Raw genomic sequence first — 144179 nt, 5'->3', positions numbered from 1 at the left:
TACCAAACCTTCCATTGTTAATCTCGTAAAGAGGGGCAAGCAATGATAATGATGCAGAGGTGGCGGAGTCGGAATTGGGTGGGGCCAAGTTTTTCCGAACCGGAACGACGAGGGGAGTCAAACTCACAGCTACGCCGTGACGTGCGATGACTTTCGGCATTCTATTAGGTTTAGGATTTATTTCGTTTTTTGCCTTTTTTGGTAATTTTCTTGTTTTTCTAGTTTGATTAGGTTTTTCGTTTTCTTTAGTATAAATAGTTGCTCTAGGGTTTATTTTTCAGCATCTTTCATTATTAATAAAATTTATGAGTTTTCTCTCAATTATCTGGTGGATTCCAGAGTTATCGTATTTTATAGGATTAATTCGTAGAAATTAATTTTTTACCGTGCTTACGTTCTGCGTCAAATTAAATCACGGATTATGAGCTGCCTCGAGGCGATCAAAATAAGGTATTCAATCACACTTTGTGTCACAATGAGCGATTTTCAATAGTAAATACAACGCTGATGCCCCCATCTCTTTCATCCTATGAGCAGTAAAATCAGCTATATCAATCATAATCACCAAACTATTCGCCGCAAATCCACCTAGTAGGTCTAAAATTTCTTGCCTTTAACGTGTCCCTTTGCACCATGACTCCTGTGAAGTTTAGGGTAACTGGTTTCCGCTCCAAATGGCCTATATCCCAATTGAGGGCATCTCTTTTTCTCATTAAGTTCATCCATTTCGAATCCATTTCCATTGCCATGTTGTCATGGGACGCCCATTTTCCATGGATCCGAGGAGGTTATACTTAATTCATCAAGCTAGCCCAATGGAATGGAAGATGGCGTAACTAGGTCCAAGTGTAGAGATCCTTAAAGGATTTTAGAAGATCTTCTAGAATCCTTCTTTGTGTATATGGTTGGAAATCATGGAGTGTTCTAGAAGACAACTCCTAGCCGTTACATCAAGATGGTCACAACCGTTCCTTGAGGAGGTGAGTGGCATAAATAGGGGTAGCTCATTCATTTGTAATCATCCAAGAATCAAAAACATTAGAGCTGAGAGAGGGAGGGAGAGAGATAACGCGCTCCACCACCTACCAATGTTTTAAAATTCAATACAAGCTTCACTAGTTGGACTGAATAACTAACTACAACATAAATAGTTATTCATAGCGTTCCGAAAACGCTATTACAGGCTTTCATAGCGTTTATATAAATGTTGTCTCTGGCCGAGCTATCTTAGGTCGAGGCTTTTTCATAGCGTTTGTTACACGCTATTATATGGTAAACTACAATAGCGTTTAATGCTCGTTGTAGTAAAGGTTTCTATAGCTTTCCTTGAACGCTATTATAGGAATATAATAGCGGTGATATTATGCTATGAAATATACATATACGCAACAACATTTATTATCTGTTATTGTTAGTCTTTACATAGCACTATGAAAATGCTATTATTTCCTTACGATAGCGTTTTGTAAATAATTGGCAAGGCTGTCTATAGCATTTTTAACCTCTGTACTTTACAAATACATTAAGGAGCCTTTTCATGTAGCTATATACTCAAATTCACATTAATGTAGCAGGCCTACTATAACCTATGTAAAAGACTCTTTCAATGAACATTTATTATTAATATAAAATCAAAAGAGTCACACTATTCTGGAATATCAAGATGGTTGAAATAAAAAATTATCATTAGCAACACCTGAACGAAATGTAAGAAACAAAACAAACTAGCTATCTTCTAGCGTTCATATTAGAAAAAAAGAAGAAAAAAAAGAGATGTATGAGACAATGTCTCAACGAAAAATCGGGTGTTGGGTAAAAGGAATAATTCATGACTGCATCAACTCTTTGCGTTCTAATTCATAATTGATATCCATACCATCCTTCACTGTTAAAAAAGAACAAAATTACAAAAAGAGAAAAAATAATTAAATTACTTGAGGTATAAACAAGAACGACTATAATATATTAGAGGATGAATACAACTGATTTTTATGTCACTTTGCTTACCGAGCTCTAAATCGCAATGACTTTGTTTGCTGGCCATGCTACTGTAGTACCGATAGCATCTTCAATAAATTCCATCTCAGATGTAGGTCTCCAAAGAGATGCGGTTGGCACTTTTACAGTATCTACCCAAATTCTCACAACATTAGGACCCAAAGAAACAAAATGAACTAACTCATTTGGATCCCTTGATGACCATCGCCCTTCTGCAACTACTTGACCAGATTCTCTAACATCTAATAACTTGCACTTTTTGTTCAAATTGTTAGTGTTCACACTCTGACAAATCAAATACGAAAATATTAAAAATAGAGGATAAATTTTAAATAATTAATAATTTATAATTGATAATGTATATAAATATAACTTTACCAGAGGAGATGAAATATTATTGTCTTCTTGACTTTCAAGTGACTTATCCAACAGTACTTTATCTGCAGGCCAAGCTATGGTAGAATTAACTTCATCCTCGATGAATGTCAAATTGGATGTAGGACGCCATAGAAAAGCTTTAGGAATTCTTGAAATTTCTATACCAACTATCATAGCATTGGGTCCAAGAGGGATATTGTTGACCAATGCATTTGGATCACTCGAATACCGAAAACCTTCGGCAACTATTTCATTTTTTCCACTCCAGTCGAACAAAATGCACTTGGTCCTGGAATTATTCTATTACCAAAGTATGTATATTACACAACTTATACTTGTTAAACTAATAAATTAATTTTGAATTACATTATTCAAAGATATAATAAATAAAAAATGTCATCTTACTGAAGAAACGGATATGTTGTCATGTCTCTCAGATTGTTGCTCCATTTGTAAAATAACTCGATCAGCAGGCCAAGCAAGTGTTTCACCTTGAGCTTGATTAATGCAAGTCATTGTAGATGTAGGCCGCCATAGAAAAGTATCTGGTTTATTTGGCGTACCGACCAAAACTTTCAACGCATTAGGTCCCAAAGGAATATGATTGACAAACTCTTTTGGATCATCTGATATCAAACGTCCTTCAGCAACAATATCTTCAGTTCCAGTCCAATCTAATAACTTGCAATTATTTATTGACTCGGTGTCAACAACCTGTAATAGTTGTGTGGATAACATGAAAGACATTCTCCAAAGTAATACAAACAAATTAGTCATTACTCTATTTGCACCTTATAATAATTACTGAATAAAAATATAAACAAGGAAAGCAAGATGCTAGAGAAAAGAAAATAAATAAAGATGAAAAAAGAATGAATGCGGCAGTAAAAAAATCTTTAAAAAAATTCACATAATGCATATATAACTGAAAAATATAATCAACCATATTTTAATTAGTTACTGCACAAAGTCAGAAGCTTAATGTAAGTAACTGACAAACAACAGATAGTAGCCCAACATATGGTTTCATTTATCTAGTGATAAGTTAAGAAAAAGATTAAGAACTATGAGCTTAAATATAAGACTGCCAATTTAAACAAACATAATTCAAATCTCACATGTATTAGCCAGCATAGAACATAAACAAACAAAGAACACTCTCATAAGAAATAAACGTGTAACTAAATATCACATACCTATAGCGTAAAATTAATAACAAAAAATAAAATATTGAGAAGTACAATCACATGAACAATAATTAAGGTGGTGTTTGCAAATGTTTTTTGAAAGTGATTATGCGGTTTTTTTTTGCTCATAATCTGTTTTTAGGTGTTTGCAAAATCAACTTTTGCTTTTGCTTCTCTTAAAATAATCTGCCTTAAGCTATTTTTTTAAAAGCACCCATAACCCTGCTTTTTCAATTTTAGTTCATTTTCCGAAATATTTGCAAACACCCCCAACTTTTAGAAATAAGCACTTAAAACTAACTTAAATCACAATCACTAACTTCTGCTTTTAAATAATCATTTGCAAACACCACCTAAATCTAAAAATAGACTTACCTTCGGAGGTATTTTCACCATGTTTGCTAGGGCTGGGCATTTGGGATTGGGATTTGGGATCCCGTCCCGTCTCGAACGGAATTTTACTATTTGGGACTAAAACTTCGGGAATTCGGGATTACGGGATTCGGGATTGGGATTAGGAACAAATACGGGATCGGGATTCGGGAGTTGGTTCAATCCCGATCGGGATATTTTAATCCCGAATTAGGAAAAAAAGAAAAAAAAAATTAATAAAAAAACACAAACACACACACACACATATATATATAATATTTAGATATATATATATATATATATATCGGGAAATCCCATATATATATATATATATATATATATATATATATATATATATATATATATATATATATAATATTCAAGTTGGTTTAATGTATAAAATAATACTAATGCAAAAAAAATGCAATATTTCTTATTTTGTAGGCAAAAATATGGGATTTCCCGATTCCAATCCCGAATTCCCGAAATATTTCGGGATACCGATATACCGGGATTTAAAAATATGGGACGGGATTGGGATTTGAAATTTCGATCCTGAATCCCGAAATCCCAATCCCGAAAATCCCGAATTCCCGAAATCTCGTCCCGAACTCACCCCTAATGTTTGCACTTTCTTGAATCTAATAAAACAATTTTAGTTTTTGTTAATAAATAAGTAAAACAATACAACATTGTAAAATTTACTATAGGTAACAATAACTTGCCTTATCTTTCACAACCGAATTGACTATGTTCTCCAAATATTTTATTATGTCTTCCATCTTTGCCACATAATTGCACTTGGTTTGAAATATTGTCATTTTGCTCATGGTCATCTCTCTTCCCATTCCTCTCAACCGTCCACATTTATCTTGTCCTAAAACTTTGGTAAGGGAGTCTTCTCTCACATTAGTTGTTGATGGGGATGGTGAATCAACTTCAAATTTGTTAATCTTCTCCTATTTGCAATCATGTATAAATTATATCGATTATTAAGAAAATTTAAATTAAAATCACAGTTTTTATTATAAGTATATAATATAAAATGATTGTCTTACTATAGTTTCCGAAACTGTTGTGTTCACTGGTTCACCATTTTTTCTGGTACGTGATCTAATCCAAACTTTAACTCTTGACACAGAAGAAGGGACTGCACTATTCTTTTCTTTAAGAATAAAAGATTGAAATCAATGAAAAGAGTTAAAACATAACAACATATTTAATAAGATATGGGTATTACCATGTCTTCTGCCAGTCGAGCCATTCCTTCTCGACTGCATGCGTATGGGATCTGTTTTTTTCTGATTGCCTTATACTTTTCACTTACAGCCTGAAATTACAAGTTAGTATGATATTTGTAAATGAAATTATAAGACTGTATGTATAATCTTTAATTACCTTAAATGTTGTACTTGTTTTTTCTCGGGTAAATTTCCTCCACTCAGTTCTATTTTGAATGTTATTAGGTTGCAGTCGAAGTCTTTCTTCTTCATTTTTTGCTCTGAGTATTTTACCTACTAACCTCGATTTTGAGGCTCTCCACAGACATCCCATTGATCTAAATACAACTGATTTATGCCATTCTTCATCTAAATCAAATCTTGCCTAAAACAAAATAAAATAAGACAATGCATTAATTTTAAGAATATAAAATGAATCATAGTTGTATGATATGTCAAAAAGCATGAATTGAGTTAAATATAAACTTGCAAACGAGCCTAAATGAGTTATGTATAAGAATAAAACAAAAATTAATATTACCTGAATTGATTTCCATAAAACGATTTTGATATTTTCACCAAGGTTCGTCCACGTTGGAAGGGTTACTGGTACATGCTCTCTTACCAGTGCACCTATGTAACAAGACAAGAAAACCGAACCATCTCCACATGGTTCACCTTTGTCGGTAAAGTCAACATGTACACGACTCACAAGATCTGCAACAATATCTTTCATTTTGGTGGGACCCCTGGTTTTTTTAGTGTGTCAAGTCTGTTATTGAATCCGGTGAACCGAGTGACGTTGATGCATTTTGTTGGTTCCCTTTTTCAATGGAATTTTAGTCATAGATTATTAGAATGATTAGTTAAAGTCGGCATTTTTTTGCTAATGAACTTATACAAGTATTGAACTTCGTCAGGATGATGCTATGATATTGTTGACTTGTTTTGGGGATTGATTATCCTAGTATTCATTGACATTTTGAACCAAATCCAGTTGATATTTTTTTCCAATTGATAATTGAGGATGTTATGTTTGATTTGGTGTATGTTATTTTTTTTAAAGTAGTTTCAATGCATAATTGGTATATATATTTGTAGGGAAAAAAATGTAATTATTATTATATTTATTATTTTCCGGAAAATTTTTAGGACATTTATTTATGTCCATTTAATAAAATACTTTGTGTCGTAAAATTTGTATTAGGACATTTCTAAGTGCCGATAAAAGTTTTTCAATCCATAAAATTTATGTCTCAAAAAGAGTTTAATAGGACAATTGTTAATGCCCTTATAATTATATATTGGGACGTGTGTAAGCATCTTAATAATAGATTTTATGGACACATGTAAGTGTCGTGAAAAGATTTCCAGAAAAAACCGAAATTAATATGGGGTATATATTAGTGCCTTAATAACCCTTTATTGGGACACATTTAATTGCCTTAAAAAGGAATTTATAATGAGACGGATAATAAGTGCCTCGTGACCTATCGCAATGCACAACTACGTGACATATAATTTATTTGCCTCAATAAGACTAAGTGTCCCAAAATACCATATATTAAGGCATTTTTTTTTGTCTGAAAAACAGATTTTTGTTGTAGTGAATGAGTACGGTAATTTTCTTGTTCTTTAGTTTACCGATGACACTAATGGTTTGTGGGTGTTCCGTGCATGCCATAGCATGAAAAGAAATTTCTAGAAGTGCTTCAAAGGGATCGGGTTCAATGGGAGTGAGATCCTCATTGTAGCTTGAGTCTTCAGGATATGGGTTATCATCGATCATAAATAGCTGGAGCCGCTCACATCGATGACCAGGTACAAATAATTGGGTCACAATAGTAGCATAATCCCTTTTCACGCCGCTCTCGTGCCTCTTGGTTGGTGATTCGACAAACGGGAATTTGGGCTGCAGGATTTAGTTTTCCTCGTTGATTGGGTGGAGGGCCTAGGATGCTTGTCGTGGGATTGCTTGTGGCTTTAGGAATTGCTTGTGTCGTTTGCGAGCGGAAACTATGGGGAAATTTTCGATGTAACATGTTCCTTTCCACCACAAGTCTTGCTACACCTATTGCATCGACTAGGGATTTAGGTTGTTAATTTTAACATCAAGGCGAATCTCATCAGAAAGACCTGCAATCAAACAACCGATTAAAAATGTTTCGGGAGACCGTCTACTTGATCGGATTGTTTTACAAAAGCTTCCTGATATGCTGCCACCGTTGTAGTTTGTCTAAGGTGGGTTAGAGCTTCAGAAGGATTTTCATAATCCGTTTGTCCAAAGTGGCGGATAACAGCCTTGGAAAATTCGTCCCACGTCAAGGGCCCTCGAAACTATGTCAACCATCGATGCCACTGCAAGGCAATCCCTTCAAGATGAAACGAATCAAGTTGAACGTGTTGTTCTGAGGAAATGTTTTGGAACTCGAAATACTGCTCAACCTTGTAGATCCACCCCCTTGGATCCTCTCCAATAAATTTTGGAAAGAATAACTTAACGTGGTGAGTGTTTTGCTCAATGATGGTGTTTGTTGGGTTGCGGTGGTTGGATGTTTCCACATATGAGAATAGATTGGTTTCAGTAGATGATTGGGTTTGTTCCAATCGTAGGGCTTTTATTTCATTAAGAATTTGCTCAAATCGAGACTCGTGATTGGCTAGTATCCCGCCAACTTCATTACAAAATTCGAAGTTCGATTTGTTGCGTGTCTCCATGGAGCGTGGCTCTAATACCACTGATATGTGAATTTGGCAGATGAGATAAGAAGTAGAAGAATAGAAGAATCGGGAAGAAGAATAATTGAGTAGGAAGATAATTTTATTCCTATCATGTACTGCATACGTTCCAAGCTATATATAGAATCTAATGCTAAACTAACTATGAGAAATAATGGCAATAAAAAAGGAAACAACTCCAAAAGAATAGGGAACCACTAAGCACGTGAGTTCCATTTATTTAGCAACTAATTAACAACCATGACCAAGTCCACTCGAGTCCACGTTAGCAATTAAAACATATCAAAAAAATTCTATTTTCCGCTGCGTACACGTGCCTGATCCCCAACATTCACAACCCATCGCAACAAAGTTAAACTTAATTTCATCAAATAATGTTGCATCCACTCGCAAAAATACATATGTGAAGCCAAAAAATAAGTTTTCTTAAGAAAACTAATGATTGACCTCCCAAGAATTTTTTTGGTCATAATAACCAAGCACATCAAAAAAATCAACAAAATCCGAGATCATGTTATGTTTGCGGCAAGAGTGGGCATATTGCTCAATTTTGCAAATTTCGGAAACGAGAGGCTGCTCCGCAGGCTAATGTAACCGAAGAGCCATTTGTGGCTATGATTAGTGACATTAACATGATTGAAAGTGTTGATGGGTGGTGGACTGATTCTGGTGCAAATCGCCACGTTTGTTATGAGAAAAATTGGTTCAAGGTGTATACTCCTTTTGAGGAACCTAGAACTATTTTGCTTGGCGATTCACAATCACATACCACCCAAGTGCTTGGAATGGGAGAGGTTGAGTTGAAGTTCACTTCAGGAAAGATGTGCTTCATACTCCTTCTATGAGGAAGAACTTAATGTATAGTTATCTTCTTAATAAAGTTGGCCTTCTATTATCAAGGAATCTGATCAATATGTAATTACGGGAAAGGGCATTTTTGTGGGTAAGGGTTATGCATGTGATGGGATGTTTAAATAAAATGTTGAGATGAATAAAGTATCTTCTTCTGTTTATATGATCTCTTCTACAAATTTTTGGCATGCTCGCTTATGTCACATTAATAGCCGTTATGTGGGTGGGAATCATGAGTAGTTTAGGATTAATCCCAATGATTAAAAATGATTTTGAAAAATGTGAAGCTTCTAGTAAAGCTAAAATTACAAAGAAGCCTTATCTCAGTGTAGTAAGACAAACCGAATTGTTATAATTAATTCACTCTGATGTTTGTGAACTGTGGGGAATTTTAACTCATGGAAGAAATCGTTATTTCGTCACTTTTGTTGATGATTTCTCCAAGTACACATATGTTTATTTGATGAAAAATAAAAGCGACGTCTTTGAGAATTTTAAATAATATCTCCATGAGGTTGAATCAATTCGGAAAGAAAATAAAAAGAATTAGAAGTGATAGAGGCCGAGAATATGATTTCAATGAATTCAAGTCTTTCGTTAAATCATTGGGAATAAGTCATGAAACTACTCCACCACATTCTCTATCATTTAATGGTGTAGCGGAAAGAAAAAATAGAACGTTGGTTGAGTTAACAAATTCCATGCTTATTGAGTCTTGTGCACATTCAAATCTTTGGGGTGAAGCTGTATTATCAGCTTGTTATGTGCTAAATAGAGTGCCTCATAAAAAGACTAAGATAACCCCTTTTGAGCTTTGGAAGGGTTTTTTAGCCTTTGTAAGGCTATCTAATCCTAAAATTTCTAAATTGGGTGCAAAAGTTGCCACTTGTGTTTTTCTTGGTTATGCTTCTAATAGTAGAGCCTACAGATTTTTAGATCTTGATAATAATGTGATTATAGAATTAGGTGCTGCTATTTTTCATGAATAGTAGGTGTCAAAAAAGTGAAAAAAATAATTTATCTCTACCTAGTTCTTCTACTTTAGCTTTGAGAAATAAAGAAAATGATGTTTTTGAATTACGAAGAAGTAAAAGAGGTACATCATAAAAAGATTTTGGTCCTGATTATCATATTTTTAATGTTGAAAATGACCCTCATACTTTACAAGAAGCATTGTCATCACGTGATGCTATTTTCTGGAAAGAGGCTGTAAATTATGAAATGGAATCACTAATTTCTAATAAAACATGGAAATTAGTTGACTTACCATAGGGTTGTAAAACTATTGGGTGTAAATGGGTTCTTGGAAAAAAAACTAAAATCGGACAGTTCTATCGATAAATTTAAGGCTAGATTAGTTGCTAAACGCTTTAAGAAACTAGAAGGTCTAGAGTTTTTCGATACGTATTCTCCGGTAACTTAAATTACATCCATTAGGCTTTTAATCACTATTTCTGCGATTTTTGAGTTGCAAATTCATCAAATGGATGTAAAACAGCGTTTTTAAATGGGGATCTAAGTGAAGAAATTTATATGGAACAACCCGAAGATTTTGAAGATGCAGACCAAGAAAAAAAGTGTGTAAATTGGTTAAATCTTTATATGGATAAAAACAGACACCTAAGCAATGGCATGAGAAGTTTGATACATGTATGATTGAGAATGGCTATAAATCCAATGAGTGTGATAAGTACATATTTCACAAGTCTTGGGAGAATTCACTTGTTATTATTTGCCTATATGGTGATGATTTATTGATCTTGGCTCTAATTTGCATGTTATTAATGAAATTGAAAACATGTTGAGTAGTCATTTTGATATGAAAGATTTGGGTGAGGCTAAGTTTATTTTGGGTATAAGAATTACCAAAACATGTGATGATGTTTTACTTGATCAGTCGCACTATATTGAGAAAATTTTGAGAAAATACAATTTTATTAATTGTAAACATTTAGCAACTCCATTTGATTCAAGTGTACATTTATTTCCTGTGAAAAGTAATGAAGAAGTAATAAATTAAAAGGACTATTCTAGTTTAATTGGAAGTTTAAGGTATGCGACTGATTGTACGAGACGCAACATTGCATATGCCGTGGGTGTACTAAGCAGGTTTACAAGCAAACCAGGTATTGATCATTGGCATGCCATAACGAGAGTTATGAAATATTTACTTGGTACGAAATCTTGTGGCTTTTTTTATAAAAAATATCCTGCAGTACTTGAAGAGTTTTCTGATGCAGATTGGAACACCTTATCAGGTGATTCATATTCTACTACTGATTATATTTTTGCTTTGGGTGGTGGTGCAATTTGTTGGAAATCAAAAAAGCAAACTAGTATTGCTAACTCTACCATGGAAGCTGAACTTATTGCTTTAGCTTCAGCTAGCGAAGAAGCGAATTGGTAAAGAGATTTATTATTTCAAATTCCATATTTTGAGAAATCAATTCCATCAAAATTAATTCATTGTGATAGCACCGCTGCAATCGGTAGAGTACAAAATCGTTATTACAATGGTAAATCCATACCTATAAGCAGAAAATATAGTATTGTGAGATCATATTTAACAAATGGTGTTATCATCGTTGATTATAATAAATCTGATGATAATATTGCAGATCCATTAACTAAGGCCTTAGCAAGAGAAAAGGTCTGGAGCACATCGAGGGGATGGGATTGAAGCCCTTACAATCGTAAGCCATGTATGAGGAAATCCAACCTGTGAAATAGAGATCCTACGACCAGGTTCAATGGGAAAAACGAATCATGTGATGGCTTTATGAAATGCACTTTTGATCATCTTTCCATGATTCCTCCCTATGATGTGATATTAGTGCATTCTTCCTGTAATGAATTGTGAAGTTTAATGAGTCATCTAGTCCTATAAATAGGTACTAAAGCCTTTCTGTGAGACACAAACTTTTCTCCATACACACATATACACATACAAAGAGAATTTTGCTATTTGAAGGAAGGTGTTCTTGTGGTGAAGCTTTGGACTCAACAATTTGTCCAGAGTCCGTTTGAGTCATACGATGTTGTAGGGTTGTTGTATCCTAGAGCGGACAAGTCGAGTGATTACTCCTGAACCGGTGAAAATGACTTGCTGCGGTGAGCTTGAATCTCCTTAAAGAGAGCGAGATATCCGCGCCTCAGCCTGAGTTTTATTTCTTGTTTTTCCAACTATAATTGTATTATCACCAGCACATTAGGCTGGGAGGGTTTATTAATTGGTGCATTTAGCTCTTCATCATCACCCTCATCAAATTGATCATTACACACATCATCATCATCATCACCTAAATACCTCACTAGCTTACCTAATGAACCATTTTCACCATCACATATTCACTTTCCCTTAATACTTCATTACTTTCATAAGCTATATAGTTTTATGTTATTCTATTCTCATCAAGAAAATTCACTAAACCCATTGCATCCATGTCATGCTTTATTAGAGTCACGGAATTGGAATTATTTACCACACCACTCCTACTATAAAAAAAAAAAAACAAATTGTACAATTCAATCCTAATTCTTTGGCCATTTCAATCATCTCTATCACATAAATCCTATCATCGGTGCAATAATCAAAATAATTTATGTTTCCACCGACATAATATCTGCAACCAGTTCACAAAATTCTTTGAATGGTGCATTCTAATACTGAAATAATCACTATTAAAATCTGCAATAAGTCGAATTGCACAAAATAAGAACAAAAACTCAGAAAACAGTTCTATAAAGCAAGTTGCAGATTTGATAAGTTATTAATGTGCTTATACAAATTAAATATCCTAGTTGACAAACATAAAATAGATGAATATGATAAGTTGTGGTCCACAATTTGAACAACAAACAAACAAACATATGGTCCAAACCCCCAACATGAACAAATAAATATCCCTGCCCTTGTTTACATTCTTAGAGCATCGCCCATCCTTAACACAATTTTTCACCAAATCCTACTTTTTGTGGTGAAAAAATGGTGTTATCTCTCATCCGTAGCACATCATTCTATAATTTCTATATTTCTAGTGACAAAATAGTGTATTTAGTCTCCCACCAATTCTATCAAATTTTACACCAACTAATAAAATATTAATATTTCACCATTTTACCATTTTTAGAGAATAGGATTTGGTTTGATCTCCCATGGCATTTCACCAAATATATTACAAATTTATAAGTTTAATGTTGATTGTAAATTTAGTCTATTTTATAACCAAAATATTGATTATGAATTTGATCTTAAATAATGATTTTATTAAATATATAATTTAAAAATTATGATAAATATCAAAAAATTATTGAAACATGAATAAAAATCGACTTAGATTATTATACATATAATAAAACCACAAATAAACAATAATTTCATTAATTATTACATAAAACCCTTACATTGATAAATTAATCATAAAAACATTACCACATTTTTCTTCGCCAAAAAAATTACTTAACAGATAACAGGGGCCTCGTTAAAACCTTATTTGAAACTAATTCACAAATTAACACTAATATATTTACTATAAGCATATTTATAAGTTGGTAATCACATGAAATTAGTTAATATAATAATTTTATATGCTAATTATAAAATGGTGTTAATTACACCAAATCTTATTTTCACTTCTATATTTGATAGGAAAAAAAAAGGATTTGGTGGAAAGAAAATGGTAAAATAGTGAGTGGGTGGGAGATGAAAATTTCTTCACCAAAAAAATTGGTGAAAATATAGGATTTTGGAATATAGTGATATAAAGTTTGACCAGGGTCGGAGACTAAACTAAATCACTATATTTTAGGTATAATGGTAACTTAGAGATTTAGATTAGGTTAGGAGACTAAAAACACATAAATTAGATTAGATGATAAACATGGAATTTGGTGAAGGTTTATGGTGCTCTTATCCGTTTCTTGTTCTTCTCCGAAGTCCGAACTCAGAAGAGCACATCTCACGCCACCATAACCGTTCGAATGGCGAACAGACAGTTGACCGGCTCAGTGATTTACCCGACTCAGTACTGACTCACATTCTCTTTTTCCTCCCGACCAAATCCTCGGTAAGAACCAGCATTCTAGGTCAAAGATGCAGGTATGTCTGGGCTTACGTCCCCAATTTAGTATTCATCAACAATTTTCAAGATGAAGAAGCTTCATCTTATATATGCTCAATACGAAGCTAATGAATCCCTTCAGCACCTTCTTTCTGGATGTCCGTTGCTCGAGGAGTTGGAAATCTATTTATACGTCGACTATTATCATTGTCGACTATCTTCGCCCACAATTAAAAGGCTCATCGTCAATCTTCATTTTCATGGTGAGGAACCTGACAATAAAGACTACTACCACAGGCTCGAGATAAATACACCTGCCCTTGTTTATCTCTAGTTTGTCGATTACTCGGGTCAACATATCAAATGTGGGGCTCTAACCTCCTTAATCGAAGCAGATATCGATATTTGCGGCGCCAAGGGGGAACGAAAGGATTTTCTCAAACTCGAATTGATTGTTGCTTCTCGTTCTCTCTCCAAGATCCTTGAAAACGCTCATCATCTTGAAATTCTTATTCTTTCCGAGGTTTGTTGATGCAGTGTTCTTTTTTTCTTTCCTTCTTTTTCCCTTTACGTAATTGACAGCCCTTTTCTTTTGTTGTTTGTTATGATTAGGTTTTTGAACAAATAGAACTCATAGAAGGATGGACGGAACCCGAACAGGTGCCAACATGCCTATTATCATATCTTAGAACTATAAAGCTTTTCCACTTTGTAGGTAAAGAGCACATCTTTCCGATTATGCGATATCTTTTGAGGAATGCTCGAGTCTTGGAGAGGATGGAAATAGTATATCCCTCTTCTGGCGATCCTGTGGAACATAGTTATATGCTCGACACAATCTCACTGTTTGAACGAGGATCCAAGGCATGTGAAGTTGCTTATGTTTCTAAATGGTAAGGGGCTGCAGAATCGTAAGTTGTTAAAAGTGTATTGATGTTTATATTGAACAAATATTGTTACCATATTAATGCTGATGACTCTCGGCTTGAGGAATTGGTAATCGAGGAATCTCAATTTTGTTTCTTCCAATATACCTTCACCCGAAATTAAAAAAAAAAATGTGATTTACTATCTGTGAGACACGCTACGCTGACTTATTTAAAGTTCATTTTCTTGCAATGTAGAGAAAGAATGCTGCTCTGGGAACAAAAATAGATTGTTAAAAAAAGAAAAAAATTGGAAGAAATCGGGTTTTGGGATTGAAGGTGCAGTTGTTGGGGGTACAAATGCAAGGGCATGCATGTGCAGAGAAGGCTTCATTTTGATATGATTGTGGCTTATCTTCTTGTGAAAGTGACAATCAGCTTGATTTTTGTTGTATACAATCTATTGACTGGTTTTTGAATCATGTGAAAATGTATGTATGCGTTTTGCTAGGTTTTGTTTCTATTCTAACTAGTGTAAATGTAATATTGAACGCTAATTTTGCCTCTCATAACCTCGCTTCTTGGGCTTGCACTTCTAATTTTTGTGGGGTGATTTCTATTAATCTTCTCCCTCTTGCTTGTTTTTTTGTGATGGAGGAAGCCTCATTGTAGACTCTTGTCCGTTTATTTTCGTTTAATATATTCTATTTTTTGAGATAAAAAAAAAAAAGATAGACAATGAAAAGGTAGATACTACTTTCAACAAGATTCTTCATGCAGGCTGAAATCATTGGTAATTCATACTGAATCACTTCATTTTATATGCTAATGCTTCACCTAATGTCGATATTATCCAATCAGAAACAAAAGATTTGGGTGTCACGGGAAATTTAACTGTTTGAACTTTTCCTTTGTTGAGTTTGTTTAGGCGTGGCAAAATAATTCTAAGTTATTACATCTATCTTTTGTTTTTGTTATTATTTATCGATACCGATACCGATATCGATTAATACTAATGTTGAAAGATTGTTTTGCAGCATGTATAGTCCAGGATGTTGACAGTGTTCTCAAATTTATAAAGATTTGCTTGATATCTTGTTCTTGTATATTATTAAACACGCAATGTTCCTTCACGACTATTTTGAATATATTGGGCAATTAGAGAATATATTCTTGGATGGATTTTAAAGACACTTTTTTATTTATTTATAATGTCCATACTATGTTAAAATAATGGATGTTTGTTTTTGTTGAAATTGTATGGTGTTATTTATAGATTTATAGATATTTTTCATACAGCAATATAGTTGTTTTCGTACAGCAATATAGTTGTTTTCGTGCAGCAATATAGTTGTTTTTATTAATTTTTAGTTGAATATAATAGTTGATTTAACAAATAGTTGATTTTGATAAATGAGAGTTCTTGGAGATATATAGTTGTTTTAATCATATTGTTTTAATAACAGTTGTTTTAATAATAGTTGTTTTATTGAAATATAGTTGTTTTAACTGAAGACACAAAAATATAGTAAAAAAATATTTTTAAAAAATATAATAAAAAGTTAAAAAAATATGCTTTTTAAATATTTTTTTAAAATAAAAAATAAATAAAAAAAACGAAAATTAAAATTAAAATACAAAAAAATACAAAACTAAAAGTGTATCAAAGTAGTGTAGGTAGTGAATAGAGGAAGGGTAAATTTGAGAATAAAAAAGGATGGGTCTCTCACTAATAAAGGAAAAGGAGCTGGATCCATCCTCAATAAAATAAAACTAGAGGGGTTCTCACTAATAGTCACTAAAATAAATTAGAGCAAGATTCAAGACAAATGTTGAAAAAGAAAATGACAATTGGGTCATTATTAATGAAGACTTATAAATTAATCGTAAATTGTGATGTATGATATTAAAGAATAAGTTTTTCAACAAAGTATATTAACCAATTATTAGAGCAACTCCATCCCATATATATTAAAACGAATTATCAAATATTTATTTAATATTTTATATTTTAGTTTGATACCTAAATATATTTATTTGCTTCAACCATAGTTATCAAATAGTTGTTAATTAAAAATAAATAATGTGATTATATATTTTAATTAACACATGTCATTTTCTAATTGGTTATTTAAGCGGTTAAGTTGTGTAACTTCCAATTGATATTATTTCTTCTGGATGTATTTTTACATCCCAAAAATCAAAATATCAAAATAGAAACTCATTTGATAACTTCATTGGAGTGAAAATTTTCTAACTTGAATGATCAAAATGGTAGTTAAGGGTTTAGATACCCCATTTAATAACTCCATTGGAGTTGCTCTTAGAATGTTTATTTATTTATTGAACGGGGTATGTACAAATTTCAATATATATACCACAGATTATTGATTTAACACGTTTTCCCTTTAAATAAGAAAAAAAAAAGGTAATACTTCCACTTCCAAATTATCTTAATTCACCACAAAAGTTATATAAAATATCATAAATATCTAATCCACCACTCTCCATTTTATTTATTTAATCGTCATCTATTTTAAGTTGGTTTTTTTTTTTGGGCAATGAAACATAAAAGGGTAAAACAAGATTCTAATAAAAATTCAATTTAAATCAGCTTTTGGGCAAATTATGCTGAATGAAAAGTAACCCATTTTTTAAATTTTAATCCACGGAAAACAATAATATCAAAAATATTTGTTTTCTTTTTTCCGACACAAGCACTCTTAATTTATTTCTTAAGAAACATGAGATTATACGGTAAAGATTCTTGTGGAAAATAGTAGAGTTCTTTTTGTGAATATTCTAATGGGGCTCTTTGAGAAAACCCCTTCACTATTTTTTTTAATGGAGGGATGCCCAAAATATTTTAGTCCATTTGAGAAAAGCCCACACCCATTTTCAGCCATTATGTTTTCCAGCTTTGCCCGCGCCCGCCACATCATAACAGGGTCACGCGCTCAGCAAATTTTTTTTTTTCCCGTTTTTTTCCGTCTTTTCTGTATCAGTTTCCTTAAGCGACTATGAAGCATAGTCATTAGCCTTAATCGACTATGCTTCATAGTTGATTAAGGAATTTTTTTTTTTTTTAATTTTTTTTGTTTTTAAAATTGTTTTTTATATCAAGTATATTAATCGACTATCATGTGAAGTATAGTCGATTAAGAATCTGCTACTAAAAATAACAAAACACAACTGCGAAAAAAATACAAATCAACTATTGATGCTGCTCCAAAATGTTGGGTCAGCCCAATGGTCTTGAAGCCCACAAGTCTCCTAAGTCCGGGAATCTTCAAGCCCAATATCGGGAACGCCGAGAGTCCTTGCCACGCGTCCGAGGTAGTCGAAGGGATCGCTCCACTCGTTAACCTACAAAACACTTGAAAACACTAGGTGACACGCCGGTGGTGGCCTGGCGATTGTCCTCCGACGCTCAAGTCAGAAAACTATCACAATATAAACAATTAATATTAATTAATTGCCTAAATAGTGCTTACCTTATTATGTGGTTGATAATATTATAAAACCAATGTGGGACAAAAAACATTAGAGTTCTTCCCAAAAGCTTCTTATGAAGTTCATAATTAAGGGCCTTTGTATTGGGCTTTTCCTTTGAATGAGCCTCTTGGGCTTTTTGGGTTAAAGCCCAATTAGGCACATCATTAAGCCCCCCACTCCCAAGTTGAGCCAGAGCCCGTGGGTCTGCCTGGGAGTAATTAGGAATAGTCGCTCGAAGACGAAATAATTTTCATGTTTTCCTTGAATTTCAAGGTAGCCGAAAATTTTGAAGTCAGCTACAAGGATCTTGATACAAACCTCGCCAACAAAGTGACGAGATCCGATATCAATACTTCGGATATCAAAATCCCGAACCGTCCTAAAGAAGGAATCAAAGGGGTGTATGCGAAGACGCCACAATCGATTGCGAAAGTTCGATTGATAAGTCGGGGTGAACAAACGGAATCCACCAATATGTTCGAACAGCTCTTAAAGAACCAAAGAGAATAACCTCAATTAAATCATCAAAAATCGTCCCCTCAAATAAGCCAAATTGGCAGCCTATTTATAAGGTCTAAAAAGACTCCTTTTACACAAGGAAAAGGACTCCTACCTAAACTATAATAAGGAAACATGTAAATAAGCAAATCCTAATCATAAAAGACTCTAAAATAATCAAAACGTAATAAATACTAAATTAAAAACGTGCATAAATAAATAAGATAACTTGATCTTTAAGTCGACGTCTCGATCACCCTTCTTAACTCGCGACATTGGGCTGTGCACGTGCATGCAATTAAAGCTCAATTTCGACACTGTTCCACTTCGAATATCTCTTCGCTCAAAACATAAAAGTTGTAGATCTTTTAGTTAGCTTTCTGAATCATTTTGAATCAGCTCAATTGGACTTCGAATGCGAGAGTTATAACTCGAACGGTAAACTCTGCTAGAATAGGCGAGAATCTCGGATGCATGGAATTCGACTTGTCCAACGACTTCTTCTCTTTCTTTTCTTCCAATTCCAAACCAAGGACTCCTCAAAGACCTGATCCAAGCTTTCATTCTTCAATTCCAAACCGAATAAACTCCTTAAACTTGTACGCTTTCGCTTCTTCCAATTCTTCAACTTGGAGCTTGCTAGGATCGTATCAGATCTTGCAGAGGTGGGCGCTGCAGTTAGGCGATAGATATTTTTTGAAGGTATGCCCATTTGTTGTACAGCGGCGATCAGTCGCCAAATTTTTTAGAGGAAGTTGTGATATCCCATGACTTTGTTGCCTAGTGAGAATCGCGCATTTCCTAAAGAATGAGTTATGTTTCAACTTTTCCGACGAGACGGTATCCCTTGTCTATATTGCCTAGTGGGGGGTCCGTCTCTCGTAATGAATGAGCTTTACTTAATCTTTTTAGCGGGGCGAAATCCCTTGGCTTTATTGCCTAGTGGGAAGCATTTCGTAAAGAATGAGTTATGCTTCATTTTTTTCCAGTGAGACGGTATCCCGTGGCTATATCGCCTAGTGGGAAGCTAGGCTCTCGTAAAGAGTAAGCTTTTACTTTATCTTTTTAGCTAAGACGGTATCCCTTGGCTTTAACGCCTAGTGACAAGTCCGTATTTTTGTAAATAATGAGTTATGCTTCATCTTTTTCGGTGAGACAGTATCCCTTGGCTATATCGCCTAGTGGGAGGCTCGACTCTCGTAAAGAATAAGCTTTTATTTTATCTTTTTAGGTAAGACGGTATCCCTTGGCTTTAATGCCTAGTGGGAAGTCCGTATTTTTGTAAAGAATGAGTTATGCTTCATCTTTTTTTGTGAGATGGTATCCCTTGGCTATATCGCCTAGTGGGAGGCTCGGCTCTCATAAAGAATAAGCTTTTACTTTATCTTTTTAGGTAAGACGGTATCCCTTGGCTTTAACGCCTAGTGGGAAGACCGTATTTTTGCACTTGGTGGTTGATCAGACCCTTAAGTTTTTTATGTAGGAAGTCTACCCGTTTACCTAAGTTTTTGTGGCGGGTAAGACTCCCCTGAGCTTTAGTTGCTCTATATTTTGGAACTTTGGAGAGCGAGAAACCAAGGTTCGGGTTGGCCAGACCCTTTGTGATCCTTGATATCTTCTCCGTTAGCTAGTTTTTTAGTCTATTGATTTTTTGTTAAATCGATTGTAGATGCCTTGAACGAAAACGTGTGGAGAAGACAAATGGTTGATGTAGAAATCACGGCTGGGGTATCCCACCGACTAAAATAGTTTATTAAGAATCATGCGACTGGCGGTATACCTTGAAAATATTGTGCGGGGCTGTATGCCACCGACTTATTGCTGAAAAGAAATTACATGGGGCCCGCGTGGGGCAATAGTAAATACTAAGTAAAGTATTTTTTCAAGATTGTGATTGTTCTAGGAATTCTCTCAAGTGCCCGTTTTGGACAAGTCTTCCGAGCGCTCACATAACCTGAAAACACTCCTCAGTAGTGTGACCTCGATCTCTGTGGTATTCACAGTAATCATCCGAATTTTATCATTCTGGATTCTCCTTCATCCATCTCGGTAGTTATAGAATTCATTTCTGTTCTGTGATGATCATCATGTCAACAAGTTTATCCTTGAGAGGTGAGAACTTCTCTTCTTTTATATTATAGTTGTGACTTCCCTCATCGTGCTTTTCGCTTAAGGGGTACCCTCATCTCTGCAGTCTCCTCAATCCGAACGTACTTCTCAGTGCGATTCAAGAGCTTCTCTAGGGTCGTAGGGGGTCGGCCTGCGATGTACTCTTGAAAACGAACATACTTCAAATTGTGTTGCAGTGTGTTGGTTAACATTTAGTGATTTAGGAGGGGGACTTCATGTACTGCTTTGACAAATCGTTGCAGTTAATTCATGAGCGACTCTCCGTCCCGCTGTATGACCTTGAAGATATACGACCAGTTTTGGCCTATTTCTTGCTTATAGAGTATTGGTGACGGAAAACCGTCGCTAGTTGGTACAGATTGTCTATGGACCATCCGGGCAAGCCGTTGAACCAAATTTGTGCTTGATCAGCTAGCGTGGTCCGAAAAATCTTGCAGTGAGCTGCGTATTAAGACCGTAGAGGTCAATCTTGGCGTAAAAATTACTTAAGCGATCTTGGGGATCCCCGATTTCGTCGAATTGGGGGAGATTGGGATCCTGAATCAGAGAGGCAACACTTCTTCCATAGTAGCAGGAATAAATGGGTAATTCGGGTGGACAATGCCCCAAAGTGAGCGGCCATCGACCTCTAGACTTCTCGCCGAGGACTCCTTTAATTGCAGTCATCGGAGCCTGGTCGATGCCTTCTCGCTTATTGGTGTCAGGAAGCTCTACTTCCGAGTTAGTTTCGAGGGGAGTTTTCGCGGTGGTGCGCATGTTCGTGGTGTCCTCCAACTCAAGACCTTTGATGATAGTCATACGACCGGGAATAACCGGTTCTCATCCGACGGCTTTGCGTCGCTCTCTCCCTTGAAGGGGCTCAGGCTCTTTGCCTTAGTGGACGCTGTGATTGGCGACGAGTTTCCCTTCGAAGCGCGCAGTCTGAGGATGTGTTATGCCGAGGCGAGTGGCGGTGAGCATTTCTTCGCGGCGCGCGGTTTGTGGATGTGCTACGCTGAGGCGAGTGGTAGTGAGCGTATCTTCGAGGCGCGCGGTCTGAGGATGTGCTACGCTGAGGCGAGTGGCAGTGAGTGTTTCTTCGAGGCGCGAGGTCTGAGAATGTGCTATGCTGAGGCGAGTGGTGGTGATCGTATCTTCGAGGCACGCAGTCTGAGGATGCGCTACGCTGAGGCGAGTGGTGGTTAATGTATCTTCGAGGAGCTCGTTCGGAGGAATAACTTTGGCCGTCGAGCGATACTCTTTCTTCTGAGTCATGGAGCTCCACAATTGGCGGAGTGGTATGAACGTGCACGGAATCCGTAGGATCGCTTCCGATATGAATAGTTTCTTCAAAGTCAGTTGTGCTTTGAGCTATAGCGTCCGTCGATGCCCAAGATGCTACTTTGGCCGCCGTCTTCTCCATTAAGGCTTGTAATTCCTCTGCAGTCATCTAGATGACCGGCACTGAAGATCCCGCAAGGTTGGCCGCTCCCGTCGTTCCTTCGAGGCGGCTCTATGACTCCAGCGTTACCTTGAAGCGGTTGGTTGAGATCGCCTTGACCACCTTCGTTGGCCGCTCCCGTAGTTCTTTTCGTTCGAGGCGACTCTGGGACTCTGCCGCTACTTCGAGGCGGTTGGTTGAGATTGCCCTGACCACCTTCGTTGGCCGCTTCCGTAGTTCTTTTCCTTCTCCGCAGCTTTGAGACTCCACCGCTACCTTGAAGCGGTTGATTGGGATCACCTTGACCCTCTTCGCTGGCCGCTCCCGTAGTTCTTTTGCTTCGAGGCGGCTCTAAGACTTTGCCGCTATCTCGAGGCGGCTCTGAGACTCTGTCGCTTCCTCGAGGCGATTGATTGGGATCGCCTTGACCCTCTTCTTTGCCCGCTCTCGTAGTTCTTTTCCTTCAAGGCGGCTCTAAGACTATGCCGCTACCTCGAGGCTCTGAGACTCCGTTGCTTCCTCGAGGCGGTTGGTTGGGATCGCCTTGACCCTCTTCTTTGGCCACTCCCGTAGTTCTTTTGCTTCGAGGCGGCTCTAAGACTCTGCCGCTACCTCGAGGCTCTGAGACTCCGTCGCTTCCTCAAGGCGGTTGGTTGGGATCGCCTTGACCCTCTTCGTTGGCCGCTCTCGTAGTTCTTTTGCGTCGAGGCGGCTCTAAAACTCTGCCGCTCCTCGAGGCGGCTCTGAGACTCCGTCGCTTCCTCGAGGCGGTTGGTTGGGATCGCCTTGACCCTTTTCGTTGGCCGCTCTCGTAGTTCTTTTGCTTCGAGGCGGCTCTAAGACTCTACCGCTCCTCGAGGCGGCTCTGAGACTCCGTCGCTTCCTCGAGCCGGCTCTAAGACTCTGCCGCTATCTCGAGGCGGCTCTGAGATTCCGTCGTTTCCTCAAGGAAGCTGGTTGGGATCGCCTTGACCACCTCCGTTCATGACACGCGATCTAGTTTGCATTCCCACAGACGGCGCCAAAATGATGCTGCTCCAAAATGTTGGGTCAGCCCAATGGTCTTGAAGCCCACAAGTCTCCTAAGTCTGGGAATCTTCAAGCCCAATATCGGGAATGCCGAGAGTCCTTGCCACGCGTCCGAGGTAGTCGAAGGGATCGCTCCACTCGTTAACCTACAAAACACTTGAAAACACTAGGTGACACGCCGGTGGTGGCCTGGCGATTGTCCTCCGACGCTCAAGTCAGAAAACTATCACAATATAAACAATTAATATTAATTAATTGCCTAAATAGTGCTTACCTTATTATGTGGTTGATAATATTAGAAAACCAATGTGGGACAAAAAACATTAGAGTTTTTCCCAAAAGCTTCTTATGAAGTTCATAATTAAGGGCCTTTGTATTGGGCTTTTCCTTTGAATGAGCCTCTTGGGCTTTTTGGGTTAAAGCCCAATTAGGCACATCAACTATATATTACAAAAAAAAAAAAATACAAATATTATAAATGAGTTATACAATTGGAATCAATAAACAAAAAGTTCAAAAAAAATAAAAAAATTGGAGTCGATCAACCTTAATCGACTGCCAGAGCATAGTCGATTAGCTTAATGGACTATGAACATGTACATAGTCGATTAAGGATTAACATGCGCGGACTTCCTCTACAGCCGTCCTTCGCCCAATCTTCCCAAAAAATCCTAGTTCTGCTCCCCTCGTCATCACACCATCACCATCCCCACCTCCGCACACGAGCATTCTTTCTGTAGAGTCAATTTACAACATTTATTTATTGAAACACGCAGTACATATAAGATTATTGGAGCCCTAGTGGAATTAATAATACATGAGAGTAAAAGATTAAATTCCATATATCATTTGTTTCCTTCACCCAACCAAACAAATTGTTAATTTCAGATTAAAACATCAACATCAAGACAAGAGTTAAAAACACAGTGGGTAGAGTTTTCAACTTACTTTTTCATCAACTAAAATTTTGGATCCGAAACAATTAATTACCTAGAATTTGGTTTTGAAAAAATTACAATAATAAATGAATCCACATACATAGTGGGTAAGAGTTTCAACTTACTTCCCTTAATGGACCACACATCAGCCCCGTTCCGAAATCACAACCACAATTGTCAGCGAAAAGAGGAATTCTCATCATGGATCTACGATGGTGAATAGGTTTTTGGACGCGAATGGATACGATGAAGAGTCTAATTTCCTTCTCCGACGACAATCAGAGCTGGACTCTCACGATGACAACGGGTTGTTGTTGCTCCGGGCAGCCGTACGTCGGTGGTCCGGGCTCGCTTGAGCGCCGCCAGGGCATAGGCTATGAATATCGGAGGCTCGGTGACTCGGCGGTGTTGTTTTGGAGTTCGGTCGCCGCTGCCATGGGAGAAGTTTGTGTCTTCGCAAGTGTTAGATTGGGAGAGAAATAAGAGACGGAATAATGAGATTAGGTTTGTGAAAGGGCATAATGGGAAATTTAATTTAAGAGGAGAGTTGGGTCAAAGACAAAGGGGTTTTCTCAAATTATTTTTGGGAGGGGGGTTTTTCTTAACTACATTTCCTACATTGGGGGGTTCTTGCTAATTATCCATATTCTATTTAGTTTGGTGGTGGACAATTTATGAATTTGTAAAAGAGAAAAAATGGATAAAATAGGAAATATATTAATTTGAAAGTAAAATAAGATATTTTTAGGGTGGAAATAGCGAGTCTCAAAAAATTAGCAATAAACCCCTCAACTTAAGTTAGTTGCTCCCGTGAACATATATATATATATATATATATATATATATATATATATATATATATATATATATATATATATATATATATATATATATATCCTTTCCCCCATAAGTTGTTGCTCCCGTGGACCTCTATATTCCGCGACTCCGGCCAAAATACCACAGCGAGACAAAACAACTTATTGTTGAGCTCCCGTTTCAAGAACGTAAACCAGCTATGAAACGAAGGGAACTCAGACCCGAGAGGAAGACCAAAAGAGGCAGATTACAAATACCTGCCATGGCCCGACAGTTCAGCATTACATGCACAACAGTTTCAATTTGGGAAATACAACACCGGCAAAAGGGATTGAGAGCAACACGTCTCTGGAAAAGAGCTGCATGCATTAGTTGGGAGCATATCATATGTCGCCCTCCAAATAAAATTCTTAACTTCCGGTTGGATTTGCAAGAATCAAACCGATTCCAAAAGTCCTTAGAAATCCCAAAGCTCAATGCTCCTTCTAGGCCCGCTCGAGCACAGGCTTGGACTCGCTTGAAAGAATGATTTGATAGCAAGATTTCACTGTAAATTTCCCGGATTCGGAGTAGTTCCAAATAAATCTATCCCTAGCTCGGAAACTTACCGTTAGTCCGTTAGTTAAGGCAGTAATGGGCACACACTTGATTCTGTTAGTTTTAACAAAAAAATGACGAACATGACTAAAAGTGTTGCATTTTTGAAACATGGGGACCAAATATATTTTTGATTAACAAGAGGGGTTAAATATGAAATCAGTTCAAATTTGAGCGGTCAAAGCTTTAATTTTTTTGCTTAAACATTTAGAAAATACATTTTATATAAAGATAAAATATTATATAACGTAGAAATTCCAATTTATAATTTCGCCACTCTCTCTTAAGATATAAGTCCCTGGTGACAAACCGTATTAGAACTAAATAACAAGTCTAATTAAAATTTGTTTCACATCATTTATTAAATTTATTCCAAAAATGGCCCTCTACTCACAAATTCAAAATTATATACTATGATGAACTATGGTATTATTTAACATTTTTAAGTTTGCATCTACCATTTTTTTTTTTTTCCGTGAAACACATTTTTTTTTCTATATTTTTTCATTATACAAAAATCTATTTTTCCCCTTTTCTACATAAAATTATAAATTATGGTTTCTTTTTTCTTTTTTTTTTCTTTTTTTTTTCGTATTTTTCTCATTATATAAAATATATTTTTTTCCCCTTCTTTTCTAGATAAATTGAAAATTATGATTTTTTTTATTTTTTTCCGTAGACATCTACAGAAACCCGTAGAAACCGTAGTAATCCGTAGTATCCCATAGACATCTAGAAACCCTAACTCCTTTCAACCCTAGCCGTCAAACACCATAGACACGCATAGACTATCATAGACATCTGTAGACATTTAAATCGAATTTTTTAAAAATTTTCCCAACAAACCCTAAATCCGATCCTCCGCCACCACCACCGCCACTACTCTCCCTCTCCATCCCCCCATACACAGACCCACCTTCACGATTCATCCATGTTGGTAGCAAGCCAACAACGAGCCTGCCATCACGCAAAGCCTCCCGATGCAACCCCTACACCGAGCGTCGCCATAATTGTCGTCGCCTACCATAACCGCCGCCATCATAGCCTTCATCATTTTCATTGTAATTGAAAAGAAAAAAAAAAGGAGGAAGGGAGGGGGGACGTGTGTGAAAGAGAGATCAGGAGAGAGAGAGAGAGAGAGAACGAACCAGAACGTACGGCGATGTCGAGCGGCGTGAGAAAGACACGGGGGAAGAGAAAGAAAGAAATAAGAGAAAAAAAAGAGACACGTGACTTTTATTAGATATTGTAAGGGTATTTTTGGGTTAAATAAAAATCAAAGGATGTACATTAATTTTTATTTTAAAATAGGGATATTGTTAAAATATTTTATTTGAGTTTGTCACTCATATCTAATTAAATTTGGTTTGAGGGATGTTAGACATACTAAAAAAAATAAAAAAATAAAAAAAAAATAAAAGCATCTTTTGCTTCGTCAAAACCCCTTCGCCGTCTAAATAGCACTGTCGATTACCAGCATCTTGTTCTTCTTTGAGATAATAAATAAATTTTCCCCCTCTTTTCCAATTTGTTATGGAGATAGTAAAACAACAGTACAGCAAGAAGCAAAACGATCGACTCAGCGATTTACCGGACTCAATCCTCTCTCACATTCTCTCTTTTCTCCCGGCAACAAGTAACTCCGTCGCCACCAGTATTCTATCCCGAAGATGGCGGTATCTCTGGTCTTACGTCCCCAATTTATTTTTTTACTACGAGAATTCAGATACCATAAATAGGGTTTTACTTCTCCGCAAATTGCACAACATCAATACTTTCTCTCTCTTCGATTGCACCAAGCGCAACTATCATCAAATCGAGACATGGATTACCTTTGCCGTTGAGCGCAATGTGCAAAACATCGAAATTTACCTAACTGTTCATCTCGATTCGCCTCGATGCCTCTTCACCTGCAAAACCCTAATTGATTTGACGCTCCACCGCTGCGGTGTCGTCCCCGATAGGGGCAGTGTCGTCTTTTTGCCTCACCTCAAAAGGCTTCGTTTAATACATGTTAAATATGAGGGTGACGAGTCCCTTTCGCACCTTATTTCGGGATGCCCGGTGCTTGAGGACTTGGTACTGCAATTGTGCATCGATTATTGTTCCTGTAAAATATCCTCACCCACAATCAAAATGCTCGATGTCAGTTATCATTTCGATAAAGAATCCGAAAATCAAGACTACAACAAGGTGGAGATAAACACCCCCGCCCTTGTTTATCTCGAGTTGCTTGACTACGCAAATCAGTATATCAAATGTGGGGCGCTAACCTCCTTAATTGAAGCGGATATCGAAATCGACTGTTGTAGTATCAACCCAGATGACAGTTTTCTTTATTCTCGGTCGCTAGTGGGATTTTTTGATGGGCTCTGGAATGTTAGGTTCCTAAAATTAGATTTATCACAATGTACAAAGGTATGGGTTCGACGATCCCTTTTCAGCTCATTGTGTATACGTGTAGTGATGATGGGTAGTAATCTTATGTTTTCTTTGTGCTTGTCTCTCCAGATTATTGACTCGGTATTCACTGCATGGACTACAACAACTTTTCGCAACTTAACCAAACTTGAATTAATTTCGGATTGTTGTTTTCTCTCGAAGTTCCTTGATAATGCTGATAATCTTGAAATCCTTATTCTCCAGAAGGTTTGTTGATGCAATAAAAAAACTTTTTACGGTTTCTTTTTCTATGCTTCTTTATTGTGTTACGTAAGTGAGCTCATTTTTTTTTAGTTTGTTGTTGTTATGATCAGGTTGATGAAGAAGTGAAAGGGTGGGTGGAACCCCAACGAGTGCCGGCATGCCTATTATCACATCTTAGAACTATAAAGCTTGTCGGCATCGAAGCTATAAAGCACGATTTTGAAATGATAAGATATCTTTTGAGGAATGGTCAATTCTTGGAGAGGATGGAAATAGTGTATCCATGTTGCTATAATCCCGTGGAAAAGATGTTCACGATGTATAAGCTCAAGGAAATCTTATTGTTTGAACGAGGATCCAAGGCATGTGTAGTTACATTTGCTTCTACGTAGTAAGGTGGCTGCATATTAATCATAAGTTTTAAAGTCTTTATGTCTAATTTTGACAAAAAAATGCTGCTTATGAATTTATGAAATATTGTCTTCTAATTTCCGGAGGAAAAGAGAAATATGGAAAGAAGTGTTTTAGTGATTGCAATGATGACTGTGAAATGGAGACTTGGATTTCCACTGCTGTTGAAAGCGACATCCAAAATCTTGATCTTTTGTCGTGTAGATAAAAAAGGCTCACGGTCCATTTTCAGTTCAATAACTGATTTTGCTCCTGAGTTCAATAATTTATTATCGAGTTCAATGATTTACTATTTTTGAGACACACTTACTTGTATGTGTTGATGTTCGTCCCATGTAGTCGAGGAGAAGGGAAATTGCTTGATTTCTCAAGCTAGCATGCAGTTTTCTTAACAATGGAAAACGCAAGAAATCTGTTGTTGGATGGGCTAATCTTGTCGATGAAAATCGCAACCAGCTTGATTTTGCTGCAGCAATCTATTGATTGGTTTTTGAATGATTGAAAATGTACAGTTTTTACTAAGTTTGTTCCTGTTGTATATGTGCTTTAAGGTTAAACAATGGAAAGGTTATATTATGGTGATGCTATTCTTAACTGTTGGTTTTTCAAAATTATGCCTCGTTGGTGTAATAACTAACAACATCAATTCATTCATGTTGAAATAATTAATGATTGAAAGCGAAACACACTGTTGATATTATCTGATCAGAAACGGAAGATTTTGTATTTTTTAAGGTGATAATAATAATAATAGAAAGAAAATTAATTTAAAAAAAGAAAGAAAGAAGAAAAATGGAAATAGGGGGATGGGAGTAGGGAAGGAGAAAGGATCACGGGTTTTTCAAGAAAAGGGTGAAATATGTGTTGAATTTCTCCTCAGGAAAGTTTTAAGGGGTTTTTGAGGGGTAAGTTTTAAGTTGGTACAAGTTTTAAGGGGTTTTTATAAATATTATTATTATTATTATTATTATTATTATTATTATTATTATTATTATTATTATTATTATTATTTATTATTATTATTATTATTATTATTATTATTATTATTATTATTATTATTATTATTATTATTATTATTATTATTATTATTATTATTATTATTATTATTATTATTATTATTATTATTATTATTATTATTATTATTATTATTATTATTATTATTATTATTATTATTATTATTATTATTATTATTATTATTATTATTATTATTATTATTATTATTATTATTATTATTATTATTATTATTATTATTATTATTATTATTATTATTATTATTATTATTATTATTATTATTATTATTATTATTATTATTATTATTATTATTATTATTATTATTATTATTATTATTATTATTATTATTATTATTATTATTATTATTATTATTATTATTATTATTATTATTATTATTATTATTATTATTATTATTATTATTATTATTATTATTATTATTATTATTATTATTATTATTATTATTATTATTATTATTATTATTATTATTATTATTATTATTATTATTATTATTATTATTATTATTATTATTATTATTATTTGTTTTTTTTATAGCTCCTTGTTTAGTTGAAAAGAAAAAGACCCATTCAAAGGAAGACTTAATTACGCGATGCTTGAAAACTGAAAAGTCCATGAAAAAGGAAAGTCTTCGAACCACACTAATTAATTCATACGGCAATACACAAAACACAACTTTGAATTGACAAATTCACAAAGTCTTTTGATAACATATATGTATATGTAATATGTGGGTATAAATAGAAGCTCTCATTCTCATTCTAATATCAACCTACACATACACGTACAATATTTCATATTATTAATATTTTACAATGAACACTCCAAATTCCTTTCTTTCTATTCTCATGATCGTATCGATTATCCTTTCGTGTAATTCTTGCCACGCTCAATCGTCCCACAGTCCGCCTCAAAATGATTTTCTACAATGCCTATCCCTTCATTTGCAAAACAATCAGGGCCGGCCGTGAGGCCACGCGGCACAAGCAATGGCTTTGGGCCCCACTCTCAAAGGGGGCCCCAAAAAAAAAAAGTTAATATATATATATATATATATATATATATATATATATATATATATATATATATATATATATATATATATATATATATATATATATATATATATCTTTATCTTTTATCAATGTAAAATTGGTTTTTTATAAATCATGAATGAATCACTTGAGCTATCCATACACAAGTCTTTTTATTTAGTTTGATTAGGTCCTTACATCTATTTTCAATTAAGGCTCAGATTAATTACACAATTATTTTGTCAAATTAAAAATGTTTTTCATCCTGGCTTTTTGTTCATCTATTGTGGTTAGGGGTGCAAGTTGGAACGGAATTTCCAAATTCCGCTGATTCCGATCCGAAAAGTTCCGATTTTGGAATAACTTTTTTTATTCCGACTTCCGAAATTCCGATTTCCGAATTTTTCCGATCTTTTTGAATTGGAATTGGAATTGTATAAAATAAATTTGGAATTTCCGATTTCCGATCCGACTTAATTCCGAAAAATTCCGATTTTTTCCCGAAAAATACACCTATAAATAGTGTATATTATATAATACTTATTTTCCGAAAAATACACCTATAAGTTTTGTTTTAGGATTTTGATATAATGAATTGTTGTTTGAAGTTTTCTTGGATATTATGATGTGTTTGTTTTTATTTATTTTTTTGAACTGAAATTTAGTAGTTATTAGTTTTACTTTTATCGACGTGGATGCTCTTATTTTTGAAAAATTATGAACATTTTAGAAAATTTCGGCTAAGTTTTGAAATTTTAAAGCTTATGTGATTTCCGATTTTTTTCCGAAATTCCGAAAATTCCGTGCCTTTTGGAATTGGAATGAATTTTTAGATTCCGAAAATTTTGGAATTGGAATTGGAAATGATTTTGTAGTTCCGATTTTTTTTGGAAATTTTCCGAAAAGGCTAATTCCGATCCGATCCATCCGACTTTCACCCCTAATTGTGGTCACTGGGGATGGAAAACAAAAACCACTACCGCATCAAATTTAAATTTTCAAAAGCTCGCTTAGGGCCCCGGAAATGTCAGGACCGGCCCTGAAAACAATACTGGAATTTCTAGTGTTGTTTATACCCCTAACGACGCTTCGTATTTATCGATTTTACTATCTTCCGTAAGAAGCCTTCGATTCAGATCAGCTTCAACACCCAGACCTCAAGTAATCGTTACCCCGTTCGAAGAATCTCAAATTCAAACAACTATCCTTTGCGCCAGAGAGAATGGCATGCAGATCAGAATTCGAAGTGGCGGCCACGACTACGAGGGTCTTTCGTATACATCTCAAGTTCCATTTGTAGTCCTCGATTTGTTTAATTTCAGCGAAGTTTCAATCGACGTTGACCAAAAAACTGCATGGGTTGGGGCAGGTGCAATCATCGGGCAGCTCTATTATCGAATCAGCCAGACAAGTAAGACGCTCGCTTTTCCGGCAGGCGCGTGCCCCACCGTCGGAGTTGGCGGTCTCTTTAGTGGTGGAGGGTACGGCCCGATGCTGAGGAAATTCGGCCTTGCCGCTGATAATATTATCGATGCTCGTATTATCGACGTTAATGGAAGGATTCTTGACAGAAAATCGATGGGAGAGGATCTTTTTTGGGCCATTAGAGGTGGCGGTGGCTCTAGCTTCGGTGTTATAACTGCATGGAAATTGAAGTTGGTTACGGTTCCGGAGACCCTAACCATATTCTCCGTTGGAAGAACACTGGAGCAGAATGCAACTCAGCTAGTTCATAAATGGCAATATATTGCTCCGAATCTTGACGAAGATATATTGCTTTCGATTTCTATTGGACCGGTGAACTCGAGTGGAGTTGCTGGCGGCAAAACTATTCAAGCCAACTTCAATTCGGTGTATCTCGGTGGGGTCGACAAACTGCTGCCGTTGTTGGAACAGAGCTTTCCGGAATTGGGAGTCAGGAGAGAAGATTGCACTGAGGTGAGCTGGATCCAATCGGCACTTTTCTTCGGGGGATATTCGATACAAGTTTCCCCGGAAGTCGTAACGAGCAGAAACCCTGAAATAAGTAGCACGCTTCCGATAACAAGGTATTACTTCAAAGCGAAACTAGACTATGTGCAGGAACCAATCTCGATAAAAGGGTTCGAAGGAATGTGGAAATTGTTGCTCGAGAGAGAAGCAAATATGGGGGAGTTGTTAGTAGTCCCGTACGGTGGAAAAATGAAGGAAATATCGGAAACCGCGCTGCCATTCCCACACAGAGCGGGAAATCTATACAAAATTCAACAATTGGCTTATTGGGAAGAGAGTGGAGCAGTTGCATCGGAAAGATCGACAAGTTGGTCGAGGAAACTACATGATTACATGACTCCTTACGTTTCAAAATCTCCAAGAGCTTCGTATATGAATTATCGAGACCTCGATTTGGGAGTAAATAATTATAACGGAGGAGATGGCAAAACAACAACAAGTTATGCGCAGGCTAGCGTTTGGGGGCTCAAGTATTTCAAGAACAACTTCAAAAGGTTGGTGCAGATAAAAACTAAGGTGGATCCAACTAACTTCTTCAGAAACGAGCAGAGTATTCCGTCCCTATATTCCAAGTCGTCGTCCAAGAATAACTAACTTTAAGACGACCGGGGTAACAATTAAGATAACTGTTCGAAATATTATTCTTTCATTTTCTTCTTATGTTCATAATTAATTAGTTGCTATATGTAACTTGTGTGTTTAGAATCGGGAAAATTACAATTTATGTCCCTAAACTTTACCACTAAAACGATTTATGTCCTCAAACATTTCAATCCACGAAATATGTCCTCAAACTTGCCACTTTTGATCACTTTATGTTCTGCCGTTAACGTCGGCAGCTAACTTCGACGGAAATAGCACGCGTGGCTCACGTGACGTCTCTGTGGCCGTTAAATGTCGAGTTGTACAACACCCAGTGCCTACTTGGCTGACAAAATGTGATGTGGAGCGACACGTCATTCTTCTCCCCTATTTTTATTCTAAAATCCCTAATTCTCCAAAACCCCATTTTGGAGAATTCTTATCAATTCCACCAATTATAATTCTTATCAATTCTCTAAAATACCTCCATAATATAATTCTTATCAATTCCACCAATTATGCTCTAACTTCCTTAATATTACACATTGACCCCGGATTTAAACAAATATATCACATTAACCCCTCAAATTTTTTTTTTCAGAAAATATTTTTTTTTTCTGAAATGTTTTTTTTTTCCGGCCAGATTCCGGCGTTGACCGCCGGAGACCGGCGTTGACTTTTTTTTTTTTTAATAATTTTTTTTTCTTAATTTTTTTTAATTAATATTACTGTCTTGGCTGCTAAATTACTGTCTCCGGCAGTTATTTAACTGCCAGAGACAGTAATTTAGCTGTTAATTGATTTTTTTTTTCTTCAAAAATATTTTAATTAATATTACTGTATTCGTTGCTAAATTACTGTCTCCAGCAGTTATTTAACTGTTGGAGACAGTGATTTAACTATTAATTGACTTTTTTATTCTTAAAAAAAATATTTTTAATTAATATTACTGTATTCGCTTGCTAAATTACTGTCTCCAACAGTTATTTAACTGTCGGAGACAGTAATTTAACTGTTAATTGGTTTTTTTTCATTTTTTTTCTTAAATTTTTTTTTAATTAATAGTACTGCCTTAGATGCTAAATTACTGTCTTCAACAGTAATTTAACTGTCTTAGACAATAATATTAATAATATTACTGTTCGGAAAAATAATATTCATAATATTACTGTTCGGAAAAAATAATATTCATAATATTAATGTCCCAAACAGTAATATTACTGTCCCAAACAGTAATATTACTGTCTGAGACAGTAATTTAGTAGCTAAAACAGTAATATTAATTAAAATATTTTTTTCTTCTAAGAAAAAAAAAAATCAAAAAAAAAAAAAAAAAAAAAGTCAACGCCGGAGACCGGCGGTCAACGGTGGTTGATTGACCGGAAAAAATTTCAGGAAAAAAAAAAGTTTTCAAAAAAAAAAAAAAAAAAAAAAAAAAAAGAAAGTCAACGCCGGAATCTGGACATTTCAGAAAAAAAAATTATTTTCTGAAAAAAAAAAGTTTTGGGGGTTAATGTGATATATTTGTTTAAATCCGGGGTCAATGTGTAATATTAAGGAAGTTAGATCATTTTGGGTGGAATTGATAAGAATTATATTATTGATGGTATTTTAGACTAAAGACATGGGGATGGGCTTAATTGAGAGACTGTTTTTTTTGTGGACCAAAATGCATTTAAGTCCCACGTGATGGGCCTTTTTGCCATTTGCCCATAAATATATGGCATATCAGGGTAAATTTGGTATATTAAATATTAGTTTGCTAAATATTTATTCAATTAATTAATATGGGGGTTTTCAATAATAAAGCAAAAGGAGGTGAATCTATCCTTATTATACCTAATAAGGCGGGGGATTTTCACTAATTATCCCATTTAAAATAGGGTAAATGCAGCGGATATATGCAAGTCCAATTTTTTTTCAAACACCAATAAAAGGGTTCCTTATTTCAAGACCACTAGTTAATATAATTTCCTTATATTAAGATCAAATAGGCCGAATATATCCTCATCCACAAATACTACCGTAATACAAACACAAAACTTACATTCCTATTTTTAATTTGTTCAAGACCAACCAAGAAAAAAAAATGGGATAATTAGTGAAAACATCATTAGGTATAATAGGGATGGATGGATCTACCTCCTTTTTCTTTATTAGTGAAACCCCCCGGGTTAATTAATTGGGAAATGATGAATACATGACGACTTTTAGTAAATGTAGGATATTTTTCTTTAATTTTGATTTTTATCCCTTTTTTAGAATGTATTTTAGTAGTTATAGACATTTTAATATAAAAATTAATTTTCATCCAATATTTATCATTAAATGTCTACAGAATTATATTTATTTTCTTCAATTTTCTATCTCAAACACATCTGAAGAAATTTTTTAAATTCGTTTAAATTTGTTCACTCTACAAAATATTTTTTCTGATGGAAAATATTCCATATAATCGACTACTTTAAACGTGTCGAGGTGATCCTGGTCCAAATTAGTAACAAAATTAATATATATTATAAAATCGGGCACATAAAACAAAATAATGGATATTTGACACAGAAAACAGGAAAATAATTTCGCACCAAAATGATTTTTTTACCTAACTTTCAGCCGTATCATTCTCCAAAACCAATAAATTCATGTTTTTGGTGATTAATGATGATTAATTGTGTGATATTCTTCCAAAGTATTGTCGATGGATACTTATAGAAAAAGAGTTTGAAAGAATAAGACAAGATGTATTAAGTTTTGAATTTAAATAAAAAAAAAATGTCTACGTTTACTAAAACTCTTCATGTGATATTCTGCCAAAATAATGTCGTTAAAAACTTCCAAAAGAAAGGAATTTGACAAAATAAGATGGGATATATATTAGTTTTGATTTTATAAAATAAAATATCCTACATTTACTAAAACGTGTCCTGCATTTATCACCACCCTAATTAATTAAATAAATATTTAGCAAACTAATATTTAATATACCAAATTTACCCTCACATGTCATATATTTATCTGATTTGTTGTACACAAATCCTATTTTCTTTTCTCTCTCTCCATTTCTATCCACCAGTCGTCTTCTTCATTTCTTCCGCCAGAGTTTTCAAATTGTTCGTACTCCGCCGCGCGCTCTCAAGTCTCAACCTCATCCATCACCGCCTCTCTTCGCTTATTTCACTATATGAAAGCATAGGTGGCGCCAATAAGATGATGGACATAGGCCTTCTCCGATATCCCATTTTTCATTTTCGGGGGATAAGCGGATCCGCTGATGTTTTTTTTTCGTTGTTCAATTTTTGGAAGCATTCCTACAATTTTCGTCGGAAAACTGCATCCATCAATGAAATCGTTTCTATGTGTTTTATGATTTCTTAAATTGTGCAGTTGAAATAAGGGGATTTCACTAGGAGTTCATGAGTACAAGTACTACATTCACATATAAGATATATATTTCTTATTCCAACACTCAAATCCGTGGAAATATGCTATCATATGATGTCCTTGTCTATATAATTTATGTTGTAATCTTATTTTTGTGTACCTAACAATTTGTCTTGTGGCTATCTGATGATACACTAACTTTTATTAATGTGTGCAGTTATCCGTATACTATATACGTATTAAACGATTTTGTTGAAGAGTTGGGACAAATGTGAATTGGAGAAGATGGTGGTGTTCGCTCAAATTTATAGTAGTCTTGGTGGAATTGGGGGATTTCCTTTGTAGTTAATTTCGACAATTTATAGTTGATTTCGATTCATTTACGTAGTTGTTTACAATAATTTTGTAGTTGTTTTCGATTTTTGTAGTTGAGTTAGAAAAATTTTATAGTTTATTTCGACAATTTTGTAGTTGTTTTTGATAATTTTATAATTGATTACATTTTTTATAGTTGTTTTTGTTAATTTGTAGTTGTTTTCGGTTTTGGTATATCTACTATTGGAAAAAAAACACAATTTTTTGTAGTTGTTTTACAGATTTCTTATAGTTGATTTTGGTAAAAGAAACGAACAATAAAAATAATTGATTTCAGTAATTTCTTAGTTGATTATGAAGAAAAAAGAAAACGTACAAAAGACCGGAAAATAAAAAAAAATATTAAATATTGTAGTTGATTTCGAAAATATTATTGTTGATTTCAGAAATATTGTAGTTGATTATGAAGTTTTAGTAGTTAATTCTGAAAAATAAAACTGAAAATTAAAAAAAAAACCGAAAAAAAGAATTATTTTTTAAATAATTTTCTAAGTTATTTTTATTTTTAGAAATAAATATATAGAAAAAACCCAAATTAGGGTACAATAACAAAATATGAATTCCCCATAACAATAGATCTGATAAATATATAGCATATGAGGGTAAATTTGGTATATTAAATATTCATTTGTTAAATATTTATTCAACTAAGGTCGATCCAACTAACTTCTTCAGAAACGAGCAGAGTATTCCGTCCATGCATTCCAAGTCGTCGTCGAAGAATAATTAACTAAAGTAAAACACGGGGGTAACAATTAAGATAATTGTTCGAAATATTATTCTTTCATTTTCTTCTTATGTTGATAATTGATTAGTTGTTGTATGTATAACTTGTGTATTTAGAATCAGTCCTTTATTTTTATTTTTTTATTCTTTGTCAATTATGTATTTTGAAAATTTATGTTGTATTTTATAACGCTTCAAATATTGCTGGTGAAAGTCACTTATATCGATTCTAATTTGAATGATTTGTTACAAATTCCATTCTTTCAATTGCATGATATTTGATTTATAATATATATCTTAGCCGCGGCCGCCACTATATATATAATATACTCCAGGCCTCTGAAGGGAAACTACAATCAATCAGTCAATTTATCAAACACATAGTAAGACGAAGCACATGCCTCTAATTAGGTCACAATAATAAGCCGAATGATCCATTAATAAAATTTGAACTAGTATTCATACGTGCGATACATTGGGGCACTTTTTCTCAAATGGAAATACATAAGTGTAAAACAAACTTAATAATTTATCAATTGTTAGGCTCATTAAATATACACGAAAAAATGGACTTAACGGTTTTCAATAATTGTAATCACTAAAATGGAATAAATACAAAACGTCATCGACCAACAATATTAAAAAAAACATTAAAATTATCATGTTCTTCATAGTTACAATATAAAAACAATATTAAATACTAGTACATCGACAAACATTCCCTTAAAGATAATAAGATATGTATTGCGTACCTTAACAACATGGCTGAAGACAACATCGCACGGATGAAAGACATATACGGAAGATAAATCTGCCAATGAGTAAGTTGTAAAAAAATAATAACCAAGACACATGACACTAAGAACTGATAAATATGAAAATAATTTCACCTTCAAATTCGATAAAATACTTCCTTGTACATGTTGAGTGTAGATTTTACATTTAATACGTTTACTTTACGTGGATCTTTTGTTTATATTTGATTATAGCTTTGTGCTATAATTGATTGATTTTATGTTTTATAGGTGAAAAACGAGAATTAAGTGTCTATGAAGTAAAAATGATCAAAAAGAAATGAAAAAGTTGCAAATAAGGAAGTAAATCAATTTTGAAGAAGGAATCTCACAACAATTTTGGCAGTGACCACCATTTAGACCATATCTCACTGATACGAACTCCAAATCACCTGATTCAAGCGGCATTAGAAAGCTAATTTAAAGGGCTAAAATTCTTATTTCACGCAACATTCCAAAATTCGGACTCCAACATGGTAAAAATTGTAGAACAAATCTTGATGGGGGAAAGTGGCGGAAATTTTCCTCCACTACTTCCTTATCTAGAAAAGTCTATAAAAGTAACAAGTTTCTACACCATAAGCACGAAATTTTACACCAAAAAACGCGAAAAACAAAGATCCAAGACTCAAGCATAGTTTATCTTATTTCTTTTATTAATTCTATTTTGTTTATCATAAGAATTACGAGTAGCCAAGCTTTTAGTTTGTAGGATTTTATTCGAATCCTATGGGGGATTTGTGAACCCGATTTCATGATTTTATGCAAGTATTAATTTTAGATTATTTCTTCTACTTGATTTATTAAGGGCATGAACTTGATAAATTTATGTGCTTTATTGTTAATGTTGAATGCATGAATCGGAAAATCGGTTCAATAATTAGAACTGTGGTAGAAGAACCTTTGTGGTGTTAGCATAGGAATATAGTTAACCTCTTAGGTAGTCATTATTGAGGTTTGTGCTTAATGCTTTGTTCGTAATTGAATTGCGTATGAATACAAAAATGTTGGTCTTGAATAATAGAATCATAATACATGCGGAAGCGGGGTATGATTAATTTAGCATCTCAGGTTAGTAATTCGAATTATTTGCTTGTATAGTTGAGGGAATTGAGGGATCAATAATCACATAGGGGAAGATAAAATCCTAGGCTCGTTTACTTTGATAATCTTCGTGTTTATTTATTTTTCTTACTAATTAATTTGCATTTAATATTTTAGTTTAATTAGTTAATCTACTCGAAATTAGACTGTGTAGGGTGGGGTTGAACATAATTGTGAAAATTTAGCGCTTAGGATTAGACAGTTGAATATTCCTCATGTGATCAATTTCCGGATTTAATTGTCCATTATATTACTTGTACGATACGTGCACTTGCGTGTAGGTATTTCCACCAACAGTACACGACATTTATAGTAACATTGATGAGTTCGCCAGAATCAGACGTGATGAATATCTTAATGCCACCTTTGCTCTTAACTTTGGACAGTGCAACATATAGTTGACCATGGTTGAAGACCGGCCTAGGATGATACAAACCAACATGTGAAAGAATTTGGCCTTGAATTTTGTTGATCGTCATTGCAAAAGAAACAAAATTTTATCAGAAATAATTTTGCAATTCAGAACGTGAATGCCGGTTCTAATAATTTGAAGTCTGGTCTCGTAGCACAATCCTCTAGCTTGATAGATGTTTCTTCTTAGCATAACTGGTGGTGCACCGACATTGAACTTCAATGCATGAGAAAGAACTATGGAGCATCTTATTGTGTTGAGGAATTCAGTCGAATAAATTTATGCATTATCCTTCGTTGTTTGCCCGTCCTTACACATACTATCTGAGCTCAGGTACAACTTCTCATGTCCTGGAAGAAGAGACATTATATGATCGTTCACAGACTCGACGCATTCATTAGTTGGTGCAAGAATTGTCCTCCCTTAAAAATAATCTGGATCATACATGTTACTTAACAAATCCAGATAAACGAAGATCAGTAGGTCTCTGAATGGATCTTCTGAATCACTAATCAACATGTCCTCGAGAATCTCTAGCGAAGCTTCACCATCATTTTGTTCCTCAACATCCCCATTACCAACCTTCAATATCCAGTCTCCAAATTCTCTTACCTCATCCACGTTAGAGGGAGAAGAACATGACTGCAATATCATGTTCTTACTCAACTTCATGACACGACAGAAATTCCACAGCGGATAGGAGTTTACCGTACCATGTACTCTGTCCTGCCTTGATGCTTTGAGTACAACTCGTAAAATCTCCTCCAAGAACAACCATCTTATCACCAAACGGTTTGTCTACCTGTAATATCGACTTTATTGTCTTGTCAAGCGCTTCAAAACAATATCTATGCATCATAGGAGCTTCATCCCAAATAATAAGCTTAGCCCTAATCAGCAACTCCGCATGTTGACTTTGTTGTGTTATGCTGCAGGTGGAAGTCTTGTGTACATTTATGGGTAGTCCAAATCAAGAATGAGATGTTCTTCCACCGAGGAGAAATAGCAATACTATACCACTCGACGCAACATTAATTACAATCTCTCCATTGGAACAGACTACATCCGAAAGAGTTTTCCAAAGAAACGTCTTTCCCATTTCACCATGCCCATATAGAAAGAACATTCCACCACAATATTGGATACAACATTCATGGTTACATCATAAACCTTTGTTTGCTCATTTGTAATTGAGGCAAGACACCGTTGAAGTTCTCTACCCATTTCAAATCGGTCGTAACCCAGTTCATCTAAGACCAATATGTTTACTGTGTCCTCAACCGTGAATACAATTGGAACTCGCATGGGCGCGTAATTACGTAAACTTATACCATGCTTTGCAATATTTCCTCAATTTCAGTGATAGTATAGTTTCAAACTTTCTTCCGATATAGACAAATCTGCAAAAAAATTGGATACATAATGTACATTTAGTTCAAAATGGTCGATAGACAATCTTGAAACTAAAGGTATAAATGAATTGAGTCGAGGCGAACTCATCATTATTTTAATTTTTATCGAGTTTTAAATTTATATATGAGTCTGGTTTGATAAGCAAATGAATAGAGATCGAATCAGCTTTAATCAAGCTGAATCGGATTTGAGTTGGAAATAAAATAGTTCGTTTCTTAACATATTTAACTATTATTTTTCTAATCCGGCTTGAGCTCGTCCCAATTTTCGTAAATTTGTTAAAAGAAAATTTGTGTTCAAGTTTGGTTCATTATTTTAGAGAATTGAGCTCAATTTAGTTTTTAATTGTTGATTTTAAATCAAGAGCAAGTATTTTAGTTTGATTTTCAGTCTTATTTACAAGACATGGGAAAATTTGAATATTAACCTCTTACTAGAATTAAAAAGCCCATTTACGTTGTTTTTATTTATGTTTTATTTGACATGTTTATCAACAAAATCAGAGTGGCGCAGCGGAAGCGTGGTGGGCCCATAACCCACAGGTCCCAGGATCGAAACCTGGCTCTGATAATTGTCGGTGGCAAGCTTCTTAAATCTATCCACTCTATTTTTGTCTTATTTTAATGGGGTAATATGCTAGGAGCCCCTCAATGAAAACTTAATTTGAACACGAGCCACATCCCTAATTTTTTTATTTATTCCTATATTGCCCTTATACCCTAAATTATCTAACTTATTCATTCATGGTTCTTCAATTTCAGATTTATTTCTCTTTATTTTTACTTTCTCTCCCACGTTCTCTGACTCTCCATCTCTCTCTCCCTCACGTCTTCTCATTGTATCTCTTTCTCTTTTTTTTTCTCTTTCTCTCTCAACCATCTATCTCTTTCTTGTTTTCTCCGGTAGCAACGAAGGCCGGCAATGGCAGGTGGAGTCGTGGTGGAGAGGGCCGCGACTGTGGTTGTGCGGTGCGGAGGGTTGTGGTTATGTTTGCTTGGTTTGGGTTCATAATAGTTGATCTAGGGTTTCCCATCTTCTCTTACTCGTTTTCTCTAGTAGCAACGAAGGCCGGCGATGGCGGGTGGACTCGTGGTGGAGATGGCGGCGGTAGGTGGCGGTGACAGTGGTTGTACGGTGCGGGGGGCTGTGGTTATGTCGTTGAAACCATATGTTCAACTAATTGAATCAGATTTTTTTATTTTTTAAAGAAATTTTTCTTGGTTTGGGTTCAAAATAGCAGATCTAGGGTTTGCCAAAGGTAGTAGGTGAGTATAGATGCGGCGGCTGCGATTACGGTTTGGCGGCGGCCGCACGGGATGCTAGGGTTGGCGACGGCTGGGAGTTATTGGCGGTAGGGTTCAGAATAGTACACCATAGTATATCGTAGTACATCATAGAACACCATAGTATACCATAGTATACCATTGTATTTTTTAAATCTGATGTATTATTTAACAAAAATGAAAATAGTTTTTTTTTTCATAATTTTCAATAAAAAGTTAAAAATAAGAAAAACATATAAGCTGTTTATAATAATTAAATTTTTTTGAGTGAAAAACGAAAAAAAACAAAGATGATAAACTGTGCGAAAATAAAATAAAATATGTTAAATGAAAAAAATGAAGATATTAAATACGTAATAAAAAATGATAAATACAGTTCGAATTTTACTTAATGCAAATTTCAAATTTATGAGTAGAGGGGCACTTTTGGAATGAATTTTATAAAGGACGTGAAGCAAAATTTTAGCTAGCCTTTTCATTTAGTTCTAAGACCCCTATTTTAATTGTACAAAAAACAATAAAAAATATTGGCACTTTACAAATAAGCCCATCAATGGGTACTTATTCATAGAGAGGTTCAGGCAATAAACTCTGTTACAAAAAAGTCCACACATGGTCCAAAGGTTTTTAAAAGACTAAAATAGCCCCTCGTACTTTAATATGCTCCAATTTCATCCTTTATTTTATTACAACCTCAATTTGACGCCAAATTTCACAAATTATTCAATGTTGACCCAAAACACATATTTATGGACAATTTCGTCCGTCACTGCCATTGACTGTTTTTGTTTCTTCTTCTTGATTTTTCTGCCACCGGTTTCCGACGTTGACCGGCGGTAAGCGCCGGTCACCGGCGTTGACTTTTTCGATTTTTTTCTTCTTTAACATCTTTTTGCCCCCCCTGTTTAAACAACAATATTGCTGTGATTGACAGTAATATTAACTATATTACTGTTAAACACAGTAAAATTAACTATACTACAGTTTAACACAGTAATATTGTAATATCAATCTCTAGCACAGTAATATTAACACAACAAAACTCATTATTATTGTTTAATAGAGTAATATTAATATATTGAACATTCAACAAAGTTAAGCATAATAAAAAGTCAAAAGAATTAATATTACTGTGAGTGACAGTAATATTACTATAACAACAATAATATTACCGTCAACCCCTGTAATATTATTGTGTTTACAATAATAGTACAATAATAGACAGTAGTATTATTACGTTACTCCGTAAATAACTCAAACACAAAAAAACCCAATAAAATAATAATATTGATGTGGTTGACAGTAATATTATTGTGTTTACAGTTATTTTACTGTCAACGACAGTAATGTAATATCGTTGACTTGTCGACAAATCAAACAAAAAAAAAAATAAGAAAATAAAATAATAATATTTTCAACGGCAGTACAATTACGTTAATGTACTGTTAGTGACAGTATAATACCGTTAATGATAGCACAATTATGGTCAACGTTTAACGGCGGGCGTAAAAAAAAAAGCCAACGCCGGAATCCGGCGGCGAAATAAATAAATAAATCGAAAAGTCAACGCCAAAGACTGGCGGCAAAAAAATAATTTTTGAAATAAAAATGTTTTTGAAACGAAAAAAGTCAAAATTGGATTTTTGTGGTCAAAATTGATTAAATTGAGGTTAGAATTTAGAATTCGGTGTAAAGGGTTGGGGGTAATTTTGTCATATATATGAATTTTTCCTTTATTTATAATAATTATTAAATGGATGGGCTTATTGGTGAAAGATATATAACCCCCAAACCTTTAATAATAAATATGGTTGGTTAAGGACTTATGCACAAAAACCCCTTAAAAATAGTAAATTTAAATTATAGTTACATCTTAAACATACATGAAACAAACTAAATGTTACTTTGTTCATGAAACAACATCATATCATAGAGTAAGTTACTAGTATTCACGCTCATTGAAATTTTAGGAAAAATGGCGTTAACGGTTTTTCAATAATTGCAATCACTAAAATGGAATAAATACAAAACGTGATCCATCGACAATCTATATTATATACAAAAACAATATGAAAAAAAACCAAGACATGTTACATGAAGAACTGATAAATATGAAAATATTTTCTACCTTCAAACTCGATGAAATACCTCCTTATACACGACATTTCTAGTAACATTACTTGATGAATATCTTAATACCACTTATGCTCTTAACTCTGCACAATGAAACATATAGTCGACCATGGCTAAAGACAGGCCTAGGAAGATACAAACCAACATGCGAAAGAGTTTGGCCTTGGCTTTTATTGATCGTCTTTGCAAAAGAAACAATCAACGGGAATTGTATTCTCTGAAATTTAATTGGCAGTCCGGAATTAGATGGTATTAAAGTCATCCGAGGAGCGAACACCATGCCACCAATATTTTTACCGGAATTTTTTTTCAATTCAGAACGGATTGCCGGTTCTAATAATTTGAAGTCTGGTCCTGTTGCACAATCCTCTAGCTTGATCAGTGTTTCTTATTAGCATAATTGGTGTATCGACCTTGAACTTTTATGCATGAGAAGGAACTCCGGAGCATCTTATTGTGTTGAAGAATTCAGTCGAATAAATTTATGCATTATCCTCTGTTGTTTGCTCGTCCTTACACATACTATATGAGCTCAGGTACAACTTCTCCTGTCCTGGAAGGAGAGACATTAAGTGATCGTTCACAGACTCGATGCATTCATTAGTTGGTGCAAGAATTGCCCTCTCTTGAAAATAATCTAGATCATACATGTTACTCAACAAATCCAGATAAACGAAGATCAGTAGGTCTCTGAATGGATCTTCATAATCACCAATCAGCATTCCCTCGGGAATCTCTAGCGAAGCTTCACCATCATTTTGTTCCCCAACATCCCCATTACCAACCTTCAGTATCCAGTCTCCAAATTCTCTTACCTCATCCACGTTAGAGGGAGCATAATATGAACTCATGTTCTTATTCAACTTCATGACACGGAAGAAATTCCACAGATGAGAGGAGTTGATCGTAGCATGTGTTATGTCCTGCGTTGATGCTTTTAGTACAACTGGTAAAATATGCCTAAAATTGTCTCCAAGAACAACCACCTTGCGACCAAACGGTTTGTCTACCTGTAATATTGACTTCATTGTCTTGCCAAACCCTTCAAAACAGTATCTATGCATCATAGGGGCCTAATCCCATATAATGAGCTTTGCCCTAATAAGCAACTCCTCTTGTCAACTTTGTTGCGATGTGCTGCAGGTGGAAGTCTCGTGTACATTTATGGGTTGTCCAAATCAAGAATGAGTTGTTCTTCCACTGGGGAGCAATAGTTATGTTATACTACTCAATGCAACATTAATTACAATCTCTCTCTTGGAACGCACTGCGGTCGTAAGAGTTTTCTAGAGAAACGAATTTCTCGTTCCACCATTGCCATATAGAAAGAACATTCCACCACGGTCCTTGGATACAACATCCATGACTATATCATAAAATTTTCTTTACTCGTCTCTAATGGAAACAAGACACCGTTGAAGTTCTCGACCCATTTTGAATCCGGTCGTTATCTAGTTCATCTAAGACCAATAGGTTTACTATGTCCTCCACCGCAAATTCGATTCGAACCGGCATGGGCGCGTAATTACGTAGAATCATACGATTGTTTAACAATATTTTATCTATTTCGGTAAGAGGATAGTTCATGAAGCTTTCATCCGTTATCGATAAATCTACAAAAAAATTGGATACAATATGTGCATTTAGTTCAAAACTTAAAGAAACAATATTAAAAGAATTGAGTTATATTTAAAATCTAATTTATTAACGTGCTAAACATATTGCAATACCTGAATTATTATGAAGCCGTTCTTGTTTGTAAGCAATACCCTCCCCAAATCCAACAAACAACTTTGCCATAGATGTTCGGGCCGGCCTAAGCTATTGGAAAATAGCAATAATATTGACATCCCATGGTGTATATTTGGAATATTTAGATTTTGGTAAAGATTCAATTAGTAAAGAAAAGTAAATATACGATTGTGAAGAAAAAAAATATATGATTGCACTTATATGCATATGAAATCGTGTGACTTTCATATAAAAAAATGTTTCATATAAATAATTAAAACATATTTAAGATCTATGTATGTAAATACATAGATCTTATATGAATAATATCTACATGCCTTGACATTTGTACATGTAAATAAATGTAATAAAATTTTATACGTAACAGAAACGTACAATGAAAAAATACGGAAAAATATGTAAACACGAACAACATAAATAGATGGGATTATCGTGTAATAGCATAAATATTATGAATACAATCAAAAGTTTATTAGCCAGGTAAATAGCATAATAAAAGATTAAGAGATGACCACAAAACGTGATCTACATATGTTACTTAATATTAATTACATTACAATTTATAATCTAGATGCAAAAAGTCTTTAATTCCTATACTCGAATATTATAAAAAAAAAAAAAAAAAAAAACAGTTACGTACACAATATGCAAGTAATTATTAAACAACATACTCTGTCGCACGGATTATAATCACATGTAACACATACATGTATGTAAAGTATTGTAAAAAATAATGTGCATGAAAACCTTGTGGCAGAGTAGTTGTAAGAATACTACACGATTCACAAAAAAGAGAACGATGTCAGAATGATGAAGTATTAGGAGAATAATATTCTGCAAGTGAGACCAACACTGATATGTGGTGTAGAATAATATGTAAACCGTGACGAATATTCTATAATTGTTGAATTATGGCTGAAGTTGGGATTTTTCATTGAGAAAATTGCACTCAGACCCCTGCATTCTCTTAAAATATTCTAAAAACCCCTAAAATTTTATTCAACTATAATTTAACCTCAATATCATCATTTAATCAATTTTGACAAACGACCCCGATTTTTACCACCATTAACGCCGACCGTTGACCGCCCTTGATTTTGTTTAAACCTTTTTTTTTTGGCATTCACATTTCTTAATATTGTTTTTTACGTCGTTCACCGATATTGGATTGTTGGTTAACAATGTTGATTTTTTGAACTTTTTCCCGCGACTTTTTTTTTTCCGATCAACACAATATTATTTATGTATAACACAATAATAAATACTATATTAGTACCTAGTATCGTAATATTAAAATTACAAACTTCTAACAAAGTTTTTATCTAAAATTTTGGGGCCAAAATACAATTTAAAAAATTCAAACCTTGCTTGAAGGTGATTGGGCCTCGGTGATAGTGGTCTTCGATATTGGGCTCGTGGCCCAGTAGGTAAGTAATTTGTAGGCCCATTGGGTTGGCCCAATTATGCATATCAGACCCCGATTTTTACCACTATTACCGCCGAATGTTGACCGCCGTTGATTTTTTTAAACTTTTTTTTTTCGGCGTTGACATTTTTTTAATACTGTTTTTTACGTCGTTCACCGATATTGGATTGTCGGTTAACAATGTTGATTTTTTGAACTTTTTCCCGTGACTTTTTTTTTTTCGATCAACACAATATTATTTCTGTATAACACAATAATAAATACTATATTAATACCTAGTATTGTAATATTAAAATTACAAACTTCTAACAAAGTTTTTATCTAAAATTTTGGGGCCAAAATACAATTTAAAAAATTCTAAAAATCCGTAATTTTTTCCTCTCAAATTTTTCTTCGTGGAACCTCCAGTGCATCCCAAATTTCTTCCCAAAAAAATATGAAGAAGATGAATTAGGCATGTGCTGCGTAATTCGGAAATGAGATAATCACTCTAGTACAACGGTTTTTTTGGGCTAACACCGGCTGTAAATTTTTATCTTTTTTTTTTTGGCTTAAATTTTTTCCGTCATTGAGTTGCGTTGACTTTTTTCTTTTTTTTTTCTTTTTTTTTGACTTTTTTTGTGATATTATTTTTCTCACTGGTTACCAGCTTTGACTTTTTTTTTTAAATTATATTTTTCCTACTAATCAACAATTTAAATAAAAATAAATTAAAAATGAAGAAAAAAAAGTCAACGTTGTTAACCTGACATTCAACATCGATCAACAGCGACAAAAACAATCAATCGAAAAAAGAGTCAACCGAGTTAAAAAGAAAGTCTACGTCAGATTAACCGATTGTGAAAAATCGAGGTCATTGGTTAAAATTGGTTAATTGCAATATACGGGTTTTTACAATATTTTGAAAGAATACATGGGTCTTATTGCAATTTTCTCAAAGAAAAAACCCCAAATTCAATTATAATTCAACCGTTGACCGTTACTTCTTAACGGTCAAACAAATGGAGGGACTCAATGTGTTAAAATGTGACAATATTAGTGTGCATTTTGTTGACGGCGGTAAATGGTGGACCAAAAGTGAAAAACTTGCATACTTGGGGGTCAAAGCTGTAATTATCCCTACAAAATTCACAATCTTTACTTAGAAATTTTTGTTACTGTTGTGTGACCTACAAAGTTAACAATATTTACTTTGAATTTTGTTACTATTGTACAATGAAATACCGTCTTGGTGTCCTGTGCTTTAAACAAACTAATTTGATACTTGGTAGTTGGTATTAAGATTAAACAATGACTGGTATATTATATTATCGCCGTGCTTTTATTGTTAACTGTTGGTTTTTTCAAAATTATGTCTTGTTGTTGTAACATCTAACAACACCATTTCATTCATGCTGAAATGATTATTAATTGAAAACGAAACACAATGTTGAGATTACCGGATCAGAAACGGGAGATTGTGTATTATCTATGGTGATGGTTACGGGTGGAAGTTGAAATGAAATTTCATAATTCCGTTGATTCCAATTCAAATTTGAGTTTGGCACAACAATTTTCATTTTGAATTCTGAAATTTTGATTTTGATTTTTTTTTCAATTTTTTCGGATCGTAGTTGGAATATGTATGAGATTTTGATTTTCAATCCAATTTTAATTTTTTAAAATTTCAAAACACAAATTAAAAAAATTGCGTCTGATAGTCGATTAATACACCTGACAAAACAAAAGAAATAAGTTAAAAAAAACGAAAAAAATTAATTTAAAAAAAAAATTAATAATAAAAAAAAAAACTATAATTAATTTTCTTTTAAAAAAAGAAGAAAAACGAAAATGGGGATGGGAAGAAGTTGAGCAATTTTGGGGATTATAGAGAAGAAGAAAGGAGCACTAGTTTTTCTCAAATAATGAAATATGGGTTGAAAAACCTATTAATGAAAGATTTAAGGGGTTTTTATGTCTCCTATTAAGTTTTTTTTGTCTCCTTGTTTAGTTGAAAAAAAATAGACCAATTCAAAAGAAGATCTAAAAACGCGATGCTAGAAAACTGAAATGTCAACAGCGTTTTATTCCACCAGAAAGGAAAGTCTTCATTCCTCAAACCCCACTCATTAATTCATACGGCAAAACACAACTTTGAATTGACAAATTCACCAATTCTTTACGTAACACATATACGTGGGTATAAATAGAAGCTCTCATTCTTCTCATTCTCATTCTCATATCAATCAACACACATACAAATATTATAATATTCAACAATGAAAACTCCAAATTCCTTTCTTTCGATTCTTATGATCGTATCGATTATCCTTTCGTGTCATTCTTGCCACGCTCAATCGTCCCACAGTCCGCCTCAAAATGATTTTCTACAATGCCTATCCCTTCATTTGCAAAACAATACTGGAATTTCTAGTGTTGTTTATACCCCTAACGACCCTTCGTATTTATCGATTTTACTATCTTCCGTAAGAAGCCTTCGATTCAGATCAGCTTCAACACCCAGACCTCAAGTAATCGTTACCCCGTTCGAAGAATCTCAAATTCAAACAACTATCCTTTGCGCCAGAGAGAATGGCATGCAGATCAGAATTCGAAGTGGCGGCCACGACTACGAGGGTCTTTCGTATACATCTCAAGTTCCATTTGTAGTCCTCGATTTGTTTAATTTCAGCGAAGTTTCAATCGACGTTGACCAAAAAACTGCATGGGTTGGGGCAGGTGCAATCATCGGGCAGCTCTATTATCGAATCAGCCAGACAAGTAAGACGCTCGCTTTTCCGGCAGGCGCGTGCCCCACCGTCGGAGTTGGCGGTCTCTTTAGCGGTGGAGGGTACGGCCCGATGCTGAGGAAATTCGGCCTTGCCGCTGATAATATTATCGATGCTCGTATTATCGACGTTAATGGAAGGATTCTTGACAGAAAATCGATGGGAGAGGATCTTTTTTGGGCCATTAGAGGTGGCGGTGGCTCTAGCTTCGGTGTTATAACTGCATGGAAATTGAAGTTGGTTACGGTTCCGGAAACCCTAACCATATTCTCCGTTGGAAGAACACTGGAGCAGAATGCAACTCAGCTAGTTCATAAATGGCAATATATTGCTCCGAATCTTGACGAAGATATATTGCTTTCGATTTCTATTGGACCGGTGAATTCGAGTGGGGCTGCTGGTGGCGGCAAAACTATTCAAGCCAACTTCAATTCGGTGTATCTCGGTGGGGTCGACAAGCTGCTGCCGTTGTTGGAACAGAGCTTTCCGGAATTGGGAGTCAGAAGAGAAGATTGCACTGAGGTGAGTTGGATCCAATCGGCGCTTTTCTTCGGCGGGTATTCGATACAAGTTTCGCCGGAAGTCGTAACGAGCAGAAACCCCGAAATTAGGAGCACGCTTCCGATAACAAGGTATTACTTCAAAGCGAAAGTAGACTATGTGCAGGAACCAATCTCGATCAAAGGGTTTGAAGGAATGTGGAAACTGTTGCTCGAGAGAGAAGCAAATATGGGGGAGTTGTTAGTAGTCCCGTACGGTGGAAAAATGAAGGAAATATCGGAAACCGCACTGCCATTCCCACACAGAGCAGGAAATCTATACAAAATTCAACAATTGGCTTATTGGGAAGAGAGTGGAGCAGTTGCATCGGAAAGATCGATAAGTTGGTCGAGGAAACTACATGATTACATGACTCCTTACGTTTCAAAATCACCAATTTAATGCATTTTAATTACATATTAATATGATTAATTACATATATAATTACTTGAAGTAACTCATATAAGACTAAAATTAAAAGTATGCAAAAGAGTGCAATTTGATTGGTTGGTTGACTAGGTTGCACAAGACCATTCTCAAATTGTTTACACTTGATTATAATGAGTAAACAGCAGCCCCATATCTCATCTCAAGCTGTAAAACCGTGGAGGAACCACAAGAATACAACAAATACAAGTCTTCGAGTCATGAACCTCCATTTGGCCTTGTTGGGAATTGGTAGATAAGTGAAGGCTTTGTGTTTTGGTCTTCATTTTCACTTGTCTTCTTCCAAAAAACGACCAGGCCAATCACTTAAGCTTCTCTTCTTATTTCTTCACTTCCATATTCACATAAGAGAACATCAAACCATAAGAACTCATAGAAGTATAGCTAGAACAAGTTCTTCACATTTTCTAGCTAAAAATCCTACCTTTTGAAGTCTGAATTCATCTCTTATCAAGGCTTCTAGCACACCCTATCTAAGACTGACCTTTTCACTTCATACACCATATTGAACTTGAGGTAAGTTGAAGATTTCATTTGCTCATCATAAGAACCATATTATGTGTTGTGTTTTAATGTGACTTTTGCTATGTGTTCTGCATGATGTTTAAATGATTGATGAGTCATAGTGATATGAAAGAATATGTTTAAAAAATGGGAGTATGATACTTGATTTGATGGTCGGGTAGGCAAGGGACGTGGGAGGAACCGGCGGACCCAACACATGGTGGAAAATACCTGAGGTCGAAAGACCAGTATGGAAAACCCAAAATTAAAGAAATGAAATACGGCTAATATCTAAGGTTGAAAGGCCGGTATGGAAATCCCGTATTATCTATTGGCCAAATATGATGAAGAGGTTCCGAAAACCACAACCTATTGCTATCAGTCAAGTACCACACTTCAAGGGTTCCCGAAAAAGAGAACGATTTCAAAGGAAAGGATCATGAATATAGTTATATGTGATATTGTACACATTGAATGAATAGTGTGTTATGTGATATATTTCTATTATATCAGTTGCAACTTGCTGAGTCACTAGCTCATTAGGTTCTTATGATGCAGGTAATGATGTACATGGTTAGAAGATGACCTAGCCAAGAGCGGCCAGACAGAGATTTGTTCATATGCCATGCTTCGAGCCATTTTTGTAGCCGAGCTAAAAACTCTAATTTCATTTTGTTAGCCGCTCTGTTATGGTTTTTGAAAAATGTAATTTTCTAAACGATGAATATGTATATATATGTATAGATTCGAGAAGGTACAAAGATTGATTTCTTTTCAAAGCATATAATGTTATTTTTATGTTAAAACCATAATGTTTAAGTATACATAAAAAGGTTAGCATCCCTAACTTAATGGTGGTGATCCGATTAGATTCTGCTGTTAGGTTGTGGGGTGTTACATTTTGTGGTATCAAAACGGAGGTTTAAAATCTTTTCTGAAGACAGAAGAAGGCATATGGACATACTTTGGCTGGGAAGCTTGGTTAGCTCAAGGAAATCTTTTTGTTTGAATGAGGATCCACGGCGTGTGTAGTTGCTTTTGTTTCTACGTAGTAAGGTGGTTGCATATTAATCACAAGTTGTAAAGTCTTTATGTCTAATTTGGACAAAGATTGTTGTTGAGAAATTGCTTTATGCATCTATAAACTTTTTCATCTATTTCATGTTTGTGACCTACAAAATTTAGGATAATAACAGTTTTGGTCTCCCAAGTTTGCACGTTTTTTTTTTTAGTTCCTCATTTACCGCCTTTAACAAAATACACGCTAATGTTGTCACATTTTAACACACTGAATCCGTTCGTCTGTTTGACAATCAAGAAGTAACGCTCAACTATTGAATTATGGCTGAATGTGGAATTTTTCATTGAGAAAATTGCACTCAGACCTTTACATTCTTTTAAAAAATTCTAAAAACCCCTAAAATTTTATTCAACCCTAATTTAATCTCAATTCCATCATTTAATCAATTTTGACAAACGACCCCGATCTTTACCACCATTACCGCCGACCGTTGACCGGCATTGATTTTTTTTTTTTTTAAACTTTTTCTTTTCGATGTTGAATTTTTTTAATACTGTTTTTAACGTCGTTCACCGATATTGGATTGTCGGTTAACAATGTTGATTTTTTGAACCTTTTCCCGCGACTTTTTTTTTCCGATCAACACAATATTATTACTGTATAACACAATAATAATACTATATTAATACCATGTATCGTAATATTAAAATTACAAACTTTTAACAAAGGTTTTATCTAAAATTTTGGGGCCAAAATACAATTTAAAAAATTCTAAAAATCCATAATTGCTTCCTCTCAATTTTCCTTCGTGGAACCGTCGGTGCATCCTAAATTTCTCCCCAAAAAAAATGCAGAGATGAATTAGGCATGTGCGGCGTAATTCGGAAATGAGATAACTATTGGAGATATTAATATTAAATGATACATTTCACTAAAAGCTTAAACTTTTGGTTGAGATGGTTATTCAAAATGGTATCAGAGCCAGACCAAATGAAAGGTCCTGAGTTCGAATCCCACAGGCACCCATTTAAAAATATTTCAAGTGTAAGGCTTCAAATGTAATTCGCCTGCACTTGAGGGGGCATATTGGAGATGTTAATATTAAACTAGTATTTCACCCGTGCGTTGCACGGAGGTGAATTTCAAAATGAGAAAAATAAACTTATGTAAACGACTATCTCTTTATAACAATACCAATTCAAGTAAAACAAAATGAAAGGAAATAAAAAACATATTTTATCTCTTAATTTAGAGTTGTAACATATGAAATTAAGTTAAATTTTACAAATAAGAAAACATGAAGCGCGCAAAAAACGATATCAAGATTATGTGAAATCATTTAAAACATATGGTATAACTCTATTTCTTGGATTGCAATCTACTACACCATGTGAGTCTTATGCAAAATAACTAAGGTAACAACAAATACGGTAGCAGAGAAGTAACTCAATAGATATTCAAATAATCTGCAAGTTTATCAACAATGGCGTTCAATTAGTAATGCACATTACTCAAACAACAATAAAACTTATAAATATTGCAAAAGAGATATGATGTATACGCCACTACCAGATACCAATGTTGATACCAATACCGATACCAATACTAATACCAATATTGTTACCAATAGTGATAATAATTCGATTAATATTGGTACTCATATTAATCCTAATACTAATACTAATAGTAATACTAATACTAATAGTAATACTAATACTAATAGTAATACTAATACTAATGTTAATACTAATAGTGATACTAATACTAATATTGGTACTAATACTAATACTAATACTAATATTAATACTAATACTAATATTAATACTAATACTAATACTAACACTAATACTAATACCAATATTGATACTGATACTGATACTGATATTGATACTAATACAAATATTAATACTAATATTGATACTAATAAAAATACTGATACTAATACTAATTCACATACTCGTACCAATACTAATACTAATACTAATAATAAAATAATACTAATACTAATATTGATATTGATAATAATACTAATACTAAGAGTAAGACTAATATTGATACTAATACTAATAATAATATTGATACTTCATTGACAATTATAGTGATATTGATATTAATACTAATACTAATACTAATGTTAATAATAATAGTGATACTAATAATAATATTGGTACTAATACTAATATTAATACTAATACTAATACTAATACTAATACTAATACTAATATTAATACTAATACTAATACTAATACTCATACTAATACTAATACTAATACTAATACTAATACTAATACTTATACTAATACTGATACTGATACTGATACTGATACTAATACTAATACTAATACTAATACTAATACTAATACTAATACTATTATCGATACTAATACTGATATTAATAAAAATATTAATACTAATACTGATACTAATAATAAAACTGATACTAATACTAATACTCATACTCGTACCAATACTAATACTAATACTAATATTCATATTGATACTAATAATAATAATAATATTGATACTTACATTAATAATTATAGTTCTATTGATACTAATACTAATATTAATACTAATACTAATACTAATACTAATACTAATACTAATATTAATATTAATACTAATACTAATACTAATACTTATACTAATACTAATACTAATAATAATATTAATACTAATATTAATACTAATACTGATATTAATACTAATATTGGTACTAATATTAATACTGATACTAATACTAATACTAATACCGATACTACTACTAATATTAATACTAATACTGATACTAATAATAATAATACCTATACCAATACTAATACTAATTCTCATACTCATACTCATACTCATACTCATACTCATACCAATAGTAATACTAATACTAATAATAATACTAATATTAATACTAATATTCATATTGATACTAATACTAATACTAAGAATAATACTAATATAGATATTAATACTGATAATTACATTGATAATGATAGTTATATTGATACTAATACTAATACTAAGAATAAGACTACTACTGATACTAATACTAATAATAATACTGATACTTATAGTGATACTAATAGTGATATTGATAATAATATTATTACTAATAGTAATACTAATATTAATACTAAGACTAATACTAATACCAATAACAATAATAATTAGGATACTGATACTATTAATACTTATACTCATACTGACTCGTAGTAATATTATATTAATACTAATATTAATATTGATACTGATATTGACACTAATATTGATTCTCATATCAATATTAATATTAATACTAATACTAATACTAATACTAATATTGATATTGATATTGATATTAATACCGATACTCATACTGATACTCATAGTAATACTAATACTAATATTGATACTCATACTGATACTCATACTAATACTGATACTCATACTAATATTGATACTCATACTAATACTGATACTCATACTAATATTGATACTCATACTGATACTCACAATCATACTGATACTCATACTAATACTGATACTAATATTGATATTGATATTGATACTAATACTGATACTGATGGTGATACTAATATCGATATTGATATTGATATTTAATTGATACTGATACTCATACTGATACTGATATTGATACAAATGTTGATACTGATACTGATACTAATATTGATACTGATACGGATACGAATACTGAAACTGAAACTGATACTGATAATGATACTGATATTGATATTGATATTGATACCGATACCGATACCGATACCGATACCGATACGGATGCCGATACCGATACGGATGCCGATACTAATGCCGATACCGATAATGATATCGATACTGATATTGATATTGATACTGATACTAATACTGATATTTAGACTAATATTAATATTAATAAACTAATATTAACACTAATATTAATACTAATACTGTTACTAATACTATTATTAATTATAATATTAATACTAATACTAATACTAATATTAATACCATTTCTAATACTAACATGTTAATATTGTTAATGTTAATGTTAATGTACATATTCTAATGCTAATACTAATTTTAATGTTAATGTTAATCAGGATATGTCGCTAATGCTAATTATAATTGTAATACTAATATTATCCAAATCCTTATCCTATTCCTAATCCTATTCATAACACTAATCATGATTCTAATCCTAATTATAATTCTAATCCTAAACCTATTTCTAACATTAATTATAATCCTAATAATTTTACTACTAATAATACTAATGTTATGCTAATGTTGATTCTAATTATAGTTCTAGCCATAATCCTAATCCTAATGCTAATCATAACCATAATACTAATACATGTCACTAATTGTAGTACGAATCAATAATCACAATCTTAATTTTAATTCTAATACTAATATTAATCATAATCATAATCCTAATATTAATTATAATACTATATTAATCCGAATCTAAATCCTAGTATTAATACTAAAACTAATTCAAAGAATATTAATTATAATCATAATTCTAATGCTAATACTAATAACAATCCTAATTATGATTTTGCATCAATGTTTTTGCAATTATCTATTATTTTGTATCAAAAAAATTCTATTCAATCTTGCAACTTTTATATCAAATTCCTTATGCGTGTGTACCTAAAACATCAAGAAACACATATTAAATATATTAGAAATTAATATTTAGTTATATTATCAAACTGACATTAAAATTATTTAAAGTAATATAAGGGTATAAGCAAACGTTAAGACGTGAAAATAACGATAATCGTTATTAATATGAATTAAAATTAAAAAAATTCGTAACGCCACCAATCATGCAATTATAATAAGGGACGATTTTAACTCGAATTTGAGTAAATTCAAATTAAATTAATTATAAAATGAAATCAAAAATAAATTTATTTAGGGTTTCCAAGAAAGTTGATATATTTAGAGCATTTTATAAATGGTAGGATATAAATATATTTAATTACCTCTAATTTTGGAAAATGATGACATGTTTTTTGATGATTTATTTCCACCAATCAATTCGCCACTTGGGATGAAATTGATGACATGTCATCAATTGAAATTGCCAAATGTCAATCAATTAGCTATGCAATTCAACTTTTATATATTATATAGATGATACATTTCACTAAAAGCTTAAGCTTTTGGTTGAGATGCTCATTAAAAAATAACCACTCTAGGACAACGGTTTTTTGGGCTAACACCGGCCATTAACTTTTATCTTTTTTTTTGTCTTAAAATTTTTCCGTCATTGAGCTGCGTTGACATTTTCCTTTTTTTTTTTCTTTTTTTTGAATTTTTTTATGATATTATTTTTCTCACTAGTTATGAGCTTTGAATTTTTATTTAAAAATTATATTTTTCTCACTAACCAACAATTTAAATAAAAATAAATAAAAAAAAATAAAAAAAAAAGTCAACGTTGTTAACCTGACATTCAACATCGATCAACAACGGCAAAATAATCAATCGCAAAGAGAGTCAACTGAGTTAAAAAGAAAGTCAACGTCAGATTAACCGATTGTGAAAAATCGATGTCATTGGTTAAAATTGGTTAATTGGGGAAATTGGGGTTAAATTATGGTTGGATAAAATTTATGGGTTTTTACAATATTTTGAAAGAATACAGGGGTCTTATTGCAATTTTCTCAAAGAAAAACCCCAAATTAAATTATAATTCAACCGTTGACCGTTACTTCTTAACGGTCAAACAAACAGAAGGACTCAATGTGTTACATGTGACAACATTAGTGTGTATTTTGTTGACGGCGGTAAACGGTGGACCTAAAAGTGAAAAACGTGCATACTTAGAGGACGAAAACTGTAATTATCCCTACAAAATTTACAATCTTTCCGTAGCAATTTTTGTTACTGTTGTGTGACCTACAAAGTTAACAATTTTTACTTTGAATTTTGTTACTACTTTACAATGAAATACCATTTAAAAAAAAAAAACGAAAAAAAAAATTAATAATAATAAAAAAAAAACAAAAATTAATTTTCTTTTAAAAAAAGAAGAAAAGCCAAAATGGGGATTGGAGTAGTTGAGCAATTTTGGGGATTATAGAGAAGAAGAAGGAGCATTGGTTAAAATTGGTTAATTGCAATATATGGGTTTTTACAATATTTTGAAAGAATACAAGGGGTCTTATTGCAATTTTCTCAAAGAGAAAACCCCAAATTCAATTATAATTCAACCATAGACCGTTACTCCTAAACGGTCAAACAGGTGGAATGACTCAATGTGTTAAAATGTGACAACATTTATGTTCATTTTGTTGACGGCGGTAAATGGTGGACCAAAAGTGAAAAACGTGCATATATGGGGATCAAAGCTGTAATTATCCCTACAAAATTCACAATCTTTACTTAGAAATTTTTGTTACTGTTCTGCGACTGACAAAGTTAACAATGTTTACTTTGAATTAGACGAACTAATTTAATACTTGGTATTAAAAATAAATAATGGTTGGTATATTATATTATCGCCCTGCTTTTAGTGTTAAATGTTGGTTTTTTCAAAATTATGCATTGTTGTTGTAACATCTAACAGCACCATTTCATTCATGTTGAAATGATTATTAATTGAAAACGAAACACAATGTTGAGATTACCTGATCAGAAACGGGAGATTGTGTATTCTATGTGCTGATGGTATGGGTGGAAGTTGGAATGACATTTCATAATTCTGCTGATTCCAATTCAAATATGAGTTTGGAACAACAATTTTCATTTTGAATTCTGAATTTTTTTAGGGTCGTAGTTGTAATATTTATGAGATTTTGATTTTCAATCCAATTTTAATTTTTTAAAATTTCAAAAAATAAATTAAAAAAATTGCGTCTGATAGTCGATTAATACACATGACAAAACAAAAGAAATAAGTTAAAAAAACGGAAAAAAAAAATTAATTTAAAATAAATAATAAAAAAAAAACAAAAACTAATTTTCTTTTAAAAAAAGAAGAAAAACAAAAATGGGGATGGGAGTAATTGAACAATTTTGGGGATTATAGAGAAGAAGAAAGGAGCACGAGTTTTTCTCAAATTTAACTTTTTTTTTATGTCTCCTTTTTAGTTGAAAAAAAATAGACCAATTCAAAAGAAGATCTAACGTCGTTCACCGATATTGGATTGTCGGTTAACAATACTGGAATTTCTAGTGTTGTTTATACCCCTAACGACGCCTCGTATTTATCGATTTTACTATCTTCCGTAAGAAGCCTTCGATTCAGATCAGCTTCAACCCAGACCTCAAGTAATCGTTACCCCGTTCGAAGAATCTCAAATTCAAACAACTATCCTTTGCGCCAGAGAGAATGGCATGCAGATCAGAATTCGAAGTGGCGGCCACGACTACGAGGGTCTTTCGTATACATCTCAAGTTCCATTTGTAGTCCTCGATTTGTTCAATTTCAGTGAAGTTGCAATCGACGTTGACCAAAAAACTGCATGGGTTGGGGCAGGTGCAATCATCGGTCAGCTCTATTATCGAATCAGCCAGACAAGTAAGACGCTCGCTTTTCCGGCAGGCGCATGCCCCACCGTCGGAGTTGGCGGTCTCTTTAGCGGTGGAGGGTACGGCCCCATGCTGAGGAAATTCGGCCTTGCTGCTGATAATATTATCGATGCTCGTATTATCGACGTTAATGGAAGGATTCTTGACAGAAAATCGATGGGAGATGATCTTTTTTGGGCCATTAGAGGTGGCGGTGGCTCTAGCTTCGGTGTTATAACTGCATGGAAATTGAAGTTGGTTACGGTTCCGGAAACCCTAACCATATTCTCTGTTGGACGAACACTGGAGCAGAATGCAACTCAGCTAGTTCATAAATGGCAATATATTGCTCCGAATCTTGACGAAGATATATTGCTTTCGATTTCTATTGGACCGGTGAATTCGAGTGGGGCTGCTGGTGGCGGCAAAACTATTCAAGCCAACTTCAATTCGGTGTATCTCGGTGGGGTCGACAAGCTGCTGCCGTTGTTGGAACAGAGCTTTCCGGAATTGGGAGTCAGAAGAGAAGATTGCACTGAGGTGAGTTGGATCCGATCGGCGCTTTTCTTCGGCTCTTCCTGGCATAATTTCCGCAAATTATAGATTCTGGAGGAGCAAAATTCAAACTAGCAATTTCCCCGTAAGATGCACGGATAGCATATAAAATGAAGTTATATCCACCTTAATATAAGTAAATGAGTTAGGGGATTTTCCTTATTATCCATACATATCGGTCAAATGTTAGCTAATATAAAATGTGTAACGGGTATAACTGATTTTAGATACTATACAAGTTTGTGTGTAATCATATTTAATCTCAAGGAATGCATCTGTAATTATACCTTGCTCATGAGGACAAATCCATGCAATCTGGAAAATAAAGCCCAAATTCCCCATTGAGTTTGACAGGCAGGTATGCCAAGTAGCAAAAGTTTTTCGTAAGTCAAGTCATGTAATCAATTTTGACAAACGACCCTGACTTTTACCATCATTACCGCTGACCGTCGACCGCTGTTAATTTTTTTTGAACTTTTTTTTTGGCATTGATTTTTTTTTAATATTGTATTTTACGTCGTTCATCGATATTGGATTGTCGGTTAACAATGTTAGAACTATAAAGCTTGACAGCATCAATGCTATAAAGCACGATTTTGAAATGATAAGATATCTTTTGAGGAGTGGTCAAGTCTCGGAGAGGATGGAAATAGTGTATCCAAATTGCTATAATCCTGTGGAAAAGATGTTTACGATGTATAAGCTCAAGCAAATCTTATTGTTTGAACGAGGATCCAGGGCATGTGTAGTTGCTTTTGTTTCTTTATGTCTAATTTGGACAAAGATTGTTTCTTATTAATTGCTTTATGCATCTATAAACTTTTTCATCTATTCATGTTTTGTTCCCAACAAAATTCAGGATAATAATAGTTTTGGTCCTTCAAGTTTGCACGTTTTTCATTTTCGGTCCCTTATTTACCCCGTTCAACAAAATACACACTAATGTTGTCACATTTTAACACACTGAGTCGATCCGTCCGTTTGTTTGACCATCAAGAAGTAATGCTCAATTGTTGAATTATGGCTGAATTTGGGTTTTTTCATTGAGAAAATTTCACTCAGACCCCTGCATTCTTTTAAAATATTCTAAAAAACCCCTAAAATTTTATTCAAACTTAATTTAACCTCAATTTCATCATTTAATCAATTTTGACAAACGACACCGATTTTTACCACTATTACCGTCGACCGTTGACCGTCGTTGATTTTTTTAAACTTTTTTTTTCGGCGTTGACATTTTTTAATACTTTTTTACGTCGTTCACCGATATTGGATCGTCGGTTAACAATGTTGATTTTTTGAACTTTTTCCCGCGACTTTTTTTCCGATCAGCACAATATTATTACTGTATAACACAATAATAAATACTATATTAATACCTAGTATCGTAATAGTAAAATTACAAATTTCTAACAAAGTTTTTATCTAAAATTTGGGGCCAAAATACAATTTAACAAATTCTAAAAATCCGTAATTTCTTCCTCTCAAATATTTCTTCGTGGAACCGCCAGTGCATCCCAAATTTCTTCCCAAAAAAATATGAAGAAGATGAATTAGGCATGTGCGGCGTAATTCGGAAATGAGATAACCACTCTAGTACAACGGGTTTTGGGCTAACACCAGCCGTTAATTTTTATCTTTTTCTTTTTGGCTTAAAATTTTCCGTCACTGAGTTGCGTTGACTTTTTCTTTTTTTTTTTTCTTTTTTTTTTTGACTTTTTTTATGATATTATTTTTCACACTGGTTACCAGCTTTGACACTTTTTTTTTTTTAAATTATACTTTTCCTACTAATCAACAACTTAAAAAAAATAAATTAAAAATGAAGAAAAAAAGTCAACGTTGTTAACCTGACATTCAACATGGATCAACAGCGGCAAAAAAAAATCAATCGAAAAAAGAGTCAATTGAGTTAAAAAGAAAGTTAACGTCAGATTAACCGATTGTGAAAAATCGAGGTCATTGGTTAAAATTGTTAATTGCAACGGGTTTTTACAATATTTTGAAAGAATACAGGGGTCTTATTGTAATTTTCTCAAAGAAAAAACCCCAAATTCAATTATAATTCAACCGTTGACCGTTACTTCTTAACGGTCAAACAGAAGGAGGGACTTAATGTGTTAAAATGTGACAACATTAGTGTTCATTTTGTTGACGGCGGTACATGGTGGACCAAAAGTGAAAAACTTGCATACTTGGGGATCAAAGCTGTAATTATCCCTACAAAATTCACAATCTTTACTTAGAATTTTTTGTTACTGTTGTGTGACATACAAAGTTAACAATATTTACTTTGAATTTTGTTACTATTGTACAATGAAATACCGTCTTGGTGTCTTGTGCTTTAAACGAACGAATTTGATACTTAGTATTAAGATTAAACAATGGCTGGTATATTATATTAGTGCAAAATACACTTTACCCCCTTTTACTATTTCCTATGTAACACTTACCCATCGTATTATGAAAAATACACTTACCCCCTTATTTTAACGGTCAACATATTTGACTCTTAACGGTGTTAGAAGCAAAATAAATTTAATAATATTTTTAATAATCCTTACTAAAGGACACATTTTCTTTATTTAAAAAAATATCACACGTACTATAAATATATTAAATAAATATTTAAGATAGCAATTCATTTTTAAATTTTGAATTAAATATAATTTACTTGATAAATTTATATTAAAAATAATATAAATTTTTCATATATTATTTTATAAAACCAAGTAGCAAGTATAATTTTTCATATTTTGGATTAAATTATTTAACTCATTAAACATTGTGTACATTGAATTTTTAATATTTATTTGTAACATTAAATTCCGTATAGGGAATCCTAAATGTAAAAGGCTTAAGTGAATTTTGATGTTACAAATAAATAAAATAAATCATTAGCATATATCGTTAAAAAATATTACTGTAGAATTATAATTTTTAATATAAATATTTAATGATTAAATATTTTAATCCTATATTTAAAAATGTATACATGTTAAATATTTATTTAATATATTTATCCACAATGAAAATATATTTTTTTAATAAAAATAAGGTGTCATTTCTTATGAATTATTAAAAAGTAATAATAGTTTTCTTATTTAATCATAATTTAAAAATATTATCATCTTAAATATTTGTTTAATTTATCCATACTACATGTAATATTTTTTAAATAAAAAAATGTGTCATTTAGAACTATATTAAATTTATTTTTCTACTAACACCGTTAAAAGTCAAATAGTTTGACCATTAAAATAAGGGGTAAGTGTATTTTACATAGTACGAGGGGGTAAGTGTTACGTGAAGCATAGTACAAGGGGTAAAGTGTATTTTGCGCATTATATTATCGCCCTGTTTTTTATTGTAAACTGTTTGTTTTTTTGTTGTAACATCTAACAACACCATTTCATTCATGTTGAAATGATTATTAACTGAAAACGAAACACAATGTTGAGATTACCTGATCAGAAACGAGAGATTGTGTATTCTCTTTGGTGATGGTTATGGGTGGAAGTTGGAATGAAATTTCATAATTCTGCCGATTCCAATTCAAATATGAGTTTGGAACAAAAATTTTCATTTTGAATTCTGAATTTTTTTCGGATCGTAGTTGGAATATTTATGTGAGATTTGATTTTCAATCCAATTTTAATTTTTTTAAAATTTCAAAAAAAAAATTAAAAAAATTGCGTCTGATAGTCGATTAATACACATGACAAAACAAAAGAAATACGTTAAAAAAACGGAAAAAAAATAAATTTAAAAAACATAATAATAAAAAAAAAACAAAAACACTAATTTTCTTTTAAAAAAAGAAGAAAAACGAAAATGGGGATGGGAGTAATGGAGCAATTTTGGGGATTATAGAGAAGAAGAAAGGAGCACGAGTTTTTCTCAAATAATGAAATATGGGATGGAAAACCTATTAATGAAAGATTTAAGGGGTTTTTATGTCTCATATTTAACTTTTTTTTATGTCTCCATTTAGTTGAAAAAAAATAGACCAATTCAAAAGAAGATCTAAAAACGCGATGCTTGAAAACTGAAAAGTCAACAGCGTCTTCATACCTCAAACCTCACTAATTAATTCATACGGCAAAACACAACTTTGAATTGACAAATTCAAACAACTATCCTCTGCGCCAGAGAGAATGGCATGCAGATTAGAATTCGAAGTGGCGGCCACGACTACGAGGGTCTTTCGTATACATCTCAAGTTCCGTTTGTAGTCCTCGATTTGTTCAATTTCAGTGAAGTTGCAATTGACGTTGACCAAAAAACTGCATGGGTTGGGGCAGGTACAATCATCGGGCAGCTCTACTATCGAATCAGCCAGACAAGTAAGACGCTCGGTTTTCCGGCAGGTGCATGCCCCACCGTCGGAGTTGGCGGTCTCTTTAGTGGTGGAGGGTACGGCCCGATGCTGAGGAAATTCGGCCTTGCCGCTGATAATATTATCGATGCTCGTATTATCGACGTTAATGGAAGAATTCTTGACAGAAAATCGATGGGAGAGAATCTTTTTTGGGCCATTAGAGGTGGCGGTGGCTCTAGCTTTGGTGTTATAACTGCATGGAAATTGAAGTTGGTTACGGTTCCGGAAACCCTAACCATATTCTCTGTTGGAAGAACCCTGGAGCAGAATGCAACCAGCTAGTTCATAAATGGCAATATATTGCTCCGAATCTTGATGAAGATATATTGCTTTCGATTTCTATTGGACCGGTGGATTCGAGTGAGCTGCTGGTGGCAAAACTATTCAAGCCAACTTCAATTCGGTGTATCTCGGTGGGGTCGACAAACTGCTGCCGTTTTGGAACAGAGCTTTCCGGAATTGGGAGTCAGGAGAGAAGATTGCACTGAGGTGAGCTGGATGCAATCGCACTTTTCTTCGGCGGGTATTCAATACAAGTTTCGCCGGAAGTCGTAACGAGCAGAAACCCCGAAAAAGCAGCATGCTTCCGATAACAAGGTATTACTTCAAAGCGAAACTAGACTATGTGCAGGAACCAATCTCGATCAAAGGTTCGAAGGAATGTGGAAACTGTTGCTAGAGAGAGAAGCAAATATGGGGGAGTTTGTTAGTAGTCCCGTACGGTGGAAAAATGAAGGAAATATCGGAAAGTGCGCTGCCATTCCCACACAGAGCTGGAAATCTTTACAAGATTCAACAATTGGCTTATTGGGAAGAGAGTGGAGCAGTTGCATCGGAAAGATCGATAAGTTGGTCGAGGAAACTACATGATTACATGACTCCTTACGTTTCAATGTCTCCAAGAGCTTCGTATATGAATTATCGAGACCTCGATTTGGGAGTAAATAATTATAACGGAGGAGATGGCAAAACATCAACAACAAGTTATGCGCAGGCTAGCGTTTGGGGGCTCAAGTATTTCAAGAACAACTTCAAAAGGTTGGTGCAGATTAAAACTAAGGTCGATCCAACTAACTTCTTCAGAAATAACTTCTTCAGAAACGAGCAGAGTATTCCATCCCTATATGCCAAGTCGTCGTCGAATAATAACTAACTTTAAGACGACCGGGGTAACAATTAAGATAATTGTTCGAAATATTCTTTCATTTTCTTCTTATGTTCATAATTAATTAGTTGCTATATGTAACTTGTGTGTTTATAATCCTTTATTTTTATTTCATTATTCTTTGTCAATTCTGTATTTTGAAAATTTATGTTGTAATTTATAACACTTGAAAAACCATACTGGTTCTGACAGCACACCGAAAATTCCTATTTTATTATTTACCATGATAATATTGATATGTTAGATGCAATTTTTGGAAACAAAATTGAAATTTTTGAATTTAATATTGACATATCTTTGTTTTAATTATGTGAAGCTATATAGATATAGGGAAAAAGAGAGGAAACACTATACTTGTTTCAATAAAGACCGTCTAGTACATGATACATTTTATTGAGCTTCTATTGTTTGATTTACGATGAACTTACGTGATATATTGCAGTGAGAAACTCTGTTTCTCAGTTAAGAGAGGATCAATGTGCTAAACGGTCATATATTCGTCCTAATTGCATTTATGCATTTTAATTACCTATTAATATGATTAATTACATATATAATTACTTGAAGTAACTCATATAAGACTAAAATCAAAAGTATACAAAATGGTGCAATTTGATTGGTTGGTTGACTAGGTTGCACAAGACCATTCTCAAATTGTTTACACTTGATTATAATGAGTAAACATCAGCCCCCTATCTCATCTCAAGCTGTAAAAACGTGGAGTAACCACAAGAATACAACAAATACAAGTCTTCCAGTCATGAACCTCCATTTGGCCTTGTTATGAATGGGTAGATAAGTGAAGACTTTGTGTTTTGGTCTTCATTTTCACTTGTCTTCTTCCAAAAAACGACCAGACCAATTACTTAAGCTTCTCTTCTTATTTCTTCACTTCCATATTCACATAAGAGAACATCAAACCATAAGAACTCATAGAAGTATAGCTAGAACAAGTTCTTCACCTTTTCTAGCTGAAAAGCCTACGTTTTGAAGTCTGAATTCATCTCTAATCAAGTCTTCTAGCACACCCTATCTAAGACTGACCTTTTCACTTCATACACCATATTGAACTTGAGGTAAGTTGAAGATTTTATTTGCTCATCATAAGAACCATATTATGTGTGTTTTAATGTGACTTTTGCTACGTGTTCTGCATGATGTTTAAATGATTGATGATTCATAGTGATATGAAAGAATATGTTTAAAAAATGGGAGTATGATACTTGATTGATGGTCGGGTAGGCAAGGGACGTGGGAGGAACCGGCGGACCCAACACATGGTGGAAAATACCTGAGGTCGAAAGACCAGTATGGAAAACCCACAATTAAAGAAATGAAACACGGCTAATACCTAAGGTCGAGAGGCTGGTATGGAAACCCCGTATTATCTATTGGCCAAATATGATGAACAGGTTCCGAAAACCACAGCCTATTGCTATCAGTCAAGTAATACCTCACTTCAAGAGTACCCGAAAAAGAGAACAGTTTCAAAGGAAAGGATCATGAATGAAGTTATATGGATATTGTACATATTGAATGAATAGTGTGTTATGTGATATATTTCTATTATATCAGTTTCAACTTGCTGAGCCATTAGCTCATTAGGTTCTTATGATGCAGGTAATGATGTACATGTTTAGAAGTTGACCTAGCCAAGAGCGGCCAGACAGAGATTTGTTCATATGCCATGCTTCGAGCCATTTTTGTAGCCGAGCTAAAAACTCTGATTTCATTTTGTTAGCCGCTCTGTTATGGTTTTTGAAAAATGTAATTTTGTAGACGATGAATATGTATATATATATATATATATATATATATATATATATATATATATATATATATATATATATATATATATATATATATATATATATATATATATACATATATATATATACATTCGAGAAGGTACAAAGATTGCTTTATTTTCAAAGCATATGTAACACCCCGCATTTTCGGTAAAATAATATTATTTTATTTTACCACCTTTATGTGAAATATGTGAATATATGAATTATGTGAATTATGTGAAATATGTGATTATGTAAATTATTGTGTGAAATATGTGATTATGTGAATTATGTGCTTAGGAAATATTTCGAGATATTATTTCGAAATAAACTATTTTCATGAATTAGAATTTTATTCTTGCATGTGATATTAATTAAGCATTTCATCATATTTATGCATACACAAAATTTTAGAAAAATGAATTTTTATCATGCATTTTAGGATTTTTAATTATTGTCGAAAATTAGAAAATCCTCCCCACATTTTCTTGAATTTTCGGACATCACACACACACACACACATGATTTTAAAATTTGCATTTAATTAGTAGAAAAACATGCATTAGTGTGGTTGTACTTTGAGCATAGGAAGAAATACTCAAGCCTAGTTCCCTACTCTATAGACTAGGCATGCTTTTCACTCCTTTAAGTAAGACCAAAGGTCTTCTTCTTCTCCCTTCCTTCTTCATTTCGGCAGCCACACCCCCACCACCATAGCCACCATTTTCTCAAGCTTGAACCACCCAAGAACCACCACCACTTCAATTTTCAAAAATTGCAAAATCACCCCCAACCCACCTAAAGATTAAATTGCCAAGAAGCCCCTCCTCAATACTTAACCATTAAGGTTGCAAGCCTCCCCATTCTATAAATAGAACCCATTACCAAGTGTTTTCTTATTCCCCACTACAATCCTAAGTTTGATAAGAAATCCCTCTTCTCTTCTTTCATCTTCCATTTTCGAAATTAGTAGTGAAGAAGCTCAAAATCTCTTCCTCGAGAGATTCTTCAATTTGAATGTAAGAGCTTCATCTTCTCTCTTATTCGAAAATTTCCTCTCTTCCTTCTTCATATTGTTTTGTAATCTAACTCTTAATCTCTTCTTGTATTAGAGAGAAAAGATCTAACAAATCCTTCCCCTAAAGAGTATAGGTGAGAATTCTTGAATTCTTGCTCAAACCTACAACACCACTAGTATTTTCGGTTTTTATGTGTTTTTATGGATTTCTATGTGTTTTTATTGTTTATTATGTGATTATATGTTTTAGATGATGATTGCATGTTAGTATTTTGAAAAGATGACTTTGTTCTTGAAGTTCTATGATTTTTCGAAAATTGGGGAAAAATGTTTTAAATGGCTTATTTGGCTTAATTAGTGCCTTGCATGTGTTGATCTAGTATTTGATTGTTGATTTTTGAAAAGAAAATGAATTTTTGGCCTAGCCATGAAACTTTCGAATTTTTGGGGAAAAATGTTTTAAATGGCTTATTTAGCTTAATTAGTGCCTTGCATGTGTTGATCTAGTGTTTGATTGTTGATTTTTGAAAAGAAAATGAATTTTTGACTTAACTAAGGAACTTTCGAATTTTTAAGGGAAAATGCTTGAAATTGCTTATGTGGTTCATTTTGTGTTTTGTATGTGTTGATCTTGTGTTGATTGTTGTTTTAAGGTCTTGCATGTCAAGATTGGTGATTGATTGTTGATCTAAGGTCTTGCATGTTAAGATCTAGTGATTGATGGTTGATCTAAAGTCTTGCATGTTAAGATCTAGTGTTTTCTATGAAAAATGGTTTAAGAACTAAGAATTTGTGCTAATTTGATTTAAAATACTCTTGCATGTGAAGATCTAGTGTATTTGCTTGAATAAATGTAAAGATGGAAGTCTTGAATTTTATTCTTGTAAAAATACTAGATCTAGTGAACTTTGATGTTAGATTGTTTTTTTTTTTCATGTTAAGATTTCGGTTATTTCTATATTTTTATGGCTAAATGATTTTGTGAAATTTTATGTGTATTTTCTATGTGCTCCTATGTGCTCTTGCTTGCTTATGTGAATCATTGGGTGTGAGGATGAGAGAAGGGTAAGTAGAAGGGTGCAAGAGTGGGTGCATTAAGTGTCATGAATTTTAAAAAAATAAAAAATAAAACAATGTTGGAAAGACTTTCGAGGTTACGGTAAATTTCTCGGGTACGGCGAGCCTGGTACCGTAGGGCCTAGGGGTGGTTTGATCCCACGTAGTTAGACATGGTTCGAAATATATGGGGTTATTTACCGGTAACTTAGATTGGCTCTTCCGAGGGATTCCCGACAATTTTTCATGTCATGCATGTTGCATTATGGTGTTGATGATATAGGGGGAAAATCTCACTCTATGGTCTTGGGATCGTAGGGTTATAAAGGTGGGAAATTCCTTCTATAATCTTCAATACGTGTCATGGCATAGGGTTATAAATGTGGGATATTCTCACTCTATGGTCTTGGGATCATAGGGTTATAAAGGTGGGAATTATCTCACTCTATGCGTGTGGCAATTATGTGAATGAAGAACGCCGACGAAAAAGGGAAGTATATGGTTTTTTTACTTCATGTTGTATGTTCATGTATAAGATATATGTATGTATATATATGTATAGATATATGTTTGCTCTATGTGCTATGTGTATTCGATAATACTTCAAGATTCTCATTGAGTCCTCAAAGACTCATATAGGTGTTGTATGTTTGTAGGTATACCCGATTTAGGGCCCGAGGAGTGAAGTTGGGAATCGAGCTCGAGAATCGGAAGGAGATCGTATGGAAGGGTTGTGGATAGTGTTGGCTCTTAATCTGGTTATGTGGTTTTATTTGTATAATATGCTAGTAAAAACTTTTGATACGGTTTTAGGTATTTTCTACCGTTCGCTTCCTCCGATCGGTGGGGATTATTAAAAGACGATATGTGTAATAGTAATTAGGATTACCCTATTTTGGATAATTAATCGGTAATCCGTAGTCTTTTGTAAGCGAAAGCAAATTTTCACTATTTAAATGCATGCATGCTTTCGGCTAGTGATTTCTTCATGTTTTGTCTCCATGTTCTAAAATTATTTTCATATAGGTTCTCTGCTTATAAAATCATGAAATTTTAGGAGTCTCTGCATCTCTCTGTCCTCATCAGTTTGATAGGTCTTGTACATGATTTGGGTAAGTATTCATTTAGTTATCATTTATTTCTCACTACTGCATTGAAACAGGGTCATTCGGGTGTTTTCTGGTCTAACTGGAGTTTTACTCACTCAAATGCCTTGTTTCTACTTGGAAAATGTTTTAAACTTATTTTTATGCCTTGGGGTAAAATTTGGTAGTCTTTGGGTCAGTGAGGAATTTATTATGAATTTTCAAAACCCCCTCCCCTGTTCTGGATTTTAAACCGAGTGACTGTGCCATTTTATTTATTTCTCCTAAATGGCCTTGCATCTTTCAAAACTGTTTTAACTGAGTGATCTAGACCCATGTTAGATGGTATGGTATTAGTTTGGGGTCATTTTCATGAGTATTTTAAGAGGAATTAATTTTTAAAGCTTCTGCATTGAATCTGTCCGCATTTGCATTAAGTCCATCATGCCTAGTTGTTTCCTAGTCTTGCATGTAGCACGCATTGGTGTTAATTGATCGATTAGGGTTTAGCAAGCTGTGCCCTCTCTCCCTCTGATTTAAAATGAAAATTTTCACGTAATTTTATATCCACAAAAATCATGTTTTCAAAAGTCTTCCGCTGAGATTACATATAATAAGGGTAATCGAGAGAGGGGTGTCACAGCAGACGTGGTATCAGAGCAACGATCCCGGAAACCTCCATACGACCTAAAGATCTTCACGATTCTCAAAGCACGACTCCAACTGAGCACTCGGGCAGGTATATGTTTTATGTGAATTTTTATGGCTAATGTGAATTGTTTGTATATGTTTAAGTATTAGAATGTCGGGAGCAAGAACTCGAGCTCAAAATGCCGCTAACGATCCTCACAATCAATGTCGTACCATCCAAGACCTCACCGCCCTCGTCCGAGAACAAAATGAACAAATCAACCGTCTTATTAACCTTCAAAACCGAAACCCTCCTCCACTTCCTCCTCCTCCTCCCCAACCTAGAAATACAGCCCCACAAGCCACCTACGAGCGATTCTTGAAAATGCATCCTACCGAATTCCACGGCGGCCCAAGTCCAACTGTTGCCGAAGAATGGATCAAATCCCTCGAAGTTATTTTCGAGTACATGGTGATGAACGACAGCGACCGGATCCATTGCGCACTATTCTTGTTGAAAAACGAAGCCCGAAATTGGTGGGAAGGCGCAAAGAGTGGGATCGATCTAGCAAATACCACTTGGGAAGCTTTCAAAGTTCTTTTCTTCGAAAAGTACTTTTCCAAGAATGTCCGAGCACAAAAGCTTAAGGAGTTTCTCAAACTCAAACAAGGAAACCTAACCGTTGCCGAATTCACACGCCGTTTCGAGCAAGGAAGCCTCTACGCACCTTTCATATCCAAAGACGACACTGAAAAGATGAATCACTACCTAAGAGGCCTCAACCCGATAATCAAGCGCGACGTTCGACTAACCTCTGCCTCTACTTTCCGCGGAGTAGTGGACAAAGCCTTGGAAGCCGAACAAGACGAAATGGAAATACGACAATGGAGGCCTCCTCACGATGCCTCTTCTCGACCATGGAAGAAACCGAACCTCAACAACGCCAAAGGAAAGCAACCGATCAACCGAGCAACCGTGACCCCGAGCAACAAGCCCTTTTGCCCTAAATGCAAGCGAGAACATTCAGGCGATTGTGTTGCCGGAACCGACCACTGTTTTCGATGCAAGAAGCCCGGACATATGGTCCGAGACTGCCCTATCGCCCCGAGACAAGTGCCGGGACGAGTATTCGCCATGACAAGAGATCAAGCCGAAGCTGACCCGTCAATGATCGCAGGTACCGTTAATGTGTATAATAATTCCGTGTATGCCCTCATCGACTCCGGATCAACTCACTCATCTCAAGTACCCTCGTTGCCGAACTCCGCCTAGCCGTAGTCAAGCCAATGCCTTGTTTAGCATACTTATTCCTTCCGGTGATGAACTTAAATCAAATTTCATCATCAAAGATTGCCCTATTCAGATTCGTAACCAAACCCTAGCCTCCGATCTGATCATCCTACCCATTAAACATTTCGAAATAATCCTCGGAATGGATTGGTTATCAAAATTCGACGCCCAAATCAATTGCGCTCACAAAACCGTTCGTTTCTCCTTACCGAATGGAAGTTTTCTCGAATTCCGAAGCTCGTACAACCCGTCGATTCCTATCATTTCCGCCATCAAAGCGAGCAAACTTATTGAAAAAGGACATCTATGTCATTTGGTCGACATAGTGGAAACTCTCAACGAAGATAAAGCCGACATTTCCAAAGTGCCAACCGTTTGCGAATTTCCCGATGCCTTTCCCGAAGATCTCCCCGGTCTTCCGCCCGATCGTGAAATCGAATTTGAAATTAATTTGATCCCCGGTTCCGCCCCTATCTCGAAGGCACCTTACCGCATGGCGCCGTTAGAGCTAAAGGAACTCAAGGACCAACTTCAAGATCTCATCGACAAGAAGTTCATCCGCCCTAGTTTTTCCCCATGGGGTGCTCCGGTACTCTTCGTGAAAAAGAAAGATGGAACCCTCCGGATGTGTATCGATTACCGAGAACTCAACAAGGTCACTGTCAAAAACAAGTATCCATTGCCAAGAATTGACGACCTTTTCGATCAACTTCAAGGCTCCACGGTCTATTCCAAAATCGACCTCCGTTCTGGATATCATCAATTGAAGATCAAGAAGGAAGATATTCCGAAAACCGCATTTCGGACTCGTTACGGCCATTACGAATTTGTAGTGATGTCGTTTGCTCTAACCAACGCCCCAGCCGCTTTCATGGATCTCATGAATCGAATCTTCCGCAAATACCTCGATCAATTTGTGATCGTATTCATCGACGATATCTTAGTGTACTCAAGAAATGATGAAGAACATCGGAATCATTTGGAAATGGTGCTCCAAACTCTCCGAGAGAACAAACTCTATGCGAAGTTTTCCAAATGTGAGTTTTGGTTAAGACAAGTCCACTTTCTTGGTCACGTAATTTCCAAGGAAGGCATAGCCGTTGATCCAAGCAAAATTGAAGCCGTGTGTAATTGGTCAATCCCTCGTAATGTCGGAGAAATCCGAAGTTTCCTCGGCCTCGCAGGCTACTACCGACGGTTCGTTCCAAACTTTTCCAAGATAGCCGCTCCACTCTCTCGTTTGACCCGAAAGGAAGTCAAGTATCAATGGACTCCCGAATGCGAGTCTAGTTTCCAAGAACTCAAGAAGCGATTAACCTCGGCACCAATCCTCGCTCTACCGGATAAAACCGGAAACTATGTGGTCTATAGTGACGCCTCCAAGCACGGGCTCGGAGCCATCCTAATGCAAAACGGGAATGTAATTGCCTATGCCTCTAGACAATTAAAAGACTATGAGAAGAATTACCCGACGCACGACTTGGAACTCGCGGCAGTCGTGTTCGCCCTCAAAATTTGGAGACATTACCTTTACGGCGAAAAATGTTCGATCTTCACCGACCACAAAAGTCTCAAGTATTTCTTTACTCAAAAAGAGCTCAATATGAGGCAAAGAAGATGGCTTGAATTAGTCAAGGACTATGATTGCGAAATCTACCATCCCGGTAAAGCCAACGTTGTCGCCGACGCTCTTAGCCGAAAATCCATGTCCGCCTTGATCATTAAACCGCCGCTCGAATCAACTATCAAGTCCGCTCAAGGCCATGATGATCAACTTGTCAAAATCCGAGAAGGCTTAGCAACCGGTCAAAATCCAAACTTCTCAATGACGGACGACAAAATATTGAAATTTCAAGGGAGAATTTGCATTCCAGCAAACAAGGAGATAAAAGGATTAATTCTCGACGAAGCTCACAAAACGCCCTACTCTTGCCATCCGGGTGAAACCAAAATGTATCAAGACTTGAAGAAGTTGTATTGGTGGCCAAGCCTATCGCCTCGCCCTACCGCCTCAACTATCCAAGATCCACAGTGTCTTTCACGTCTCCATGCTCCGAAAATATATTCCCAACCCTAACCACATCCTTGAAGCCGAACCCCTTGATTTATCCCCGAACCTATCCTTTACCGAAGAACCCTCCCAAATATTAGACCGAAAAGTTAGGAAACTCCGAAACAAAGAAATTCGCCTAGCCAAAATCCTTTGGAAAAACCATTCTCCGGATGAGTCAACGTGGGAACTTGAGGATGAGATTGTGAGTCGTTATCCGGAACTAATTGAAAAAGGTACAAATTTTGGGGACAAAATTTTTTTTAAGGGGGGTAGATTGTAACACCCCGCATTTTCGGTAAAATAATATTATTTTATTTTACCACCTTTATGTGAAATATGTGAATATATGAATTATGTGAATTATGTGAAATATGTGATTATGTAAATTATTGTGTGAAATATGTGATTATGTGAATTATGTGCTTAGGAAATATTTCGAGATATTATTTCGAAATAAACTATTTTCATGAATTAGAATTTTATTCTTGCATGTGATATTAATTAAGCATTTCATCATATTTATGCATACACAAAATTTTAGAAAAATGAATTTTTATCATGCATTTTAGGATTTTTAATTATTGTCGAAAATTAGAAAATCCTCCCCACATTTTCTTGAATTTTCGGACATCACACACACACACACACATGATTTTAAAATTTGCATTTAATTAGTAGAAAAACATGCATTAGTGTGGTTGTACTTTGAGCATAGGAAGAAATACTCAAGCCTAGTTCCCTACTCTATAGACTAGGCATGCTTTTCACTCCTTTAAGTAAGACCAAAGGTCTTCTTCTTCTCCCTTCCTTCTTCATTTCGGCAGCCACACCCCCACCACCATAGCCACCATTTTCTCAAGCTTGAACCACCCAAGAACCACCACCACTTCAATTTTCAAAAATTGCAAAATCACCCCCAACCCACCTAAAGATTAAATTGCCAAGAAGCCCCTCCTCAATACTTAACCATTAAGGTTGCAAGCCTCCCCATTCTATAAATAGAACCCATTACCAAGTGTTTTCTTATTCCCCACTACAATCCTAAGTTTGATAAGAAATCCCTCTTCTCTTCTTTCATCTTCCATTTTCGAAATTAGTAGTGAAGAAGCTCAAAATCTCTTCCTCGAGAGATTCTTCAATTTGAATGTAAGAGCTTCATCTTCTCTCTTATTCGAAAATTTCCTCTCTTCCTTCTTCATATTGTTTTGTAATCTAACTCTTAATCTCTTCTTGTATTAGAGAGAAAAGATCTAACAAATCCTTCCCCTAAAGAGTATAGGTGAGAATTCTTGAATTCTTGCTCAAACCTACAACACCACTAGTATTTTCGGTTTTTATGTGTTTTTATGGATTTCTATGTGTTTTTATTGTTTATTATGTGATTATATGTTTTAGATGATGATTGCATGTTAGTATTTTGAAAAGATGACTTTGTTCTTGAAGTTCTATGATTTTTCGAAAATTGGGGAAAAATGTTTTAAATGGCTTATTTGGCTTAATTAGTGCCTTGCATGTGTTGATCTAGTATTTGATTGTTGATTTTTGAAAAGAAAATGAATTTTTGGCCTAGCCATGAAACTTTCGAATTTTTGGGGAAAAATGTTTTAAATGGCTTATTTAGCTTAATTAGTGCCTTGCATGTGTTGATCTAGTGTTTGATTGTTGATTTTTGAAAAGAAAATGAATTTTTGACTTAACTAAGGAACTTTCGAATTTTTAAGGGAAAATGCTTGAAATTGCTTATGTGGTTCATTTTGTGTTTTGTATGTGTTGATCTTGTGTTGATTGTTGTTTTAAGGTCTTGCATGTCAAGATTGGTGATTGATTGTTGATCTAAGGTCTTGCATGTTAAGATCTAGTGATTGATGGTTGATCTAAAGTCTTGCATGTTAAGATCTAGTGTTTTCTATGAAAAATGGTTTAAGAACTAAGAATTTGTGCTAATTTGATTTAAAATACTCTTGCATGTGAAGATCTAGTGTATTTGCTTGAATAAATGTAAAGATGGAAGTCTTGAATTTTATTCTTGTAAAAATACTAGATCTAGTGAACTTTGATGTTAGATTGTTTTTTTTTTTTCATGTTAAGATTTCGGTTATTTCTATATTTTTATGGCTAAATGATTTTGTGAAATTTTATGTGTATTTTCTATGTGCTCCTATGTGCTCTTGCTTGCTTATGTGAATCATTGGGTGTGAGGATGAGAGAAGGGTAAGTAGAAGGGTGCAAGAGTGGGTGCATTAAGTGTCATGAATTTTAAAAAAATAAAAAATAAAACAATGTTGGAAAGACTTTCGAGGTTACGGTAAATTTCTCGGGTACGGCGAGCCTGGTACCGTAGGGCCTAGGGGTGGTTTGATCCCACGTAGTTAGACATGGTTCGAAATATATGGGGTTATTTACCGGTAACTTAGATTGGCTCTTCCGAGGGATTCCCGACAATTTTTCATGTCATGCATGTTGCATTATGGTGTTGATGATATAGGGGGAAAATCTCACTCTATGGTCTTGGGATCGTAGGGTTATAAATGTGGGAAATTCCTTCTATAATCTTCAATACGTGTCATGGCATAGGGTTATAAATGTGGGATATTCTCACTCTATGGTCTTGGGATCATAGGGTTATAAAGGTGGGAATTATCTCACTCTATGCGTGTGGCAATTATGTGAATGAAGAACGCCGACGAAAAAGGGAAGTATATGGTTGTTTAACTTCATGTTGTATGTTCATGTATAAGATATATGTATGTATATATATGTATAGATATATGTTTGCTCTATGTGCTATGTGTATTCGATAATACTTCAAGATTCTCATTGAGTCCTCAAAGACTCATATAGGTGTTGTATGTTTGTAGGTATACCCGATTTAGGGCCCGAGGAGTGAAGTTGGGAATCGAGCTCGAGAATCGGAAGGAGATCGTATGGAAGGGTTGTGGATAGTGTTGGCTCTTAATCTGGTTATGTGGTTTTATTTGTATAATATGCTAGTAAAAACTTTTGATACGGTTTTAGGTATTTTCTACCGTTCGCTTCCTCCGATCGGTGGGGATTATTAAAAGACGATATGTGTAATAGTAATTAGGATTACCCTATTTTGGATAATTAATCGGTAATCCGTAGTCTTTTGTAAGCGAAAGCAAATTTTCACTATTTAAATGCATGCATGCTTTCGGCTAGTGATTTCTTCATGTTTTGTCTCCATGTTCTAAAATTATTTTCATATAGGTTCTCTGCTTATAAAATCATGAAATTTTAGGAGTCTCTGCATCTCTCTGTCCTCATCAGTTTGATAGGTCTTGTACATGATTTGGGTAAGTATTCATTTAGTTATCATTTATTTCTCACTACTGCATTGAAACAGGGTCATTCGGGTGTTTTCTGGTCTAACTGGAGTTTTACTCACTCAAATGCCTTGTTTCCACTTGGAAAATGTTTTAAACTTATTTTTATGCCTTGGGGTAAAATTTGGTAGTCTTTGGGTCAGTGAGGAATTTATTATGAATTTTCAAAACCCCCTCCCCTGTTCTGGATTTTAAACCGAGTGACTGTGCCATTTTATTTATTTCTCCTAAATGGCCTTGCATCTTTCAAAACTGTTTTAACTGAGTGATCTAGACCCATGTTAGATGGTATGGTATTAGTTTGGGGTCATTTTCATGAGTATTTTAAGAGGAATTAATTTTTAAAGCTTCTGCATTGAATCTGTCCGCATTTGCATTAAGTCCATCATGCCTAGTTGTTTCCTAGTCTTGCATGTAGCACGCATTGGTGTTAATTGATCGATTAGGGTTTAGCAAGCTGTGCCCTCTCTCCCTCTGATTTAAAATGAAAATTTTCACGTAATTTTATATCCACAAAAATCATGTTTTCAAAAGTCTTCCGCTGAGATTACATATAATAAGGGTAATCGAGAGAGGGGTGTCACAGCAGACGTGGTATCAGAGCAACGATCCCGGAAACCTCCATACGACCTAAAGATCTTCACGATTCTCAAAGCACGACTCCAACTGGGCACTCGGGCAGGTATATGTTTTATGTGAATTTTTATGGCTAATGTGAATTGTTTGTATATGTTTAAGTATTAGAATGTCGGGAGCAAGAACTCGAGCTCAAAATGCCGCTAACGATCCTCACAATCAATGTCGTACCATCCAAGACCTCACCGCCCTCGTCCGAGAACAAAATGAACAAATCAACCGTCTTATTAACCTTCAAAACCGAAACCCTCCTCCACTTCCTCCTCCTCCTCCCCAACCTAGAAATACAGCCCCACAAGCCACCTACGAGCGATTCTTGAAAATGCATCCTACCGAATTCCACGGCGGCCCAAGTCCAACTGTTGTCGAAGAATGGATCAAATCCCTCGAAGTTATTTTCGAGTACATGGTGATGAACGACAGCGACCGGATCCATTGCGCACTATTCTTGTTGAAAAACGAAGCCCGAAATTGGTGGAAAGGCGCAAAGAGTGGGATCGATCTAGAAAATACCACTTGGGAAGCTTTCAAAGTTCTTTTCTTCGAAAAGTACTTTTCCAAGAATGTCCGAGCACAAAAGCATAAGGAGTTTCTCAAACTCAAACAAGGAAACCTAACCGTTGCCGAATTCACACGCCGTTTCGAGCAAGGAAGCCTCTACGCACCTTTCATATCCAAAGACGACACTGAAAAGATGAATCACTACCTAAGAGGCCTCAACCCGATAATCAAGCGCGACGTTCGACTAACCTCTGCCTCTACTTTCCGCGGAGTAGTGGACAAAGCCTTGGAAGCCGAACAAGACGAAATGGAAATACGACAATGGAGGCCTCCTCGCGATGCCTCTTCTCGACCATGGAAGAAACCGAACCTCAACAACGCCAAAGGAAAGCAACCGATCAACCGAGCAACCGTGACCCCGAGCAACAAGCCCTTTTGCCCTAAATGCAAGCGAGAACATTCAGGCGATTGTGTTGCCGGAACCGACCACTGTTTTCGATGCAAGAAGCCCGGACATATGGTCCGAGACTGCCCTATCGCCCCGAGACAAGTGCCGGGACGAGTATTCGCCATGACAAGAGACCAAGCCGAAGCTGACCCGTCAATGATCGCAGGTACCGTTAATGTGTATAATAATTCCGTGTATGCCCTCATCGACTCCGGATCAACTCACTCATCTCAAGTACCCTCGTTGCCGAACTCCGCCTAGCCGTAGTCAAGCCAATGCCTTGTTTAGCATACTTATTCCTTCCGGTGATGAACTTAAATCAAATTTCATCATCAAAGATTGCCCTATTCAGATTCGTAACCAAACCCTAGCCTCCGATCTGATCATCCTACCCATTAAACATTTCGAAATAATCCTCGGAATGGATTGGTTATCAAAATTCGACGCCCAAATCAATTGCGCTCACAAAACCGTTCGTTTCTCCTTACCGAATGGAAGTTTTCTCGAATTCCGAAGCTCGTACAACCCGTCGATTCCTATCATTTCCGCCATCAAAGCGAGCAAACTTATTGAAAAAGGACATCTATGTCATTTGGTCGACATAGTGGAAACTCTCAACGAAGATAAAGCCGACATTTCCAAAGTGCCAACCATTTGCGAATTTCCCGATGCCTTTCCCGAAGATCTCCCCGGTCTTCCGCCCGATCGTGAAATCGAATTTGAAATTAATTTGATCCCCGGTTCCGCCCCTATCTCGAAGGCACCTTACCGCATGGCGCCGTTAGAGCTAAAGGAACTCAAGGACCAACTTCAAGATCTCATCGACAAGAAGTTCATCCGCCCTAGTTTTTCCCCATGGGGTGCTCCGGTACTCTTCGTGAAAAAGAAAGATGGAACCCTCCGGATGTGTATCGATTACCGAGAACTCAACAAGGTCACTGTCAAAAACAAGTATCCATTGCCAAGAATTGACGACCTTTTCGATCAACTTCAAGGCTCCACGGTCTATTCCAAAATCGACCTCCGTTCTGGATATCATCAATTGAAGATCAAGAAGGAAGATATTCCGAAAACCGCATTTCGGACTCGTTACGGCCATTACGAATTTGTAGTGATGTCGTTTGCTCTAACCAACGCCCCAGCCGCTTTCATGGATCTCATGAATCGAATCTTCCGCAAATACCTCGATCAATTTGTGATCGTATTCATCGACGATATCTTAGTGTACTCAAGAAATGATGAAGAACATCGGAATCATTTGGAAATGGTGCTCCAAACTCTCCGAGAGAACAAACTCTATGCGAAGTTTTCCAAATGTGAGTTTTGGTTAAGACAAGTCCACTTTCTTGGTCACGTAATTTCCAAGGAAGGCATAGCCGTTGATCCAAGCAAAATTGAAGCCGTGTGTAATTGGTCAATCCCTCGTAATGTCGGAGAAATCCGAAGTTTCCTCGGCCTCGCAGGCTACTACCGACGGTTCGTTCCAAACTTTTCCAAGATAGCCGCTCCACTCTCTCGTTTGACCCGAAAGGAAGTCAAGTATCAATGGACTCCCGAATGCGAGTCTAGTTTCCAAGAACTCAAGAAGCGATTAACCTCGGCACCAATCCTCGCTCTACCGGATAAAACCGGAAACTATGTGGTCTATAGTGACGCCTCCAAGCACGGGCTCGGAGCCATCCTAATGCAAAACGGGAATGTAATTGCCTATGCCTCTAGACAATTAAAAGACTATGAGAAGAATTACCCGACGCACGACTTGGAACTCGCGGCAGTCGTGTTCGCCCTCAAAATTTGGAGACATTACCTTTACGGCGAAAAATGTTCGATCTTCACCGACCACAAAAGTCTCAAGTATTTCTTTACTCAAAAAGAGCTCAATATGAGGCAAAGAAGATGGCTTGAATTAGTCAAGGACTATGATTGCGAAATCTACCATCCCGGTAAAGCCAACGTTGTCGCCGACGCTCTTAGCCGAAAATCCATGTCCGCCTTGATCATTAAACCGCCGCTCGAATCAACTATCAAGTCCGCTCAAGGCCATGATGATCAACTTGTCAAAATCCGAGAAGGCTTAGCAACCGGTCAAAATCCAAACTTCTCAATGACGGACGACAAAATATTGAAATTTCAAGGGAGAATTTGCATTCCGGCAAACAAGGAGATAAAAGGATTAATTCTCGACGAAGCTCACAAAACGCCCTACTCTTGCCATCCGGGTGAAACCAAAATGTATCAAGACTTGAAGAAGTTGTATTGGTGGCCAAGCCTATCGCCTCGCCCTACCGCCTCAACTATCCAAGATCCACAGTGTCTTTCACGTCTCCATGCTCCGAAAATATATTCCCAACCCTAACCACATCCTTGAAGCCGAACCCCTTGATTTATCCCCGAACCTATCCTTTACCGAAGAACCCTCCCAAATATTAGACCGAAAAGTTAGGAAACTCCGAAACAAAGAAATTCGCCTAGCCAAAATCCTTTGGAAAAACCATTCTCCGGATGAGTCAACGTGGGAACTTGAGGATGAGATTGTGAGTCGTTATCCGGAACTAATTGAAAAAGGTACAAATTTTGGGGACAAAATTTTTTTTAAGGGGGGTAGATTGTAACACCCCGCATTTTCGGTAAAATAATATTATTTTATTTTACCACCTTTATGTGAAATATGTGAATATATGAATTATGTGAATTATGTGAAATATGTGATTATGTAAATTATTGTGTGAAATATGTGATTATGTGAATTATGTGCTTAGGAAATATTTCAAGATATTATTTCGAAATAAACTATTTTCATGAATTAGAATTTTATTCTTGCATGTGATATTAATTAAGCATTTCATCATATTTATGCATACACAAAATTTTAGAAAAATGAATTTTTATCATGCATTTTAGGATTTTTAATTATTGTCGAAAATTAGAAAATCCTCCCCACATTTTCTTGAATTTTCGGACATCACAAACACACACACACATGATTTTAAAATTTTCATTTAATTAGTAGAAAAACATGCATTAGTGTGGTTGTACTTTGAGCATAGGAAGAAATACTCAAGCCTAGTTCCCTACTCTATAGACTAGGCATGCTTTTCACTCCTTTAAGTAAGACCAAAGGTCTTCTTCTTCTCCCTTCCTTCTTCATTTCGGCAGCCACACCCCCACCACCATAGCCACCATTTTCTCAAGCTTGAACCACCCAAGAACCACCACCACTTCAATTTTCAAAAATTGCAAAATCACCCCCAACCCACCTAAAGATTAAATTGCCAAGAAGCCCCTCCTCAATACTTAACCATTAAGGTTGCAAGCCTCCCCATTCTATAAATAGAACCCATTACCAAGTGTTTTCTTATTCCCCACTACAATCCTAAGTTTGATAAGAAATCCCTCTTCTCTTCTTTCATCTTCCATTTTCGAAATTAGTAGTAGAAGAAGCTCAAAATCTCTTCCTCGAGAGATTCTTCAATTTGAATGTAAGAGCTTCATCTTCTCTCTTATTCCAAGATTTCCTCTCTTCCTTCTTCATATTGTTTTGTAATCTAACTCTTAATCTCTTCTTGTATTAGAGAGAAAAGAGCTAACAAATCCTTCCCCTAAAGAGTATAGGTGAGAATTCTTGAATTCTTGCTCAAACCTACAACACCACTAGTATTTTCGATTTTTTTGTTTTTTTATGTGTTTCTATGTGTTTTTATTGTTTATTATGTGATTATATGTTTTAGATGATGATTGCATGTTAGTATTTTGAAAAGATGACTTTGTTCTTGAAGTTCTATGATTTTTCGAAAATTGGGAAAAAATATTTTAAATGGCTTATTTGGCTTAATTAGTGCCTTGCATGTGTTGATCTAGTATTTGATTGTTGATTTTTTAAAAAGAAAATGAATTTTTGGCCTAGCCATGAAACTTTCGAATTTTTGGGGAAAAATGTTTTAAATGGCTTATTTGGCTTAATTAGTGCCTTGCATGTGTTGATCTAGTGTTTGATTGTTGATTTTTGAAAAGAAAATGAATTTTTGACTTAGCTAAGGAACTTTCGAATTTTTGAGGTAAAATGCTTGAAATTGCTTATGTGGTTTATTTTGTGTTTTGCATGTGTTGATTGTTGTTTTAAGGACTTGCATGTTAAGATTGGTGATTGATTGTTGATCTAAGGTCTTGCATGTTAAGATCTAGTGATTGATGGTTGATCTAAAGTCTTGCATGTTAAGATCTAGTGTTTTCTATGAAAAATGGTTTAAGAACTAAGAATTTGTGCTAATTTGATTTAAAATACTCTTGCATGTGAAGATCTAGTGTATTTGCTTGAATAAATGTAAAGATGGAAGTCTTGAATTTTATTCCTGTAAAAATACTAGATCTAGTGAACTTTGATGTTAGATTGTTTTTGCATGTTAAGATTTCGGTTAGTTCTATATTTTTATGGCTAAATGATTTTGTGAAACTTTATGTGTATTTTCTATGTGCTCCTATGTGCTCTTGCTTGCTTATGTGAATCATTGGGTGTGAGGATGAGAGAAGGGTAAGTAGAAGGGTGCATGAGTGGGTGCATTAAGTGTCATGAATTTAAAAAAAAAAAAAAACTATGTTGGAAAGTCTTTCGAGGTTACGGTAAATTTCTCAGGTACGGCGAGCCTGGTACCGTAGGGCCTAGGGGTGGTTTGATCCCACGTAGTTAGACATGGTTCGAAATATATGGGGTTATTTACCGGTAACTTAGATTGGCTCTTCCAAGGGATTCCCGACAATTTTTCATGTCATGCATGTTGCATTATGGTGTTGATGATATAGATGGGAAAATCTCACTCTATGGTCTTGGGATCGTAGGGTTATAAAGGTGGGAAATTCCTTCTATAATCTTCAATACGTGTCATGGCATAGGGTTATAAAGGTGGGATATTCTCACTCTATGGTCTTGGGATCATAAGGTTATAAAGGTGGGAATTATCTCACTCTATGCGTGTGGCAATTATGTGAATGAAGAACGCCGACGAAAAAGGGAAGTATATGGTTGTTTTACTTCATGTTGTATGTTCATGTATAAGATATATGTATGTATATATATGTATAGATATATGTTTGCTCTATGTGATATGTGTATTCGATATTACTTCAAGATTCTCATTGAGTCCTCAAAGACTCATATAGGTGTTGTATGTTTGTAGGTATACACGATTTAGGGCCCGAGGAGTGAAGTTGGGAATCGAGCTCGAGAATCGGAAGGAGATCGTATGGAGGGGTTGTGGATAGTGTTGGCTCTTAATCTAGTGGTTTTATTTGTATAATATGCTTGTAAAAACTTTTGATACGGTTTTAGGTATTTTCTACCGTTCGCTTCCTCCGATCGGTGGGGATTATTAAAAGACGATATGTGTAATAGTAATTAGGATTACCCTATTTTGGATAATTAATCGGTAATCCGTAGTTTTTTGTAAGCGAAAGCAAATTTTCACTATTTAAATGCATGCATGCTTTCGGCTAGTGATTTCTTCATGTTTTGTCTCCATGTTCTAAAATTATTTTCATATAGGTTCTCTGCTTATAAAATCATGAACTTTTAGGAGTCTCTGTATCTCTCTGTCCTCATCAGTTTGATAGGTCTTGTACATGATTTGGGTAAGTATTCATTTAGTTATCATTTATTTCTCACTACTGCATTGAAACAGGGTCATTCGGGTGTTTTCTGGTCTAACTGGAGTTTTACTCACTCAAATGCCTTGTTTCCACTTGGAAAATGTTTTAAACTTATTTTTATGCCTTGGGGTAAAATTTGGTAGTCTTTGGGTCAGTGAGGAATTTATTATGAATTTTCAAAACCCCCTCCCCTGTTCTGGATTTTAAACCGAGTGACTGTGCCATTTTATTTATTTCTCCTAAATGGCCTTGCATCTTTCAAAACTGTTTTAACTGAGTGATCTAGACCCATGTTAGATGGTATGGTATTAGTTTGGGGTCATTTTCATGAGTATTTTAAGAGGAATTAATTTTTAAAGCTTCTGCATTGAATCTGTCCGCATTTGCATTAAGTCCATCATGCCTAGTTGTTTCCTAGTCTTGCATGTAGCACGCATTGGTGTTAATTGATCGATTAGGGTTTAGCAAGCTGTGCCCTCTCTCCCTCTGATTTAAAATGAAAATTTTCACGTAATTTTATATCCACAAAAATCATGTTTTCAAAAGTCTTCCGCTGAGATTACATATAATAAGGGTAATCGAGAGAGGGGTGTCACAGGATATTTTTGTATAAAATGTCATCGTCTGTTTCTTATTTTGCTTTCTTATGCAGAGATCTGAGTTTCAACAAATTAAGTGGACCGATTCCAGACAGCTTTGCTGGTCTAACAAAAACAAGTACACTGTAAGAGTTTCAATTTGTTATCTCTAGTAGCCACTTTTATTTGATTAGTCACGGGTTCTACTTAAATCAAATAACGTAAACTTGCAACAATGAAAAACGTTAACACGAAGATCAAGGAAGTGGCATGGTGGAAACCATTTAAGCCCCAATACGAGTTAACAGTAAAATCAATTTGCATAAGTCACATTTTCTGGATTTTCTGCAGTGCAGATAATTATAACGGCTCAAGCTAAGTACTAATAATTATACACATGTCTTAGCTTCAGACCTCAACATGGTTTGTTTTCCTCTTGACATTAACTCTGAGTTTTGCAGTTTTAAATGTTGTACTTTGTCAATCTAGTAATTTTTACTTAAAATGTGTAAACAATTTTAGGTAATTAATACTTACGAGTACTATCTTATCAGATAAACTGTTCATCATATTGCCGTCAAATTGAGCCTCTTTTCCAACATAGAAGTTAGTGATTAGATTCTTGTGCAACATGCTTTTCGTTTGAGCTTTAAAGGGATGGACTGGAACTGTATGATAAATTATTGTCCTATTATCAGTTTGAAGAAAGTGACTGCTAGTTTATCAGTGACAAGTTTTTGCATTCAAGGAAAATGTTGAGATTGCTAATTCGGCATGTTCATTTCCAGGTATCTAACTGGGAACTCCCTAACTGGGCCGCTGCCGGATTGGATGTTGAAAGACGGCGACAAAATGTATTGCTTCCTCCCTCTTATTTCTGCTTCTCTTATTTAGACATAAAGCGACTCAATAATTGCCTCTAGCTGTCTCATTATAGCATATAAATTTTGCATGCTCAAATCCAGTGAAGTTTACATCTATTCAATTTCTATGCAGTGACTTATCTTATAACAACCTCACATATGAAGCCGCAAATTGTCAGCCACGCAACTTGTGAGATTACTTACACTTATCATCATGTTGATATTGTTTTTGAATTTCCTCATTTGAGCAATTTTCACCAATTGTTTTCAGAAACTTGTTTGCAAGCTCCAAAGGAAATTCTTCGCAAGTTTCTAATTTAAAGTTCACAAAATTTCCGTTTTACATCTCATTTTCTGTTATATGAAGCTTACTTATCAAAATGTACATTCTCTTTGGCAGTGGTATTGTTTCCTGCTTAAGAAACTCCCAATGTCAGAAAAGTAAGTAACATTATATATTCTTTAAACATCGATTGTTTTACTAATTTCATTCAGATGATTGATCTGGTTGAGCACTTGAACTAAGTGATGCTGAACTATATTGTATTCGTACTCCAAATGAGTACCTTAATGAGAGGATGCTAAGCTATAGTCCCTTTATTTCAATTATAAATGCTCCACAATTTCCGTTTTCAGGATTGTCCATCTCTAACAGTTCATTCTTTAGGAGTCATTTTCTATTTGAAAGTATTCAAAAGGCATTTCTAATAGATTAAGACAATGTATGTATGTATATCTTGGTCTAGTCTGATTTGCCAGTTGTCTTTAAAATCAATCTTAATTATTTTATCACAGACTATTAGAGCTACTAGACCTCTATCCCTCGCCTCATTCATCGCCGACGAGGGTTTCCTGGTCTATTTTAGGATGTGATGGCTACAGATGGACTTCCTCTTTTTCTGATTCATCATACTACTTGATCCCATTGCTTTTATTTTATCATTACAACTTATGTTTCAGTATTCATGTAGAGCTTTAAGTGTACTCTTTATACGTGTGAGTCTACTCATTTATTAATTTGGCATTCTGGTGGAGCTTTGAGACTGTTACAATTATAAGTTATAAGTCCTTATATGTGATTTTTTTGTTCTTCCCTCCTTTTTATCTTTTCTTTCTAAGTAATTATTGAGAATTTGTGCCATGCTTTTGTCTCAGAGTATTCATCTATCCACATTAACTGTGGTGGAAGTCAAGTAGTTGATGACAAAGGAACTATTTACGAAGATGATGGAACTTCTGGGGGAGCTTCAAATTTCTTCGCAAGTAAGACAAACTGGGGATTTAGCAGCACTGGCCACTTCTTGGACGATGACCGCCCTACGGACTCATTTATCTGGGCAAACAGCTCAAGCATCTCAGGGCCGAATTCCCAGTTATACATGGATGCACGCCGTTCCCCACTCTCATTCACTTATTATGGATTTTGTTTGATAAACGGGAACTACACTGTAAACCTTCACTTTGCGGAGATCATATTTACTGATGACAAAACCTACAGTAGCCTGAGGCGTTTGTTTGATGTTTACATTCAGGTACTTGTATAAACCCCTTTTTATTAGAGTTTTTTTTTTTTTTTTCATTTTGAGAAATGCTTCAAGGTTTCTGGAACAAATAATTTCAGGGAAATCTGGTGCTGAAGGATTTCAACATTCAAAATGAAGCAGGTGGAGTTAACAAGGGAATCATAAAAAACTTCACTGTAGTTGTTGCTGATAATACTTTGGATATACGCTTCTATTGGGCTGGGAAAGGGACAAATGCTATTCCTGTAAGAGGTGTATACGGCCCTCTCATTTCAGCCATATCTGTAGATCCCAGTAAGTTGCAAGTTGGGATTCAATAGTAGAACACACAAGCATAATTTACTAACTTTTCTTTTAATAAAATTAGAATAAAAGTGACGTAAAATTTTACATAATTATGATATAATATTATCTGTGGAGTTGAAATATATTCTTTTTATTATAGTGTTAACATCTTTTAAAGTACTTCCAAATTGTTTTAGTATTCTAAAATATGTCCCGTTCTTGCAAACTATGCACGAAACATAGTTGCCTGATACATTGTCGTCTCTAATTTATAATCAATAAAGAAGTAATGGATTATCTTGACAGAATGTCTTCTCCCCCTCTCTCTTTCTGTTAGATTTTACACCACCAGCAGAACCATCAGCAAATGGAAGCAGCATTTCTGCATGTGCAATAGTTGGTATTGTAGCAACAGTTCTTGTCACAGTCTCTCTGGTTCTTGGTATTCTTTGGTGGATGGGTTGGCTGAGACCCAGAGAGAACACACTGGAACATGGTACTAAAATTACTGACACAACCATATGTGCCTTTACTTTTAACTTGTGTCTGAATCTTGTTTTATTGTGTTCAAATTTGTTATTGATTCAATATTTCACGAGTGCAATATCAATAAATGTTAATCTAAACTGAATTATGTAATTGGAAAGTGTTTGCTGTTATCTAAAATGCTAATTTACGTATAACACTCTTTTTCTCAGAACTAAAGGGTGTAGACCTTCACACTGGGTCATTTACACTGAAGGAAATTAAAGTTGCCACAAACAATTTTGGTGCTGCTAATAAGATTGGAGAAGGTGGTTTCGGTCCTGTATTCAAGGTAGTATAAAGCAATACATACTTCTATTGAATGAATTATCTTTATTTTGTCATTAAGTTCATTCAGTTTTTCTGCCACATCTGATTTGGTTTCGATCACCTGTCTTATTTGAAGGGTGTCCGATCCGATGGTACAACCATCGTCTTAAAGCAGCTTTCTGCCAAATCAAAACAAGGGAACCGTGAGTTTGTCAATGAAATTGGCATGATTTCTGCTCTACAACACCCTCATCTTGTCAGGCTGCACGGATGTTGCATTGAAGGCAACCAATTGTTGCTTGTCTATGAGTACTTGGAAAATAATAGCCTTGCTCGTGCATTATTTGGTAAGTTTTGCCACAACTCTATTTTTGTGGGTTTCATTTCCTGAGGAAGCCAAATGGGACCCACAATTTATGTGGACCGATCCGATTTTATTTTTATCTATTTAAACTTACGTATCAAGATAAATGTTTGCAGGTCCAGAAGAACACCAAATTCATTTGGATTGGCCAACGAGGCACAAGATTTGCGTTGGTATAGCCAGAGGCTTGGCTTATCTGCATGAAGAATCAAGACTGAAAATTGTGCGTCGTGATATCAAGGCTACAAATGTGCTTCTTGATAAAGATCTTATGGCTAAGATATGTGTTAAGTGTATATTTATACACTTAATTATACCTTTTAATTGGAGCTTTTGGTATGTTTTAACGATAATTGGTGTTTAAAATGGCTATTATTTGTATTTTAGGTGCAAATTGAAGAATTGGCAACTTATGGGGTGAAAACTGCAAATTCGGAGAAAAAGTGGGCCAAAAGTGATAATATCGAAACTCTGAAAAATTGAAGACCGGACGGCCGTCCGGATTTCAAAGCTTATTCTCGCACGGCCGTCCGGAGGAACGTAGTGGCGCAGTGAAGGAATTTTAATTACACAAGGAAACCGCCGTTTTATATTTTGGCACCCTATTTAAGGGCCAAAAAACACACAATTAAGTCATCTTTTATCTTTCATCTTTCTACACGCAATCAAGGAGCACAAGAACGAAGACGAAGACTTGACGAATCTTCATCATAGTTCTCCTCGTTTATTTTTATTCATAGCTTTTATGTTTTTCCGTATTTTTATTATGTTTTTCGCAGCGAACATGAGTTGCTAAGTTTTTATTCTAGGATTTTATTGGAACCCTATGTGGTAATTCGAACCTCTTTTTCTACTTTTATGCAAGTTTAATTCTTCGATTATTTCTTCTATTTTGATCTTATTTAGCGCATGAACGTAGCTAATTTATGTTGCTATTGGTTATTGTTAGAATTGATTGACAGATCGTTTTAATAATTAGAACAGGGATAGAAGAGCCTTCGAGTAGTTTTCACCGGATGAGTGTGTTAATTGCATGTATTATCGTAGACATACAGATAATACCTTAGGTAGCCGTTTACGAGACTTGTTATTTAATTCTTTATTCATACTAGGTTTGCATAGACATATAGTGAATCTCTTATGAATAATAGACTCATAATACACGCGACAGCTGGTTATGAGTAATTTTGTGTTTGGGTTAATAATCGGGAATCGTAACTTGCATAATAGAAGATTAAGTGGGTGAAGAATTATCGCATAGGGGGAAGATAAAATCCTAGATCCGTTTTATATTGATATTTTCTCGTGATTATTTGCGTTCTTAATTAGTTTAATTGTTTAATTGATTAATTTGACAAACTTGCGTAGGCTGGATAAAAATCGTAATTGTTAAAATTTGGTACTTAGGATTAAATAATTTGCGTATTCCCTGTGGGATCGACATCCGACTCTCACGAGTCTACTTTACAACTTGTTTGCGATCCGTGCACTTGCGTGTTGGTATTTAGCACCCAACAAGTTTTTGGCGCCGTTGCCTAGGGAATACGGCTAATTTATTTATTTATCCTAATATTAAATTTGAGCAATTTTTCTTACTTCAGCCATTTTTTTTATTTTATTTTATTTTGTTTTAGGTATTTTTTATGCGAAGAGGACACGACACGAACTTGCTAGCTCTTGATCCCGAAATTGAGCGAACGTTTAGGCAAGCCAGGAGAAATCAACGGTTAGCTCAAAACGCTCCCGCAGCAATGGAAGATGAGATTAATCGTGGGAGAGATGACCAAGGGCGCCTACGCCTGCTAATTAATGCGGTGGGGGAAATCATCAATGAGCAAGAGCAACGCCAGCTAATTAATCCACCACCTCGTCAACGAGCACTGCATGAGTACACCGTTCCATCACTCAATGGGTTTCAATCAAGCATCCAGCAGCCCCCCATTGAAGCCAACAATTTTGAAATTCGAGCGGGACTCCTCACGATGCTCCAAAACAATGGTTTATTCAGCGGAATGGCTCATGAAGATCGACATCTCCACTTGGTCAACTTTCTCGAAACGTGTGACTCGCACAAGATGAACGGAGTGTCACCCGAAGCACTGAAACTCCGCCTGTTCAAGCACTCCTTACAAGGAGCAGCCCGAGAATGGCTACAAACTCGCGCACCGCACTCCATCTCGTCTTGGGCCCAACTAGCACAACTTTTCATGAACACATACAACTCCCCTACAAAAAGTGAGAGAATCCGGAGAGAAATTCAAAATTTCATACAAGAAGCCGGTGAAGCCTTATTTGAGACGTGGGAGCGGTTCAAACAGTTAGTAAGGAGGTGCCCGAATCACGGACTGCAAGAGTGGCGCCAACTGCAAATATTTTACGATGGATTGCAAGAAAACTCGAGAACCGTGCTCGACTCTGCAGCTGGAGGTATGTTCATGAGTTTGACCTACGACGAAGCATACGAACTCTTAGAGCGAATCGCTCGAAACAAATACATGCGGGCATCGGACCGGTCGAATAGCGGAGCAGTCAAGCCGGGAGGAATTTTGGAGTTAGACGGGGTCACTGCAATCACGGCCCACTTAGAGAAGCTATCGAAGCAAGTAGCGGCTTTGCAGACTCAGCAAGTCCACGCAGTCCAAGTTCCCGATCAGCGCGTAGAAGAAACGGAGTCTCTGAATTATGTGCATGACACCAACCGACAACAGAGGAACCTGTACTCCAACACGACAATCCGCGATGGAAGGATCACCCTAACTTTGGGTGGGGAGGAAATCAGCAAGGACAAAGGCAAGCACCACCTCAAGGTCAACCGCCTAATCATTCACGACCAGCTCTCGGATTCCAAAATCCGCCTCAAGCTCAACCTCAAGGAGGAGATCTCGCAAATATATTGGCGCAATTTATGACAACCACCCAAGCCTCCATCCGAAATTTGGAAACACAAATGGGTCAACTTGAAACCCAGCTAACCGCGAGACCATCGGGAGCACTGCCGTCAAATACAGAAGATCCTCGGAAGAACAACGTCGAGCAGTGCAACGCTGTGAGTTTAAGGAATGGGAGACAATTGGAGGAGGCCCCACGAAAAGAGAAGCAAAACACGGTGAGTGAGAAGCCGAGCGTGATTGGGGAAAAAGAAGCAACTCACGAAGAACCACTATCATCCCCAGTGAAATCACGAGCCCTTCCAATTCCATATCCTCAGAAGCTTATAAAGAAGAAGCTCGATGCCGATTATCAAAGATTTTTGGACAAGCTGAAGGAAATCCAAGTAAATATTCCGTTTATTGAAGCCCTTCAAAAGATGCCAAAGTGGGTGAAGTTCCTCAAGGATCTCGTGACAAAAAGGAAGAAGTTGCAAGGGAACGAGATGATCCAACTCACGGAACAATGTAGTGCAATTCTTACATGGCCCCTTCCACAAAAACTCGGCGATCCAGGTAAGTTCACTATCCCTTGTACTATAGGAGGTAAAAACTTTAGATCGCTTATTGATTTAGGTGCTAGCATTAATCTTATGCCTTATTAAAATCTTGGGTTAGGTGAGATTGAACCTACGGCTATAACTCTTTAATTAGCCGATAGGTCTTTAGTTTACCCAAAAGGTATTTTAGAGAATGTGCTAGTAAAGGTGAACAAATTTATCTTCCCGGTTGATTTTGTTGTACTCGATATAGATGAAGATAGGGAGATACCTCTTATTTTAGGGAGACCGTTTTTAGCCACTTCGAAAACTCTAATTGATTGTGCTAGTGGTGATCTTACAATGAAGGTGCATGATGAAACGATCAAATTTAATGTTTTTTGTGCTAATAAAAATCCATGTGAGAATAATGAGTGTTTTACTATTGATCTTATGGATTTTACAAATCATGAAAAATTTGATGTTTCAATTTTGGACCATGGGAAAGCATCGTTGAGTGCAGGAGATGACGACGGAAAAGGGAATCGAAAGGAACACGTTTATTGTGCGGACTCAAGTTCAACTCCTCCGAGAGATAGTCAAAAGAGTTGGGGTGCCAACGGTGATGAACGTGCAAGGAGGATGTGGACACCTAAAGAATCAAACGAGCATCATCGTGGAGGGGAATTCAATGGCCAAGTGACTTCGGTCACTTTAGCTTGAACAAAGAAGCAGACAAAGTCCGGCTGAAGACTGTAAACTTAGCGCTTCTCGGATGGCAACCCGAGATTTCGTTTTTATTTTTTTTATTTTATTTTATGTTATTTTAATTTCTTAGTTTTGTTTTTATTCTATTTTTCCTGAAAAAAAAAAAAAAAAAAACAATTTAGGGGCACTAATAAGAAGTTTTTATTTTTCAGGGGCCTAATTGCAATTATTCACACGGCCGTGCAAGAAAAAGGCAGGAATCTCACACGGCCGTGTGAGATTTTGGAGCAGCTACTGGAAAAAAACGCACATTGGTGCGGCCGTGCGGATTTATACCTAAAATCTCGCACGGCCGTCCGAAATTTAGAGGAGCTACTGCCCAATTTCGAGAAACGGCGCGGCCGTGCGGATTTCAGGCTTAAATCTCGCACGGCCGTCCGAGATGAAAACCGGGCGTATAAAGAGGGATTTTCCACACAAAAATTTTCACAAACCCCCATTCCTTCCTCTTCCCCACTTCGAACCCTAACCTTCCTCTTTCAAAAATTTCACTTTTCTTTGACAAATTTCACCAGAAATTCACCAACCACACACACATACTACTTAATCTTGGTGGTTTCTTGTGGATTTGCGCAGGGAGGATTCAAGAAAGGTACAAATTTCTCCACAAACCCATTCCATCAAGAACGCCCACAAGGTGTTCGACGAATTGCCAAAGTCAAGTTTGGGGGAAATTTTGCACATCAATTCACTTCTAATCCCTTCCACAAGCATTCTCAAGTCATGGGGAAACAAGGACGTGACGGGGAGGGCACCTCACAAGGCGAAGGCACTTCAAAATGCAAGGGCAAGGGCAAGAAAACCGATCAAATTCCAACACCCGACGACGATGCTTTTTGTGTCGAAGGCGCCAATGCTCGCTTTGAGAAGCAAAAAGTGAAGAAACTTGTGACGGAGCGTGCCTATGAGATCACCCTTCCGCAATTTTCCCCGTTGCATCAAGAATTCCTACGACGAGGGTGGCAAGCATTATTTGAACCGGAGGGGTCGATCAACTTATCGTTGGTCCGCGAGTTTTACGCCAACACCCGTATCCTCCTAACGACGGATCGGAAGTCGAGCACGGTTCAAGAAAAGCGGGTCGATTGGTGTGCCCAAGCAATCAACGCCTTCTATCACCTCCGCCATGCACCATTCAATTGGGAGCAAATGCAACTCGCGGTTACAAGAGATCAAATCGCCGAGGTGTTGTGCGATGGACCCCCAATTTGGTCCGAACTCTCGACCGAGGAGGCATACGAGTTAGAGTGGAAATGCATCCACCAAGTAGGCAAGGCGTGCCTTACTTTCATTTGTGCCAACCTCATCCCCACCCGCTCGTGGACTCACGTGGACTCCGAACGGTGTGCTCTTGCCTACTACATTCTAAAGGGCACACCGATCAATATTGGTGAAATTATATCCGACCGATTTTGGACCTCCATGGTCAACAACTCGAAAGGGTTTTATTTCCCTTGCCTAGTTACCGGTCTATGCAAGAAGGCGAAGGTCCCATCCAAAACGACGAATATTCTCACACCGATTCGGAAGCCGATGAGTAACCTTGCGGCCCGACAATACAAGGCACCCATCCAAGATGGCGAGCAACCCGTCGATAACAAACCAATAGCTCCACCCGAGGGTCCAAGTACAAGTTCGGACCGCCGTTTTCAAAGGAGAATGGAGCGAGAGTTGGTGATCACGAGAAATCGGCTTGCCACGGTGGAGCACAAGGTGAGCACCATCGAATCCCTTCAACGGTGGTCGGGAAAGATGCTCCAAGCCATTGTGCGCCATTTGGCATGCGGCAATCCCGAGTGCGCTGAGCCGGCTCCGTTGCCCGCACCGATTCTTGAGCCGGTACCCGAGCTTTCGGATGATGAAGAGGATGGTAATGCTCATGCGCAAGGTGGAGTTGGTGAGCAGCCTGACGATGGTCCCGACGTTGAAACAGGTGTTTTCTATCCTTAAACTCCGGGCAAATCACATTGAGGGCAATGTGAATTTTAAGTTTGGGGGTGGTTAACTACTTGTTTTCGTTTATGTGCGCTTTATTTGTGTTTTAATTTTTTTTTTTAGTTTGCATGCTTTATTTGCGTTTTATTATTTCCGTTTTATTATTTGCTTTACAAAAAAAAAAAAAAAAAAAAAAAAAAAATGTTCGATGCATCGATGAATTATGATGATGGGAGATGGTCAATGTTTGATGATGAGATTACTTGTTTTATGTTGATAAGGAGTATGTATTCGTTTAGCTTTCGATTCAACGGAACGTAGGACTGAATTATTGCTGGGAATCACACCTTATGCATTGCTTTGGTTGAAGATTTGGTATTTTAAATTTGGAATTTATTTGTGCTAAATCATGCTTTGTTTGGTTTTAAATCTCACCTTAGGACATTTATGTAACGAAGTGTTGGGTAGTAAGTGATTTGGGATATGATTTGGGCCTTCTTTGAAGCGTTTGAGCCTTTCAAGCCTACCATTTTTGTCGAATTTATCCTTAGAACCTTGATTTGAGCCTCGGAGAAAAGGTGTTATTTCTTTTAGCCAATATGTAGAAGGTAGAAAAGTGGAGATTTTTGAATAATATTATCCCTTGGAGGTCGATCGAAAATTCTTATAAGATCTTTCTTCTTCTTCTTCGAAAATATATATATATATATATATATATATATATATATATATATATATATATATATATATATATATATATATATATATATATATATATATATATATATATATATATATATATATATATATATATATATATATATATATATATATATATATATATATATATATATATATATATATATATATATATATATATATATATATATGCATCTTTATATATATATATATCTAAATTCGATTCAAAAAAAAAAAAGATGAAAAAAAAGAGAAAAAGAAGAAGAAGAATAGATTAGAAGGGAGAAATAAGGACTAGTTGTGAATTGGGTTGAGAACTCGATCCATTGCTTAAAAGGCAAAAGTGTTGACGTGCGAATTTTGGAGAATCGAGTTTATTAAAGTCCCTAGAGGTGAATTCATTGTTTCAAACGCCTATGTTTCAAATTTTGGCGTAATCATCTCATTTCAAGAAAAATTAGCCACACATACCCATATTACCTACCTCGGACCAAAGAGCCTAACAATTGAAAGCCACAAAGTCCCAATGATCCCAATAGCTTAATATTCAATATTAGTTGAGTAGAATAATTTGGTGAGTATTTGGAGTCAAATATATGCATGTAAGTATAAATTCTTTCTATTTTTAACTTTCAAATATTGGATACTTGAAGCAATTGTATGATTTGTGGTTTTTGGTAATAGTGAGTGACTAAGTACCGTTGAATGTTAAGCTTGCGAATACCTAGGAACTATCATCATAATTGCAAGTTCTGAAAACGCGAAGTTGACCAATCGATCTATGTAATGAGATGTATAGTCGTGGTTTGTGCTCTTAAATTGATTTTACTTGAGAACAAGCAAAAGTTCAAGTTTGGGGGTGTGTTAAGTGTATATTTTATACACTTAATTATACCTTTTAATTGGAACTTTTGGTATGTTTTAACGATAATTGGTGCTTAAAATGGCTATTATTTGTATTTTAGGTGCAAATTGAAGAATTGGCAACTTATGGGGTGAAAACTGCAAATTCGGAGAAAAAGTGGGCCAAAAGTGAAAATATCGAAACTCTGAAAAATTGAAGACCGGACGGCCGTCCGGATTTCAAAGCTTATTCTCGCACGGCCGTCCGGAGGAACGTAGTGGCGCAGTGAAGGAATTTTAATTACACAAGGAAACCGCCCTTTTATAATTTTGCACCCTATTTAAAGGCCAAAAAGCACACAATTAAGTCATCTTTTATCTTTCATCTTTCTACACGCAATCAAGGAGCACAAGAACGAAGACAAAGACTTGACGAATCTTCATCATAGTTCTCCTCGTTTATTTTTATTCATAGCTTTTATGTTTTTCCGTATTTTTATTATGTTTTTCGTAGCGAATATGAGTAGCTAAGTTTTTATTCTAGGATTTTGTTGGAACCCTATGTGGTAATTCGAACCTCTTTTTCTACTTTTATGCAAGTTTAATTCTTCGATTATTTCTTCTATTTTGATCTTATTTAGCGCATGAACGTATCTAATTTATGTTGCTATTGGTTATTGTTAGAATTGATTGACAGATCGTTTTAATAATTAGAACAGGGATAGAAGAGCCTTCGAGTAGTTTTCACCGGATGAGTGTGTTAATTGCATGTATTATCGTAGACATACAGATAATACCTTAGGTAGCCATTTACGAGACTTGTTATTTAATGCTTTATTCATACTAGGTTTGCATAGACATATAGTGAATCTCTTATGAATAATAGACTCATAATACACGCGACAGCTGGTTATGAGTAATTTTGTGTCTTGAATTAATAATCGGGAATCGTAACTTGCATAATAGAAGATTAAGTGGGTGAAGAATTATCGCATAGGGGGAAGATAAAATCCTAGATCCGTTTTATATTGATATTTTCTCGTGATTATTTGCGTTCTTAATTAGTTTAATTGTTTAATTGATTAATTTGACAAACTTGCGTAGGCTGGATAAAAATCGTAATTGTTAAAATTTGGTACTTAGGATTAAATAATTTGCGTATTCCCTGTGGGATCGACATCCGACTCTCACGAGTCTACTTTACTACTTGTTTGCGATACGTGCACTTGCGTGTTGGTATTTAGCACCCAACAATATCCGATTTTGGACTCGCCAAGCTCGATGAAGAGGATAACACCCATATCAGCACCCGCATTGCTGGAACTTTGTGAGTAATCAAAATCATTCATACTTATCTAGTTTACTATTTTTATCTGATCAAAGATCGAGCCATTGATTTCATAGAATACCTACTGTTTCCCTCTCTATAGGATTTATATCATGAGGTTTAAGTTTATACTTTTGCAGAAAAACATTAGAAAAAAAAAAAACCAATTTTCTTTTTTACGATAAAAACTACGACAAAAACATTACTGACATGATATTTGATTTCCCAGTGGATATATGGCGCCTGAGTATGCGATGCGAGGACATTTGACAGACAAAGCAGATGTATACAACTTTGGTGTTGTTCTTTTGGAAGTTATCAGTGGAAGGAGCAACTCTAGCAGCAGAGGCAAGGATGACACCTTCTATCTTCTTGATTGGGTACATTTAGTTTCACAGTTTTCCGTACTTACATTTGTCTTCCGCTGCTGCTGCTTTTATGATCACAAAAGTAAACTTTTCTTTTTTTCCTTTTCGCTTTTGTTAGGTACATAGATTGCTGGAGGCAGGAAAATTGATAGAAATAGTCGACCCAAGATTGGAATCCAACTTCAAGAAAAAGGAGGTCATGGCGGCTATCCAGGTGGCACTCCACTGCACAAATGTTATAGCTGCTGAAAGACCAAATATGTCGGCAGTGGTAAGCATTCTCGAGGGAAAAGCTGGTGTTGGAGACTTCTTTTTAGACACAAGTACAGTCTCGAATTACAAGAGTACCCCTCCTCATAAGGAAATGGCGAAAAAGGACCCTAACGATGAATATGGTCAAGGTCAAGACCACAGCATCATATCAATGGAGGATCAAGTTCCATGGACCGGTACCTCAGCAGCATCCCACGGTGGTGGCATTCTCTATCCAATCTCCGGGAATACTGATTTCTTGGAAAAGAGAGATGTGTAAATAGACAACACTTTCTAAACACTTCTTTATTTCTTCGTCTTAAGTGTACATGTTGGGATTTTTTTTCTTTTTTTTTTTTGAAAATCGTATAAATTTGTAAAAGGTTTAAATTTGTTGTCACTCCGATACTTTGTTATAACTTCATTTAATTTGTTTTTGTTTTATGTGTAAAGAGTTTGAGAAGAGAACTGTTCTTTGGTTCTTCTGTTTTGATTTTTAAGCACGAGTAGAAGGGTTGCAAAGGAGCGAAGAAATAGTTTCGATTCTTGTGGTTTATTCGTCAACGTATTTGAGATGAATTCCATACCTAAATGTTACTCCATGCTTCACTTGTACTGAAAATGAAGATGTTTTGTTTTTTTTTTTTTTTTCTTGGGTTCTTTTTTGTATTTTAAGAACAATTTGTGTGATTTTTATTTCTAAAATTCGACACATAGGTGTAGATATTTAATTGTTTTTTCCTCCACATTTTCAACACATATACATGTCGAAAAAACGCAAAATATCGACATGCATGCGTTGAAAAATGGAGACGGGTTTAAAAAAGAAACTTAAAAATCGACTTTAAAGCTCAAAAAAAGATATGGATACATAACTCAATGGGTTCTCCGTCAATGTAAACTGCCATTTTATTGTCTTGTGACTCCATTTTGTAAGTTTTGTGAGGCTTACATTTCTTTGGATTTCGAGGTTTTTTGGAGAGTTTGTGAGGTTAAAGAAGAAAAAAAGAACAAAATATATATCATATTTTTAAGAAAACAAAGCATACATTATTATGTATTTATATTATATAGTACGCATCTACTTTATTCTAATTATTTTTACTTTAAATTGTTTATTAATAATCTAATTACATACTAAACTTAGGTTCTATATTATTTTAAATATATTTACTTCAGTATTTTAAACCAAATCGAAACAATTCGAAAACAAAATTCAACTTTTAAAAAGTAAAATAGTTTTTGAAGACTCCACATATTAAAAACTTGGGTAAATTCCACTTTTCCCTTTTACTTTGGCTCGATATCATTTTACCCATTCTACTCTCGATTGTATCAATTTACTCCGCTATACTTGAAAAATTGTCTCAATGCGGCACTCGCCGTTAGTTTTCAGACCTTTGACCTGAACATTGTTTGATCCAAGTCTGAAAATTAGAAAAAAACCACTCCTCTCAGTTTAAATAATAATTAAAAAAAAAAAAAAAAAAAAAAAAAAATCATCACTTATGTTTTTTTAACTTATATTAAAGTAAAATTATTAAAAACAATATTAGGTAAGAAAACAAAACAAAAAAAATAATGAAAATTCCTTAAAAAGTTTAAAATACCGCCATATATTGATTTTTTCGCTAAAATATCACAAGAAATTGAGGTAAGTGTTATGAATTCTTAAGTGTGGATGACAACCATTACTACCATCATCAAGCACTATTACTCCCACTTCTACTCCCACCATTTACTCACCATTATATGCCCATAACTCCTTGTAACTTATGACTTTTCATGGTCTTACTTGTACTATATATAGTGCTCCATTGTTTTGAGTTGGACACACAAGAAGAATACAAGAAGAACACAAGATATACTTGTTTCTCTCTATATTACTATGTTAATTCATCTTTGCTTTGTTCTTCTTTATTAGTTTTTCAACACGTTATCAGCACGATTGTTCTACTTTAATTTTCGAGTAAAGATGGTCCAAGGAAGATGACTCCTTAGCCATAGAAGATGAAAGGGAGTTGATTTTAAATATTTTATTCTTGTTTTGAATTGATAAAATATTAACCATCTTACTTTTGTTGTAGGTGATTTTTCGTGCAATTCACGAGTTTGTACTTCGATGTCTGTTTTGGACTTGATAATGTCCGAATTTCAGAAAATGCAAAATACGAAACTTGTAGAATTTTCTATTGGCTGTTCGGAATATTTTGAATCATCAAAATCGGATCTCGATCAAGAGAGATATGCTTAAAATACTCGGCTCAGCCAGAGCTGTCCCTTGTGCGAATTTTTTTGAGATGAACATAATGTTCTAAAAACAAAAGGGACGATTAAAGGCTTAAAGCCTAGATTACATACGAGATTAAAAATCTCGATTGAGTATATTAGACTTGAAGTCTAAATAATAAGACTCTTGAACATTTGAGTTAGGGGGTATTCCCCATTTATAGTACTATTCGTTCATGATCAATGTACTATAACAATTTTATTATACATTGAGGCTTGAAGCCCAAATCGAGCACGTGCAATCAAGTGACTCGAAGATTGAGTGGTATATTAAGAAGAAAAAAAAACCCACTTGCTCTCTAGTTTATCCAACTTGAAAAGCTCCATCAATCGAAAAAAGAACTCGAAGTTCATAAATTTTAGGCTCAAATTAAAGCCTAGTTTAAACAAGAAAGCTTGAAAGCTTATGTGGAGAAATATTAAATATAAAGGCTTGAGGCCTACAATAAATTTGAAGACTATAAGTCTCAATTGAATACATTAGACTCAAGGTCTAAGTGATGATAACCAACATTGAATATTTGAGTTAATGAGTATTTTCCACTCAAGGTACTATTATTTTACGATTAAGTATCGATTATAAAGGCTTGACGCCCAAATCATATACATAAATTCATTTGAAAACTCAATCCTTGAGATTTGAATCGTATATATGTACTCAAAATGAGTATTCATTTGTGATACAGTGATATCATGAAGTTTAAAATTATCTTTGATAGTTCAAGAATGAACATAACTATAAAATTTGGATCATTGAAGTTAACGATCTATTTATGTCTCATGATATCACAAATTGTTTGTGTTATTACTATGTGCCTTGAGGACACAAGCCAAATATTTCATAATGAAAATGTGTCTAGAAGACACGGAGCAAAATATTATTGTTTCATTTTTCAAGAAACAAGTGCTTAATTTGGGGTATGTGTCTTGAACACATAAGTAAAAGTAACATTACATCTAGTTACTTATGAAAAAGAAGAGAGATAGATATTTGATCCTCTATAATTTGCTCTCTTTAAATCTTGACTTGTTGTTTTGAAAACGACAAGTAAAATATTTCATATTGATATATGTGTCTTGAAGATACATATAATGAAGAATTGTAAGAGAAAATATTCTCTAATTTATGGATCTATATTATGATCATGAAGTGACAACATAAAAACTCAAGTTGCACTCATAATAGCAAAATAAAGATTTTTAATAGCATATCGTACTATAATACGAGTTGTGAGCTAATACAAAACTCGTTCAATTGTTGTTATTCTTTGAAAGTGAAAACAACAATATTAAAAAATTCAAAGAGATATGTTGACATGAAAAGCTATCATGGTGCTAAAGCTTATTTACTATACATTTTATCTCATCATTACAAGTGGAAGAGAGATGAGAAATATGAAAAATGATTGGTCATATCCATTTTATGATAAAGTATGTTAATAAGCTTTATCATGCACCAATAGAAGAGCAAAATAAATTGCGTTGGATTTTGGTGTCACAGTATTGACCAATTCAATTAAAGATTTTGAATCACAAAGGTTTAGTGATGCAAAATTTCATTCAAAATCCATATCTATGGATGTATGTGCATGATTTTTTATACTTGGTCTAGATGAGATGAGATGAAATTTCAGTCCAAACGAAAAAGAGGATCTGATTTTCTTTTTAAAATTCCAAACCGTCTGCATATTCTGATTTTTCAAAATTTACTGTTTACTTATCAAAATTTTCAAAATTTTCATTTTAGTCCTCTAGATTTGAAAATTTTACGATTCAGTCCAAATATTTTTTAGAATATGCAGCACGTTCCTCTCATCATCTGCAATTATGAATATATTTCAGCATTTTCAGTTTTCACCGAAGTTTTTAAAATTGCAGTCTTGTCCCTGAACTTTTCAAAATTTACAGTTTGGTCCCTGAATTTTCAAAATTTAGAAATTGGGTCATTTGTGTACTTAACCTGTTAGATCCTCAAATGTAGTTACTCTCATCTAGATAACATCTATATCACATGGTTTATTTATAACTTTTGCTATGCAATATTTTGCACCCCTAATGGGAGATATTTCTATGGCATACATTGTCATTTGCCATTTTAATGAGACAATTTTCCCGCCGTTAAGGGGGAGATAAGAAGCCAGTTCTTGTATAACGGCGTGAATTATATGAAATGATCTTTGTCTCATCTAGATTTGTGCATGGTAATATTTAAGCACAAAAGAAAAAAGAATTCAATTGCAACAATTTTAATGTGCAAAATGCTAGATGCATTTATCGATAAAATGGCAACTTGAAATTATTACATATGTTGCAAATGAGTGCAAGAGAAAATATCTAAGAAGGACACATTGCACATTAAATTTTGCCATGAAAACGAATGTCCTTGAAGGACAAATTTCACATTGTGATTGCATCGTGAATCCCTAAATGGGTGAAAAATGATTATGGTACACAACTAACCAATTATACTTTATACATATAAGAGGGGGAGATATATATGTTGGTTTGAATGATTTACACCCGAAAAAGTGGGTGAATATCGTGTAACTAAAGTCTACTAGCGCTAGTAGCATCATACTCTCATCATATTAATTATCTCATTCGATGAAAGGATTGGTCTTAAAGACGATGTTGGGGGATGCCTCAACACCAATATCCATTACTGTGATTTGAGAATTTTTGCCAGTTGTGGTGGCATAAATGAAATACATATTTGGATGAGAAAATCATTGATGATTATATGGTAGCTACCAAGACTATTATAAATCGAACCATTATGTGCCAATAAAGAATTGATTGGCAAATAAATCATGGTTAGCTTGCTCTCTAAGTGAATAGAGAGGCATTTGAGACTATTAGTTCTCAATTTTGTTGTTGTACCGATATAATATCTTAAAGAGTTGAAAATTCTTTTCGAATGAATATTCATGTACCAAATTGAATGTTAATATTAAGTTTGAAAATAAAGTGGACAAGTAGTCCTCAATACCCCTTCCACATTGTGAAACTCAAAAGCGCGCATTTTGTCCATGTAGGACATTTTTATTTAAATAAATAATGAGCTCACGCACATAAAGTATTATGAAAAACTTTATTGATGCAATATAGAAAATTCTCTATAAGAGAAAAATACATGGTACTTGAAAAAATATGGATCTCTACAAGATATCATACCCACAAAGGCTACAATCCCCATATAATTCTCTAAGGAGAATCCGGTACTGGATAGTGAAATAGTGAGCTCTTGATTGATTATAAAGAAATATGGGGATTACTTAAGATGTTATCGAATAACTATATGTACAATGTTTTTATAATGTGAAGAGCTTGCATTTTAATAGATGTCGACATCTAATTGATCATTAGTATATGCATTCACAAATGCAATTGACCATGATTATTTGAAATTATTGATGAAATAAATTGTACATTGACTTAAAGTCAACTCACTGAAGTTGTGGAACCTTTAGTACAAAGGTGGGTAAAATCATTGCGGTAAATTTGAATGCCTTTTGGAAATATACGTTTATGATGCAATCACTTTATGATGGTATTCAAAATTATTTGACATGCACCATATGGATGCAATTACCGCATATTTATATGGATCATAACTTTTTATTTCAAAGAATTGGAAATGCTTGAAGCATATAATAAGAGGTCTCATGAGTTAGACTCTACGAATGATCCATTCAAGAATATGGTATTTACAGAAGGAATAATCAAATAAATTGATTTCTATTATCATTTGGTGCGAATTAAATCTTGTGGAGGCTCATGAAGAGCTCACAAAGATGGTCAATTATTTGGTGACATAATTTGAGATGAAAAAATATTGGAAGGGCAAAATGCATCTCGAAAAGAAGATCTATTTGAGTGATATTATGTTTGTTCAATCATTGGATATAATTGAGATTTTTAAGCCCTCGAGAAGATAATGAAGACCTTGGTCTTAATATATGAGGATAATGTTGTCGGATTGCACTAACGAGAGTTTGGCTATATCAAGGGACGTGGCCGAAGAATTATTGAAGATTTCTGAAGTACTCGAGAGTTAAAGAAGTAAGACGACATTGACAGTTATTGATGACAAAAAAATAACGAGTTTGCAAATCCATACGTCGGCGATCTTACTCCAATGTCTCATGCTGAAATCAGGGGGAGCGTGATCAACAATTTCAACACTGTACTCTTATTCCTTCGTCCAAGTTTTTATCCCAATGAGTTTTTCTTGGCAAGGTTTTAACGAGGCAGTGTTACGCTCTCAAGATTTAAATGGATATGTACTCTTTTCTCCTTCGTTTAGGTTTTGTCCCATTGGGTTTTCCTAACAAGGTTTTTAATGAGGCATACTCCATATATGGTGGACATCCAAGGGGGAGTGTTATGAATTCTTAAGTGTGGATGACCAACCATTACTACCATCATCAAGCACTATTACTCCCACCACTACTCCCACCATTTACTCACCATTATATGCCCATAACTCCTTGTAACTTATGACTTTTCATGGTCTTACTTGTACTATATAAAGTGCTCCATTGTTTTGAGTTGGACACACAAGAAGAATACAAGAAGAACACAAGAAGATATACTTGTTTCTCTCTATATTACTATGTTACTTCATCTTTGCTTTGTTCTTCTTTATTAGTTTTTCAACAGTAAGGTGCATTTTTCCATAAGATATATATTTTAAGGGTGGACTTTGCAAATTTAAAATAACAGGGTGCGAAACATCAAATGCTATTAGTTATGGGGTGCAAAACGCAATTCAAATGCTATTAGTTATGGGGTGCAAACATCAAATGCTATTAGTTATGGGGTGCAAAACGCAATTCACCCGGTCAAACATGTAGAATAGGACGTTGAAAAAGAAGTCTTCGATACATGCATGCATGCATGTAGACATGGCCACGGGCCGGGTCGGACCCGGACCCGGCCCGGACCCGCCCCGACGACCATGGACCCGGACCCGGACCCGAAAATGTATGGGTCGGTTTCGGGTCCCGATATTTAGGACCCGAGACCCGACGGGTCCACCCGGCGGTGGACCCGAGGACCCGGACCCGAGGACCGGACCCGAGTCCCGTCGGGTCCACCCGAATAAAATAATATTTTTTTTTCAAATTTTAAAAATGCAACGGTTGTAAACCGGACCCGGCCCGGACCCGGTCCGGGAATTCAAAAAATGTTTTTTTTTTTAAATTACAACGGGTATAAACTCGGGTCCACCTGGACCTGACCCGGACCCGACCCGAAAATTTCAAATTTTTTTTTTAATTTCAACGGCTATAAACTCTTGTCCACCCGGACCCGACCCCGAAATTCAATTTTTTTTTTTAATTTCAACGGTTATAAACTCGGGTCCGAACCGGACCCGACCCGGACCCGACCGGTCGAATTAATTTTTTTAATTTTTTTTTTCTTTTCCACATTTTTTACCTATAAATACCCTCTATCCCCTCTCAATTTTCTCACCAATTCACTCACAATTCTCTCTACTCTCTCAATTCTCAAATCTCAAGTGGTTTTTATTTTCGGTTAAATTTGCAAGCATTCTCTACTCTCTTTTCGGTTTTCAATTTTCATTTTTGTTTTTGTTTTCGTTACTCTAAAAAAATGTCTTCAAGTGGTAATCGTGGAACGGAAAAAGGAGTAATCCCTCCCGAATTGGAGAAGGATTGTTCCGATGATTGGCAACACCAATCAATTCCCGAACTCGAATCTCACACTATCGATTTTCAAAATGTACTTGATATTATTAGTAGTGATGATGAGCCGACCGAGGTACCGCCTCCTAGCCAACCGACCGGAGTGCCACCTAGGCCAAGGCGATCAAGGGCTTCTAGGCCATCTCCAACGCCATCTTCTACGCCGTCTCAATCATCACTCGGTGGAGGATCCCAAATTAATGATACGGGAATAAAATCCGAAATATTTCGTGTCCATTTTACTAGAGCGGTTATGGCGGACATAAGCATTCAAGCGTTTTGCAATTATTGCAAGGTATTTATTTTTGCAAGTTTTTTATTTTTTATTTATTTGTCTATTTAATTTAGCAAGTGTATTAATTATTTTTTAATTTAATATATAGGGTGCACCTAAATCATACGCGTGGAAAAAGGGCGATGGGCATGGGACCTTTTGTAAGCACTTGATTAGCAAACATCCGATTGAATTCGGTCGCGACAAAACTCAAACACAATTACGATTTAATTCTTCACATGAAGGTACCAATTCTCAACTTTTTAAATTTTCAAACATTGTAGAAAGAGAAGAATGGGCTAGAGTTATTTCAGTAGCATCACTTTCATTTAGTTTTGCTGATAATGATTGTCTTATAGACCGTTTTAAAAACATGTATGGACCTAGTTGTTCTCGTCAACCAAAAACTACAACTACTCGAACTACAAAAAAAATGGTTTCTCGACTTAAACTTGAATTAGTACAAGAATTTCTTATGCTAGACAACAAAGTTTCTATTTATTCTAATATTTGGAGTGATCATTGGAGTCGTAATGACTATATGGGTGTAACATGTCATTGGATCAATCATGCATGGAAACTTGAAAAAAAAAATTGGTTTTCCTGTTATGAATACTGGTCATACTGCATCTGAAATTGCACAATCACTTCGCTATGTGTTAGATTCATATTTATTAACTGAAAAAGTTTTTTCAATTTCATTCGATAACGCAAGTGCCAATTAAAGTAATGTCTGGTGGACGCATCAAAAGTTGTTATTCCAGAGACCCACAACTCATTAAGCTCATCGATCAGGGGTTGTAAATAAACATCAATCCCATTTTTCGGGCCTTTTGGACCAGAAATAAGCAATGACATCATCATATGAGAACGTTGCATGCACATATTTGGTGGTAAATTGTAAATCATTAGAATTACCGGCCATGTGCTATGCTTGCTACTGAACGATCCAAATGGATTAAAACCGTCTGTAGCCAAGCCAAGCCTTACATTTCGAGGGTCCAAAGAGAATGACTCGTGCTTCTTGTCAAACTCTTTCTATGCATCAGAATCAGCAGGGTGCCTGAGAACGCCATCGTTACATCGAGACTCAGCGTGCCATCTCATGCTGATTGCTGATTTTTGACATATAAATAGACGCTTGAGCCTCGGAATCAATGGAAAGTGTCGCAAAACTTTTTTCGGTACCCTTTTGCGCTGAGAGGTTGAAGAACTCGGTTGGTTTTCTACTGGATTCTTCCATCTTGAAGCATTACACACTTTGCATGCATTTAAGTTGGAGTCATCCTTCCAAAACAGCATGCAGTCATTCTCACACACATCAATCTTGACGTAACCACACCCCAATTTACCGATGAGCTTCTTAACTTCATAAAAAGAGTCGGGTATATTTAAAAATTCAAGTTTTCTCATTAACTGAAGGGTTTCAGTAAATGTATTATCACTCATCTTGCCACGAGACTTAATTTTGTAGAACTCCATGATAAAAGAAAGTTTAGTATATACCCGGCATCCATCATAAACGGGGATGCACCACTCTTCAATGAGTTTACGAAAATCATCAGTTTCGGGGTTGGGTTCTTCGTGCAGATCTTCTTGATCGTGACGATGATCGTGATGAAGACACGCATGCAGTAAGTTTTCCATATTATAACGTACATCAACAGGTTCATTTAAAATTGCATCTTCGGGAATTTCTGTATGATTAGTATTGTTCATTTCCTCGCCAATGTATTGTTCTTCGAACTCTCCATGCAGAGTCCATCGGCGTTGCCCATACAGTTTATCCCAACCCCTCCAAAGTAAATGTTTATGAACGAATTCACGATCCCCCCATTTACGACACTTACGGTCTCTACATGGGCATCTTATTTTATTATCAACGTCACATTTAGCGAAGGCAAAATCCATAAATTCCACAAAACCATTTTGATATACTTCTAACCGACGATCATCTAATAGAACCCAACTCCTATCTTTTGGCATGCTTTAATTAACAAGATTACCTAGAAATTGGGAAGGGTCACAATTATTAAAATCACAATTATTCTCAAAGTTACATTCATAAACTAAAACTAAATTAAGGTGGTAGTCGCAACGGGAAAGCTTTTAATTTTTAATTGACATCAATTTTCAATTTTCAAAAATCCCCCCTCATTATTAAGTAAATTTGACTCCGTAAGAGTGAACAAAGACAATACGTAGTCGAGGGATTGTTTTAATTACCCAAATATTATGATTTTTTTTCATAATTTAGCTTTACCTTAGGGTGTGATTGTAATTTACCTTAATTTAAAGCAATTTTTCAATATTTTTCCGAAAATGTTTTATTTATTTATTTATATATTTTATAGTCATAATTAGGAGTGGAAATCGGACGGATCGTATCGGATTTGGGTGTTTCGGAAAATTTCCGATTTTTTTCGGAAGTTCAAAACGCCTTCCAATTCCGATTCCGATTTTTTCGTAATTCAAAAATTGATTCCGATTCCAATTTTTTCGGAATTTTCGGAAAATCGGAATTTTTCGGAAATCTTCATCTTCAGAATTTTTTCGGAAATTTTCGGAAATTTTCGAAAATTTTTGGGAAATTTTTTGGAAATTTTCGGAATTTTCCCAAAAAAAACCAAAGAAAAGACAAAAAAAAAAAAAAAAGAAGGAAAAATTGATCACCGACACAGTAGCCAAACTGCACAAAGAAACATCAAATAATCAAAACACACATGAGTCACCAAAGCACACAACAGACTCACAAACACATAATTCCGAGCAACCACATAATTCCGAGCAACATAAAACCCAAGAACAGTTCGCATAATTCCGAGCAACAATAATTCCGAGCAACACAGGCTCATCAAATCAACATAAAACAAACAAACACATAATTCCGAGAAAAAACCCAAAAATAATTCGCAATAATTAAACACATACAAGCTTTTCAACATAAACAAACAAAGATTTAAAAAAAAGGAAAATTACCTTGAAAGGACGGCTGTCGGCGACGGCAACGGATCGGCAGCAGGCGGCGGGATGACGGCGGCGCGATGACGGCAAATTAGAAGCTGCTTTTCTAATTGCTGCTCTTGATTTAGCTAATCCTTGCTCCTTTTTATTATTTTTATTTGCTCTTCTCTGCATTTTTTTCTTATTTATTTATATTATTAATTAATAGATCATCATAATTTCATACTTGTGTGTGTGTGTGTGTGTGTGTGTGTGTGTGAAATGCTTACTTTGACAGTTGGCTTGGATTTGGATGAGAATTCAGAGAAAAGTAGCGGCGGATGGCGGAGAGATGGGCTGACGGTGGAGAGCAGCGGCGGAGAGATGGGCGGAGGAGAGCAGCGGTGGACGGCGGACGGCGGAGAGCAGCGGCAGCGGCAGACTGCGGCGGCGGAGGCGGAGGGAGAGGACCCGGCGGAGGGGGGGCGCCGGCGGAGGGGAAGATTGAAAGAGAGAGAGAGAAACGAGAAGAAAATCGGAGAAAATGGGGAAAAGGGGATTATGATCTGCCTTCTAATTCAATTTTTTGCGACGATTCCTACCAAATCGTCGCCAAGTCAGATTTAAACGAATCTCGTAGCGACGTTTGAAGCTCTTTCGTTGCAAACCAAAAAAAAAATTAAATAGACTTGCGACGTTTCTGTAGAAAAGCGAGATTTTTTCTATAATTATTTTGGCGACGATTAATACACTATCGTCGCAAATAATAATTATAATTCTTTTAACAAAGTATTTTACTTGCGACGAATACACTATGTTCGTCGCTAAGAATAAATATAATTTAATATTTCCTCTTTATTACGCTACGTTTATCCTTATTCGTCGCCAACCCAATAATTTTTTTTTTTTCACAATTGCACTAGCGACGTATACGTCATATTCGTCGCGAAGGTAAAAAAATAAATTGCAAAAAATATTTTTCATGCGTCGGTTATATAAAAACGTCGCTACGAGAGTGCTTTATTATTTTTTTCCCTTTGCGACGTTTTATTGACATTAGTCGCATACTGGCGACGATTACTGTTATCGTCGCGAGATATTCCATCAAAATCTTATTTTCCGATATCTTGCGACGTTTTTTAGTCAAAATGGTCGCAAACTAGCGACGATTCCGGAATCGTCGCCAAAAAAAAACATCGCAAGTGAGCTGTTTTGGCCTAGTGCAATATGACTTCTATCTCTGATCTTGTAGCTGCATGTAAGCCAGCATGTGGGGGAAATTTTTTTCACATTAGATGCATATGTCATCATATTTTGAATTTATGCATCCAAGATGGTTTACGAATGTTGTCAACGCATATTACTAAAATTAGAGCATGTATTCGATACATATGGCGACACAAGTCGGTTACCAGACAAAGATGGGAGTTTTGTCAAACCCACCACATGCATCAAGTTAGATTCAACCGAAATACTCCAACTCGTTGGAACTCAACATATAGACTTTAAAAACAAACTTTTGCATATAAAGACTTATTATGTCAATTTTTTCAAACGGAATTTCCTCAGACAGGAATTTATATTTTACCATCTGAATGCAAATTGAAATTTTAGTTCCCCGTCTGAATGAAATTAAGAAAAAATTATGTAAATATTATATGAATATTCATGATGCATGTGAACAAGTCTTCCAAAGCACAGTTAATTAATTATTTAATTACTTCTTTTTACTTTTCTTTTTTCTATCAGAATCAAATAATCAATCACTCCGATCCTTTTCAGTTTTCACCATACAGTGACTACGTATTATTGCCCACTGAAACCTAATTCCCTTCAAAAAGATGTTTTTTTCTTTTCTTTCTTTCCTTTAATTATTATATTTTAAATCAGACTTGAATTTTGAGACAAACTATCATAAGTCATGATAAGCTCAAATAGGCCAAAGTTATATAAAAGATTAAAAGCTAGTATTAAAGAGATTAATTTAAGAATGAAACTAATATTTGTTTATATAATGAGAGGAGCCAAACATACTATATCAATAAAATCATGTCTAAAAATCTTGAGAAAATATTATAGAATAAAAATTTGAAAAAATAAAATGATGTTTATTTGTTTCAGCGACTATATAGCTGTCAAATTGTTATAGAGAACTATTTTGGGAAGGTTAACAAACATAATAAAATAATCCAAGAAAAAAAATTATCCGGTAAACATTATATAACTTGAGCTATATTTTTACGGTGTTGACTATGTGTGCATTGACTTGCTTGTTATTATTATTAGCTATTATTTTAGGGATATTGGCCGACTGTATGTGCTATCATTTTCTCTGTATAGTTGACATATAACACGTTCATACATTGATACATACATACTTAAATGATGGGTTGAATTTAATATTTTCTCTTCTTAATTATTTCTTGCCCATCATTATATTAAATTTGACCTACGTATATAAAAATCTTATGGTATTATGATGTAGACAACTGTCGTAATTAAATTCAAATGAATTTCATATACAAAGAGTGGAGTTTTTGATTTTTTTGATTCAGAGCAAAATAGAGGACGACTAAGATCAACGCCCCCCTTCTCTATGTAAGTACTTCTCTACAGCTGGAAAAAAATAATTTTTTTTTTTTTTTGAGGATGAAAAAATTGAATTTCAGAGTGGGGCAAAGCTAGAATTTTAAATTTGGCGAATATAATGCATTAAAAAAATGGGTCATTAGCCATTACAAATAAACCCATCAATGGGCACTTATTTACAAAGGGATCCACACAAAAAACTCTTTTACTAATAAGTCCACACATGGTCCAGACTTTTGTAAACGACTAGAATAGCCTCTCATACTTTAATATGCTCCAATTCACCATTAACTTAATTTAACTTCAATTTGACCCCAAATTTCACAAATTATTCAATTTTGACCCAATTTTTCTTTTTCAAATTTTTTTTCCAGCAGGATTCCGGCGTTGATTTTTTTTCTTTTTTTTCTGTAACATTTTTTTTTTGTTTAAACATCAATGTTGCTGTGATTGACAGTAATATTAACTATATTACTGTTAAACACAGTTTTAAAATTAACTAAACTACAGTTTAACACGGTAATATTGCTATATTAATCTCTAGCACAGTAATATTAACACAACGAAACTCATTATTATTGTGTAATAGAGTAATATTACTATGTTGACCGTTCAACAAATGTAAACATAATAAAAAGCCAAAAGAATTAATATTACTGTGAGTGACAGTAATATTACTATAACAACAGTAATATTAACGTCAACCACAATAATATTACAATAATAGACAGTAATATTATTACGTTACTCCGTGAATAACTCAAACAAACAAAAAAAATCCAAACAAAATAATAATATTGGTGGTTGACAGCAATATTACTATGACAACAGTAATATTAGCGTCAACCATAGTAATATTACAATAATAGAAAGTAATATTATTACGTTACTCCGTGAATAACTCAAACAAAACAAAAAACCCAAAAAAATAATAATATTGATGTTGTTGACAGTAATATTATTGTGTTTACAGTTATTTTACTGTCAACGACAGTAATATAATTACGTTGACTTGTCAACAAATCAAACAAAAAAAATAAAAAAAAAACAAAAAAAAATAATAATATTACATTAATTTACTGTCAACGGTAGCACAATTACATAAATGTATTGTCAACGGCAGTACAATTACGTTAATTAATTGTCATCTATATCTATATAATATATAAAAGTTAAATCCACACCTAATTGATTGACATTTGTCAATTTCAATTGGTGACATGTATTCAATTTCATCTCATGTAGCAAATTGATTGGTGAAAATAAATCATCAAAAAACATGTCACCATTTTCCAAAATTAAAAAGATATTAAATTTTTTTTTATATATATATTTATATCATACCATTTATAAAAAATGTTCTAAATATATCAACTTTCTTGGAAACTCTATATAGTTTTATTTTTTAATTTAATTTTAATAGTAATTAATTTAATTTAAATTTATTTAAATACAATTTAAAATCTTCACTTATTATAATTGTATGATTGATGGTGTTACGAAAATTTTGTATTTTAATTCATAAACTTGGATTTATATAAATAAAATATTGCAAAATAAATTATTTGATATTATACATTTTATATGAACATGGCCAGAGAATATGTTTATCTTTTTTACTAATTTAATATCATATTCGTTATTACCAAAATTTCCTTGATGTTTGTTTCCGTCTTACATCGACCCTCTTACGGTATGATTATTCACGGAATTTTTTATATTACGTGGAATATTCCCCGAAAAATGCAGATTCTACCCTGCACACGACAGTTGTTTATTGTACTTTTTAAGGACAAAAATTACCCTGAGGGGGACTTTACACGAAATATTTATTCTTCTTAAATAACATTTTCACAACTTTTTAGTATTACTATTACCTCCCATAATGGTAATTTTTGTATTTAAAAAGTAAGATAAAAGAAATGACACGTCTGCAAGGGTAGAATCCACTATTTTGGGATATTACATGGAATAAAAAAGATTTCGTAAAAAATCACACCATAACGGGGTCGTGTAAGACATAAACAATCATCTGGGGGATTTTGGTAATTACTGATAAGTGGGGGTGCTTTCCGTAATTTAGTCTAAGTTCATGAGGATTTTCGTAATTTATCCTATTAACGACGATTATCGTTCTTTTCACGTCTTAACGTTTGCTTATACCCTTATATAATTTTAAATAATTTTAATGTCAGCTTGATAATATAATTAAATATTAATTTCTAATATATTTAATATGTGTTTCTTGATGTTTCAGGTACCACACATAAGGAATTTGATATACAAGTTGCGAGATTGAATAGAATTGTTTTTTTATACAAAATAATAGATAATTGCAAAAACATTGAAGCAATATCAGAATTAGGGCTGTGATTGGTATTAGCATTAGAATTAGGATTATAATTAATATTCTTTGAATTAGTATTAGTATTAATACTAGGGTTAGGATTCGCATTAATATAGTATTATAATTAATATAAGGATTAGGATTATGATTATGATTATGATTAATATTAGTAATTGAATTATAATTAAGATTATTATTGATTAGTACTACAATTAGTGACAAGTATTACTATTATGATTATGATTAGCATTAGGATTAGAATTATGGTTAGATTTAAAATTAGAATTATGATTATAATCAACATTAGCATTAGCATTAGTATTATTAATACTAAAATTATTAGGATTATAATTAATGTTAGAAATAGGTTTAGGATTAGAATTATGATTAGGATTAGAATCATGATTAGTGTTATGAATAGGATTAGGAATATGATAAGGATTTGGATAATATTAGTATTACAATTATAATCAGCATAAACATATTCAGATTAACATTAACATTAAAATTAGTATTATCATCAGAATATGTATATTAGCATTAACATTAACAATATTAACATATTAGTATTAGAAATAATATTAGTATTTGTATTAGTATTAGTATTAATATTAGTATTAGTAATTCTATTAGTATATATTACTCAAAAAAAAAAAAATAGTATTAGTATTAATATTAGTATTAGTAATAGTATTAGTAATAGTATTAGTATTAATATTAGTATTAATATTAGTGTTAATATTAGTTTTAGTATTAGTATTAATATTACTATTAATATTAATATTAATATTAATCTAAATATCAGTATCAGTATCAACATCATTATCGGTATCATTTTCAGTATCGGCATTAATATCGGCATCAGTATCAATATCGGCATCGGTATCGGTATCGCTATCGGTATCAATATTAGTATTAGTATTAGTATAGTATCAATATCAGTATCATTATCAGTATCAGTTTCAGTTTCAGTATTCGTATCTGTATCTGTATCAGTATCAGTATCAACATTTGTATCAATATAAATATCAGTATCAGTATCGATATTAGTATTAGTATCAATATCAATATCAGTATTAGTATCAGTATCAATATCAATATTAGTATCAGTATTAGTACGAGTATCGGTATGATTGTGAGTATCAGTATGAGTATGAGTATCAATATTAGTATGAGCATCAGTGTTAGTATGAGTATCAATATTAGTATTAGTATTACTATGAATATCAGTATGAGTATAGGTATTAGTATCAATATCAATATCAGTATGAGTATTAGTATTAGTATTAGTATTAATATTAATTTTGCTATGAGTATCAACAGTATTAGTGTAAATATCAGTATCAATATTAATATTAGTATTAATATAATATTACTATGAGTATCAGTATGAGTATAAGTATTAGTATCAGTATCAGAATTATTATTGCTATTAGTATCAATATTAGTCTTAGTATAAGTATTAGTATTACTATTAGTATTAATATTAGTATCAATATCACTATTAGTATCACTATAAGTATCAGTATTATTATTAGTATTAGTATCAGTATTAGTCATATTCTTCGTATTAGTATTAATATTAGTATTAGTATTAGAATCAATATAACTATCATTATCAATGTAAGTATCAATATTATTATTAGTATTAGTATCAATATTAGTATTATTCTTAGTATTAGTATTAGTATTACTCTAGGGCTGGGCAAAAATTACCAAATACCGATTACCACGGTATACCTACCACAAATTACCGAATAAATACCGAACTATCGGTTACCACTGCATTTGGTACAGTATCGGTACAGTACCATTGTCTTACGGTACGGTAGTGGTATTGTATCTTCAATACTACCGTACCGCAACTTATTTTAAAAATTAGTTAACATATTTTTTCCTATTATATTGTTAAATAAAAAAAAATATAGTCAACAAATATTATTAAAAAAATAAAAAACGAGAATAAAGATATGATATATCCTATATATATTATATATACATAATTATATATATATTTTTTATTATTTTCATATATTTATGCAAACTCAATATTTGGCTTTCGTTGAAGTTTCTTATGTCACGTACTTCTTTAGTTTCAAAGTCCAACTAATCTCTTATTGGTGGAATACTTTTTGCCATAATTTTCTTCTCCCTTTCTTTCCCCCCTAAGTTCCTAGTCTTTTGTTTCATTTGCATTATTGCAACATAGTCTTTTTTTGTTTTTTTCTCTTTATATAAACCATGAAACTTTTTTGCTCATTAGTTTATACAAATTTTCTATAGATATCTTAGTAATCATTAGTTAATTGAAGTGCTATTACTATCGTATAATGTACATTCATGTAAATTGCCTCATTACCATATTCATTTGCTTAATTTGTTGTATTTATGCATTTATTTAGTATTCATCTTAGTTATGGTATCATCCGAGTTAATCAATAAAATGATGTACAGTAGATTACCATGTACCGATCATACCGTACCAAAACTAGCGGTATACCGTATAACGGTATACCGCAATTGTTGGTATGGTAACGGTATATAATTGTTCAATACCGAAAGATACGGTAGGTACACGGTATTGAACAAAATGTTCGGTAACCGTACCGAAACCACCCCTAAGTATTAGTATTAGTATTGGTATGAGTATGAGTATTATCATTAGTATCAGTATTAGTATTAATATTAGTATTAGTATCGGTATTAGTATTAATACAAATATTAGTATTAATATCAGTATTAGTATTAGTATTAGTATTAATATTAGTACAAATATTAATATTAATATCAGTATTAATTAGTATTAGTATTAGTATTAGTATTAGTATTAATATTAGTATTAGTATTAATATTAGTATTAGTATTAGTATTAGTATTAATATATTAATATTAGTATTAGTATTAATATTAGTATCAATATCACTATAATTGTCAATGTAAGTATCAATATTATTATTAGTATTAGTATCAATATTAGTCTTATTCTTAGTATTAGTATTAGTATCAATATGAATATTAGTATTAGTATTAGTTTTATTATTAGTTTAGTATTAGTATTGGTACGAGTATGAGTATTTGTATTAGTATCAGTATTATTATTATTATCAATATTATTATTAATGTTTGTATTAGTATCAGTATTAGTATCAATATTAGTATTAGTATTAGTATTAATATTAATATTAGTACCAGTATTAGTACCAAATATTAGTATTAATATCAATATTAGTATTAGTATTAGTATTAGTATTAGTATTAACATTAGTATTAGTATTAGTATTAGTATTAGTATTAACATTAGTATTAGTATTAGTATTAGTATTAGTATTAGTATTAATATTAGTATTAGTATTAGTATTAATATTAGTATTAGTATTAGTAATAGTATTAGTATTAGTATTAGTATTAGTATTATTATTAGTATTAGTACTAGTATTAGTATTAGTATTAATCAAATTAGTATGACTATTGGTAACAACATTGGTATCGATATTGGTGTCAACATTGGTATCAGTACTGGTAGTGGCGTATACATCATATCTCTTTTGCAATATTTATAAGTTTTATTGTTGTTTGAGTAATGTGCATCACTAATTGAACGCCATTAGTGATAAACTTGCAGGTTATTTGAATATTTGTTGTGTTACTTCTCTGCTACCGTGTTGGTTGTTACCGTGGTTATTTTGCAGAGGATTCACATGGTGTAGTAGATTGCAATCCAAGAAATAGAGTTATACCATATGTTTTAAATAATTTCACTTAATCTTGATATCGTGTTTTGCGCGCTTCATGTTTTCTTATTTGTAATATTAACTTTATTTCATATGTTACAACTCTAAATTAAGATATAAAGTCTATGTTTTACTTGAATTGGTATTGTTATAAAAAGATAGTCGTTTACATAAGTTTATTTTTCTCATTTTGAAACCGACCCCCGTGCAACGCACGGGTGAAATACTAGTAATAAATAAAAGTTGAATTCCACACATAATTAATTGACATTTGTCAATTGCAAATATCGATGACATATCCCTAATTTCATCCCATGTGTCCATTTAATTGATTAAGAAAATTAAGCAAAAAACATGTCATCATTTGTGTAATTATACATGTCATTAACTATATTTAATAACTTTATATATAATATTAATTTATATATATGGAAATTACCAATCATAGCGCATTTAAAATATCACCACCAATATAACTTCCACACCTATCATATCAAAAAAATCATGCGTGTATATATATATATATATATATATATATATATATATATATATATATATATATATATATAAAACAAAGAAACGCTGGGTACCCTAAAAAACCCTAATGGTATTTCTGTAATTATTTATTGGGCAAATTACCAAAACCCCCCTGAGGTAAGCCTAAATAACGAAAATCCCCCCCATGTTCTCGTAATTACGAAAACCCCCCTTGACTAACGGTTGACCGAATTTTTTTAACCGAAAACGTGAAATGTCTATTATATCCTTCTGTTAAATATGTAAAAAATAAAGGGCAGATTACCAAAACCCCCCTGAGGTAAGCCTAAATAACGAAAATCCCCCCTGACATCCCTTTCAGTTGATGATTTATTGCTTTTATAATATATATATAAAACAAAGAAACGCTGGGTACCCTAAAAAACCCTAATGGTATTTCTGTAATTATTTATTGGGCAAATTACCAAAACCCCCCTGAGGTAAGCCTAAATAACGAAAATCCCCCCCATGTTCTCGTAATTACGAAAACCCCCCTTGACTAACGGTTGACCGAATTTTTTTAACCGAAAACGTGAAATGTCTATTATATCCTTCTGTTAAATATGTAAAAAATAAAGGGCAGATTACCAAAACCCCCCTGAGGTAAGCCTAAATAACGAAAATCCCCCCTGACATCCCTTTCAGTTGATGATTTATTGCTTTTATAAATTTATTTATTACTTTGTAATTTGTATTGATAATTTGATATTATATTTTTTTATTTTTTTTATTTATATATTTTAATTGATTTTATTTATCCAGAGGAGTATTCATACGGATTTATGCTTTTAGCTTGAATGATGCATGGTTGTATTTCTCGAATTGTAAAATATTTAATTTTATATATAAAAAATAATTAAATTTTGAAATCTCATTCATTGATTTTTTTTAATCCAATAAAAATACATTGTACATTCATAATGATTGATTATATTTGGGTTTAATTTAAGAAAAATAAGTATTTTGTACATTCATAATGACCCCTCATTAAATAAAATGCTTACAATTACCCCCCTAAGGTTAATTTCGTGTAAAAGGGCAAAATTGGTATTATCGGAGGAATATTCGGGAGAATCAAAAAGATTCTATTGAGTCTAACACCGTTAGAGCGATTTGTAAGACGTCTGCATACCTCAGGGGGGTTTTCGTAATTACGAGAACATGGGGGGGATTTTCGTTATTTAGGCTTACCTCAGGGGGGTTTTGGTAATTTGCCCTTATTTATTTGTAATATTCTTTCTGTACTAATTTCTAACTATAATTTTTAACAATTATCAAAAGTAAAACTAACCCGTAAAGAATCCTACCTTATTGCTACTTATGTAATTATATATTTTTAATATTTTTTTTTTTTGTACTAATGTTTTAACTATAATTTTCAACAATTATTGATCTCCTAATTTTTATCAATACATCTCAAATCTTAAGAGATAAAGCTAGAAATTCAATATGAATAATACTACATTATTAAATTTTATTATATTAGTGTACTATATTTTCTTATTATTTATTAAATTTATTATTTTTTTTCACTATTTAAATAATATCCCGCTCATCGCACGGGGGAAAAATGCTAGTATATATAAAAGGATATGATTTAAAGTGTAATATCCTACATAAAGATATATTTATCATTTCTTTACATATACCTTCCTAGAATAAGGCATACAATATTATTTCTTAATAAAAAAATTATCATCTTTTTATTGCACTTAATGTTTTTTATATTATTACTATATGACATTGATTGTTTTTTTTCATTGTTTATATACAAGTATATAAACCCCCCATCGATTCACTTTATTCCATCATCACTTTTCATTTGATAAAAAACGTATGGAAATGTGCATTTTGTTTTGATAAAATCAACTCCTTTTTGAAATTAGGTTTTCTTGATTTTTTTTTTCATTATGTTATTTAGTTCTTTCGTTATTTTTTATTGACGATTTTCCTTTCATTTTTATTTTTATAATATTGTATTACCTTCGAAATTTCGTAATTATAATTTCAATATATTATGCTCAAATTTGGAGTTTATACTTTAAATTATTTTATGAAAGAATCATATAGGTTAGTGTAAATACATGAATGAATCATCTTTATCTCATGATTTTAACAATATATTTTATTTTGTTTTTCTTACTAATTAACATTTATATTTCATTATATTTTTCAGATGAATATCCTCTCAAAAGCTACGTTCGATGGGTTTAGGAAAGACATGTGCCTCGCTTATACTTTTAATATGATTGAATCATGCCGACTGACAGACGATGGTTTGCATAACAAAAAAATGGTATTTGGAAAATGTAAGGGATTGGCATACTCGGTTTTGAATGGAGAGGCGAATGTTTTGTCGTTGATTTTCATTTTATTGTTTATGTTCTTCATGTAAGTATGTATATTTAATTTTTTTACAATAAAAGTTTACCAATAGATGCACAGTTTGTTAAGATTTTTTTTATATATTAGAGGATTTTTTTAACTATGGTTTAATAATATTATTTTTTGTTAAAGCTAGATTGGTATTTAGTATAATACTTAGTATGTAGTATAATACTTTTTGGGTGTTAATTCAGAATGACTGTTAAGGCGTAGAAAATGGATCCCATTCATAAAAAGACACATGTACATGTTTAATGGAAATTAAATATTTTTTTAATATGTTATTTTCTTTATTTCCTTTTTGTCATCTATTTTTTTCCCTTCAAATGTAGTTATATCCATTTTTTTCCCTTTCAATACATAATGATATGGAGTCACCTCGATGTGAATTATTATATAATGTTGTTAATTTATGTGTAATATAATTATTTCGAATTTTCTATTATTATAAAAAAAATTATTTAAATTTCAAGAAAAATTAAAAAGAAACCAAAAAATGAAAAAATAATAATAATAAAATTACATTATTAAATAAATTGATTTAATGGCAAAGTAAAATAATATTCTCCAACCCTTTTATTTTAGGAGCTATATCTCTTTCACCAATAAGTCTATCCCTTTAATATTCCTTCCTACCTTTAAAAGCACGAAAGTTTTTTTGTTTCTTAACTTTTATGTCGTCCCTATTATACCCCTATTATATCTCCTGGTGGTTACATGGTGCCTCATAAATTCATATACAAGGCTTTTAATATAGTGTATATGATGAGTCAACTTGTAACATCAACATCCATTTGATAAATCCTTTCTCTTGTTAAACTTGAAACTCCCAAATTTTTTTCCAGCGAAGCCTTCCATATTCAAAGCTAAATTTCATTTTATTTTTTGTGATGTGAAATAATTCAAAGGTAAATTTCGGAGTTAGTGATTTTTTTTCGTAAGCGTTTCTCTTAATTCTTTCTTAACTTTATGTTCAAATATTTCCTCATTTAAATTTTTTTTTTGGTGTTGCAGTTATAACACCTTCTCAATTCGCTGCAAATTCCCAACAACCAGTATACCATCACAAAACGATTCCTACTACACAATATACCGTCACAGACGTTGTCAAATTTGTGCGGCTAAAGGTAAAATATAATTTTTCTGTTCTCTTCGACTTTTTAATTGATGGATTGTCTTCGCTTTGATGTCTCCATATTTATTTTTGTAGCCATTTATCCCACCATGAACGAATTTATGAAAGCATTAGTTTATATTCCTTTCGTTACATAAAGATACATTGTATAATTTCCTTTATAAATGCTGAAATTAGTTGTAAAAGGAAGCGGATATCTAACAGAGTATTCCTCTTTGTGTTTGTATTTGGTTTTTCATTATTATTATTATTACGATTTTTTTAATACCATACTCGAACACATGAAATAAAAATATGAAATAATTGGTTTTCAACAAGCTGAAATGGATAGGTAGTGCATATCATTCAACTGTTTATATATACATTTTCAAGGGGGCCAAATTGTTATTATCGTAATTTGGTTTAAAATATGCTGATGGTTTTTGTAGATGTGAAAAGATATAGGTAGATAAGTACAACTGAATGATTTACATATATATTGAGTTAATTAAGATAGAGTAATTAGAAATAGTTACATAACTACAAATGAATGCTTTACATATGTATTTAATTAACACAGACAGATTAAGATGAGCTATTAAAAAATTTCATCCTAAATGGAAATGGACGTTTTGATTATGTTACGAATGCAAGGTAGAATACATTTTCTTCTTAGTGTTGATTTTAGATAAATATGATACAATTAAAGTGATTGTAATGATTTTTTCCCCCTTAATTTGCATGTTTTTTGTAAGGAGTTTTCCAAAATGGTGATGCATCAGCAAGATGTTCTCTCGAACTCAAGCTCAGGTACAGTTGATATATATTTTAAATTATTGCTTCATACAAGTTAATATATTTTCATTTTTTTGCTTCATACAATTAAGTGATATTATGAAGTCATTGATATCTTTTTTCTTTTCTTAATTTTTTTTTTCGTGATAGATGTATTACGTCAACGAAGACGAGATATAATGAAGAGAAAGTATGCCAGTTTAAGCGTCACGGAGAAAGAAGAATATATTAATAAAGTGAAGCAACGGAGACAATCAAATACTGTACCTAAACCAACATCCAAGTTGAAGAACAACAAGTACAAGAATCTATCTCCGGAAGAAAAAAGAAATTACATTCAACATGTTACCGAATCAAGAAAGCAACGACAAGCAAGAAATTATGCGTCAGTTTCAAGCCTTCTCAGCGCTCAAATGATCCCGTATGAATCAAGAGGTTATTGGTCTTAAATCTTCCATTGTATAAAACAGTTATATAATAAAATATTTTAATGTCATAGAAACATATTAATAAATATAAAATTTATTTATGTATGTTTCCCGCAGGTTCTGTTTCGTATGATCCAGTATACTCTGAATTGCATGAGTTAAAATCAATGCCCGAATGTATCCATTGTGGTGTTGTCAGATTTGAATACGAGCCCCCAACATTTTGTTGTGGAAATGGAAAAATCAAACTTGCACCTATTGAAGTTCCAGATGATTTGTACGAGTTATTTACCTCTCAAATAGAAGATGCAGTTGAATTTCGAAACAACATCCGCGTCTTCAATTGCATTTTTTCGTTCACCTCATTTGGTGTCAAGTTAGATAAGGAGCTTGCATCTGCACGACGTGGAGTTTATACTTTCCGAGCACAAGGAATGGTTTATCATGACCTTCCAGGACTATATCCAAATGAAGAAGGTCCAAGCAACTTTCAGTTGTATTTTGTTGATACTGACAATGAAGTTGATAACCGGTTGAAGGTACTACAAAATCCATCTTTATCGGGAGATACTGTGGAGCGACTTATCCAAATCTTGGAGGTAAATCCATATGCAAAAATCTTCAGAAGATTAAAGGACTATCCTGCCATGGATGACGTTCAACTCCATATATCTAAAGATGTGAGATTAGATCAACGAGTATATAATGCTCCAGGAGCGGATCAAGTTGCAGCTATATGGGTTGAAAAAAATAATGAAGATATACCCTTTGAACATAACATCATAGTTCATGCACATTCAGGTCATAAACATAGAATAAGACACTATTATGGATGTTATGACCCATTGCAGTATCCACTTCTTTTCCCGAAGGGTGACACTAGCTGGCACCAGAATATTTTCAAAATTGGTACAAAAAAATCAAAACATTCAAGAGAAAGTGGCTCTGGGCAGTTGATGCTTACAGACGATGAGGCCTCCACACGAAAACAACAAGGTAAAATTCAAATAAATTATTTAGGACCTTTTCATTATTTATTATAATATTAGTTACTACCAATTGATATATGATGAAGTAAAATGTCAGTTTTTGTATTTGAAATTAGTTCAATGAATATACTATGTTCATTGATGTACTAATACTACGAATATTATGTATTGTGTTTACTGAGAATTATTAGTACATTTACAATAGTAATTGAGTTTATTCATACATGTTTGTAGTTTGGACCATGTTCTGATAATTTTTATATACGTTTAGATTTATGGACGCTCATTTATATAGTACGGAGACAGAAAAAAAATAAAAAAAAAAATCCTCAATCCTCAAGCATAAAGTCAGGGTAGAGAATGTAACATGTGGCGTTTAGTATGATGAAAATATTTTAACTGAAATGAATGTTTCTAAGATTTCCAGTTTCCCTTTCACCTGTGAAATTTCTACAAATTATTTTCATATAATTATAATCATAATTATTGCGCCAACTAAATTATCTAATATTCGATGTATAATGTGTCGATTTATTTAATTTATTTCACTTTAATCTATTGATCGCCGTATAACATTCAATAACAATACCTTAGGGGATGGCCCTTCTACGACTACTCAAGAAATCTTCACTTCTGTGGAGGAAGTTCTTTCCCAAGAACATGACCAAGGTAATCTTTTCTTTATACATTAATCATTAAATTACCTTGGTCATCCTCACAATGGAAATAATCGAATGAATAAATTTCCTCTTGTTATTTTATTGGTATTTGCAGTAATATCCGGTGAAGACAATAAAAAAGTCTCATGTCAAGAATATAGTTGCTACCGACTTCAGATCAGAAGTTCAAGACAATCTACCCTACTTTTTGCTGGAAGATTGTTGCAACAATATGCCGTTGACATGTATATAAAACTAGAGACAACACGGCTAGATTATTGTCGACGAAACCAAGCAAATTTGAGGGCCGAGCTATACCAAGGAATTGTGGATAGTGTATCGAAAGGAGAAAATAGGGGAAGCGAAGTTGGAAAAAGAATCGTTCTTCCTCCATCTTTTATTGGGGGTCCAAGAGATATGCGCCGCAGATATCTAGACGCGTTGGCATTAGTTCAAAAATTCGGCAAACCTGATCTTTTCATTACAATGACCTGTAATCCAGATTGGAGTGAGATTAAAGAAAAATTGTACGTTGGTCAACGGGCTCAAGACCGTCCAGATTTGACAACCAGAGTATTTTGAGCAAAGTTGCAAGATTTAAAGGATCAACTATTCAAAAAGGAAATTTTTGGAAAAGTGGCAGCACATGTTCATGTAATTGAGTTTCAGAAAAGGGGATTGCCACATGCTCATATGTTGATAATTTTAAAGTCAGAATATAAAATTACAACTCCAGAACAATTCGACCGATTTGTTTGTGCTGAGCTTCAAGATGAAGAAAAACACCCAGAACTCAATGAATTAGTGCTAAAGCACATGATGCATGGACCATGTGGAGATTTGAACTTAAAGAACTCTTGTATGGTTGATGGAAAATGTAAATACCACTATCCACGACCGTACTGTGAAAGTACAATACAAGGTAAAGATGGTTATCCTATTTATAAAAGAAGAAAAAATGGTCCGGCAATTGAAGTACGTAAGGCAAAGCTAGATAACCAATGGGTGGTACCTTACAATCCATATTTGTTATCGAGATATAATTGCCATATCAATGTTGAGATTTGTTCAGGAGTGACCGCGGTGAAATATCTTTACAAGTACATCTATAAAGGACACGATAGAGTGGCAGTTCATATAAGCCACAACGATGAAGAAATGGTCATTGATGAAATTAAACAATTCCAAGATGCTCGGTGGGTTTCTGGTCAAGAAGCAATGTGGAGAATTTTTGAGTTCAATTTAAATGAAATATACCCTGCAGTTATTAATTTGCCTCTTCATTTGCCAAATCAACAGTCTGTAACTTATTGGGCAAATCAAAATTTAGAGAATATTTTGGGATGGGATCAAACCTCAAAGACAATGTTGACGGAGTATTTTTCTATGTGTGCAAAGAGTGCAGACGCAAAAAAGTACCTGTATAGAGAATTTCCAGAACATTATGTATGGGATAAGAAATACAAATGTTGGAGCGAGAGAAAGAAAAGAGATGTCATAGGACGGATAAATGGGGCAAATCCTATAGAAGGAGAACGATTTTATCTTCGGTTACTCTTGAATCATGTTAGAGGGCCAACATCTTTTCAGGACTTGCTAACTGTTAATCATATGAGATGCTCAAACTTCAAAGAGGCTGCCCAAAGAAGGGGATTAATGGAGTCCGATCAAAGTATAGTTGAATGTTTAAATGAAGCAATATCTTTTCAAATGCCGCATGAGCTAAGAAGATTAGTTGCTATCATACTGGTTCATTGTGCACCGACAAATGTGAAGGATCTATGGGATACTTACTTCGATCCAATGTCTGAGGACTTCAAAAGAGAACCAGGAACCACATATAAACTACAAGTCATGAAAAATTTAAAAAGCTTAAAGTTTTTCTTGGAGAGTATGGGAAAAAAAATCAATTCCTATGATCTTCCTCTAATTCCAACAGAGTTGAATGATGTCCTGGATGATTTACCGAGAGAGATAGAAGATGAAATGTCAATTGTAATACCTGAAGAAGATTTGGAAGCAGAACTCAAGCTGAATTCTGAGCAACACAAAGCCTTTGTGACAATCTTAGATTGTATACAAAAAGGAAAAAGTGGTATTTTCTTTATTGATGGGCCAGGTGGAACAGGGAAAACATTTCTCTATCGTGCCTTGTTAGCTCGTGTTAGATCGAACAAACAGATAGCAATTGCAACAGCAACATCTGGAGTTGCTGCTTCAATAATGCCTGGTGGACGGACAGCGCATTCCCGATTTAAAATACCAATAGATGCAAGTGACTCAACAGAGTGTTATTTATCGAAACAAAGTGGAGCTGCAGAGCTATTGCGTAGAGCAAAATTATTGATATGGGATGAAGCACCAATGGCTAAACGGTGGGCTATTGAGAATGTCGATAAATGCCTTCAAGATATAATGGGGAATGATCAACACTTTGGTGGAAAAGTTATTGTGTTTGGTGGAGATTTCCGACAAGTATTACCCGTTGTTCCTAGAGGAACGATTAACCAAACAATTTATGCGAGTTTGGTCAAATCATCTCTATGGGGAAAAATGAAAAAGTTTACTTTGTCCACAAATATGAGGGCCAAAACTGATCCAAAATTCTGTGAGTTCTTACTTAGAGTTGGAAATGGTGAAGAACCAGGTGATGCCGAAGGGAATATCAAAATTCCACAACAGATGATTATTCATTATGATAATGATGAAGACTCGATACAACGGCTTATTATGGCTATCTTTCCATCTCTAAGTAATAATTCTCATTCTGCTGCTTACATGACAAGCCGGGCTATACTCACAACAAGAAATGAGAATGTGGACAAATTGAATGAGAAATTGATATCTTTGTTTCCTGGGGAAGGAAGATCATTTCATAGTTATGATGAAGCGATTGATGATGTAAACAACTATTACGAAGAGGAATTTCTTAATTCATTATCCCCGAATGGTCTCCCTCCTCATAAGTTGTTACTCAAAATAAATTGTCCAATCATTCTTCTAAGGAACCTAGACCCATCAAACGGATTATGCAATGGTACAAGAATGGTCTGCAGAAATTTCAAGGATAACGTTATTGATGCAGAGATAGTCTTTGGGCAGCATAGTGGAAAACATGTATTTATACCTCGAATACCACTTTCCCCAGCTGAGAATGAAGGTTATCCATTTAATTTTAAGCGGAAACAGTTTCCGGTAAGACTTTGCTTTGCCATGACAATTAATAAAGCGCAAGGACAAACAATTTCAAATGTAGGTGTATATTTGCCTCAGTCCGTTTTCTCACATGGCCAACTATATGTTGCCTTATCAAGAGGAATTTCAATGTCCACTACGAAAGTGTTAATCAAACCAGACACTCCGGGCATTAGAGAAAAAACGACGACAGAGAATGTGGTGTACAAGCAAGTGTTGGCTGCTGGTAAATTTTAATTTACTTCTAATATTTGCAATATATCATTTGTTATTGAAAATAACTAATGTTGTATCATGTAGCAGGTTGTATCACAAATGGGTAATATGATGATGAAGAATAGTCATAATGTGAAAATTAATTTTATTTTAATTTTTTTCAATTTAAGTAATCATGGTCTTATTGAACATTTTCTATTCTTACGTATCAATTTATCTCATTGGAACAGGCATGATGATATAAGAACTACAGTAAGACGGATATCTTCAGTCTTGTGCGAAGAGCTTCACAGAAGATTTGTTTTGGCTTGACTAGCGAATATAACATTAAATAATGAATTCTATCCGATTTAGTTCATTTTGGTTGATTTCATGAATAAAAAAACATAAATTTCACTTTCTTCACTATTCTATGAACCTATTATTGTAAGTTACACAACAAAGGCTGCTGCTAAAAATTATGCTTTGTTTGCCATTTTCGTTTTTTTCTCAATATCAGAGCTTTTGATATTTTATGAAGCAACATAATTTACTAATTCAAAATCTTACTATACATGTCCTTATTCCAGGGAACGAAAATATAGAACAACATTATTTGTAATAGTCTGTTAACATTTGTTTATGTACCTTGGGACAAAAAAAAAAAAAAATTACTAAGATTGATTATTTGCAGTTTCACCCCACCTGGGGTCAAAACAATAATTTATGTTGGAGGACAACACCAAGATTGATTATTTGTAGTTTGACCCCCACCTGGGGTCAAAACAATAATTTATGTTGGAGGACAACACCAAGATTGATTATTTGTAGTTTGACCCCCATTTGGGGTCAAAACAACAATTACCGTTATTTAATCATACTTAATATTATTTTAATTATGCTACTTATGACAAAAAAATTAATAACAAAAAATTAAATTAACTAAACAATTTGTGTTTAATTATACTCTATATTATTTTTAATTATACTACTTATAATAAAAAAGTTAATAATAAAAAATAAATTAGCTAAACAAATCATTTATATTTATACTTAATATTATTATAATTACACTACTTATAATTATTATTTTAATAATAAAAAATAAATGAACTAAATAAATTATTGTGAATTATACTTAATATTAGTTTTCATTATACTACTTATGAAAGAGCAAATGACAAATAGGCCCATGACAAGAGCATTTAATTAAAAAAGGGACATCCAACTTTTTTATCTTTCAAATAAATCCAACTCATTCAAACTTATTTGCAAATAAGGAAAATCCTTTCATATAGACCAAAATTACCCCCAATTCATTGAAATTCAATTCAACTCCAATTCATGATTTACACCCCAATTTAGAATATTTTTAATTAATATTATTGTCTTCGCTGCTTAATTATTGTCTCCAGCAGTTATTTAACCGTCGGAGACAGTAATTGAATTGTTAATTGATCTTTTGTTTTTTGTGAATTTTTTTTTTCTTAAAAAAAATCATTTTAATTAATATTACAGTCTTGGCTGCTAAATTACTGTCTCCAACAGTAATTTAACTGTCTCAGGCAATAATATTAATAATATTATTGTTCGGGAAAATAATATTCATTAGCCAAGACAGTAATATTAATTAAAAAAAAAAGTCAACGACGTAAACTGGACGAAAAAAAAAATCATAAAAAAATTATTTTATGAAAAAAAATTATTTCGTGAAAAAAAAATATTTTTTCAAAAAATTATTATTTTGGGGGTTAATGTAATATATTTGTTTAAATTCAAGATCAATGTGTAAATTAAGGAAATTAGGGCATAATGGATGTAATTGATAAGAATTATATTATAGAGGGTATTTTAAACTAAAGACATGGGGATGAGTTTATTTGAAAGACTGTTTTTTTTGGACCAATATGCATTTAAGTCCCTTATGATGGGCCTTTTTGTCATTCGCCCTTTTCTTAAAAATAAAAAAATAAATTAACTAAATAAATTTCATTACTTAATATTATTAAAAATTGAATTATAAGTAGTCTATTTTAAATTTTTAATTATTTTTCAGCCCCCAAAAAATTTAAAATTTTAATTTTCGCCCCACAATAGTGTTTTCCGTTACATGCTAACGGACATGTAACGGCGGGGACCAAAAGTAAAATCAGGCCAAACACGAGGGACCAAAAAATAAAATTTTCCCTTGTGTATTCATTCATAACATAACATATACTAAAAGTCTAAAACCCAATTTAATTAGTTCATTAAAAATTTAAAATAAACAAAAAAATAAGAAGAAACAAAATCTCTCATAAACAAATTACTGTAGGCTAGAATAAAAGTCTCTCATAATTAAATACATTATAAACTGTTACAGTTTGATGGATAATAAAATGGATTTATTTATGATATCTGGAGCACACGAGTCATCATAAACATATTAAAATTAAAATAATTAATGACAAGAATAGTAAAAGTGTAAGTTTAACAATTAACTTTTATTTCTTATAAATCTTTCGAATTCACATTGAAGCACAAACACCAATGTCAGAACAGAAAAAAGAATAACATACCAATACCAAGAAAGTAACTGACACAAGAAATTTATCTATTTATTAGGACAAATAAAAGTAACAGACATATAATGATTTCAAGTTTAAGAAGGGGCAGAGGAAATGAAAAGGCATTTATTTATCATAAGCACAACAACTTTTACTATATATTGACACTCTAAAGAGTGGCATACTCACCAAAAATCCTGGTAAGTTTCTCCACTTTCATATATTCTACAGGGTAGGGTAGAAGAATTTCATTGTAGTAAAATTAGTTACGGGAGGTTGACATACTATAAATCTTTCTCAAAATACTTTTTCAAGTTTTATCTATCACCCACAAATTCTTTTTTTATGCATGACGATTCGTTTCATTAATCATTTCCATGTAAATTTCCCATTTTAATATTAATTCCTTGCGTCTGTGACTTTTGAAACAAAATAAAATCCCTGTCCCTTTATTTATTTGATTATGCACAATATAATCACTAGCTCCTAAACTTAAATTACATTATGCCCGTTATTCACTTCAATCTCACATTTAAAGTTTATTATTTTATTTTTTTTCTTTTCAGCACATACACCACATGGTTTTTCTTTTTTCGGCACATTTTTTTTTTTGTCCGACTGCTGGTCCCATGAGATTATTTGACTTAGTTCCTTTATTAAATTTAAATGTTGTTTTCCTTTCTTACACAATTCTGTCAAATTAATTTTTTTCATGAAATTTCATATATATAACATATCATAAAGGTAGGACAACAAAGAAAGATGCCTGGAGATTCAGCAATTACTTTAAGGTCTTTACAAGTAGACCAAAAATCATGGACCGTTCTTCTAAGAGTATTAAGACCTGGGAGTGAAATAGCATGTGGAACAAATTTATCGTCAAGGATAAGGAAAATGATCATGGTTGATGAAGAAGTAAGCACACTTTTATATAGGTTTTTTTTGTTTTGAAAAAGAGAATGCTATAATATCATATTGCAACTCATTATTTCACAGGGAACGAGGATTGGAGTCGTAATTTTCAAAGATGAAATCCAACAATTCAATCATATATTTGAGAATCACAAATCGTATGCTATCTCTAATGGACAAGTCCAACAGAATAACCAGGATTACTTCAATGCACACCCGCTAATGGAGTTGGTCCTCAAGAAGTACACAACCGTCAAGGAAATTGGTGAAACAATCAACGTAGATAGTACGATAGTCTACAACTTCATGAAGTTTCCAGACATAGATTCAACTATTCACAACAGGAAAGCAATAGGTAAAAAAATTCAAACCAATAAGCTCATAAATGCGTTATTATTTATTACAAACAAAACTCAATGCTTCTTCTCTCAGATGTCTGTGGAATTGTTATCAAGGTCAAGGACAAGAAAAAAACACATACTGCAAGAGGGGCTACTAAATATGTGCGAGAAATAACACTAATGGACAATGAGTAAGTAATGCATTAATATAAATTTATTTATATGTTTCATTTTATTAAATTTGGTTAGTACAGATGTCACTCGGTGATAGTTTCACTTTGGGAGGACATGGCAACAAATGAAGGAGGTGAACTTCAAGAAATCGCAGCTGAAAATCCCGTCATTTCACTAGCACAGGTCACAGCCAGAAAATACCAAGGTAATTAATTAGTAACTATAATATCAAAATCGGGCTTTAACATAATCTCTAACCTAAAATATATTTATTAGGTGAATTACAGTTACAAACAACAATGGCGTCGATAATGCAGATTTACCCAACAAATGATGAAGTTCAACATCTTCAAGCATGGTACACGACCATACAATTAAGTATATAAAATCAAGGTTCTGGTTAATTTTTTTTTTCTTTATTCACAGGTTAGCCCAAATTAACGATCCATTGAAAATACAAGTATTAGCAATGAAGGAAAGGATAAAAAAGGCAAACAAAGTTACTCTTCATGAGATAATACATAACAGATTTTTACTATCTGAGGTGAGTTCCAAAATAAATAAGTAAGCATGTCCTCATGTGATTAAAATCAAGCTAACTGGTATTTTCTACTTTATAGGATGAATATTATTTCTTCAAAGCTACTGTTAATAAGGTAGAAAATAAATCATACATATGGTATGATTCATGCACAAAATGTAATTCAGCAATCTCCAAGAATGGTGATACAATGGCTTGCAGAAAATGCAACATCGAACCGTCGGAAACAACACCGAGGTACAAGATTACAAAAATGACCATTTTTAGAAAAATACCACTACCATTTACTTAAATAATTAATTAAATATAAAAATGCATTACAGATACAGGTTGCTTCTAAATGTCACTCAAGAAAATGAGAGAGCACTTATTACTATATTTGAAGAAGCAGCAATGTTGTACGTTGGATGTGCAGTCAATGAATACTTAATGTCAGTGGAGAAGGTAACATAAAAAATTATACTCAACAATTCAAAATTCACTCATTTATAACCTTATTTTTTGAAAACACAATACCATATTACGACTATTACTAAAAAAATAGGTTTCTCTTTTCCAATTTCAGGAAGAAAATGATTCTAAATACTTCAGGGGATTGAGCTTACAAACAGGAATGGAGTTTCAATTTCTCATTGCACTTAACAAGAAGGCAACCATTGTTAATGGTCAACTCAATGTTGTGGCAGAAGCGATTGAAAAAATACAACTCGAAAATCAAATTCCTACAAAACATGTTGACAAAATTGTCCAACGAAAAAAAAACAAGACCCTTCAAGATGAAGACGAAATACTGATGGGTACCTCGAAGGCCAAAAATTCCAACACTACAACAAAGAGGCGACAAACAAAGAAAAATATAAATTGCGATGAAAATGTCTACATTTCCAGTGATGATGATGAGACAATACAACAATTATTCAAGAAAATAAAAAAGAAGTCAAATTCAACATATGGAAGCAAAGATGTTCAGTTCATTCAAGTGAAAAAGGAGAAATCGTGATATTAATGAAAGAGGGAATACAAAGTTATGTACTTTGGTTGAGTTTGCATAACGTTGCAAAGTTTCAGCACTTCTTATTTCAAGCAAATAAAAAATAAATAACTTCTTCCCATTTCATGCAAACATCAACAAATATGTTACCAATACGTACATTGATTAGTACATTTCAAAGGCTTTCATCATACCCACGACCATTGTTGATTGAGTGTGCTAAAAAAAACACATATCAACGCATTTTAGCAAATAAATATAAACAACCATTAATTTTCATAATAAAAATGCATCATATAATACTTCTTATGCTGGACATTTAAATGACACTTCGGATTCCATACTTGACTATCAATGACGAAATGACTATGCACGTGCAACGCACGTGTTCTTTCCTAGTTATTATAAATAAATGAAACATTCATGTATATGCCAATATTACCCCCATAATACAAATACGAATACTAATACTAATACTAATACTAATACCAATACTAATAATAATACTAATACTAATTGATCCATTCAAAAACAACGTGGCCCAATGACTTCCTTCATCGCTCTTGAACGTACCTGCGAGGAAAAGACCGGACTAACGCCGGAGTTAACACTCCGACGGTCAAGTCAGTATTGGATCACATATATTCTTGTACGATATTAGATAACGTGTATTTATGTGAGAAAACGTAAGAACCCGGCCTCTTGTGGCACATGCATCTATTTATAATATCCCTCTAGATTGCTGTCCGAGTGTCCTTGAATTAGTCCGGTTAAGGGGGCCTGCTTCGGCCGTTCTATTCCCTTTCGGACGGGTGGCCCGGGCCATGATGATATCTCTACTTTTTAGGCTTTAACACATCTAGGTAGTGCAATCAACTCCTGGTATGTCCTATTCCTAACTCATTGGCCGCACTTAGTCATTCGGACATTAAATGCCTTTGTCAGAACATTTAATGTGTAAACCCTGGGCGAACCTGTCAGCGCATTTATATCTCCCTTTTCGTACTTTCCGCGACCCTTTTAAGTAGGGACGAGATTCCCGAGCGCCGTTCTCGATTCGTTGACCCTTTCCCCGTTAGCCCTGTTCGAGCCCTCGGGATGAGGGTTGGTTTTTCCGGATTTGGGCTCCATTCTTTCCTTTGGGCCGGTTGGGCCCTTCCTCGGCTGCTTGTAATGGGCTTTTGTCTTTGGACCTTGTGAGTCAGGTCTTGGTCCGGATCACTAATACTAATACTAATACTAAATTACGAATATTAATATTAATACGAATACTAATACTAATACTAATACTAATATTAATACTAATACTAATACTAATACTAATATTAATACTAATACTGATACTCGTACTAATACGTACTCATACTAATACTCATACTAATACTAATTGTAATATTAAGCATAATACAAATATTAATACTAATACTAATACTATACTAATATTGATACTAATACTAATACTAATACTAATACTAATAGTGATACTAATACTAATACTAATACTAATACTAATACTAATACTAATACTAATACTTATACTAGTACTAATACTAATCCTAATACTAATACTAATACTAATACTAATACTAATACTAATACTAATACTAATACTAATACTAATACTAATACTAATACTAATACTAATACTAATATTAATACTAATACTAATACTAATACTAAGACTATTATTAATACTAATACTAATGTTAATACTAATACTAATATTGATAGTAATACTGCTACTAATATTGATACTAAAACTGATATTCCTACTTATACGTATTCATACTAAAACTCGTACTAATACTAATACTAATCATAATACAAATACTAATACTAATACTAATACTAATATTAATACTAATACTAATACTAATACTAATACTAATACTAATACTAATACTAATACTAATACTAATACTAATACTAACACTAATACTAATACTAATACTAATAGTAATACTAATACTAATACTAATACTAATACTAATACTAATACTAATACTAATACTAATACTAATACTAATACTAATACTAATACTAATACTAATACTAATACTAATACTAATACTAATACTAATACTAATACAAATACTAATACTAGGGTTGGCAATCGGGCCATGTGAGCCGAGCTTGGGTCGGCTGAAGCTCATATATCATCGGGCCTCGTTATTATAGGCTCAAACTCAAATACCATTGGGCCTCATGCCTATAGGCTCAAACTCGGCTCACGTATTTTTTCGGGCTTCGGGTTTATATCGGGCTTATATCGGACAATATATAAATTACATATTTTACAACTTTGTAGCCGAACATATTAAATAAAACAACTTATACTATGATAAATTAAGAATACTCATTGCAAGTCGAAAACAATGATAAATTAAGATAAACGTTATATCTAGAATAATCATTGAAAGAAAAAAACAGTTATAAATTAAGATTACCTCCATTGATGACAAGAGAAACCCTCAACTTAAATTTTGCAACATACTGTTAACGTTAAAGTTTTGCATATACTAGGTTTTATATTTATATGAATGAAGAAAATGTTAGTATTTTTTACATTAAGAAACTTTTCACTTGGATTTGATTAAATTTATGAATTAATTACTACTTGTTGTTAACTTGTTTACTTAATCGGGTTTTATTCGGGTTGAGCCATGGTAAGCTCCAACTCGGCTCATAGTTTAATCGGGTTTAATAAAAAGGCTCAAACTCGGCCCGGCTCACAATTTATTGAGCTCGGCTCAAATAAAATCGGGCCGAGCCATCAGGCTTCGGGCAGGCCCGGCTCAATTGCCAGTCCTAACTAATACTAATACTAATATAAATACTAATACAAATACTAATACCAATACTAATACTAATACTAATACTAATACTAATACGAATACGAATACTAATACTAATACTAATACTAATACTAATACTAATACTAATACTAATACTAATACTAATACTAATACTAATACGGATACAGATACTTATATTGATACTTATACTGATATTGATATTTAAATTGATACTCTTACTGATACCGATACTGATGCATATGCTGATACCGATATTGATACTCATACTGATATTGAAACTGATACCGATACTGATACATATATATATACCGATACTGATATTAATACTAATATTAGTACTAATACTAATACTATTACTAATAGTAATATTTGAAAGAATTTATGGTCCCGAATTCGTTTAATACAGGTGTGTTATATTAAGTGTTATGACACTTGTATAAACATGCAGCGGAAATATAAGAACAATACTCAGATTTAAAAATGTTCACAAGTAAAACTTGTGAACTTGCCGTTTAAAGGACGTAAAACTTATATTAAAATAGTATTACATGAATACAAAGAGAAGAAGTACAAATACTTATTCCTTATGAATGAATCACTAGCTTGATCATTCTTACAACCAAATCTAGAAACAAAAAGATAAATACTAAAAATTCTAGATTTCAAAGAATGTACTCGTGAGGAGTACGTAAAGAACTTTTTTCTTATGAATGAATCCCTATCTTGATCATTCTTACAACCAAGTCTAGAAACATAAATACTATATACTAAACAATCTATACTACAAAAAATTACTCATGAGGAGTACGTAAAACAAATTCTAAAAACACACTAAAAATCTCATGTATTCTTTTCAGCTCTCGGGTTTTTATTTCTTAGAATCCTTAAACTTCCTTGAGTCTTGAAGTCGGTATTTATAGACGTTCCAAGCATCCAGTACTCCTCAGCCCATGATCTGCAAGAAAACCAACTACAAGAGCATCAAGAACATGGGTTAGTGGGTTAGTTTAGTAGTTAAAATAATATCCACAATTTAACCCACTAAGAAATACTTAGCCCACTAAGCACTATACTTAATCCACTAAGAACAACTTATTCCATAACTAAAATTTAGTTAGAAAATAAGAGAGTTAAAAACAAAATGTGGAAATCCACGTGTTTCAAACTCCCCCTTTTTAACTTTCTGATCAAAACTAAATTTTAGCTTAACTCCCCCTGAGTCATTGCTTGAACTCCCCCTGAATTTGACAACCAACATTAAGATAAAAGTTCAGAGGGAAAATAAAAACTGAACAAAAACCAAATATTGTTGACAAAGCAAATGAAAGTAGAATATCCAAGGTCTCCTCAGTATCAGCTGTTGTTCCTCCATCAAAATCACTGGACCCACTGCTTTTCTCTTCTCCTTCAGCTTCACCCTCATTCTTCTTCTTCTTCTTCATTGAATCAATGCTCTCTGCCTCTGGCATCCAAAGGATGAGAAGTCCCTGCTTCAACTTCATGACTAGCTTGTTCTCCCCCTTTTTGATCAGAAAGAGCTTTCTGAAGCATCTCCACCATGGACTGATGATAGGTGATCTGAGCTAGGGAGTGAGTAAGCTGTCTTAACAAAAGATCTCGAGGAACAGAAACAAGGATGTCGGGGGTGTTGTCAACATGAGGAGCAACACCTTCAGTACCAAGATTATTTTGACCTAATTCAGTTGGGAGAAAAATATCTCCATTCCAGGGAAGATCTTGGACATGAGGAACTTTGAGAAAATTTTGAGAAACAGTTATCATGCCAAGTGGAGTGTGAAGATATTCTGATTCATCTTGGCCCAACTTTTGAGAAAGCAGAATGGAGTAGATGAGAGAAGGATAGGGAAGATGAGTGGAGGAAGAAATTTTCTAGGCAAGATGACCTATGTTGTTGAAGAAAAGTTTGCCAAAATCAACTGGTAACCTCATCCCCAATTTGTACATGAGTACAACATGAGATTTAGTAATCACAGAGACATTTTTGAATGGAATCCAATTCATCATTGTGAGTCTGAACAAGACAGAGTAAAATGCAGTAAGTTGAGAAACTTTGATAATTTTGGGAGAAAAGGAGAAAATAGAATTTCGTACAAAAACTTTCCAACGTTTGGAGAATTTTTCTTTAAAAATGAGGTTTGTAAATTGGCATAAAATTCCTTCACAGCAGAGGGATCATAAAAACATGCAATCTCAACTAGACTAATGATGTTTCTTTGATCAAGAAAAGCAGTGATCCTATGCCTATCAAAATCATCCTTGGAAATTTTCTTTTCCTCAATGAATTGGCAATTCATGATTTGAGGACCCATGATTGAATCAGATTCGAAATAAAAGGTAGGACTAAAAACATTGTTTACCTCACAAGGGGTTGACAGATCCTTCCCATCCAAATCTAACTTTTCATCCTCTGAGGGTTCCTCTGCTTCTGAGTCTTCAAGTTCATCTGGGATGTATGCTGGCTCAGGTGATGCAACAGGTGGAGCAGCATCTTCTTCCATCTAGGATGAATCCTCAGAAGAGTCACTGTCTGACTCTGAGGATGGAAAATTCTTGCGGAAAGAGGCAAGGGGCACTTCCCATCTGTCATCACTTTTCTCTTCCTCTTCAACCTGGGAAGGTGGTGCATCCACTTGAACAGCTGCCTCTGCCAGAGTTTCCAGAGGATCTTCATGTGGAGCTGAGGGTGTTTCATCTGTGGTGGCAAAGTCCTGGGCATCAACAGTGGGGATATCTACATGCTCAACAGAGGACATCCCAGAAAAGTTTGGCATTTCCTCATCTTGGTAGGGAGAAGCATCATCAGCAACACTCTGAGGGGCATTGTCTGAGACAGTAGGTGCAGCAGCATTTTCAGGAACATGTACAGCAACATCATCGGAAACATGATGTTGAGAAGAGGCTGCTGCCATGTTAGGCTGAAGTGTCTCCCCCTGAGTTGATGCTGGTGGAGTCGAGTCTTTGAAGATGACTCAATGGAGCTTGAGGAGAGAGCTTGGGCTTCAGGTTCTGCAAAGGTAGGATCTCCTTCTTCATCATCTGTTTCTTCATCAACCAAATGAAGGCCTCTTGGGGGGTTTGGTCTAACTGGAGTACGACCGCCTCTGCCGCCTCTTCTTCCACCTCTACTATCTCTGCTGGGAGAGTTTGCTCCCCTCCGGCGTAGTGACCCAGTAGCATTCAAATCTGGGAAGGGATTCATGCGCTTAGACCGGCAAGTAGGAAACTTTCCTGCAGTGGAAGAGGGACCCGGGTTCTGAAAAACGTCGCCGGGCTCAATGAAGCTGATCGGCATGGCTTCAAGGTTGACATGATGAACGATGATGGCTAGATTAGGGTCTGCTGGTTCAGGTGCTGCAACATCGTTGTGCACATCATCAACGGCCGGAAGAGGATTTCTAGGAGGAGATGCCATGGTACAGTAGAGAAAAGGAAAAATTGAATTGCTTCTTGTGCTTTTGATTTTTGAGGGTTAATTTTCGAAAAAGAAGCAAGAAATTTATAAGCCCAAATTTTTGCAGAGAAAAAAAATGAAGTGAAGAAGGTGAAGAAGTGGTGTGCGTCTTTCTTGGAGAAAGTGTGATTAAGGAGAATAAAAGTTTATGTGGCAGTGTAAAACAAAATGTGACACATGGCACAATAAGGAGTGGACTCAGTGGAAGATAAAAGATTAACCCATGTACCCCATGACCCATATAAATAGTGATAATTCAATAATAATAATAATAATAATAATAATAATAATAATAATAATAATAATAATAATAATAATAATAATAAATAATACTCACGAAAATTTACACATAAATAATAAACACATCTTTTAATGTGAGAAAAAAAATTGGTTAACAAGCATAGATATAAATTATTAATTTTTTTATTTTTTTTTATTTTTTTTATTTTTTTTATTTTTTATAAACTCTTATTTTCAAGTCGAACAATTCACATGGAACATGATCATGTGTTCAGTTTGAAAGTTCCTCAGTTACTAAGATATGACTATTCAAGATAGAGGAGTTTGGCTTATGTGATTATGATTGTTCTCTGAATGTTTACATGAAGCATGATCACGTTTCAAGGTGAAAAGACTTCCAGTTACTTATTTAGAGAATAATATATCAAGCCATTATTTAAGGAAGCTAAGCTTCAGTAAAGTATGTTGCAGCTTATGATATTTGATGAGGTGCTGCAACATGTTTCAGGACATGTTTATTGAGTACACATCCCGAGAGATATTCTAAGTTTAGAGAACCTCTCATAATCTAATGCCTTTGTAAAGATGTCAGCCAGCTGATCTTCTGTAGGAATGTACTTTAAGCACACTATATTTTTCTCAACTATATCACGAATAAAATGATGTTTAATATCTATGTGTTTAGTTCGTGAGTGTTGAACATGATTTTTTGAAATATCAATAGCACTTGAATTATCACAATATATGGCCAGGGTGTCACTGGTTAACCCATAATCCCCCAACATTTGTTTCATCCAAATTAGTTGACCACAACATCCTCCAGCAGCTACATATTCTGATTCAGCTGTTGAAAGTGATACAAAATTTTGTTTTCTACTAAACCATGAAACTAGATAATTATTCCCCAAAAAGAAACATGCACCTTATGTGCTTTTTCTGTCACTAATATCCCCAGCCCAATCAGAATCACTAAAACCTATCAAACTAGTATTAGTGTCTTTGAAAAACTGAATACCTAATTCGACTGTACCTGCAACATACCTAATAATCCTCTTCACAGCTTTTAGATGAGTGACTTTGGGATTAGCTTGGTACCTGGCACACACACAAACACTAAACTTAATGTCAGGTCTGCTTGCAGTTAGATACAGAAGGCTTCCAATCATGCTTCTGTATAGGGTGCTGTCAACATCCTCAGCAACATCGTCCTTGGACAGTTTTTGACTTGATCCCATTGGAGTTTTCATGTGTTTGGCTGACTCCAACTCAAACCTCTTGACCAGATTTTGAGCATACTTCTTTTGATTTACAAAAATTCCTTCACCTGTCTGTTTAATTTGGAGTCCTAGGAAGTAATTCAACTCTCATATCATGCTCATTACAAAAGTGCAAGACATAGAATCTACAAAAGACTGTAAAAGATTAGCACAAGTAGAACCAAAAACAATATCATCAACATATATATGTACAATAATGATATGGTTATTCGTTCTTTTAACAA

General features: G+C 34.1%; 11 protein-coding genes, 4 long non-coding RNA genes, 2 other non-coding genes and 1 pseudogene across 19 annotated transcripts; 14 read left to right on the top strand and 4 right to left on the bottom strand.

Annotated features, from left to right (window-relative positions):
* Positions 1–4666: 4666 nt before the first annotated feature.
* LOC148765877 (uncharacterized) lies at positions 4667–5838 on the bottom strand. The gene is made up of 4 exons (XR_016029399.1): positions 5697–5838; positions 5334–5540; positions 4994–5265; positions 4667–4894 (listed from the first exon to the last, which is right to left on the bottom strand). It is a non-coding gene; the product is annotated as an uncharacterized LOC148765877 (long non-coding RNA).
* An 8000-nt stretch (positions 5839–13838) lies between these two features.
* On the top strand, positions 13839–14703 carry LOC148765876 (putative FBD-associated F-box protein At5g38565). Its single transcript, XM_088812395.1, has 3 exons — positions 13839–13844; positions 14141–14329; positions 14419–14703. Exons 1-3 carry the CDS (start codon positions 13839–13841, stop codon positions 14701–14703), a joined length of 480 nt encoding a protein of 159 aa, XP_088668521.1.
* A 12325-nt stretch (positions 14704–27028) lies between these two features.
* Positions 27029–29263, top strand: LOC105953748 (putative FBD-associated F-box protein At5g56440). The gene is made up of 3 exons (XM_088812582.1): positions 27029–28013; positions 28107–28244; positions 28352–29263. The coding sequence occupies exons 1-3, from the start codon at positions 27129–27131 to the stop codon at positions 28631–28633; spliced, it is 1305 nt and encodes a 434-aa protein (XP_088668708.1). The 5' UTR covers positions 27029–27128; the 3' UTR covers positions 28634–29263.
* Positions 29264–30475: 1212 nt separating this feature from the next.
* LOC105953745 (tetrahydroberberine oxidase) lies at positions 30476–33404 on the top strand. The gene is made up of 2 exons (XM_088812583.1): positions 30476–30624; positions 31753–33404. Exons 1-2 carry the CDS (start codon positions 30494–30496, stop codon positions 33296–33298), a joined length of 1677 nt encoding a protein of 558 aa, XP_088668709.1. The 5' UTR covers positions 30476–30493; the 3' UTR covers positions 33299–33404.
* An 8585-nt stretch (positions 33405–41989) lies between these two features.
* On the top strand, positions 41990–42061 carry TRNAM-CAU (transfer RNA methionine (anticodon CAU)). Its single transcript has one exon. It is a non-coding gene; the product is annotated as a tRNA-Met (tRNA).
* A 3328-nt stretch (positions 42062–45389) lies between these two features.
* LOC148765874 (uncharacterized) lies at positions 45390–45935 on the bottom strand. Its single transcript, XM_088812394.1, has one exon. The coding sequence runs from the start codon at positions 45933–45935 to the stop codon at positions 45390–45392; it is 546 nt and encodes a 181-aa protein (XP_088668520.1).
* A 4361-nt stretch (positions 45936–50296) lies between these two features.
* Positions 50297–51795, top strand: LOC105953735 (tetrahydroberberine oxidase). The gene has a single exon (XM_012977419.2). The coding sequence runs from the start codon at positions 50344–50346 to the stop codon at positions 51793–51795; it is 1452 nt and encodes a 483-aa protein (XP_012832873.2). The 5' UTR covers positions 50297–50343.
* An 8549-nt stretch (positions 51796–60344) lies between these two features.
* Positions 60345–66954, top strand: LOC148765873 (tetrahydroberberine oxidase-like; annotated as a pseudogene).
* Positions 66955–69301: 2347 nt separating this feature from the next.
* Positions 69302–71807, top strand: LOC148765872 (uncharacterized). 2 transcript variants are annotated; one of them, XR_016029401.1, is made up of 3 exons: positions 69302–69775; positions 69869–69908; positions 71487–71807. It is a non-coding gene; the product is annotated as an uncharacterized LOC148765872 (long non-coding RNA). The 2 variants fall into 2 exon arrangements; XR_016029402.1 differs by lacking the exon at positions 69869–69908.
* A 910-nt stretch (positions 71808–72717) lies between these two features.
* Positions 72718–73818, top strand: LOC148765871 (uncharacterized). Its single transcript, XM_088812393.1, has one exon. It carries the CDS (start codon positions 72718–72720, stop codon positions 73816–73818), a length of 1101 nt encoding a protein of 366 aa, XP_088668519.1.
* A 2738-nt stretch (positions 73819–76556) lies between these two features.
* LOC148765870 (uncharacterized) lies at positions 76557–79068 on the top strand. Of its 2 annotated transcripts, XR_016029403.1 has the most exons (3): positions 76557–77035; positions 77129–77168; positions 78748–79068. It is a non-coding gene; the product is annotated as an uncharacterized LOC148765870 (long non-coding RNA). The 2 variants fall into 2 exon arrangements; XR_016029404.1 differs by lacking the exon at positions 77129–77168.
* A 910-nt stretch (positions 79069–79978) lies between these two features.
* LOC148765869 (uncharacterized) lies at positions 79979–81079 on the top strand. Its single transcript, XM_088812392.1, has one exon. It carries the CDS (start codon positions 79979–79981, stop codon positions 81077–81079), a length of 1101 nt encoding a protein of 366 aa, XP_088668518.1.
* A 2763-nt stretch (positions 81080–83842) lies between these two features.
* Positions 83843–86282, top strand: LOC148765868 (uncharacterized). The gene is made up of 3 exons (XR_016029400.1): positions 83843–84297; positions 84391–84430; positions 85990–86282. It is a non-coding gene; the product is annotated as an uncharacterized LOC148765868 (long non-coding RNA).
* Positions 86283–87072: 790 nt separating this feature from the next.
* Positions 87073–89757, top strand: LOC148765867 (putative leucine-rich repeat receptor-like serine/threonine-protein kinase At3g14840). Its single transcript, XM_088812391.1, has 7 exons — positions 87073–87182; positions 87825–87890; positions 88033–88089; positions 88171–88203; positions 88300–88340; positions 89055–89431; positions 89521–89757. The coding sequence occupies exons 1-7, from the start codon at positions 87073–87075 to the stop codon at positions 89740–89742; spliced, it is 906 nt and encodes a 301-aa protein (XP_088668517.1). The 3' UTR covers positions 89743–89757.
* A 3351-nt stretch (positions 89758–93108) lies between these two features.
* On the bottom strand, positions 93109–93213 carry LOC148765866 (small nucleolar RNA R71). Its single transcript, XR_016029440.1, has one exon. It is a non-coding gene; the product is annotated as a small nucleolar RNA R71 (small nucleolar RNA).
* Positions 93214–100411: 7198 nt separating this feature from the next.
* Positions 100412–100744, top strand: LOC148765865 (uncharacterized). The gene has a single exon (XM_088812390.1). The coding sequence runs from the start codon at positions 100412–100414 to the stop codon at positions 100742–100744; it is 333 nt and encodes a 110-aa protein (XP_088668516.1).
* A 9032-nt stretch (positions 100745–109776) lies between these two features.
* Positions 109777–110724, bottom strand: LOC148765864 (uncharacterized). The gene has a single exon (XM_088812389.1). The coding sequence runs from the start codon at positions 110722–110724 to the stop codon at positions 109777–109779; it is 948 nt and encodes a 315-aa protein (XP_088668515.1).
* Positions 110725–125700: 14976 nt separating this feature from the next.
* LOC148765863 (uncharacterized) lies at positions 125701–127857 on the top strand. Its single transcript, XM_088811979.1, has 3 exons — positions 125701–126603; positions 127191–127265; positions 127371–127857. The coding sequence occupies exons 1-3, from the start codon at positions 125712–125714 to the stop codon at positions 127835–127837; spliced, it is 1434 nt and encodes a 477-aa protein (XP_088668105.1). The 5' UTR covers positions 125701–125711; the 3' UTR covers positions 127838–127857.
* The last annotated feature ends 16322 nt before the right edge of the window (positions 127858–144179 follow it).

The sequence above is a fragment of the Erythranthe guttata genome, chromosome 13 (genome assembly GCF_056151865.1).
Source record: "Erythranthe guttata isolate IM_541 chromosome 13, IM_541, whole genome shotgun sequence".
In the NCBI taxonomy this organism is placed as follows: domain Eukaryota; kingdom Viridiplantae; phylum Streptophyta; class Magnoliopsida; order Lamiales; family Phrymaceae; genus Erythranthe; species Erythranthe guttata.
Note: the sequence above shows the minus strand (reverse complement) of the source record. Positions and strands in the feature narration are given on the sequence as shown.

Bases quoted from the DNA above. Each gene is read 5' to 3' on its own strand.
- LOC148765865 (XM_088812390.1), top strand. From the start codon at position 100,412: ATGGCGGCTATCCAGGTGGCACTCCACTGCACAAATGTTATAGCTGCT.
- LOC105953748 (XM_088812582.1), top strand. From the start codon at position 27,129: ATGGAGATAGTAAAACAACAGTACAGCAAGAAGCAAAACGATCGACTC. The intron at 28,014-28,106 runs GTATGGGTTCGA...TTGTCTCTCCAG, and splicing joins ATTTATCACAATGTACAAAG to ATTATTGACTCGGTATTCAC. The intron at 28,245-28,351 runs GTTTGTTGATGC...TGTTATGATCAG, and splicing joins AAATCCTTATTCTCCAGAAG to GTTGATGAAGAAGTGAAAGG.
- LOC148765863 (XM_088811979.1), top strand. From the start codon at position 125,712: ATGTTTCCCGCAGGTTCTGTTTCGTATGATCCAGTATACTCTGAATTG. The intron at 126,604-127,190 runs GTAAAATTCAAA...ACAATACCTTAG, and splicing joins CTCCACACGAAAACAACAAG to GGGATGGCCCTTCTACGACT. The intron at 127,266-127,370 runs GTAATCTTTTCT...TGGTATTTGCAG, and splicing joins TTCCCAAGAACATGACCAAG to TAATATCCGGTGAAGACAAT.
- LOC148765876 (XM_088812395.1), top strand. The intron at 14,330-14,418 runs GTTTGTTGATGC...TGTTATGATTAG, and splicing joins AAATTCTTATTCTTTCCGAG to GTTTTTGAACAAATAGAACT.
- LOC148765874 (XM_088812394.1), bottom strand. From the start codon at position 45,935: ATGAAGTCAATATTACAGGTAGACAAACCGTTTGGTCGCAAGGTGGTT.
- LOC148765864 (XM_088812389.1), bottom strand. From the start codon at position 110,724: ATGCCAAAAGATAGGAGTTGGGTTCTATTAGATGATCGTCGGTTAGAA.
- LOC148765867 (XM_088812391.1), top strand. From the start codon at position 87,073: ATGTCATCGTCTGTTTCTTATTTTGCTTTCTTATGCAGAGATCTGAGT. The intron at 87,891-88,032 runs GTATTGCTTCCT...ATTTCTATGCAG, and splicing joins TTGAAAGACGGCGACAAAAT to TGACTTATCTTATAACAACC. The intron at 89,432-89,520 runs GTACTTGTATAA...AAATAATTTCAG, and splicing joins TGTTTGATGTTTACATTCAG to GGAAATCTGGTGCTGAAGGA.
- LOC148765869 (XM_088812392.1), top strand. From the start codon at position 79,979: ATGTCGGGAGCAAGAACTCGAGCTCAAAATGCCGCTAACGATCCTCAC.
- LOC148765871 (XM_088812393.1), top strand. From the start codon at position 72,718: ATGTCGGGAGCAAGAACTCGAGCTCAAAATGCCGCTAACGATCCTCAC.
- LOC105953745 (XM_088812583.1), top strand. From the start codon at position 30,494: ATGAACACTCCAAATTCCTTTCTTTCTATTCTCATGATCGTATCGATT. The intron at 30,625-31,752 runs GCAAAACAATCA...CAGGACCGGCCC, and splicing joins CAATGCCTATCCCTTCATTT to TGAAAACAATACTGGAATTT.
- LOC105953735 (XM_012977419.2), top strand. From the start codon at position 50,344: ATGAAAACTCCAAATTCCTTTCTTTCGATTCTTATGATCGTATCGATT.